The sequence below is a fragment of the Eleutherodactylus coqui genome, chromosome 4 (assembly GCF_035609145.1).
Source record: "Eleutherodactylus coqui strain aEleCoq1 chromosome 4, aEleCoq1.hap1, whole genome shotgun sequence".
Classification (NCBI taxonomy): domain Eukaryota; kingdom Metazoa; phylum Chordata; class Amphibia; order Anura; family Eleutherodactylidae; genus Eleutherodactylus; species Eleutherodactylus coqui.
Genome location: NC_089840.1, coordinates 196456145 through 196600323, shown reverse-complemented (window position 1 = coordinate 196600323; position 144179 = coordinate 196456145). Strand labels below are relative to the sequence as shown.

Sequence of the window (144179 nt, the reverse complement as noted above, 5' to 3'; positions counted from 1 at the left end):
GTACTATGAATAAAGCATTATGGTTGGGGGCCCTGTTACAGGTTTTGCATCAGGGCCCCTGTGCCTTTACTTACGCCCCTGGCCCTACCACTCTCCTCTTCTGGAGTGTTCCACTTCTAGGAGCCGTACCTGACAGATAACTTGGCCTGCAGGGCCGGTATCATCCTGAGTTTCCTCCCTGACTTCAAATCTCTTGTTTTACCTGCACTAGTGTATCTTTTGAATTTATGCCTTGTACTACTAAAGTGAAGCTTTCAGTTAAGTTATTTCCAGGCCCTGACTGTTCCCGGGGACCTGAGGTAATTAAATTGTCTGTGGCTGATTTATTCACCCAACCGATGGTCATGCTCGGGGGGGGGGGGGTGTATTTGAAAGGTGGCATCACGCATTACAAATTCCTCTACACCTGTTACCCTGTTTATTGAGCATCCCTATTCCGGGGGTGTCCAGAAGAGGCCCAGCGCTGCCCTAACTTTGGCTATGTGTGTCCCTCCGGGAGGGAGCGTGGTAGGTGCTGCCGTGACAAGCCTACACTTTACCCTCCCAGCTCCTCAGCATATGTCATGTGTCCAGGGTCACCCTATGGGACGCTGCACTACGTCCGTGATCTCTAGCCTATATTATATATGGCTAGGTCCAGGCGTCCAGTGAAAATGCTGCCCATATGAAGGATGGAAGATATAATTTTAGCAAACCTTATTAGGCCTGTAGCTGTCTTTTGCCTCTTGAAATAAAAAATGTGTTCATATATTCACTTACAGCAAGCAGAGATCCTGAAACTGGGGAGGAACCGAAAGGCAAGGCATACTGGAAAGAGGAATAATGTTTCATTATACAATAAAGAAGCAAAGCGATAGATTTTAATGGTTTCGTTTTCACGAGCATGTTTCTCGCGCGAAATTCCTAAGTGCGAGAAAAGTTAGGTCTTGCCTTATCTTTTTCACATGTAGGTTTTATACATGCGAGAAAAGAGATCCTGCCCTATCTTTCTGTTCTGTTCTTTTAGCGCAAAGTTTGAATGCGCTATTGAGTGTGCAAATTTGCCCACTGCTATGGAGTGTATTTGTGCATGTGCTCATTTGTCAAAGCCTTTAAACTCCTGATGCATATTAAGCACAGTGTCCATCAGGTAGTCAGAGAAGCAGTGCGGCCATCTTTGTTTGTCCAAGACCAAAGGGTCCCTTTAAAAGGGTTGTACAAGATTGACTTTTAACACCTATGTGGATAGGGAATGACTTGCGATTCTGGAACAATCCCTTTGACCCCTTATGCGCTTCTTCAGATGGGCGGATGCGCAAATATGCTTGCTGCTACGGAGTATATTAGCTGTCAAAAACTTTTTTTACTTTCACCATTTAAATTTCAAAGTTAAAAAAAAAGCAGAAAGATAGGTTCTGAAATCAATGCTTTCATTTCATCATATGAAAATCATGTCCACAAAACATGACAAAAACACGGCTGTCTGAAGAAGCCCTTAGGATTAGAGAAGAGCGAGCACCCAAATGCTCGGGTCCGCGTTATTCGTGTCGAGCTTTTCGTAAAATCGAGAGCTCTACTCGAGTAACGAACCCTATTGACTACAATGGGAGACTCAAGCATTTTTGTATGTGGGCTGCCGGGTGCCGAGCCTTTTTTTTTTTTTTTGTCTCTCTCTCTCGGTGGGGAGGGGCCAAAACAGGCACGTCCCAGCTGTGAGGAGCCAAAAACTGGGGTGGGGTCGAACACGGGGTGATGCTCGTTCGAGTAACGAGCACCATCGAATATGCTAATACTCGAACGAGCATCAAGCTCGGCAGAGTATGTTCGCTCAACTCTACTTAGGATGTGACCCTTTTTTTTTTTACAGTTTCGTTTTTTCCTCCTCACTTTTAAAAAGTATAACTCCTTATTGCTCTATTGACGTAGCCTTCTAAGGGCTTGTTTTTATGGTACTAGTTGTACTTTGCAGTGGTATTCAATGTACCAGATACTGTGCTAAAAAACTTTAAGGGAAGTGAGATGGAAAAAACCCACAAATTCCAGCATCTTGGGTGGTGGGAGGGGGGTCTTCTTTTCACAGCATACAGGGACGCATTTCCTATGAACCCCCAATAATAAAGTAATGAGCTCATAGGAAATGACAGATTTCCTTTAAAGGGGTCAGGGCCCTTTTACAAAGAACGATTCGTTCAAAAAATCATTGGATTGTGAGAAATTGAATGATATTCATCGCGTCCAGAAATAGCACCACATCTGTCTGAGCAATGTCTGGTACTACATCTAATCACCATCTCATCATCTGATCTCAAAACGTGTCAGCTGCACACAATAGAAAAAAATTGATATTCAAAATGAAATGATCAATTTTCTTTATCATAGGCTGCCCTCTAGTGGTGAAGTTGCTAAGTGACCTAAATGAAATGCTTACATGTAGTTAGTAGAGATGAGCGAGCATACTCGTCCGAGCTTGATACTCGTTCGAGTATTAGGGTGTTCGAGATGCTCGTTACTCGAGACGAGTACCACGCAATGTTCGAGTTACTTTCATTTTCTTCCCTGAGAAATTTGCGCGCTTTTCTGGCCAATAGAAAGACAGGGAAGGCATTACAACTTCCCCCTGCGACGTTCAAGCCCTATACCACCCCCCTGCAGAGAGTGGCTGGAGAGATCAGGTGTCACCCGAGTATTAAAATCTGCCCTCCCGCGGCTCGCCACAGATGCCTTCTGACATAAATCAGGGAAAGTGCTGCTGCTATAGGGAGAGCGTTAGGAGTTATTTTAGGCTTCAAGAACCCCAACGGTCCTTCTTAGGCCATAGAAATCACAGATCGCACCTATGTGCGATCTGCGATTCCTGTTCTCTTCTCTATATGCGCTCAATGGGGCCGGCGGCAGCAGCGCTGACCCCATTGAGAACATATAGAAGACAAATCATTCTTCTCTGCCACAGCTGTAACAGCTGTGGCAGAGATGAACGATGTTTGCCCATTGAATTCAATGGAGCCGCCAATACAGCAGGTTCCACTGAAAGCAATGGGCTGCCGGCGATCGCGGGATGAATTGTCGGGAAGGGCTTAAATATATAAGCCCTTCCCTGCAATTCATCCAGAAATGTGTTACAATAAAAATATATACCGTATATACCGGCGTATAAGGCGACGGGGCGTATAAGACGACCCCCCAACTGTCACCTTATACGCCGGGAATACAGCAGAGCAAAGAATAAAAATCATTACTCACTTCCCCCAGCGTTCTGCGGCGCTGCTGCAGGCTGTCGCTCCCTCCTGGTCCCCGGCAGAGCATTGCTTTCTGGACGCAGTGCTTGAAATCCCCGCCTCCAGAAAACACACGTGCCTTCAGCCAATCACAGCCAATGACAATGATGTCATTGAATGCTGAGTTTTTTTCCGAAAGAATAAAGTATGGTGTAGTCTTAGCCAGTATAGCAAAATGTGATTTTCCCACCTGCAAAATTGTGCTAGTCTGTTTAAAGGGGTTGTCCCGCGGCAGCAAGTGGGTCTATACACTTCTGTATGGCCATAATAATGCACTTTGTAATGTACATTGTGCATTAATTATGAGCCATACAGAAGTTATAAAAAGTTTTATACTTACGTGCTCCGTTGCTGGCGTCCTCGTTCCCATGGAGCCGACTAATTTTCGCCCTCCGATGGCCAAATTAGCCGCGCTTGCGCAGTCCGGGTCTTCTGCAGTCTTCTATGGGGCCGCTCGTGTAGAATGCCAGCTCCGTGTAGCTCCGCCCCGTCACGTGCCGATTCCAGCCAATCAGGAGGCTGGAATCGGCAATGGACCGCACAGAAGCCCTGCGGTCCACGGAGACAGAGGATCCCGGCGGCCATCTTCAGCAGGTAAGTATGAAGACGCCGGACCGCCGGGATTCAGGTAAGCGCTGTGCGGGTTGTTTTTTTAACCCCTGCATCGGGGTTGTCTCGCGCCGAACGGGGGGGGGGGTTAAAAAAAAAAAAAAAACCCGTTTCGGCGCGGGACAACCCCTTTAAGCCCTTAAAGAAAGAAAACGGAGACGTAGTAATAAATTGGTGCTGTGTATAGGAAAAGCTGGTGCAGATATCGGTGGATGGAGCTCTTCTGCTGCTATGCAGTTGAGAGGAAGACAGTTTTCTCAGCTCCACCTTCACCTTGCTACAAAGCTGAAGAGGGGTTTTTGTAAGAAAAATGTACAGCATAGGCTAATTAAACATATTACAAAATTACTTAGAATCGTCTATTCTGTACATTAAAAAAGTGTGGCTACTCTTTAAGGCATTGGGCAAGCATTTTGGTTGGGTAGTTGAAATGAAAAGGAAAGGGCAGCACTCCCTATTTAGGAGCAGCACCCCAAGGCCAAGAAGTGCATAAAAAGTTCTGCACCACCCTAAACAGGCTACAGTGAGCTAAAGAAGAAGGCTCTAAGGCTGGGTTCACACTGGGTGGATTTGCCGCGGAAATTCCATTCAGAATGGCAAATCCGCTTGCGGCCGCTGATCCCGGGATTAGCCAGCCATGTGGACGAGATTTCTCAGAAATCTCATCCACACAGGATGGTGAATCCGCTGCGGCAAAGCCAGCAGAAGCCGGTGCTGTGGCGCGGATTCGCCGGCCGCAGCATGTTAATTTTTTTTCTTCTTCCACTGCGGCCGCGCTCTCCTCTATGGGAGCGCCGTCCGCAGCGGAAGAGTGTGCGGCCAGGCCGCTTTAAAACCCGCAGCTAAGTGCCGCGGGTTTCGAAGCAGCGGATTCCTGGTGGAAATCTTGCGGGTTTTCGCTGCTGCCAAACCGCGAGATCTGCCCAGTGTGAACCCAGCCTGAGACTGTAGGAAAATTGGGCACACTGCACCGCCAGAGGAGTGGCTCTGGAAGTGTGACTAGTGATAGACCAAGTCCTGAAAGCTACAGAGTGGGTGACCCATACCTGGAAGGAAACCTTGGGTTCTTGGGTGATCGAATAAAAGGCTCCCCATAAGTGTGGCTTGAACTATAATGAGCATCCAGTCTGCCACCCTGAGGGTACCTGAAGGGGGGGGGGGGGCAAAGAAGCTCTGAAACGTGAATTTGTACTGATAGTAGTGCACTGCTGGGCAAACAATCCCACGAAAGACAGGGACAAAAGTGGGTCCTCCTAAGTGGATACTTACCTGACCTGCCTGTGTCAGGGAGAGACTGAGCTAAAACCACAACAGTGTGGTCAAGAGACTGTGTGATAGAGATTTGTTGCTGTTGCTACTTGCAACCACCAGATGGAGTAAAAAGTTAGAGACTATGTTGCGGAAAAATTGCAAGCTATTGTCTCTATAAAGGCATGTAATCACCAAGTTTTGTGCCTTTATAAATAAATATAACCACCAAACTAGTTTGCCTCTGTAAAGATGTGCAACCACCACGCCTATCGCCTCATTGTGAATAAACGCCCATTCTACAAAGTTCTGCTGTGCCCATGTCATTTTCTGTGCCATTCTTGACTGGGTTTGGGTCACACACTCTAGCCTAAAGCACATAATGACTGATACCCTTAGGCCAGTTTCACACATGTGAAAAAATCGTGCGAGATTTGTGCGTTTTGAGATGCACAAATCTTGCACAAATATGAACCCAATTCTTTTGAATGGGGTCATACAGATGAGTGATGTTTACCTGCATGGCACCCTGATGCAGGAAACAAATCGCAAAATGTTCTATTTGGCTGCGTGATCTCACATTGTAGCCGCATTGTTTTAAATGGGCCCAGCGATAGCAGAGCTGGCCCCGTTGAAAGCAATGGGAGAACTCCGCAATCCTTTGCTGCAGCTGTTACAGCCATGCTGGAGGATCCCTGCATCCCCAAAGTGATGTAAGGCTGTTTTCACGTGAAAATGCTGTATATCCATGGAGTTTTCACATGGTGGGGAGCGTAATATAAGGGCGGGATTCACAGTTCCATATTGCACTGGCCAGTGTGAAGTTAGCCTTATAAGGCCCTCATACAGATTTTGCAACTGGGCCCAAGAGCTTCATGTTGCACCACTGTATCTTGCACAAAGGACAGATGTATTGGCTGCTTCTGGACTGTCCTACTGGTTTCATTTTCACTAGAGGTATTCTTGCCTGTTAATAATACAGGCGAGAAAGATAGAGCAGGACCAATCTTGTCATTTTTTTCCCCAAATTTACGTGCACTATTGCAGAGTTTGAATCCTCCGGGAAAAAAAACAGTTCCTGCACTAATACACTCTTTAGTGGCGAGCCTGTTAGTGCATGCACCCATGTTTTTTTGCCCTTACATAGATATTTTTGAAATGTCCTAAAAGCCCACTGACTTCTATTGGGCCCTTCACACATGCGTTTTTTTCACGCGTGTATGTGTGAGTGTATTTGTGCAGTGTCCGAGGAGCAGGCCCTCAGCCTAGGAGACAGCGGGGTAGAGTTTGGTCCTTGTCACGGGGCTCTACTGTCTCCCACCCTGAGAGTAGCATGGGACCCGTCCAAGTAACTGAGGGAAGACCTGTAAAAGGGTAACCCACTGTGCGGTTTACTTGGATGTTTGGTTGTCACGGGTGAATCTGGATGATGAAATAACTGGTCCACACTCACAGAGCAGGTTTAAATGGCAAAGCTGGGAAGGGTTGGCAGTGCTCCTTTACTTTTAAAACTTATTTACAGTCCAAGCACAATGCAATTCACGCCAGCAGGACAATTGGTGTAGAAATCACAAAGTGGTGCGACAGGAAGGAAATCACGGGTTCACCGAGGAATCTACAGTCCCAGTTATCTATAAGACTCTGTGCCCAGCATAAACACCTCTACTCTCCAGCTGCACTAACATTTGGCATACACTCTACACTGCAATGGCAGTACTCTCACTCTCTCTCTCTCTCTCAGTTCCTCAATCGGATGATGCCACTGACATCTTCTGGGTGTAACGGGTCCAGGAACGGCTGTGGATGTCTGTCAGCCTCCTCCATTCCGACCCACGCAGAACTGAAGGTGTCTGTGGAGTGGCCCAGAACACCATCCTTGTCCCCTCCATAAATGTCATACATGTTTTGTCCTATGTGGATGCACTGTTCAAAGCTTGTCTTGTCATATCCAGTGTGTGTGTTGCACAGAAAACTGTTGCACAGTGTGTGCTTGAGAGGTTAACTCTAATAAAATCATTGCCTGCATGTCGATGTAACAGTTTGTCATGTCATGTGGTATGAGTGAAGGTATAAATAGGAGTGTTTGAGAGCGGGAGAGGAGTTCAGTCTTCAATCTGAGTGCTAACACATGGAAGCACCTTCAGCTTCCATATAGGTGAAGGTGGAGGAAGAGGAGTGATATCCCGTAGCGATTGGAGTTTGGATGTAAATGGAGTGAGTCCCAAGATCTTATAGAGAGAGAGCCATTCCAAATAATTCTGTATAGAGGAACCCACTGTACAGGTACCAATTCACACTACAGGCTTTTCCTGTGTGGCTGTCCAGAGTCAGGATCACCACACAGAGGTATGCTACTGAGTTACACCCATGCGCCTGCCGTGCGGGGTGTTTATTGTTTAAGCCTTCTTGTAAATAATTGTCTGCCAGAGTGTCTACGGAGTGACCCCCTACCCATCTTTCTCCTCTGGAGTGCTTCCAGTCCAGCAGTAGTGCCATACAGATAACGTGGACTGTAGGATTGGTTTTCATCCTGTGTATCCTCCCTGACCTCTGAGCTCTAGTCTACTTGCACTTAAACAGAATTGTACCTGCATTGCCCTAAATACCAGTTTGTAAAAGTTTACTCATTAACTAACGTTATACCGGGACCTAACCATTCCTGGGGACCCAAGGTACTATACACAAGTCTCTGTTATTTCTCTGCCACGTAGCATACTGATGTGTGGGAACGGTGGCATCAGGAGTGATAACTACTACTACCCCCATCAACCTGTTTATTTGCATTCCCTATCCTAGGGGTGTCGCAGCTGCCCTGCAGTCCTGTTCTGGCCTTGGCTTCGGGTCATGCCTTTGGGACCAGAGCCTGGTAAGTGCCACTGTGACAAGCCAACACTTAACCCTCCCAGCTCTACATGTTCGTCAAGTGTTCAGGCTCACCCCTCTGGGGTGTTGCATTTGTGTGGGTTACTTGTAGCTCCACCAGTACTTCTCACGCTTACAAGTCTAGAACAGATCTCCCTCAAGAACCATCTTGCATTCACATATATCAAGCATGGTCACATGACACCAGACTTACAACACAAAACGATGCATTTCTAGACAGAGACAACTCATTTGCAGACATTAACCCATTCAGAGCTGCAAATTCCAATACACATTTTGCTGATTCATTCTTCATTCAAGAACAATAGACAAGAAATTACAGACAACATATAGAAGACATTATGGTGTGGCCACGTTGTTCTGGGCCACTACATTTGCACATGTGTTCGTCTTTCGAAGCCCTAAATATAAAGATGACAAGGTTGCAATAATGTGGAAATCTCATCTATCCATATTTTATTCACCATAGAACACATATGAGAAGGTGAGAGTTTTTTTTACATTTTTACATCTCATTTATAATATTAACTCATTCAAAAATTGATGGCAGCAAAACATCTCATAAAAGTTGGGCCAGGGTCATGTCTACCATTGTGTAACATCACCTCTTCTTTTTAGAACAGTCTGTAAATGTCTGGCAAGTGAGGAGACCAATTGCCGGAGTTTTGGGAGAGGAATGTTGTCCAATTCTTGTCGGATTCTAGCTGCTCAACAGTCCTCGATCGTCTTTGATGGATTTTTAGTTTCAAAGATGAATATTTCATTAGGACAACATCATAACTCCAAAAGAATGCTTGCTGATTCAAAAACATTGTCAAGGACTTTCTTGTAAATAGGCGAGCAAAGAATTACACCAAAATTGTCCAGAAACTCTTGGAGAGCTACAAAATGTTTGGTTGAACGATTCCACCAAGGTCATGGAGGGACAGTCTCAGGATAGATGGGATGTAAATATGATGGCCGACTATTGTTGGAACATCAGGCGAGATTGTCCACAGATTGAACACTCCAGGAAAAGTTATAAGCATAAATTTTTACCTTAACTGCCACCACTTGCAGACAATGTGTCGTACAAAAACAAAATATCCTTTGTATGGACAAGATAACTTCAAATAAACATTACATTCAAATAATTTTTTTGATTTTCCATTGTATGTACATTTTTTATGTTTTTTGACAAAAATGGAGAGTATCCTGTATCTTAAAAAGTTGGCGTGATAGAGAAAACTGGGGTCATTTTTGGATTCAGAATCCCAAAGTTAGTAAAAAAACAAGTGTAAGATCAATGAAAATTGTGTTCCCCAGTGTTATTCACCCCTTGTGGTGAAGTTGGTCTAGTCCATATTTCCCTTGGTGTTGCCATTTTGATTCAGTTAAGTACCTGCTGTATTTATTTGTATATTGGAGTTGTTTCTGCCATCGCCCCATGCTGTCTATAGTTGTTCCACCTGTTTATAGACATTTCCTGTTTTCACCTAGGTCGGGGCGTGGGGCCGTCCTTGCTGGGGCGAACGCCTCACTTTAGTTAAGGGTTTTTACTCTTTGAGCTGTTAGGGCTACTAGATTTTCCTTGGTTGTGTTTGCTGGTGGTTTTGGTGTTTTACGTGGGGCCAACCAGTGTTTATTTGTCTCATGTTAACATTGCCTTGCGTCTGTGCTGGGTGTGGTACGTAAACACTCAGCACGAACATAATAATAGGATTTTCTCTCTTATAAAAAGTGTAAAGACAATTAAAGCTGAGGATACTAGAGATGACAAAGCCAAGAAAGAGTTTATTTTATTTCATTTTTTATTTGTATAATCTTCTGACATAATTAAAGCATGGCCTTAATCATCGCTCATTATAGGCATCATCACTTTTTCTAAAGGGCGGTGATTGGGACCTTGCTTTAATTATGCAAGAAGCTTTTTGGATTTTTGTTAATAAGCCCTTACAGAAATGTTCCTCAGCAGAATACAGCTGGTCACTGAGCTCCAAACAGTGTAACTCCCAGTAATTGGCTTATTAATAGAATAAGGCCAACTCCCTTAGTTATTCTAGCCATGGTACCAGGTGCATCTACAATTTCAAGAAAATGTAAGTGAACCTTTTGGAATTACTTTGATTTCTACATTAATTATCAATAGAAAGTGGCCTGATTGTTAGCTAAGTCAGCAATTATGGAACACACAATCTAACCAAATTAAAACCACATAAACAGTTGTACTGTACATGTCTTTTATAGAGCACATTGGGTAAACATCCATAATGCAGGGACAAAAAATAAGTAAACCTATGTATTAGTAACTTCTTCAAGAGCTAACTGGAAAAGGGTATTTCAATGAAGGAGATGAGATTGGAAGTTTGAGTTTCATAGGTACTTTTACCATTAAATAAAGGCACACAATGCCTGGTTATTAACCAAATTAGAAAAAAATGGTTAGAGTGAATCATGCCTCCATGCAAACAACTTTCAGAAGGCGTCCTATAGAAACACATAAAGCTGGAAAAGGCTACAAAAGCCTAAGAAATCTACAAATGGAATGAGCATACTGTTAAAGATCTGCATAGCTTTGCTGACTCCAATGATGTCTCTCCAGAGAAAAAAGAAATACTGGGCAGCATAAATTGGTGCAAAACAGCAATAATGCTTTTATTCTCTCAGAATATAAAATGAAGCTACATTTTGACCTCCATGGTCTTTTACAAGCTTGAAAAAGACTGTGGAGGTCGAAACATAGCTTTCCACATGGGAGTTCGCCAAAATTGTGGCAAAATCACGTCTCTGTTCACTGAGGGGGAGCCACAATCTCACTAGTAGCAGCCATGATGTGCTTGCAGATACTATTCATTAACCAGATTTAACGCTCAGATAGCAGCGATGTTTTAGCATGACTATAGCACAGCTATCTGAGCGTTAAAATGACGTTCGTGTAAAAAAGAGCCCTTAGGAACGAAAACAAAGAAGAGCCGGTATAGGGAACTGACAGGAAGTAGAGGGAAAAGAGAGACATTGTCAGAGTCAGAATGGCCACGGCTGTAGGCGGTCCGATTTACATGGGAACGTGCAGATCCTCTTTAAGATCACCCCAAGTGCACAATGCACAATCCTGAAAGAGATTTTCAAGGGTAACAGTAAAGAGCACAACTCTGCAAATCGTAAAATTGTTGATGTGTCCACTCTGAGCAAGAATAGGGTCCATGGAAGGACATCCTGTAGGAAAATACTGATGTACAAAAAAAAACTGTGGCCCATCTCAAGTTTGCTCGAGACTACCTGGATGTTATGAGGAGAAGCGACAGGACTGGAACTTTTTTAAACAAATGCACAATGCTATGTTTACTTATAAAATTCAAGGGTTCACTTATTTTTCTTCCTGCACTGTGAATTGTTTAAGTAAAGCACTCGATAAAACAGTACAACTGTCTGTGCGTTATTAGTGCCGTTAGATTATGTTTGTCTGTAATTGTGACTTGGAGGGATGCAGGGGATGTAGTTGCACCCAGGCCCAGGAGCCTTAGGGGGCCCATAAGGAATCTCTTTCCCATATAGGGAGCCCAGTACTATGAATGAAGCATTATAATTGGGGGCCATGTTACAGGTTTTGCATTGGGGCCCAGAAGCTCCAAGTTACACCTCTGCGCTAAGAGGTTAAGAGAAGTTGGGGGCTGCATGATAAACTTTTACACCCGGGCCCATGAGCCTTTAGCTATGCCCCTGATCAGACCACTTTTTATTTTTAATTAGTAACTGTTTACTAGCAATGCAGAAATCCAGGTAATTCCAAAGAGTTTACTTACTTTTTCTTGCAATTGTATCTTCCAATTGTAGCCTGTTACCTGTAGCCATGTCTTTAAGGGTATGGCTTTCCACAGACACTGAAGAGGGAGTTTCCAGGCAGAAACTTCTATATTCTCTATCCAGCCTCGTCCACATCCAAATTCCTATGTGATATGCTTATTGATTCCTTAATCCCTTAATGCTAGAGGATGTATAGTTACGTCCTGCAGCTTCGGAGTATGTATGAAGGGAGATCACAAGTCGATCCTGCTCCATAAAATGCCGGTACCGGCTGTTTCTTACAGCCAACAACCACTTACAACAGCTCAGATAACAGCTCTAATTTTGACCGTGGCATTTAAATGCCCCGACTGATGTTCGGGGGTCCTGCACCGCCCCTGGCAATGAGTTTGTGGGCTACCGTGCAGTTGTCATAGCAGCTGGGGCCTTCTGAAAGGCCCCAGGTCTGTCATTGCGGATTGCTATGCCTGTGGCGAGACTTGATAGAATGCTTGTCAGATTATGGTATAATGTAATGCGATGGTATTATATCATACTGCAGGAGCGATCAAAGTATCGCAAGTTCTTGTCCCCTAAGTTAGCTAAAAAACTGTAAAAATTAGTTTAAAAAGTTTTATTACTTATTAAAATAAATAAAAAGCAATAAAAGTAAAAAAAAAACGTTTGCCATATTAATAATAAAAGAATATAAATAATAAAAGAAAAAAAACATATTTGGTATCACTGCGTCTGTAAAAGTCTAATCAATCAAAGCAATGCATTATTTTCCCCGCATGGTGAACCTCATCAGAAAAAAAAAAGCAACGCCAGAATTGCTCTTTTTTGGTCACTCTGTCTCCAAGAAAAAAAATGTTCAAAAAAAACGTAATTTCTCCAAAATGTTACGAATTGTAACTACAGAACGCCCGGCACAAAATGAGCCCTCACACAACTGCGTTGACATAAAAATAAAAATATTATGGCTGTCAGAAGATGGCGGCAGAAAATAATTGAAAAAAATTAAGTATCTTTGAAAGAAATAAAAGCAGTACAGCAAAAAAAACTATAAATTTGGTATTGTTGTAATCGTACTGACCCATAGAATAAAGTTATCATGTCATTTTTGTTGCAGTCTGTACACTGTAGAAACAAGACGCACTCAAAGATGGCGGAATTGCATTGGTACATTAAATAGTGCATTCGAAAAATACAACTCGTTCCGCAAAAGACAAGCCCTCAGACCTCAGACAGCTACGTTGGTGATTAAATAAATGAGTTATGATTTTTAAAAAGGGGGGAGAAAAAAACAAAAATGGGGGAAAAAAAGGCCCATGTCTTTAAGGGGTTAAAAATTAAATTTATAAACATGTCCCTGACCAATTAAGCTAGAAGAACCTGATAGCTTTTTAAATCTATTTAGAATCTTACAGTGGAGAGGAAGGTGTCACTTTCCCACAATCTAGTTCCAAGCCGGTTTTGAGCTTTTCACTCCCTTGGAGGAGATCCATGAGAAACAAGAATAATTTTGTAGGTGACCAACAAAGGAGATACAAGGGTAAGTATCTCCTGTCACCTGTCAACAGGAACAAAAGTATTGGGAATAATGTTGTCCTGCTGCCTTTGAAACTGGCTTGGCTTTCAATTCCCAGTTATTGTTACAAGGCTTGTATAAAGAGTCTAACATTGACTTGCAAGAATGCTGCCTTCCAATAGGTGGCGCTGCAGAAATATTGTTCCATCTCCCTTATTAACCTTTGAAAGCAAGAATGCTAAACTTTTTCCCCACCCGATCAGAGACTACAACAGACTCCTGCATCCACACAGACTATTCTTTGGAGCTATAAAGTATTTTCCCTGACAGGTTTCTCCTCCACTCTAAAGCAAAATTACATATTCGACTTTATATAGAAGAATTCATAAAAAGCAGCCAGTATCTGCTTGCTAAAGAAATTCTGGAGTGTTGTCAAGAATTTTTGCAGTGCCAAAGCCAGAAGGTAATTGGAGCTTAATAACAGACCTCACCTACTTCAACAAGTTTTTCCTGAAAAGAAACTTAGGATCGAGACCATTAACATTCTCCAAAGTAATTACCACCTAGCCAAAATACATCTCATGGACCTTTATCTTCATATTCTCTTCCTAGCTTCACTCACACAGAAGATTTCTCTGAATGAGGACGATTTTTTGTGTCCCCTGGCAGTTAGGATGAAACCGTATGTTAGAAACTCCAAAAACATGGTGATTCATGTTGGGGATAGAACTGAGGTAGCTGCTAGAACCAAACAGAAATAAGTGTTTTCCATGCAATATATATTAATGCCCACAGCTTAGGTAACAAGCTCTGTAAGCCAATGGCTATTACATCCAGGAATAATATAGATCTCCTTGCCATAAAAGAGGCAGGGTTCAAGGATTTTAATGACTGAGCCACACCTGGAAACACTTTGTACAAGAATAGAAAGAAGGGGCGGTGGAGGAGCTATTTTTTTCAGGGATAGTCTTTAATAAATGGAGATTCAAAATAGACACAAAGAACTAGAAATTCCCTGGAGTTGCTTGCAAAGTAAAGAGGAAACTGTGATTAGAAATGATGTTGTACATAGGCCTCCGGGGCAAATTGAGGATTATGATAATCTGTTGCTTGATGAAAATACTCGAATGGCAATAAAGGGAGATATTGTAATAATGAGTGACTTCAACATGCCAGCTATTAATTTGAATATCCCTAATGCATTTACAACCAAGAGCAGGCATTTGATAGAGGCACATTAAGACACATCTCTAAAACAGTCTGTTAGGTTATCAATGTGGAGAGATAACATTTAAGATTTAGTATTTACTGCAAGTACAGCTCTCATTGAAATCAACACAAGCTGTGCCTGCCGTTAAAAGTGTAGTCATACATGTATGTTTTATGTAGATGCTCCGTGCAAAACTGTCTTGTCATCTGTTATGTGTATTGCAGGCTGCAGCAAATGAGAGATTAATGTCTGCAAAGTGTGAGCTGCCTGTCTGTAAATGTAACAATTCTATCTTGTCACGGGGTATGAGTGAAGGTATAAATGTGAGTGCTTGAGAGCTGGAAAGGGTCTTCTTTTTCCATCATGGTCCATCTTCTAGAGATGAGAGAGAAAGTATAGAGGCAAATGAGTGCACCTTCAGCCCTCATGTGTTGAAGATGGAAGAGGAGGAGAGATTTCCTGAATGCAAAGATCAGCATGATCAGTAAGTGAGCCCTGAGAGAGAGAGAGAGAGAGAGAGAGAGAGTGCGCCAGTCCTATGTCTTTCCTACAGAAGGCCCAGTGCAGAGGTACTCTTCAAGTTCTTTCAATTGTTCATGCCCAAGCATCCTTAAGTCTGGGATTGCTGTATGAAGGTACTCATCTTCAAATATATATATATATATATATATATATATATATATATATATATATATATATATATACATATATATATATATATATATATATATATATATATATATATATATACACGCTACCTGCACTTGGAATACTGACTGTTTTTTGGCGTGTTTATTCAAGTAAAGTTATTCCAGGCTCTGACCATTCCCAGGGACCTAAGGTACTTCATATCTGTGTGTGGCTCATTTTATTCTCCGCCGATGTTCATGCCGGTGGGTACTGGAGTAGTGTTGTCACCTGTGAAAACCTCACCGCCTGTTCAAATGTTTATTGGGCATACCCGGGGGCGTCCGGAATAGGCCCAACACTACCCTGGCCTTAACCGTGTGTGTCCCTTCGGGAGGGAGCGTGGTAAGTGCCGTCGTGACAAGCCAGCATCTTGCCCTCCCAGATCCTCAGTTTATGCCATGTGTCCGGGGTCACTCTTCGGGACGCTGCACAAGTGCCAGCCACTACACAAAGGTCAGAGCGGAGACTTCCGCTGCTTCCACTCCAAATTCTGTGTAGTGGGCGCACAGTCAGCTGATCAGTCAGGTTCCTAAACAACCAACCCCTTCAAGCGGAAGAGAATTTGGGTGCCAGCAACCGCCAGTGTTTATGGTTCAGCATAATACCAGCATTGGAGACTTTACTACAACCAAAGTATTTAGTTTTAGAAAAATTAATTTTAAGGATATGGGTGATTTTCTAAAAAAATTAATAAACATGGTGGAATAAAACAGCAAGAGTATGTGCCAAGCAGACACTATTAAAAATGGCCATCTATGTCTTTCATAGACACCTATGGGAGCTAGATAACATGCAACACGCAACTCCTGATCCTGGGAATGGGCAATTTCACTGCTAATTAAGTTTAGTATATTGCGCTAAAAGCACGCTTGTCTGAACGAGGCCTTAGTTGTAAGGGCTCAAATCTAGTGTTTTTGAAGGCTGATGTTGTAAAGTTACATGATTAAAGTTGAATAAGGTGATGGGTCCAGATGGCATCCACCCCTAGAGTTCTCTAAGAACTCCAATCTGTGATTGCTGTACCTCTATGTGATTTGTTAACCAGTCTCTTCTAATGACCCATTTACACACAACGATTGTTGTTTGAAAGAATGAATAACTTAACGGCTTTTTTCCTTTCAAATGATGAGTGTTTACACGTAAAGATAATCGTTTAAAATTCTCGCAATTTCCCTCTTTCCCTGGGTCGTTTGGTAGTGTTTACACATAAAGATAAGTGGACGATTGTTTGCTCAGATGGGCATGTGTATATGCGAAGAAAAAAACGTTGGTATAGTGCAAGTATGTGGATTGGCTTTCGAAAGAATCTCTATTTATGTGGGCATGCATAATTAGTGCAAAGGAAAAGGCCTACTGTGGCATTACATGGATTGGCTTTTGAATTAATCATTTTGTTTAGGTGGGCTTCAATAAATAATTGCAAAGACAAAAACTTGTTGAAGTATGTGGACAGATGTTGCAAAAACAGTGCTTCATCTATAAGTTAGGCCTTAATTACATGAGCATTTTTACCTGGCTAATTTAGCCGTGATAAAAAATCCCGACCATGTGAACCATTGGATTCCAATGCATTCATTCCCACGGCCGATTATTAGCTGTGTGAAAACGCCCGGCTGGTGAAGATAGGACATCAGCTGCAAAATATGCTGCCTATGGGAGCTGCCAGCAAAGGGAGGGGTAGGGAGGAGGAGGGAGCCGATAGGAGTTTAGTAATGGCTAGCATTGGTAAACTATGTCAGCTGGCTCTATTAAGCCAGTTTAAGTATTTATGCTGGCCAAAGAAATTCCAGTCTGACGTAGGTGCGACACACTCCGGCATTTTCTTGGGTTTGCTGTCTATCATAGCAGTAAACATGAGTGGCAGAGTATCACCCTTGGGGCACCGGGAAACCCAACTGCTAGTTCAGCCAATGGACCAACTGGATTATGACACACTGCATGGGCCCTAGTTGCACCCGAACCAGTTGAACCAATGGATCCTGAAGTTGTAAAAAAGCTGTAGAGAAGCTATAGCAGTGTTCGCAGCCGCGCACAACTACAGAAGAAGTGTAGTGACCTGAAGCTGAAGGAGCCAGGACTGTTGCTGGCAATATAGAAATAAGGGTAAGCGGTGTTTTGGGGATTATGTTTGGAGCAGGTGAGCGCGGTGGCCGTGTTGCCGCAAAAGTGAAGTTCGGCGAATAATACGTAAGATTTGCATGTGATTTTTCTACGAGCGTGTGTTCAGCAAAACAGATATTCCATTTTGTGAACCTTTAACCCCTTAATGACACGGCCTATTTTGGCGTTGAGGACCAAGCGATTTTTTTTGGTATTTTTCCATCTCCATTTTTCAAAAGCCATAACTTTTTTATTTTTCCGTGGACGCGGCCGTATAAGGGCTTGTTTTTTGCGTGGCGATCTGTAGTTTTTATCGGTGCCACTTTTGGGTACATAGACAATATCGTAACATTTTTTTTTTTATTTTTTAATGATAACAGGGAGAGAAAACGCATCAATTCTGCCATAGATTTTTTTTTTTTTTACAGCGTTAATCATGCAGCATAAATGACACACTAAATTTTTTCTGCGGGTCGGTACGGTAACAACGATACCAAAATTGTTATATTTTTTTTAGGTTTTTACACTTTTTTTCAATAAAACCCCCTTTTTTTTGGAAATCTTTTTTTTTTCTCTATGGCCTTAGTCAGACGGGCGTTTTTAGCCGCGATTTGCGCATGCGTCCAGCGATTTTTTAAAACCATTGCTTTGCAATGGTATCGGACACATGAGCGCTTTTTATGCGCTCGTTCGATAAATTATAGAACAAAAAATCGCAGATCGCACCTATCTGCGATCTGCGATTCCTGTTCTCTTCTGTATATGCGCTCAATGGGGCGGGCGGCAGCAGCGCCGACCCCATTGAGAACATATAGAAGACAAATCATTCTTCTCTGCCACAGCTGTAACAGCTGTGGCAGAGAAGAGCGATTTTTGCCCATTGAATTCAATGGAGCGGCAATACAGCCGCTCCATTGAAAGCAATGGGCTTCCGGCGTGCGCGGGGTGAATTGTCGGGAAGGGGTTAAATATATAAGCCCTTCCCGGCAATTCATCCTAAAATGTGTTAAAATTAAAAAAAATTGTATACTCACCTCTCCGCTGCAGCCGGAGTCCAGCCGCGGCCGCTGTCAGTTCTCCTGAACTGCTTCTTGGCACTATTCAGCCGGCGGGGCTTTAAAATCCCCGCCTGCTGAATGATCTGCCTCTGATTGGTCACAGCCCTGACCAATCAGAGGCTGAAAACACTCACACACCCATTCATGAATTCATGAATGGGTGAGTGACTGCTGCCTCTCAGCGCTGAGCCAATCAGGGGCAGGTCTGACTCACATCCATTCATGAATTCATGAATGGGTGTGAGTGAGGCATGCCTCTGATTGGCTCAGCGCTGAGCCAATCAGGGGGCAGGTCTGACTCACACCCCCTTCACACCCACTGCAGTACTGCCGCGCGGAGCTCCGGCTGCCGGCAGAAGGTGAGTATACAATTTTTTTTTATTTTTACACATTTTAGGATGAATTGCAGGTAAGGGCTTATATATTTAAGCCCTTACCGACAATTCATCCCGGGCTCGCCCGCAGCGCATTGCTTTTAATGGAGACGGCTGTATTGCCGTCTCCATTGAATGCAATGCGCTGGACAGCTCCGGCCCGTTTCTAATGAAACGCGGCTAGGAGCAGATTTTCGGGCGATTTGCGGGCGACTTGCGCGCACCGGTCACGCGATTTGCGGATGCGCATCCGTCATGCGATCCGCAAATCGCGCGAAAAAACGCCCGTGTGACTAACGCCTTTAGCTGCATTCAAAGTCCGGTAACTTTTTTATTTTTCTATGTATGGAGCTCTATGAGGGCTTATTTTTTGCGAGACGAGCTGTAGTTTTTATTGGTAGCATTTTGGGAAATGTACGGCTTTTTTGATCACTTTTATTGCATTTTTTGTGAGGCAAAATGCTAAAAATTAGCATTTTGCCTCTGTTTTTTAGCTGTATTTTTTACGCTTTTTGTCGTACAAAATAAAAAGTGTGTTCAACTTTTTGTACACGTCGTTACGGACGCGTCAATATCCAATATGTGGGGTTTTAGTTTTTTTTCGCTTTTTTTATGCTAATATTAGAAAAAGCATAAAAAAAGGTTTTTTTTTACATTTTTTTTACATTTTTCTTTTTTTTACATTTTTATTTTCTTTTTTTATACTATTTGAGTCCCTCTGAGGGACTTGCAGCACTGTGCCTATGATCGCTGTCATAAGGCATGGCAAAGCTACTGCTCTCCCATGCCTTATCGCTTGTACAGCGATTATAGGCACAGGCAATACAGGACGCCAGTGTCTGGCGTCCTGTTGCCATGGTGACAGGCCGGGCTCTCGCGAGACCCGGCCGGAGACACAGAGGGATCGCGATCCCTCTGTGAACTCTTTCCCTGCCGCGATCTACTTAGATCGCGGCAGGGAAGGGGTTAACAGCGGCGGGCGCATCTCCAATGCCCCCCTGCTGTTGGAGCGGGACGCCGGCTGTGACTGACAGCCGGCTCCCGCTGCGGGATAGCACGGGATCTTATGTGATCCCGTGCTATCTCCAGGACGTACCGGTACGTCCTTTTGTGGGAAGTACCAGGCTGCGGGGACGTACCGGTACGTCCTGGAGCGGGAAGGGGTTAAGCAAAAATGGGTGACAGAGATTTTGCGTGGCGGGACGTGCAGAGCGTTTCCATTACTATAGAACAGGGGTCCCCAACTCCAGTGCTCAGGGACCACCAACAGGTCATGCTTTCAGGATATCCTATGGTAAGAACACCTGTGGCAATTTCTGAGGCACTGACAATAATTACATCACCTGTGCAATACTGAGGAAATCCTGAAAACATGACCTGTTAGCGGTCCCTGAGGACTGGAGTTGGGGAACACTGCTATAGAAGAACGTGTTTGAGACATGAATGGAACAGTGACCGCTGTACATGTATTCCGTTTTATTCATTGGGGTTTACATAGATGGCCGTGTTGGCGGAGAGTTTTGCGGTCGTTTTCTCAATAGTTTTGCTTTTACAGCCGTGATTTTCACTGTTTTTCGTGCATGTAGTTTCCACATGCGCGTGAAAACAAAAGTCCGGACCGTCTATCTTTTGGCTTTTTTTCTGCGTTAACCTTGAACAGTTATACATTTTTTAAAAACCTGGTGCCGGCGCGGATATGCTACGTTGCGGAGAGCGTTTGTGTGTGTGCGCCCACCTGTTGCTGTACTAACTTTTTTGTTTTTAGTTTATACAATATAACAATTCCTTCCATTTGTCCACAGATGTTGTGGTGCGTGGAATAAGATGTGGGTGCTGTCCATGCTCTATTTTCTGTTCTTTGGGCCACATTTCTCTCTTATGACATTGCTAATGCTTTCCCTTTTGCTTTTTCATTACAGAAGAACAACACAGGCAGAGGGCGAAAAGTAGTCCAGCTGAGGGGAGGCCTCCATGTCCTCAGACCCCTCCACCACAACCGCCAGTTGTTGTTCTTTAGTACTGTCCAGAATTTTTGAGCTAACACACCTTTTTTCTTATGCAGCAAAGGAAGAACCACTGGCCAAATTTTCTCCTGAGCCAAAAGCTTCACTGGTGCCGATGGCTCCTCTAAGCCCCCCACAGCCCCAGGTGGAGGACCCTGATATCGTGGTGGTAGAGCCCTGCCCTTTGCCTGGTAAGTGTCATTTTCAGCAGCTCATTCACACTCAGGCAACGTGTTCAGATTGCAGAGTTTCTGCATGCATGGGTGTCTGTTTAACCCCTTAATGCTGCAGGACTGTTTCTGACCCGCTGATCGGAGCTGTTAGCACTTTATATGCCGCGATCAATGTTCTGGAGTCCTGCAATCCCCTCCCCCGCCAACCTCCGTGATAAGATCTGAAAGCACCTAGGGCTTCCATTGCGGATTGCCTATCAAGCCATGCAGGAGCAAACAAACCATCGCATGTTCTTGTCCTCTATGGGGATTTAAAAAAAATAGTAAAAATTATTTTAACAAAAACCTCACTTCACGCTAGCGTGCACTGATACTTATCCTTTGTTCCACAGCATTGCAAGACTTTCCTACTGCTGAGGGGTGAGTGTATTTCTTCAAGGCCCTCCGGCGCATCACTATGCAGGTTGCAGTAGTGCAGTCTGTGACCGGAGGTATCCTCAAAGACATTTCCCCCCTCCTGCAGAGGGGAGAGGCCCGCTACAAGCGGTGAGGTTCAGGTCACTTCACTTCATGGACAGTGTCATCTCTTCCCTCCAGCATCTGCAGAACCCTCCAGATCCATTGCTTCTATGAAGTCGGGTGCAGATGGGGCCTGTCTCGCATTCTTCTGCTGGTCCATTAGCTGGGCTATTATATAGCGTTTCCCAGCGTCCCAGTTACCATGTTGTACAGTTTTGTATCTTTTTTAATTTTGTTAAATTACAAAAAGTTTTTATAGTGAAACAGACTGTGTTTGTGGGTTTTCACTCATATATTAAACATACAGTACAACTTTATACAACCTTCCTCATAACAGAGTAGATTGATAAGCTCAGACAAATGGTTCCTTAAAATACCTTTCACGAACCTTTATCGCATCTACCACCTGGCTGACATTTGCATACACAAATATCAGCCAGGTGGCACATGTCGCATAGAATGATTACTGACATAATTTAAGCTGACAGACTCCCTTAAAGTAAAATGGGATTTAAGGGAGTCTGTCAACTGTCCAAAAAGCAGGCAGCATGTTGAATAGCTGGAGGAGCAGAGCTGCTTGACAGGTTGTGTATTCATTTGTATCTCTGCACATCCTGGCCATCGGTGTTTTCGGCTTGTGATGTGCAGAGATATGAATGAATCTAGTACAACTCATACTGAATCTTTCCCCATAATAATACATATTAATCTAGTCATTTCCATATGCCTTATAACATGCTATCTGCAGACTACATTTCAACACATCCATGCATTAGGACAGGTATTGCATACACATCATTTCATTCCTGCCTGCCATGACATTGCTCCAACAGTGCTGAAATATCCTCTGTAGCATTTACGACAGCGAATGGCATCATCACAGGAATATTGAGGGGCTGGAGAGGTTAGATCCCTGGTGCTTCAGAGCTCCACTCTTCAAAGTTCATTTCCATGTTGTCTACATTTTCACTATTGAGTATTGAAGATGGGGAGTAGGACAGTGTATCACAACATCGCAGGCAGTTGTGCAAGACACAGTAGGTCAGCATGGTTTCTGGAAGTAAATGAATTATATGCAGAATCGGTTGGCCATAATGCCAACAGCATTCTCCACTGCGTGTCTCACTCTTGACAGCTGATAATTGAATATTTTCCTTTCAGTATCCGATAGTCTTTGGGGGAAAGGTTTTAGTACATGTACCTGCAGAGGAAAGGCCTCATCTCCAATGAACAAAAAAAACTAATTTTCTTTGGCCTCTGTATTGCTTAATAGTTGTTAACTGTCCGCTTGCAACATCACCATGAATTTGGTGTGGTGTAATACACCACCATCTGATACTCACCTATTCATGCCAACATCTTCCATCAGGAATTCATAGGTCGTATTCATGAGGGCCATCAAGATTGCGCTAAAGTAGCCCTTGTAGTTGTAGTAGTAAGAGTCTGAGTTTGCAGGCTATGAGATCCGAACATGTTTGCCATCCAGGGCCCCTCCACAGTTGGGGAATTACCATCGATGATCAAATTAATCGGCCACAGCCTTCCACTCCTCTGTGGTGTTTGGTAACTGTAGAAAGACATCAAAGTTGGTTACAAGAAATGACAGAGCAGTGAAGCTCACAAGCAGAAGTAAATATTTATCAACCACCATGTAAGAGAAATCAAAGAGTTTACTAGACATTACATTGCCCACCCTAGCTTGTTCTCAGGGTGGGCAATGCAACACATAAGTAACTACAAAAACTACCTTGAAATAATCCGCTTTCAGGCTTCTCACTATCACATCATGTTTCCAGAATAATGGCACTCAGAGAAGGCACCAAGATGGCCCCCGAAGAACTTGAAGTCCTGCAGTGATCTGCCAGTTGCAAGAATCATAAGGTCACCACCAACCGCTGCTGTTCTGAGATAGCTTCATGCATGACAGTGTTTCATTTTTCAATAAAAGGCTCCACATATGCCAGCAAAACAGAAAATGACTCCTCAAACATGCACAGAAAATTTCAAAAATCCTCTGGGTTGTTCTCCGTATCTCTGTAACAAGCCCAATGTGTGTCAAGCGGTCTCTGTGCTGCAGCCACCATTTTGACCAAACTCTACGTTGACGCTTGCAGAGACATTCTTCTTCTTCCTCCATCTGTGCTACGTGCTCAATGATTTTAGCTGCCAAAAATATTTTTCACCGGTTAGCATTGTTGCAGTTGAAGTGGCAATCTTCCTCTTCATCAACAACTGTAATAAAAACCAAAACCGTTACATTACATGGGGACTGAGTAAATAAGGATACTGCTGTCCTTTGCAATGTTGCCAATACATTTGCTGGTACAAATAATCCTTGAAGTACGCAACTTCTCACAACGTATTAGTTATAAAACTCTAACAATACATAAATCCGCGGGCAGAGCAGGGTTACCCTACTTGGAGTTATATCACAAGGCCACAATCAGTAATTGTATCATAAACCTCTATCACAATTCCACGTCTAAGTTGTGGATGGAGATGGAGCAGGCTCTAAACCCATTTCAGATAGAGGGAGCATTCTGGATTCCCAGGGGAGTGGAATGGGAAAGAATCGGCACCTAAGCCCTCATCAAGGCTTTACTACATGCTAGTCACAAACACCCGAGACATAGTTTGGTGGTGTCGGGACCAGAGCCACTTAGCCCACTAGTGGGAAACCCAGAAGTATCGCCCATGATGACACATACCTACATCTCCTTTATGCCAGGGAAGGAGTTCCCCTGGGTGCGGGATGGGATGTTCCCATGTCATGGGGCCATGGTGTATGAGAACTCTCAAAAACTTAATAGGGGGAACACAGATTGCCAGGGGGATCCTGGTTACTATATTTCCAGTTAATAGCTATATCATTGCGCTTGCCCCATTCTCTGATTTAGTAGAACTTAAGCCATTTGAATGTTTATGCACGGTGAAGGAGGCACCTGCACATGTGATCTCTCTAGTATATGCAATCCTGATGGATAAACAGAGAAGTCCAACCTGGGCTAATCCAAAAGTGAGAGGAGGCCTTGGGAAGACTTATTCTTGGAGAGCTCTGGTCTAGATCCTATGTCCTCACCCACAAAATGAATGTATCACTTAGACTACAGGAACTCAGCTTCAAAATAGTCTCACAGTGGTACAGAACCCTAGTCAGATTGCACAAAATATACCCCTCAGCTTCTGAGCAGTGTTGGAGGTGTATGCCTGACACGGGTTCCATGCTGTATGTATTTTGGGACTGTCCCCTCATAGTTCCCCTATGGTAGGATGTATCCCAAGCGGTGAAATTTTTATTGTTTATGCCTATATATGCATACACAGGAAAGTGAAACATTTACTGAGACAAAAGAAGACAACAAATCCAGTAGTGTTTTATATGACTGTAAAAAGTTCTTCTGTTAATGCACAGTTTAAGGCTGGCTGTTCACGGGCGTTGCGATATACCGCTACGGATTGCCGCCGCAGGAGAACACTTTGTCACTGCGATTTTCACCGCAATTTTCTGCGATGAACCTATCATTTTCCGTTTGTGTACATCGAGCTGCACTTTCCATAGTTATCCAATGGAAAGCGTTCATTGTGTTGCCCGTGTGCGGATTATCACTGTGGGTAACGCAGTTAAATATCACCCGTGGACAGGAGGCCTTATTCAGCATCATATACTTCAATGTAGACTGTAAATTTTCTATGAAAGTAAATAAAATCCTTTTGAATATAAACTTCAAAGTAGCAAAAGAAGATGTCTCGCAGGCAGTCGCGCAGCGTGGCTCTAACAGTACTTTCTAAAATGGCTGCCACTGAGACATTTGCATTTGCTAATTCGACTAATACTAGGCTCTCTTTGAAATCAAAAACTGAAATGGGGATCACGTGCACGAGGTCATAATGACCGAACAAATATGCTGAAATATTCTTCGAAGTAGCGAAATGAATCGTCTTCCTGACGGCAGGGCCACATGGCTATTCATTCGTCGTTAAGAATATAGAGCCACGAGGTGCTGCCGTCTGTGAGACATTTTTTTTCACTACTTCGAAGTGTACTGCAATGCCTGTTCCCAGCAATAGGGAGTTAAGGTAGCAGTATTCCGGCCACTACTAGAGGCTACATGAGGGTTGTGTAGAGGGTTAATTTAGTTGCTAGGCTATCAAAATACGAATAAATAGTAAGAAAAATAAATGTATGCCTTAGATAGGGAAAGCGGGAACCAGGTGGTCAGGAAATAGTTTGTCTCAGACATCCAAGGTCTGCTTATCTATCCTTCTCCTCGGACTTAGTGTACCAAGGACATTTGTGGTAAAGTAACAAGATGCTCTGTTTCAAGTTTTTCTCTCTACAATAGCTCATTAAGAAGGAATGTATCCTTGCAATTATTTGCTGAACACAAGACAAGCCCTACCTTCCTGGGCAGTGGTCTATGGTCTATTTAATTTGATGTTTTTGCTTCAATAAACCAGAAGCCATTTTGATCACACTCTGTCTGGTCAGCGTGTCTTCTCCGAGCGCTCGTTGATTGCTTATACTAATTTGGACCTAGGCAACATCAGCATTTGGTCTCCCTTGGAGGACCCCCGACAGTTACTTGGCGCCCAACGTGGGGCGGAGTTTATTCTTTACCTGCAGCCGATATCTGACGATGCCAACTGCCAACACTACGGGACCAGGATCACGGGACCCCAGAATCCAAAAATCACCGGTGAAAGGTAGGCCCTTGTCTTGCCACTTCGATTCTGGGCTTCCCTGATTTTTGGGCTCATCGTTGACAGAAGGTTAGTTGCTGCATGTATTTATAAGAATACTCCGCCATATTTTTAACGTATGTGTTCATAAAACTGTAATAGACGGAAGAACTCATACCCTGTTGTTTTATGCCATGTTGCCTGAGGAAATTCTTTAAGTTTCTGTACTGATTGTTTGTATCACGTTGGCAATTATCTGCTTTTATTGGCTTTGGTATAATATCACCAAAAGTTCCCTGAGAGGCAAGTGGGGGCTCTCCTTACCCTCCGAGGTAATCTGTGTGATTACTGGAAGTCGCTGTAAAACTATTCCGGGACAAGGACTACTGTGTGTCCTCCTATAACGTACTGTGTGAAAATAGTGTCCTGTTTACTTCGTGAAGAATAGTGGGCATATTGAGATGGGGGCAGGAATGAGAGAGAGGGAAGGGGAAGATATCAGTAAATGTGGTCTCCCCTCAACCCTCCGAAGTAATCTGTGTGATTGCTGGAAGATTTTACCCCTATTGAGATAATAAGAGAGAGGGAAGGGGAGGATATCGGTAGGTAAGCCTATACGATATCAGAGACGCCAGTTTAGAAAATAGAACAGACTATATGAGAAACGTTCAAGGCAAGGAGTATGCCTATATGGGAACAGCTAGAGAAATAGCAAAGGTCAGACAAAGCAATTTAGCCGTGGGGAGAGAATGTAGCGAATTGTTGAGAAAAGCAGGTGTTTTAGAATTTTGGGAGTCTTCAACTAACAAGTTTCGAAAAGATTCAGAGATAAGCAAAGGTTGGATAAAGTATGTTAGATAAATGGATTGAGGCAAGTGTAGATACGGCAGTTATCAGAGAAAGGGAATCCTTTATAGTTTGTGTTCCTTTGGGACATAAAGCAAGTTCATGCAGAATCTGTGGATAATTATGTGACAATTAACCACCATGCTGTCTGTCCTGTATGTCTTAATGTCCTAACATTGTGTCATTGCTGTACGTGTTGTCCATTCCTCATAAGTCAGATACTGCTGAGAAGAAAGGTCGCTAGGATCGCAGACGGCAGTAGAAAAGCTTACAGAAGGAAGGAGAGGGTCAATATGGGATAATATATATATATATATATATATATATATATATATATATATATATATATATATATATATATGTATAGGAATAGATAGAGGGTTAATGCTTGATTTGTGTAAAGCTCTGTTCCCCCTTGTCACCCCCCCTTCCCTTCAGAGTTTAGTGAGACTTGCAGAGAAGGAATGTGTGCTTCTCAAGGCCAAAGATTAGAGTGGAGAACCCTGGACAAGTAGCCTTGCTTGCTTGAACAGAATTGAATGCATTTGTTTGCAGGATGAGGACAGTTGCATCATACGCGTTACGTCCTGTGTGAACTCTTACTAACATTTGAATGAGACTTGACCGCATGAACGGATGCAAGTTAATGACTAGAGATGAGCGAACGTACTCGTCCGAGCTTGATATTCGTGCGAATATTAGGGTGTTCGGGATGCTCGTTACTCTTAACGAGCACCACGCGGTGTTCCAGATACTTTCAGTTTCCTCTCTGAGACATTAGCGCGCTTTTCTGGCCAATTGAAAGACAGGGAAGGCATTACAACTTCCCCCTGTGACGTTCAAGCCCTATACCACCCCCCTGCTGTGAGTGGCTGGGGCGATCAGATGTCACCCGAGTATAAAAGTCGGCCCCTCCCGCGGCTCGCCTCAGATGCCTTGTGAGTTAGCTGAGGGAAAGTGCTGTTGGTGCCGGAGCTGCTATAGGGAGAGTGTTAGGAGTTAGTGTAGGCTTCAAGAACCCCAACGGTCCTTCTTAGGGCCACATCTATCCATGTGCAGTACTGTGCAGGCTGCTGTTAGCAGTGTTGCATATTTTTTTCTTTTCAAAATCGGCTGTCTGCAGAGCATTGCGCCTTGCAGTAATACTACAGGGAGAGAATTGTGTAGGCAGGGCCAGAAGACATATATTATTGATTGAATATAGTCAGTGGGCCCTCCGTTTCCCAAAAAGGGAAACATTCTATTTGTCCTGCAGGCTTTCGCCAATTTATTTCCTGCCTGGGAAAAGTCTCTGCTGTGCTGCACTTCATATAACTGCATTTCTGTGCAACACATATCTTATCTGATTGAATATAGTCAGTGGGCCCTCCGTTTCCCAAAAAGGGAAACATTCTATTTGTCCTGCAGGCTTTCGCCAATTTATTTCCTGCCTGGGAAAAGTCTCCGCTGTGCTGCACTTCATATAACTGCATTTCTGTGCAACACATATCTTATCTGATTGAATATAGTCAGTAGGCCCTCCGTTTCCCAAAAAGGGAAACATTCAATTTGTCCTGCAGGCTTGGGCCAATTTATTTGCTGCCTGGGAAAAGTCTCCGCTGTGCTGCACTTCATATAACTGCATTTCTGTGCAACACATATCTTATCTGATTGAATATAGTCAGTGGGCCCTCCGTTTCCCAAAAAGGGAAACATTCAATTTGTCCTGCAGGCTTGCGCCAATTTATTTCCTGCCTGGGAAAAGTCTCCGCTGTGCTGCACTTCATATAACTGCATTTCTGTGCAACACATATCTTATCTGATTGAATATAGTCAGTGGGCCCTCCGTTTCCCAAAAAGGGAAACATTCTATTTGTCCTGCTGGCTTGCGCCAATTTATTTCCTGCCTGGGAAAAGTAACCGCTGTGCTGCACTTCATATAACTGCATTTCTGTGCAACACATATCTTATCTGATTGAATATAGTCAGTGGGCCTTTTTCCTTTTTAAAAAAAGGGAAACATTCTATGTGTCCGGCCTCTGTCAGTCCTCAGCGTTCTGTGTACGTGTGTGGTGGGTGGAGATAGTAAACAAATCATACGCAGCCAGCTACGTTTAACAGCAGGCTTGCGCCAATTTATTTCCTGCCTGGAAAATCAAATCACTGGTAATACACCATGCTGAGGGGTAGGGGTAGGCCTATAGGACGTGGACGCGGGCGAGGACGCGGAGGCCCAAGTCAGGGTGTGGGCACAGGCCGAGCCAGTGCGGTGGCCAGGGGTAGAGGCAGGGCCAGACCGAATAATCCACCAACTGTTTCCCAAAGCGCCCCCTCGCGCCATGCCACCCTGCACAGGTCAAGGTACTCTACGGTGTGGCAGTTTTTCACAGAGACGCCTGACGACCGACGAACAGTGGTGTGCAACCTTTGTCGCGCCAAGATCAGCTGGGGAGGCACCACCAACAGCATGCGCAGGCATATGATGACCAAGCACCCCACAAGGTGGGACGATGCCCGTTCACCGCCTCCGGTTTGCACCACTGCCTCTCCCCCTGTGCCCCAACCTGCCACTGAGATCCAACCCCCCTCTGAGGACACAGGCACTACCGTCTCCTGGCCTGCACCCACACCCTCACCTCCGCTGTCCTCGGCCCCATCCAGCAATGTCTCTCAGCGTAGCGTCCAGACGTCGCTAGCGCCACAGTTTGAGCGCAAGCGCAAGTACGACGCCACGCACCCGCACGCTCAAGCGTTAAACGTGCACATTGCAAAATTGATCAGCCTAGAGATGCTGCCGTATAGGCTTGTGGAAACGGAGGCTTTCAAAAGCATGATGGCGGCGGCGGCCCCGCGCTACTCAGTTCCCAGTCGCCATTACTTTTCCCGATGTGCCGTCCCAGGCCTGCACAACCACGTCTCCCGCAACATTGTACGCGCCCTCACCAACGCGGTTACTGCCAAGGTCCACTTAACAACAGACACGTGGATAAGCACAGGCGGGCAGGGCCACTATATCTCCCTGACGGCACATTGGGTGAATTTAGTGGAGGCTGGGACAGAGTCAGAGCCTGGGACCGCTCACGTCCTACCCACCCCCCGAATTGCGTGCCCAGCTCGGTGGTGGTATCTGCGGGGGTGTATGCTTCCTCCACTAAACCACCCTCCTCCTCCTCCTACGCAATCTCTGTCTCGCAATCAAGATGTGTCAGCAGCAGCACGTCGCCAGCAGTCGGTGTCACGCGGCGTGGCAGCACAGCGGTGGGCAAGCGTCAGCAGGCCGTGCTGAAACTACTCAGCTTAGGAGATAAGAGGCACACGGCCCACGAACTGCTGCAGGGTCTGACAGAGCAGACCGACTGCTGGCTTGCGCCGCTGAACCTCCAACCGGGCATGGTCGTGTGTGACAACGGCTGTAAGCTGGTGGCAGCTCTGCAGCTCGGCAGCCTCACGCACGTGCCATGCCTGGCCCATGTGTTTAATTTGGTAGTTCAGCGCTCTCTGAAAAGCTACCCCCACTTGTCATACCTGCTCGGAAAGGTGCGCCGGATCTGCGCACATTTCCGCAAATCACACACGCACGCTGCCACCCTGCGGACCCTGCAACATCGGTTTAATCTGCCAGTGCACCGACTTCTGTGCGACGTGCCCACGCAGTGGAACTCTACGCTCCACCTGTTGGCCAGACTCTATGAGCAGCGTAGAGCTGTAGTGGAATATCAACTCCAACTTGCGCGGCGCAGTGGGAGTCAGCCTCCTCAATTATTTACAGAAGAGTGGGCCTGGTTGGCAGCCATCTGCCAGGTCCTTGGAAAATTTGAGGAGTCTACCCAGGTGGTGAGCGGCGATGCTGCAATCATTAGCGTCACCATTCCTCTGCTATGCATCTTGAGAAGTTCCCTGCAAAGCATAAAGGCAGACGCTTTGCGCTCGGAAACAGAGCCGGGGGAAGACAGTATGTCGCTGGATAGTCGGAGCACCCTCCTGTCTATATCTCAGCGCGTTCAGGAGGAGGAGGAGGAGCATGAGGAGGATGAGGAGGAGGGGGAAGAGACAGCTTGGCCCACTGCTGACGGTACCCATGCTGCTTGCCTGTCATCCTTTCAGCGTGTATGGCCTGAGGAGGAGGAAGAGGAGGAGGAGGAGGATCCTGAAAGTGATCTTCCTAGTGAAGACAGCCATGTGTTGCGTACAGGTACCCTGGCACACATGGCTGACTTCATGTTAGGATGCCTTTCTCGTGACCCTCGCGTTACACGCATTCTGGCCACTACGGATTACTGGGTGTACACACTGCTCGACCCACGGTATAAGGAGAGCCTTTGCACTCTCATTCCCGAAGAGGAAAGGGGTTCGAGAATGATGCTATACCACAGGGCGCTGGTGGACAAACTGATGGTAAACTTCCCATCCGACAGCGCTAGTGGCAGAAGGCGCAGTTCCGAGGGCCAGGTAGCAGGGGAGGCGCAGAGATCAGGCAGCATGTACAGCGCAGGCAGGGGAACATTCTCCAAGGCCTTTGCCAGCTTTATGGCTCCCCAGCAAGACTGTGTCACCGGTCCCCAGTCAAGGCTGAGTCGGCGGGAGCACTGTAAAAGGATGGTGAGGGAGTACGTAGCCGATCGTACGACCGTCCTCCGTGACGCCTCTGCCACCTACAACTACTGGGTGTCGAAGCTGGACACGTGGCCTGAACTCGCGCTGTATGCCCTGGAGGTGCTTGCTTGTCCTGCGGCTAGCGTCTTGTCAGAGAGTGTGTTTAGTGTGGCTGGGGGAATCATCACGGATAAGCGTACCCACCTGTCAACCGACAGTGCCGACAGGCTTACACTCATCAAGATGAACAAAGCCTGGATTTCCCCAGACTTCTCTTCTCCACCAGCGGACAGCAGCGATACCTAAGCAATACGTAGGCTGCACCCGCGGATGGAAGCATCGTTCTCTCTCACCATCCAAAACGGGGACATTTCTGCTTCATCAATCTGTGTATAATATTCCTCCTCCTCCTCCTCCTGCTCCTCCTCCTGAAACCTCACGTAATCACGCTGAACGGGCAATTTTTCTTAGGCCCACAAGGCTCACTCATATAATTTTTCTAAACAATTTTTATACGTTTCAATGCTCTTAAAAGCGTTGAAACTTTAACTTGAACCAATTTTTCGTTAAACTGGGCTGCCTCCAGGCCTAGTTACCACTTAAGCCACATTAACCAAAGCGATTAATGGGTTTCACCTGCCCTCTTGGTTGGCCATGGCCAATTTTTTGGATGTACTTTAGTACTGTTGATACAGCAATTTTTGTGGGCCCTCGCCTACAGTGTAATCAAATCAATTTTTAGCCCACCTGCATTACAGCTGACGTTACATCCGCTGTGTTGGGCAATGCAATGGGATATATTTATGTACCGCCGGTGGCTTCCTGGCACCCACCCATGCTGTGGATCCACAGAGAATTATAAATGCATCTGAAACCACATCTAAAGAACCCCAGTCAGACTGGGGCATGCAGTGTGGGCCGAAGCCCACCTGCATTAAGCACGACATTACTACCTCAGCTGTGTTGGGCAATGCAATGGGATATTTTTAGGTACCGCCGGTGGGTTCCAGGGAGCCACCCATGCTGTGGGTCCACAGGGAATTATAAATGCATCTGTTTCCACTTCTAAAGAACCCCAGTCTGACTGGGGCATGCAGTGTGGGCCGAAGCCCACCTGCATTAAGCACGACATTACTACCTCAGCTGTGTTGGGCAATGCAATGGGATATTTTTATGTACCGCCGGTGGGTTCCAGGGAGCCACCCATGCTGTGGGTCCACAGGGACTTCACAATAGGGAGTTGTACCTGCCTGTGTCTATGAATTAAAAACCGCGGTCTGACTGGGGCATGCAGACACCTTGACAGAATGAATAGTGTGTGGCACATAGGTTCCCCATTGCTATGCCCACGTGTGCAGCTCCTGATGGCGGTGGCACAGGATTCTATTTCTCATTGCTTCTGTACAGCATTGTGGGCTATCGCCCCGCCCCTTTTAAAGAGGGTCGCTGCCTAGCCGTGCCAACCCTCTGCAGTGTGTGCCTGCTTTTCCTGTGGCAGACGCACTTATAAATAGACATGAGTGTGGCGTGGCATGAGGGCAGCTGAAGGCTGCGCAGGGACAATTTGGTGTGCGCTGTGGACACAGGGTCGTGCAGGGGGGGTTGGGCAGCATGTAACCCAGGAGAAGTGGCAGCGGAGTGTCATGCAGGCAGTGATTGTGCTTTGTTGGAGGTAGTGTGGTGCTTAGCTAAGGTATCCATTGCTAATGAGGGCTTTTCAGAAGTAAAAGTTGTTGGGAGGGGGGGGGGCCCACTCTTGCCGGTACTGTGGCTTAATAGTGGGACCTGTGAACTTGAGATGCAGCCCAACATGTAGCCCCTCGCCTGCCCTATCCGTTGCTGTGTCGTTCCCATCACTTTCTTGAATTGCCCAGATTTTCACACATGAAAACCTTAGCGAGCATCGGCGAAATACAAAAATGCTCGGGTCGCCCATTGACTTCAATGGGGTTCGTTACTCGAAACGAACCCTCAAGCATCGCGATAATTTCGTCCCGAGTAACGAGCACCCGAGCATTTTGGTGCTCGCTCATCTCTAGTCGCGATGCCTCACGCGCTTCCTTGTGCTGGAAGGTCCTGAAAGCATATTGGGAACTGATGTGATGGGACCCTTGGGATGTTGTATCAAACTTCACCCATCCGGTGAGGCTCGTATACACCCCGGGTCTGAAAGTCACCCGACCTTCTGTCGGATGGCAGCAGACCAAGCGACACCTCTCCCTGTCCTCACTCTTACGCACGCAGAGGAACAAACTGTTAGCCCCCTTGGTCCGTCAGTACCTCCTGGTACATGTCCAGGAAGATGCAATTGCAGACACTGTCTCTTCTTTATGTTAACTTAAAGCCCTTAAGGAATGTGTCTTCCCAGCCAATACCGCTTTTGTTCCCCATTAACAGAAAGAGTTTAAAGGGCCAGCCAGACTGTCAGTAATTGTTTGCATTTATTTTCAGAGGAAAGCAGTACTGCTGGACAGTGCTGCCATAAGGGGCACAGAATAGCCCAAAACCAGTTCACCAGATTCATGAAACTGGTATTAGACGCCTGGCCAATTCCCGAAGGCACCGCCCTCTTGTAATATGTTGATGACTTACTTTTTGTGTGCTCCTTACCCAAATAGTTGCCTCAATGCATCACTAAGCCTTTTGTGTTTCCATCAGAGTAGAATGGCTGCAAAGCCAGCAAGACAAATTTCAGTTCTGCAAATCTCACGTAGTGTTCCTGGGCCACTGCCTAGGTCCAGGTACTAGACACCTGATGCCGGAACGCACGAAGGTGGTAAGTGACATGCAACTTCCCACCTCCGATGCTCAGTTGCGTACCTTTTTGGGACTGGACTCATACTGGCGGCCGTGGACACGCTCTGCCTCCATGACCATGCAGCCTCTGTACGACTGTTTGGGTTTACGACCATTTGCCCTGACCCCGCGGGGAAAGTACAGATAACCAGTGCACCCGCACTGGAGCTGCCAGACTATGACAAACCTTTCCAGATGTACGTCACTGAGATGGCGGGACACGCCACCACTGTACTGACACAAATGCATGGTGACAAAAAGCGACCTGTAGCATACTACAGTGCCCATTTTGACGCGGTGGCTAGAGGGTCTCTATCATGCGTCCGAGTGGTTCTAGCAGTCCAGGCACTACTGGACAAAAATTCTGACGTTGTCCTAGATCACACCATGGTGATCTACACCCCACAGGACATACATGGTATCCTGACCCAGGTAAGCCGCAGACATCTGTCTCTTGCCAGACAGATACAATAGAACTCGCAGTGCATTCCTCCTCGAACATCTCCAGCCAAAGGTGCACCACCTTAAATCCAGCCACCTTACTTCCATTAGGTGATGTAGATTCAAAATGGGGGAGTAAGTACAGGGGATCAGTTGTTTTACAACTCCCTGACTGACGAACAGGAGGCATTTGACATCGGAAACCAGCATGACTGTGTGGCCCTCATGGCCCAGGAAACGGCTGGGTTTGCGCATGTCACAGACAAGCCCCTGCAGAACCCCCAGTTTGAGCTGTTTGTGGATGGATCTAGATACCTAAATGACGAGGGAAGGTTTGTAACAGGTTTTGCAGTGGTCACGCAACAAGATGTCCTAAAAGCAGAATGCCTCCGCATGTCTCAGGACAGGAAGCGGAATTGCAGGCCCTCACTGAGGCGTGTAGAGTGGCAAAAGGCAAGACGGCAAACATTTACACTGACTCCCGGTATGCATTTGGCATAGCTCATGATTACGGCCCAACATGGAAGGCCAGACAGCTTGTTACCTCAGCAGGACAGCCAATTAAGAATGATGCAGCGGTGCAGAGTCTCACAGAGGCCCTACTTACTTCTACCTGACAGTGGAAAGCTCACACCAATTCCTACAACAGAGAAACAAGAGGCAACGCCATCACAGACCACACAGCAAAGGCAGCGGCCCTCAAGCCATGGAAGAAAAGAAGAAAAGAAGAATTTAACACAAACTTTGGACTTTGATACAAACTTTGGACTTTGATGCAAACTTTGGACTTTGATACAAACTTGGACTTTGATATAAACTTCGACTCTGATATGCTAAAGACTTTACAGTTACAAGCCAGCAAGGAAGGAAAGAATAAATGGACTAAATATGGGAGCAGCAGAAATGGGACGGCGTATGGCAAACAGTCAACAGCACTTGCCCACCACGGTCCCTGTGCCCCATGATGGCCCAGCTGATGCACGGAAAGACACACCTATCAAAGCAGCAATGATGTCGACGCTTGAACGAGGACGGGTGGCTCCTGGGTTTTCTGTAGCTGCTGCATCATTTGTCCAATTTTCCATGATCTTTGCCGTAAGCAACAGGGCAGAAGTAAATTTGCCACATAACACTTGCCTAGACCACTCTACCCATTTCAGGGATTGCAAATTGGCTACACTCAGCTCCCACTTGTTGGGAAGTATGAATATGTGCTTGTTGTTGATTTCTTTTCAGGTTGGAGACCTACCCCGCTACTACAGTAAATAAGCAGGTAACCGCACAGAAGCTCATGAATGAGGTAATCCGCAGAGACGGGGTACTAGAGACAATTGAGGGTGACAGAGGTACACATTTTACAGGTAAAGTGATGCGAGAGGTGATGTGAACCCTTGGAGTGGAACAAGCGTTTCACACCCCATACCACCCGCAGAGTTTAGACAAAGTTAAAAGACTAAAATGGTACGCTTAAGTTAAAAGAAGTGTTGTTTGGCTCTATGCCAAGAATGGGGCTGTATCATCCACAGGCCCTACAGCAGGGCTATGACATAGTAGCCGGATATGTAAAGCACCTGTGTGACCAACTACCAGTAACCCAGAATCTAGTCTTTTTCTCCCATTCCAGACCCAGACAACCTGGAGGGATCTCACTCCCTACAACCTGGAGACTGGGTGGTCGTAAAGAGGCGTGTCCGGAAATCCCTAGGGCCCAGACTCAAGGGGCCCTATCAAGTCCTGCTGATCACACCTACTTCAGTAAAGTTGAAGGAACTGTTGCTTGTCTTGAGACTAATGGGACTTGTCACGCCCTACTTTGCCCCCCCCCCCCCCCAATGAGAAGGAAAATGAAGGACATTTTGTTTATTGATGGACTTTTGGACTCCTCACTCCATGCTTCGCCCTTGTGAGAGGGTGCAAAAGGACAATGCCCAGAACCACTTTGTTAGACACCACCAAATACTGGTAGATGGACTGAACACCTCACAGGTGAAAGACTGTTGGACTTGTACACACACCTGGTGCCACTAGTTTTCCTTTCTTGGCTGTTCCTGTTCCGTCAAAAGAACTGTTTGCATGGACAAATGAAAACTCAGAAACCAGAGATAGCTGGTGGGGTAACACATTTAGTTCTTTGAAGCCTGCCAATTGGTTTTCTGGTTTAGGAGGTTGGTTCATGGGGATTCTACAAAGTATATTACAAGTTGTGATGATTTTATTATGCATTTATAGAGCAATTAAGCTTATAATCTCATGTATTTCTAAATGTACTGAAAAAGTTTTCTCTGTGCCGATATGAATTACGTGTTTATGGACTAGGAGTCGTACTTGTCTTGACTCCATGTCCAAAATGGGGGAGATGTAGAGGGTTAATTTAGTTGCTAGGCTATCAAAATACGAATAAATAGTAAGAAAAATAAATGTATGCCTTAGATAGGGAAAGCGGGAACCAGGTGGTCAGGAAATAGTTTGTCTCAGACATCCAAGGTCTGCTTATCTATCCTTCTCCTCGGACTTAGTGTACCAAGGACATTTGTGGTAAAGTAACAAGATGCTCTGTTTCAAGTTTTTCTCTCTACAATAGCTCATTAAGAAGGAATGTATCCTTGCAATTATTTGCTGAACACAAGACAAGCCCTACCTTCCTGGGCAGTGGTCTATGGTCTATTTAATTTGATGTTTTTGCTTCAATAAACCAGAAGCCATTTTGATCACACTCTGTCTGGTCAGCGTGTCTTCTCCGAGCGCTCATTGATTGCTTATACTAATTTGGACCTAGGCAACATCAGCATTTGGTCCCCCTTGGAGGACCCCCGACAGTTGTAACAGAACATTTGAGCAAGCAAACTCACCTTTCAAGTTAGAAGCATTCACTACCACGAATATACGTTCAAAGAAGTAGCAAAACCTGCTGGCGACCAAAGATTAATCCTCAAAGTAGATAGTGTGACCATAAACCTTGTTTAAACCGCACAACAAGCAAACAAACTAGTGACTATTTTTATGCAGTGTTATGGGAATAATATCATATTCCATGTACTCCATTGTCTGCTCCAAATTGCTTATAATGTAAAGTTGCATGCATGCAAATGTATCTGAGATTGACTATATATTGGTCATTCTCTAATATACTTCTGGTTTATTCACATCATAATGGTACAGATAAAGTTGACCATGATGTATCAATACACATGTACGCCTCCAAAATCATAACAACTCATGATTGGCTCAGTATGTAATGACTCTATGATTAACATATGTTAACGCCCCAGGTGTATGCCGCTACCAAACACATCACCTCTAACTAGATGAGAACAAACCACACTAAAGCTTCTTTCATAAGAGCGCATATCGATCGGCCGTTTTCACAGTCGACGGATATACGCTACGTTGAGAGTGAAAAATGTGGTGAACAGGCGCACAAGTCATACGTTTGTGCGCCCATTCATATGGCCTGGTGAGGCCGGCGCAAATGCGCCAAGCTCACCAGGCCATCGCCCGTTTCCCCTTGCTCCCCATCGCAGGCTTACCTTTCATTCCTCCCCGCTCATTCTGTGCAATGGGAGGGGGCGGGATTGCGGCGGAGCTAAGCTCCAGTCCGCCCCCGCCTCCTCCCATTGATGGCTGTGGAAATGGGGTGGGGAGAGGGCGGGTGCTTAGCTCCGCCGATGTCCGCCCCTTGTCCATAGCCATCAATGGGAGGAGGCGGGGTGGGCAGGTGCTTAGCTATGCCCCCATCCCGCCCCTTCCCATTCCACAGAACAAGCAGGGAGGAATGAGAGGTGAGCCTGCACGGGGGGGAGGAGAACAGAGGGAGGGAGTTTAGCAGCCACACTGCTAAACTCCCTCCCACCTACGACCCTGTCATGGGCTTCCATAGGAGTCCATGCAGTGGCCGACGTATTCCGGCCGAAAAGAAAGTTCCAGGACTATCTTTCGGCCTCGACATAAAAACGCTTGGCGCTATATTGGCTTGGCCGGGTGTTTTTACCTCTCAGAAATATGTCAATGTGATTTGATGCATTAAACCCAATGCATCAGATCACAGCGCATATAGGCTGGCCGTGAATGCGCTCATGTGAAAGAAAGCCTTATACTGTGTTCATTAACCAAGTAGCTTTTCCTTATCAGTATATGAGGTCCCAGTGTTCCCCCCAGACAGGTTTCCCGTGAGAAAAGTGCGGAGGAGTGTAGACCAACATTCTGCTTGCACATACCACTGTATAATACTGAGAACATTAAGCATTTAACTGCTAGCTAATGCCTATGAAGGTAGATATATGAATACATATATAATTATACATAACAGGGACAGCTTTGTCAATAGTCTTTGAGATAAATCCTTGAAGGCAAGGAATAATGCAGTCAATAATTGCAAAAACAGTAAGAATAGTCACAAAAGTTCCAGCAAAAGACAAAATCCGGTGGCTCCATCTGCCGAAAGTATCAATCCACCAGTCACCAAAAAGGTGTCGGAGATGCCAGAATTTGCTGTTAGTTCTTTAAAGAGGCTAGTTAGACCCTTCAGAGCCTTAGTCATGGAACCATAGCTGTGAAAAAGATAACAGGGATTGAACAACCTAGGAGAAAGCATATGTTCATCATAGTGGGAAGACTCTTGCAATGAAACGCGTGTATCCAATTGGATTTGTCCTTCCATCTGGACATCTGTAGTGGTGGTCAGGAAAACTTGTTAGAGTTAGACTTTGCGGACGTGACTTTTAGTAACCATCCAACTTCCTAGTTTCACAGAATGAGTTCCTTCTAAGCTGTCAGGATGTGGAAGCGACGCAAACACTCGAGAATATACATTGGTTAAGCATTTTGTGAGAGCAATAACACAATTTGTCAAGCTACTATGTTGCATCTGGAGTTATCATGGTATGTACAATCCTAACCTTAGGGCCGACCCAAAAAGTACCTCATATGGGCTGAGGCCTATACTTTTAGGTGTGTACCTTAAGGAGAAGAGTGCAAGGGGGAGGCACTCAGTCCAAGGTCTATTGAGCTCTGCCATGGCCTTCTTTATCGTGATTTCTAAGGTACCATTTAAAATCTCTGCTGTACCACTGCTTTGTGGATGATACAGAGCATGAAAGGTCTGTTCTACCCCCAATGCTTTCATTACTTTCTGCATCACTTCTCCCGTGGAGGTAGCATCTCGGTCCCTCTCAGTTGTCTCTGGTTCTCTGTACCTGTATACCACTTCAGATATCAGGTTTTGGACGTGGCATTTGTGAGTGGGTAGGCCAGACTGGCTGCCCTGAGAACAGGTCTAGGCAAACCAGAACAAACTCGTACCTGCTCATTCTTGGCTGTTGGAAGTAGTTACTGCAAGACGCTGGAATGGGTAGTCGGGACGAGGGGTGCACTGCATGGGAGCCTATACAAACCTACCCACATCGTTCTGTGCACAAATCAGGCAGCCCTGTGTGTACTTAGATGCCGTGCTGCTAAATCCTGGTGCATACCAGTGACTAGCAACCATATCTGTCATAGCTGTTTTTGACAGGTGTGTGTTTCAATGGGAGGCCGGAGATATGACGGGATAGGGGCCTGTGGAAGACAGAGCTTGTTTGATACCATCCATTTATCTCCAGGTGTCTCTGCCTCTCTTGCTGGTTACCATTATTCCTTTTTTCCCCCTTGGATGCCTGCTTTTGTAATTGCATCAACAGGCTATAATCCACCAGGGGTGATGTCTGAGGAGGTACCTGTTCTGCCCTAATCCCTGAAGGATGAAGTCTGGGCTTCTATGTGGCTGGCTTTGCAGCCTGATCAGCCGGTTGCCTCTTTTGTGCCATCCTTGGAGTGGCCTTTTGTTGCGTTTTCAGGACACTCTCTCAGGCAGCAAGAGGGCTTCCATCAGCACCTGTACACCTTTTCTGTCTTTAATTGCTTTTTCATTTGCTTTCAAGAATGACCTCACTCACTAGATGGGTTCGTAGTCATGAGCAATGCAATAGGCATAGCGTGAGTCTGTGTAGACTTTAGTCGTGTTCTCATGAGCATGCTTGCATGCTTCTTCCAGAGCTCACAATTCGGCTTCTCGGGCTGACATGCAAGATGGAAGAAGTGCGGCTTTGACCACATCATGTAAGGAGAGCACAATATAACCTGTATAGAACCTGGCTTCTTGACCCTACCTCAATCCATCCACAAAGAGTGCTAAATCAGGGTTGTCTAATGACTGATCAACTTGACTGAATCCCCTGTCACCTGGGCCATTAGCTTGTGCATAGTCATGTATATCAAGCTGAAAGGAAAAAACTATCAGATGAATATAACCACTTCCCTCCTTTTCCAGATGTAGCAAGGTAGCGGAATTGAGGGTGTTGCAACGCTGACATGTTGAGTGGCATGAGCAGAGCACACCGTAGGTAAAAGTGATGTTCTGTGGAGCAAAGTGTGAGACGTCATGGGGCCAAATACTGTCATAGGAAAATTGAAACCTATCTCAGAACTTTTGTCCAAGCTGCAGTTAGTGTTCTCTACACAAGAGGGCGCAGCACAAACAAAAGGGTGAAGGAGTGTTGAGTAATATGCTACGGGGCATTGCCAAGCAGCCTGAACTGGAATGAGGACATTGCAGTATGTCTGTAGTCCTGTACTCCACGGCTGAGAGAAAAAAAACGAAACTATTTTTTTTTATCAAAGCCTGGCAGGCAAGGCAACAAGGCTGAAACTCGATGAAAAGTGCATGATGGCTTCGAGTTTACATGTAGCAATTATCACGCAATTTTGTTCGTTTGATCGAATTTTGAGCGACAATCATTGCGTGGAAATGGGCCATTACAGGCGATGTTCCTGATAATTGGACATCCATAAGGGCTCCCACACACTTGTGTTTGCGTTTTTTGTTAACGAGATTGTCAATGGAACTTTCTAATGTTAAAAACGCAACGCAATGCAACTTTGGTGCGTTTTTGGTGCATTGCGTTGCATTGCGTTTTTAACATTAGAAAATCCCATTGACAATCGCGTTAAAAAAACACAGCGATAAAAAAAGGCTAGTGGAAAGGAGCCCTAAGAAGGGCAGTAGAGTCGAAGCTGGGAACTACAGGCTAGCAGCTAAATTAATGGAAATTCTCTGGAAAAAGAGGACTTCCAGATGTCGCACAAACATGAAATTTGGCAGGAGCATTCTTTAGGTCATAAACAGGAAAAGTAAAGGGGTCAAAACTTTAAAATTCAATGCTAAGTGCAAAAGTATTAGCGCTCCTTATATAATGTAACTTCTTGGTGTTGTACATGTGTGAAATTTGGCGCATTCTTTAGGTCCTAAATGAGGAGGTTGGGAAGGGTGGCACATTATACATAGGGACATCGGTACATGCAGCCTGAGGAGAATCTAACACTCCTCTATATGTATCCATATTTTATTCCTCGGTTACTCCAAAGTAACCTTGACTTCATAGAATTATGCTGTATGAAATTAACTCGTGCGAAGCCGGGTATATCCGCTAGTATATTGATATAGTCCATACTTGTATAACCTGGGTATATTCTGTATATAATTATATATGTACAACTGGTAGAAGGTATACATCTCCTGTATATAGTGATATGGAGCATGCTGGTATAACCTGGCTATCTCCTGTATATAATTATATATGTACAGCTGGTATGACTTATACATCTCCTGTATATAGTGACATAGATCATGCTGATATAACCTGGGTATCTTATGTTTATAATTATATATATATACAGCTAGTATAAGCTATACATCTCCCTGTATATAGTGATATGCAACACGCTGATATAACCAGGGTATCTCCTGTATATAAATATATATGTACAGCTTTTATAAGTTATATGTCTCCTGTATATAGTGATATAGACTCTGCTAGTATAACCTGGGTATTTCCTGTATATGATTGCACACTTAACATACAATTAAAAATGCATCAAAAATCTGTACTTGCTTTTTTTTTTTTTTTTGCATGTATTGTTTAAATTCACATGCGGTTTTTGAATACTGTATGCAGTTTCTTATGTGTTTAATTGTGATTCAAAAATGCAACAAAAAACATGAACACAGCGTAAGGGGCTAGAAACAAATTTTTACACAGTCCAGGAAATGAGTCATGTTTGGAAAGCTTATGCGAAACTAGATCATGAATGTAAATTTGTTTTGCAGCTGTACTCAGAACGGTTTAGGTGTGGGTACCGATACAGGTACAGGTGGGGATGGGGGAGGCTCAAGCTGAACTTTTGCACCCAGGCCCCTGAGCCTTTAGCTATGCCCCTGGTGCAGTGGATATCATCTATCTAGTTTTCAGTAAAGTCTTTGATAACTTTCTACATAAACAGCTTATACTGTAAATAAGTCATTGAAAACTGAACTTGGAATACTTTGATAGTCCGGTGGATTCACAGCTGGTAAACGGATTAGAGTGTTGTTAATCACGGAGTGTATTCTGAACTGGGACATGTTTCAGTTGGTAGAGGGGTAAAATCAAAAGCAAATCTACAGCAAAATGACGCATGTGGGTTTTCTGAGGATTTACCTTGCATTTGTGGCAAAATCCACTTCCAGATTTAAATTAGATTTTTCTGCCACGTGTGGGTCTGACCTACGTCTGTGCGATCTAGTGTGTGACTGCAGATAAAGGCTGGTTATACAGGGTGTTACGGCTCGTATGACCATTTATATATGTTGATTGTATGAGTATTCTTTCCTCATTTGGTGTTCCTTTATTACATTGTATTACATAAAAAGCAAAGGACTTTGAACAGTTTTGCTACAGGCAAAGCGCCAGGAGTTGTGACACACCTGAGCACACACCTGCCTTCTATTGCGAAGAATAGCAGGATCAGTTTCTAGCTTCACTCTGACAGCTTCATTGTGGATTAAGATTTTAATTGTAATGTAAAGGAGTTGCCCAGCATTTACTTGTATAATCTCTTGTTTGTATGTAAAGATTAGACTGGAATCTTGCATTCCACAATAGATAAATGGCATCTAAAATTGGATATGCTTTATGGTATGTCAATGAGTTGGAAAGTTTAACCTTTTGCACACAAACGTACCTATCAAATCTGTCTCCAAGCACTCTAAAAATTACAAACTCTCCAGTCCAAGGTCATTCCCCATAGATTGATTGGTCTAACCCAGTAAATATGTCGGGTATTTTTACAGTATACATAGTTTGATATTATCTATCACATAATATACGTATTTTTGATTTACTCATACATAGTAACATAGTATGTAAGGCCAAAAAAAGATAATCGTAATTATACTCATACTTGCTTTACCTTCTCCCGACTCAATTCATATCATATTCTACACATCAGCAGGTATAACCTGCTTTGGTGTAAAACATCACTAATAGACTGTGATAGAGTGCATGTCAGGTGTGATGGGTGTGGCAGACATCATGTCAGAATTGGTTATTACAGTACTTTTCAACTCCAGTCCTCAAATATCCTCAACACGTCATGATTTCAGAATATCCTATAGAGAGAACACCTGCGCCAATTTCTGAGGCACTGATAATAATTACATCCCCTGCAATACTAAGGAAATCCTGACAACATGGCCTGCTGGGTGTACTTCAGTATTGGAGTATGCTGAGCACTAATGGAAAACAAACCATTGGAAAATGAATTGTGTTGTAAAGAGAGAAATGAAAGCTTTCTCACGATTGTAGAGGTCTGATTACAGCATGACATCACTTTATGATGGAGGGGATCCCTTTAATGCAAGCTTTCCTAGTTTTACAGATAGTAAAGAGTTCAAGCCAATATCCTTTTACACTAATGTAGTTAATGTCTTAATACCTGGTTGTCTAGACAGGGAAGGGGTTAATGTCCCTGGTGGTCTAGGGCAGTAAGGCGTTGATGCTATCATCCCTGCTAATGTATGACAGAATAAGGGTTCATGTAGCATCCCTGGTAATCTATGGCAGTAAGTGTTTTATAACAGTATCCCTGGTGGTCTAGGGCAGGTTAATGTCATTATCCCTGGTGGTCTAGGGCAGAGAAGAGGTTAATATCATCCTCAGTAATCTAGAGCAGGAAAGGGGCCTAGGGGTTATTAATCCTGATACTTATCAGATTGCTCACCTCCCCAAGATTCAGCAATAGAAGAAGATAACCTCAGCTTCCCTTTACTTTTCTATACTGATATCAGAGATCTGAGCAGGGCAGGTAAGGGAGGATTCTGTGAATGTGTTTGGGCACAGAATTGAGCCTGATAATGCTAAGAGGAGAAACTTCTCTACAGATCAAGACAATTTACTAGGACTCAGTAAAGCAATTATCATACACAACACAGAGCTGTGAAATATAGCAAAACATCCTTTATTACAAATTAATGTCACAATTATAAATGTCACCTCCTTGTACAACATATCAGTGCATTAGTTACAAATCAAATGTGTTATTATACTGTATATATACACAATTTACATGATAAAAAACATGCTTATCAAATTCATATTCCAATCCACTGATGATTCTTTATCAGAACGTTGGGTTATTCACAACATGGTAATAATAGATGTTGATCACATGAAAACCCATTTCTTCAATCAAAAATTTCAGTGCAAAAAGACAATAACATGTGAGCTGAAAAGTTTTACTCGGTATTGGGATACTCTATTTCTTTTTCCTGTATTCTCTCCATTCACATTACCCAATTCTATGGGTGTTGTGGATATTATAGATCTTCATATTTGACTATAAGAGAACTGCTTTTCTTCTGTAAAACCATTTTGTGAGTTATTATATGAAAATGTGTGCCAGTGGGAATGCAGTAAATGCAAATTTCAGCATGCCATATAAGTCATGTCAGCTTTTCAAGCGGCTATCCCACAAAAATATTCTCTATAGTTAAATCCACCACATAATTATAAACTTTTTTGCATTTACACTTATTAAAAGTGATGCTTCTATCCTCAGATATTCCAGGAGTAATTTTACAATAGTGCCACCTGCTGTTTCTATGGAAGAGCCTTTCTGTGCCCAATCATACTCCAAGGTGGTCACACATGCTCAGTCTTGTTTCTCTAGAGTATTGCGGTCCTCAATCTCATCTCACATAAGAGAAGACTTAGCAACTTCAGAACCAGTTGCTCACTCCAGACACCCAATGGAGCAGGTGGAATACTTAGGCCTCATGTCCACGGGGGGGGTCGGATTCCATATGCGGGAGCCCACAGCAGAATTCAACCCTGCCCGCGGACGAGGATAGTGCTTACCTGTCCAGGTCTTCACTGTGGATGTGAGTAGAAGTACAGAATATAGAATATCTGGGGATAGAAACATTTTTTTATAAGTGTAAATACAAAAAATGTTAAGAATTATGGGCTGCATTTAACTAAAAGCATTATTTTTTGTAGAACAATCCCTGCAATAAAAGAATGAACATTTAGAGGGGTTGTCTCACAAAGACATCTCCGGTCCATATGCCCTACTAGACATACGGACAAGGCATCTGGACGTCATAGGGCTGATCCCTCTGTCTAGATGACAATAACTCCATTATGAAAGGGGTTATCTGTGACAAGACAACCCCTTTAATTCTCAAACTGAACACGTTTTAACCCACTAGACATAGGCACCATTTAATATTTAATACTAAAATAAATACACGTATCATTAACAAATCTAATTAATATTCTAGCTTGAAGGGGTTAGCAGCATGTTATACAAATTTGCAATAAATTAATGTTATCTTTTAGTCTGCAAAACACACCTTCAAAAACTACAGGGGAAAGAGAGGCGATGTAAGCAGATATCATTTATCACTACGTTAAATTTCTAAATAAATAATTGGCGTAAGACAAGAGATTTGATGCCACACGTATATGGTGACATTCACTGGTGTGACTTAGCTACAGGGGTGCAAAGATTGGAATTGTACATAGAATGTGGTGCATGAGTGGGTCCAAAATCTATAGTACTACATACAACAGTACCGTAAGGCGGCTGTGATGGTGCTGTATGTGAACAGAGCTCTCTTAGTATACAAATGAATACCTCATTTATCAATTGTACACAGTATGAAGTATCATTGAACTTTCACCAAGCTACTCCTCAGTTCCAAAGTATAATATAGCAGCATCCATGCCACAACCACCGTATAGCAGTCACATCACCATTATGGTGGTTGTCTCCACTCAATACCATACCTAAATTATCATATAACAGTGTTATTTTACAGTAACCAATAGCAAAAGTACAAAATGTGGGCAAAAAAAGTATTTTTGTAAAACATACAGGGGTTATACCAACATAGACTCTTAGGCCCCCTGTCCACGACAGTGATTTCGCCGGAGGTAAATCGCCGCCAAATCATGCTGTCTGAAGCATTGCATTGCTATGGAAAGCACCGGCCCCGTGTCCACGAGCAGAGAACCATTGCGATTCTCCGCTCGCGGCCAGCAATTCGCAGCATGCTGCGAATTGCCCCCATTCTTCGCAGTCAGCCTATCTGTCAGATTAGGCTCACAGCACAGATCCGTCTGCGACTCCTGCTCCCGGGCAGCGGCTTCTGCAACGCCCAATGGACAGGGGGCCTTAACCCTTTCCAATCCACTGTCTGACCTCTGAAGACATTATGATTTAAGGCTGTACAACTCTGATGTTGGAAGACATCCATTAGGGTTCTCTTACTGTATATTGCCAGCCTCTCTGCTGTCGGAGCCTATCCAACGTGTCACCTCATGCAGTACTGGCTTTAGCCAGCATATAGCGCCGTTGTATAACAGCAGAAAAAGAGTAAGCCCCCTAGGAAAACCAGGATACAAATTGGATTGGAAAGGATTAACACCTATCCATAGGATAGGTAATACAAATTTGATCAGTAGGGGGGTTCACCAATGAGACCCCCACCAATCCAGAGTATAAAAGTCCCATCTTCCCTCTTCTTCTCACTGTGGGCTTGCTGCACTCAAAAAAGTTGGGAAAAGAATGAATGGAGCGGTGGTTTTACATGTGCAGTGTCACTCTATTCATCTTCATTGGGGCTGATAGAGATAGCCAAGCGCTTGTACTAAGCTATTTCCGTCAGCCCCATTGATATAAATAAGGTACCACTGCAAATGCATGACTGTTGCTCCATTCCATCTAATGTCACTGTGGGTGGGTGCAGCGAACCCGCAATGATGAGAAGAAAGGATGACTGCAAGCTCACTAGGGGTCTCAGTTAAGAGACCCCACCAATCATAATTTTATCACCTATCCTATGGTAGGTGCTAAAAGTCTATCTTGGGATAACCCCTTTAATTGTAGGTATTTGTAAAAGATGGTTTCTCTCATTTGTTACATACTAGATTGATACTACACAAGTCATGCCCTACTGCATATAACTTTATTTTCACACAGTAGGAACATTTAATGATAGTCGATTAAATTTATCTAAGAAATTAGCCCAGTTATTGATTGAACTGTTGCTGAAATTGGTGGATAAGTTTTTATTAAATTAAGTTTAGGGTTCCTACACCTGATTATATTTTGGCTTTGGTTTGTACTGAGAAGTAAAAAAGCACTCACGAAGGTACATGAGGCCTTATTGTATTTCTGTAGACCTTTGTGACATATTTCATCAGATGCCATATTACGCAGCTATTCTTCTCTATAAGCATTGCTTATAAGAAACACCCAACAGCCAACAGAATATGGAGTTGCACCAGAATTCTTTTGTCATTCAGTTTCTGCATACATAAAAACTAAATGACGGATTGTCATTTATGAATGACAGCCTGTTTACTGTGAATGGAGGTGAGCAGACCAGAATGATCCCCAGCTCACTCCACCTCCATTCACTAGTGATGATCGTTCCTGTGTAAAAACCCATGAAGATCATCTTTGGGATGACCTGCTGAGCATCTGCACCCAGGAGTTCTTCCTGTGTAAAAGCACCCTAAGACCTTGAGAACCACAATGTAGCCATGTGCTTGTTTACATATGCATGCAGTGACATTGATAGAGTTCCATGTATGAAGCTTATGCACAGAAAAATTGTATTAGTGTGTATATCTGAACACAAGACTAGCTTTAGCTTATATTCCCAGTCCTTTTGCAAGGCCTATTAAAATGTCAGACATTGACTTTCAAGAATGCTGCCATCTAATAGGTGGTGCTGCACATGCATTGTTCTATCTTCCTATTTGCATATATTTCCCAGAGGAGCATGAATGGCCTTATAAGTCTCCTCACTCACCTTCTAAGTGCTCTCTACAAGGAGAAACTATATCCTTTCTAATCCACATCATAGGATTCTCACCCACCCACCCACCTAGACAGCAATCTACTGATGAAGAGCAAAAACTCTGAAACAGTCTGTCTGTACATGGTTATCTTCTACGTCTAGAGAAGACTCTGGCATTGGCTTATAATCCAAGTCATTCTTACAAGGCCAGTTAAAAGGTCAGACATTGACTTGCAGGAATTCTGCCATCAAATAGGTGACGCTGTAGAGGCATTGTTCCATCTTCCTATTTGCATATCTAGACAAACACATGTACTCCATTATAGAGTGGTTCCAAGATCTCAGGTACCATCAGAGCTTTTAATGACGGCTGTATAATCCCCTTTTTTATGCTTTTGTCCCTACTTGTGTATCAAACATGCTATTCTTTTCTTGGCTTTTTGTATCAATGTTTCACTTAGGCCGCCTGCACACGAGCGGAAATCCCGCCGCGGGATTTCCCGCGGGATTTCCGCCGCTGAAAGTCTGCATAGGAGTGCATTACAATACGCACTCCTATGCAGACGGCCGCGGTTTGGCGGCGCGAAATCTCGCGCGGCAAACAAACCGCGGCATGTTCTAATTTTCTGCGGGGCACGCACTCACCTGGCCGCCGGCTCCGGTCTGCGCATGCGCCGGCTGCGCGGCAGCCGGCACATCAAAGAGCCGGGGCCGCCAGGCGCGGGTGAGTACGCGCTCGTCCCTGCAGGCTCTGGGGTCGGATCGCGCGGCGAGATTTCTCGCTGCCGGATCCGACCCGCTCGTCTGCAGGCGGCCTTACAGTATATTATACCAGTCAAATGCTGAAGAAGGTACAAAACAATATATGATCTCTCATTATAGATTTCAAAGGAAATTCTGCAGTAAATGTAACATGCATGAATACTTATATATGAGGAAAGTGTTGGAAGTCTATCTGCCGGTCACCCTGGGGAATAGCATTAGATGAGGTAGCACCGTTTGCTGCTGGGGCATCCGTCAGATTCCGGATGAATATATGGTGTAGGTCTGTTATAAGTATGTCCATAGATAAGTAGTGCTGCACATCAACCTACTGCATCTCCTCTTATAATAACTAAGTTAAGGGCAATATTGGCAATAGACATATGACAAATGTGTATAACATTACTCACTTATATTAATGCAATATGTTGTCCCTAGTCACATTTTGCTTAACGAAATGTTAGCTGGTAAGAATACATTTCATTTCAGGTTAATCTCCTTTACTTTTTGTTGGAGTTTTGAAGTAGGAATTATAAAAGAAGCTGCAGAAAAGGATCAGGTAACTTATGTACATTAGAGTTGACCAAAAAATGTTCTCCAGAGTACTTAAGCATGTGCCGCTTTGCATCCATTTATACACCAGTATGTTGACTACAATGCCCATCATCATTTGCGAGATCTGGGTGATTGTGATGAACATGGCACATGGACGTGGCACTTGAATTCCTGCAGCGCGTAGTGTATAATAAGAGTACATGAAGGCATGGACAGTGTAGTTCATGGTCATGAACCAACCACCTCCGGCTACCGTATCCTTATATGTGTACCAAGTGTAGAGCAAGACTGTAATGTGATGATACCAGTGAAGGAAGATTAGTTTTTGTTTGCGTAGGACAATGAACAAAGTGTCACCTGTAAGGAAAGAGAGAAGAAAGTTACTATACAATTGAGTAGCAGTTCTTTGTATACATTTGTATGTACAGTATGGTACAAATTAGATCAACAACTCAATATATCAGTGCGTGAAGTGACAGATCAGAACAGTCCAGCCACATACCCCATTGTCCGCCCTTCTTACCACAGGGAGTAGCTCAAAAAGTGCTCAACACTTCAAGTATAATATACAGTAGTATCCTACTTACTAGTAAACCCTTTTCTTTGAATAGACCAATAAGATGGATAGCATATGTTTTTATGTACAGTAGTTAAGCAACACACCTTAAAGTATAGAGTATATTATTACACTCTCTAACAACAGCAGCATCCTAAAAATAGTTTCCAATTACGTGTTTATTGAGCTACCTCTATAATAAAACCATGCAATGTAATCACGGCCATGTCTTATATCTGGTCATTATTAAATCTGTATTTTGATCAAGAGTTACAGTCTCTTATAGAGGTGTCACATGATGGAACTATCCCAGTTCCTATGTTTATGCAGCTGATAATGATGAATTATCCATTTAGTTGTTGCCAACTTTTGGTCACCTTGTGGATCAGCTTACACCATGCTTCCCTGTCTTTGGCGGCTTCCTTCAGATTTTCCACAGTCATGTTCGTGTCGACCTTGATTGTGTCTATCCAGCCATGTAGTTGGAAACAGCTACAAGCCATTCCCAAGCCCAGATAAATGGGGAGGTGTGGAGAAAGCAATGGCAAACTACTCCACTACTACTGCCGAAATACTTTATGGTTTATGCAACTAGGTAGACTATAAATGCCATATTGTATGCTATATAGTATGCTATATATTCCATACACCCACTCTGGGATAATCCTAGTAAACTTGTCATCTAAATGCAATTTAGAAGAGAAAAAAATAAAATGTCATATTTTTGAAAATATGCCATTTAAAAGACGGGATTTTTTTCTATAGTGCACATGAAAATGAGTATTTGCACCCAAAATGGATACCCCCATTTGTCCTGTGTTCAGAAACATACCTATTGTAGCCCTAATCTTGTGTCCGTATGCACAACGGGGCCCAAACCAAAAAGAGCAGCTAGTGGCTTTCAGAACAGACATTTTGCTTGAAGGTGACTTAGGCCCTATTGCCCATTTGTAGAGCCCTTGAGCGGCCAAAACGATAGAGAACCCCCACAGATGACCCCATTTTGAAAACTAGACCCCTTAACAAATTCGTCTAGGGGTGTACTGCGCATTTTGACTACATAGTATTTGAATGAATCTAAGCAAAGCAGGAGGAAAAAAATTCAGATTTTCATTTTGGCAATTGTGGCACTTTTAAAACAGCTTTTTTTGTACAGCACACATAGGAATGAAGATTTGTACCACAAAATGTATCCCCCTGTTTGTCCTGTGCTCAGAACCATACTCATTGTGGCTTTAATATTATGTCTGTATGCACATTGGGGCCCAAAACAAAAGGAGCAACCGGTGGCTTTTAGAACAGACATTTTGCTTGAAGGCGTTTTAGGACCTGTTGCCCACTTGTAGAGCCCTTGAGCGTCCAAAATGACAGAGAACCCCAACAAATGACCTCATTTTGAAAACTGGACCCCTTAAAGCATTTTTCTAGGGGTGTTCTGCGTATATTTACGCCACAGTTTTTGAATAAATCTGAGAAAAGCAGAAGGAAAAAATTACGATTTAAATTTTTTTGGCAATTGGGTCATTTTAAAAACATTTTTTTTTGTACAACATACATCTGAATGAAGACTTTCACCCCAAAATGGATACCCCCCATTTGTCCCGTGTTCAGAAACATACCCATTGTGGCCCTAATATTATGTCCGCAAGCACAACGGGGCTCAAACCGAAAGGCGCATCAAACTTCAACTGTCTTAACTTTTACGTAATCGCCATTATCCATTGGATAACGGCGATCACGTGACCGGGGACCGCTCACTGCAGCCCACGGTTACTGCTTCAGGCTCTTGGCTACCTTTAGTAGCCAGGAGCAAGGAGACTTTAAATTTACCGGCCCCTCTGCAGCTTCTGCGCTTGCGTCCGCCATTTTGCTGATGGGCACATACGCCAAAGTTGGGGAAAGGTCAGTGGATAAAGATCCCGTTGGGGGACATCGCCGGAGGCCTTAGGTAAGTAATTTCACCTCCCCTCACAGATCGGATCTGTGATTGGAGGTGAAACTTTAACTTTTTTTACTTTTCCTTGATCAACGTTTTCAAATGGAAAACGGCGATCACATGACCAGGGACCACGTACTGCGGGACCCAGTGAAATCTCCCCTCATGGATATGATCTGTGAGGGGAGATGAAACTTAAACTTTTTTCTCTTTTTTAAACTTTATTTTACTTTACATGATCACTGTTATCCATTGGATAGCAGCGATCATGTGACCGAGAACCGCATACAGTGGCTCCTGGCGACATCTCTCTGCTCTCGGCTACACATGGGAACCAGGAGCAGAGAGTCTTTAAATTTTCCGGGAGGCCAGGACACCGCGGGACATCGCAAAGAAGGCAGGTGAGTACTTTCAGCTGCCCTGATAATTTCGATCCATCAGGGCAGTTGAATCTTTACTTTTTAAAAACTTTTTATTAACTTTTACATGACCGCCGGCATTCGGTAAATGCCGGCGATCATGTGACTGGGGGAGGCTTCCCGCGGCCCGGAATGGCAGCTCGAGGTTGACGGCTACCTCCAGGAGCTGGCAGCATGGAGCTGTCACGTCCTCAGCTTGCAGGGCCTTGATCTCTGCAGGAAACATATTTTTATGTCCTCAGGGATTAGGGTCCTGCAAGCTAGGACGTAAAAAGGCAATGGGCTGGTCACTAAATGGTTAAAGGTGTTTTCCATGTAGTGCCCACCTGGAAGCATCGGGGTTAGCGGGGAAGCGCTGTTCTGACCCATGTGTAGGGCCGGCGCTCATAATTGCAAGCATAACTCTCATTGAAATCCATGGGACCCCAGCCTGCAATTACGAGTGCGGCAACTACACAAGAGTTGGAGTCATGCTTCTGCTCTACCCCCAGTGTATTTCGATGGACACTGCTTGGAAAATCCCATTAAATCATTCCTTGTATTGGAAAATCCAACTTCCCATATTTTAAAGGGTTTTTTAGAGTTATAAAAAATTGGATAAAGAGCGCAAAAAATATAAATATCTAATGAAAATAAGAAAAAAAAACCACTACTCACCTATTAAATGTCCCTCTGGTCTAGCTCCGCCACACTGATCCAGTGTCAAAAGCTTCTGCAGCAGTCACATGCTGTTCATTGTTCATGTGACTGCTGGAGCCAATCACTGCCCTCTGGTCACATGGAATTCATGCGCATATGACCATTGAGGCATAATATGTATGCTCCCCATTCCCACCTCCCGCTAATTCACAGATTTCGTTCTAGGCACAGGCTGTCATTTGATAGTGGGTGGACAGGGAAGGCTACATCTCATGAAAATATTGGTTTCCTGCCTCGCAGTGCTGGCGTTGTGCTGTAAGGAATAACCTGTAAGTTCTACAAAGCTACAGCATATCTACACATAAGGGACACACTACTGAAATCACCATGTCTGTCACTACTTTATCTGGCCCTCAGAGAGGGTTAACAGGTTCCCTTTAAATGAACTAACTGTATCATGCAGAAAGACGGGAAAGATAACAAAAGTTTCTTAAATACCAACAATGTGACTTTTTGATTCATTACACCCCAGGTCAATGCCAGTTTTGATAATGGCAATGGCCTTGATTGACTGGTTCTTCTGCATTCCTCAAAATCTTGGTTTCCCATAATGCTGCTTTCTGAGGCAACAAATGGCATAAAGGAAACGGTTTTTGTATTATTTGAGTAAAATTACAAGGTACCATTTCCTCAATAGTTTATTATCATTTTTTAAATGGCCTGTATTTTCTGCAATCAGGATAGTGAACTTTATGGCTGTAATGCCTATGTCAAAACAAGTCATCTTTTCTCCACATCTGATACATATCGAAGGATGGAGCGTGACTGCAGTAGCTACCAGTAGCAAGCCTCGTGTACAGTACAGAGCCTCATAAAAACCTGCATAAAAGTCTTTGCTCTGCAGTAGTGGTGCACCAGAGTTTAGCCCGACGGGGCTCTAGAAGTCATTACTTTAATCTCAGATACTTGCTTTTTCATCATCTTATATCTTTGGAATGAAAAAGATTTGTAGGATTAAAAAACTGTCTGATGGAATGAGAAATTAATTCTAATTCACACTGACGTAAAAACTTTGGACTTACCAAGCTCAGGAACTTTACTGAGAACGAAGGCATATGCCCAAAACTTGCTAACAGGCCCATTATAAAATCCCCGGTCACAGATTGATTGCTTGAAACCACTGGAGAGGAGCAGGTTACCCATATACCAGCCCGTTCGAATCGCTCCAATGATGCTAAAAACAAGGAAATAAACAGCAAAAGTCACATCAGCCATCATTAATAATAAAATCTGCAGTGCTGTATAGAGGTTGCCACCAGTCACGAGCCACCAATGTAGATAGACCATGCGACTCCTGTCGGGCCATGGCATAGGGGGGTCCTGGGGACAAATGGTCCCAACCCTGTCTTTTGCTGAGTCACCTCCCCCTTCCCCTGAATGTTGAGCCGGCAGCTCAGGACGGTCTCACATTTTAGCAGGTATGGACGTTTCTTGCAGAGGCTGCTCCTCCCCCTCTTATGGCAGTACTACACCGAGAGCAGTAAAGTAAGGAAGGAGCAGCCTCTGCACCGACGAGCAGAAATGTCCCCACCTGCTAGAATGTAAGTCAGACAGACCTCTGCTGCTAGCCAGATATTCAGGGGAACAGGCAAAAAAATTTAAGGGGCCTCAGAGGGGACACCATTACTTTGTAAGGCCATAGAGGGTGGAGAACACCAGGATTTTGCAGGGCCACAGAGGGCAGGGTACTGCAAAACTTTGTAGAGTGCAGAGGGGACGCCAGGATGTTGTGGGGCCGCAGTGGGGACTCTAGGACTTTGTGGGGGTAGTGATTCACGTTAGTGGTAGGATAGAGAGAGTTTGCAGAGACAAGTTGTGGCTGGAGGACATCTTCATGGTGGTCTGGGCACAGATGAAGAACAAAAATTAAAATGGACTTCACCAATCAGAGAAGACGTTACCTGTGATCTCTGGAGGTAACTGCACTATAATCACTATCTCTGCATAGAGATAGTGTCTGACTGTTAAATGGTGACTGCTTTATTTAGAGATATACTAGAGCTCAGCTGCTGTATCTAAGCTCGCCACAGTATAAATATGCTGGGAGCTAAATATGGAGTTTTGCTATAGGGCTCCATAAGTACTATGTATGCTCCTGGTTTCTGCATTAGTACCTTCACAGTGCATAGAGTAAAGCGGTTCTATGGAGGAAGAAAATCCAAAAGTGGCTGCTTGGTTTTGCTATTCGATAAAAGAGTACAAGAGGGGCCTTGACACCTTTCATGAGTGATACAGTATTACATGTTATATCGCTAATAACTTCAGAAGGATTGGTGATCCGGGGATTATTCCGATTGCCAGATTGAAGTCAGGGAGCATTTTTTCCCCTAGGGTGCCTAACCACTTGCGTTTTTTTAACACAAATGTCAATGGGTCTTTCTAATGTTAAAAACGCATCACAGGTTTGTGCTTTGCGATTTTTGTGTGATGCGTTTTTAACATTAGAACGTCCCTTTGACATTTGTGTTAAAAAAAAAAAATACAGGGGGTCATTCACATGGTCTTATTTTTATCTCACACTTTTTCACTGTAGCTGGGGCATCCATAAGAGCAGCATCCATAGGAGCCATATCCATAGGAGCTGCATCCATAGGAGCCCCATTTACAGGAGAAAACATTCCCTATAGTGACAATAGTCACTGGCATAGGTGAACATGGTCTATTAGGACCCTGCAACTCTGTTGTACCAGTTGGACCCCGCGGTCATATGTTAGTCGTGTCACATAGTGGAAGAAACACTTTCACTTTCACTTCTTAGTACATACGGCTCATTGAGTGCAATGTACCAGGGAAAGGAGAAGGCAGAAGTGGTTTAAAACTTCTCCCATCTCCTCTGGTTTCTCAACTGAGCAAAATCTGAGGACCCGGCCTGCTCCTGCTTGATTACAGGAACAGAAGCTTTAATCCTGCACCATACTTTTGCTATCAGCTGGAATTAAAACCCAAGACCAAGCACCGTATATTTACTGCGCTTAATCCTTAAGGGGTTAAAAAGAAATTGTTTCAGCAAATAAAAAATCAAACAATTTCCATAATGCCTTCTCTAACAATTCCTCCTAATTTTCAGGATCTCTGCAGTCATTCAAGAGCCACCTTCATTCATTATTTCAATGGATGAAAATCTGCCGCAGTCACATGGACACACAAGTACGGGGTCATTACAATACACAAGGCTATCTCACAAGAGCGATTTTTGGCAGCGCACTGCATATGTATTTTCTGTAGGGAACAGTACACAATGCACTGCACACTTGCTGTGTATCACCAATCCCCATACACTATCATGCTGTGTATATGTGCATAATACGTGCCAATATAGTGCATGCAGAGATCTTTTTTGCGCGCATATTTCATGTGCTGTGTGTGAGAGGCACAATTGAAAATAATGTAAGGATTGGTATTATGCACACAAAACCTGTGCGTGTAATACACACTCGTGTGGGAGAGCCGTAAAATGTACACTGTAACAAGCCGCACACCCAACCCTCACATGCCCAGTCCAGATTTTTATCCATTGGAATTATGAAAAAAAATCACAATCACATTAAGTTAAGGGTGGCTTCCCACAGGCATATGCGCAATGTATTTGTGCCGTTTACTGTACTTTTTCGCTGTCGGGACCTCTCACATAGGCGCGGGACACACCTATTCTGTGACTTAAAAGGCTATGTAGCCAAATTAGTCCCAGATGTGTTTTTTCCCATGAAATTACGCAGCATAATGTGCAATTATGTGGGGCTTGTGTTTGCATTTGTGCACCCCCCATACACTCCTATGGGGCCTTTAGTTTGCAAATTAACACTAAAAAAAGAGCTTGCTGCATGCACGTCCAAAAACTCAAAAGTAGGATTATCCCACCAAAATCAATGGGTTCTATTTAGAGATGAGCGAACACCTAAATGCTCGGGTCCACGCTTTTCGTAAAATTTGAGAGTTCTACTCGAGTAACGAACCCCATTGGCTACAATGAGAGACTCGAGCATTTTTGCATGTGGGACGCCAGGTCCCGAGCTTTTTTTTTTTCCTCTTGGTTTCTCTCTCTCCCCCTACCAGACAAAAAATTGGCCAATGACGCGCACTGCGTCATGGCAGGGAGGGGCCAAAACTGGCACGTCACAGCGGGGAGGAGCCAAAAACTGGGGCAGGGTCCAACACAGCTTGATGCTCGTTCGAGTAACGAGCACCATTGAGTACGCTAATACTCGAACGAGCATCAAGCTCGGCAGAGTATGTTCGCTCAACTCTAGTTCTATTCTCTGCATACTGTGCATGTAAATATGCATGCAAACACATGTCTGTGTGAAACCCCTCTAACAAATTAATTTGGAGAGCCAATTGCCGAAATTGCTGAATTGCTGGACCAGTGCAAACAGATTCAAAAGCTCTCTAACACATATTTGGGCAGTAGGCCTGATAATGATGGTGAAATCCTCCAATGACCATAACATCATAGATTGGGAGAAGTCAGTGGTAGTTATTTTTGAGATACTGCTGACACACCTCCCCATCATTGTTGGAAAGAACATATGTTGTACTCCAGGACAGACAACACCACTAAATTATTTAAAGGAGATGTCCCGCGCCGAAACGGGTTTTTTTTTTTTTAAACCCCCCCCCCGTTCGGCGCGAGACAACCCCGATGCAGGGGTTAAAAAAACCACCCGCACAGCGCTTACCTGAATCCCGGCGGTCCGGTGACTTCAATACTTACCGCTGAAGATGGCCGCCGGGATCCTCTATCTTCGTGGACCGCAGCTCTTCTGTGCGGTCCACTGCCGATTCCAGCCTCCTGATTGGCTGGAATCGGCACGTGACGGGGCGGAGCTACACGGAGCTACACGGAGCCCCATAGAGAACAGCAGAAGACCCGGACTGCGCAAGCGCGGCTAATTTGGCCATCGGAGGCCAAAAATTAGTCGGCACCATGGAGACGAGGACGCTAGCAACGGAGCAGGTAAGTAAAAAACTTTTTATAACTTCTGTATGGCTCATAATTAATGCACAATGTATATTACAAAGTGCATTATTATGGCCATACAGAAGTGTATAACCCCACTTGCTGCCTCGGGACATCTCCTTTAACTTGTAGCTTTTATCTGAGAACAGTGTATCAAAACAATGAGTTGCAAAACAAAAAGTGTAAGTTTCCTTTGGCTGCAACAAGCTGGACAGTCATCACACAGAACAAGACTCTCAAATAACACAAGGATGTAGTGAGGAGGACTTGAAGCAGACCGCACAGGACTCTGCTGTACCTCTGAGTAACTTCACACAGAGCTCCTTTGTCAATTGTCGTACGAATCCGACAGAAATAATAATTGTGCATACATATTAATAATAATCTTTATTTGTATAGCGCCAACTTATTCCGCAGCGCTTATCATCGGACTCAATATGTACAGCGGGGTTTTCTACTATAAAAGCTTTGCAAATTTCCAAACATACATCACTGAACAGAGCCAATATGACTATGCAGCAATGTGCTAAGGAGCTATAAAACTTCCACACACTGCTAGAAAGGCTCCTTACACCAGCCCTTACCCAAGCAGTCATGTATGCAATATGGAAGGAAGGGTATCATTTCTCCTTAGGGAGAGCTACTAGTAGGTGTGAGGAGACTTATACAGTCATCCCTACTCCTCTGGGAAATATGCAAATGGCAAGATGGAACAAAACCTCTACAGCACCACCTATTGGAAGACAGCATTCCTGCAAGTCAAAGTCAGACTTTTTAACAAGCCTTGTAACAGTGACTGGGAATTATGATCCAAAGCCAGAATCTTCTCCAGAACACAATCACAACCCATGGTCCATGTTATATGGCTTGCAACCTTTGAGGCACAGACATGCATATTTGTGTCCTGATGACACAATGAAATATAGTTAATCAATAGGGTTCAGATGTAACAGCAGTAGGGATTTTAATATACCAAATATTATTAGGGAATGACACATAATGCAGCTCCATATCAGCTGGTATACATCCCAGTCTGAAAGGGATCACCTAGCTAGGATCCGCATTTAATTGTAAAACTGTAACCAATCAAGGGCAACAATAGTCCAAAAACAACTCACCTGAATATTGCAAGGGTAAAGGACCAAAGGACCAAAGGCCTGCGCAGTTCAAACCTTCTCCTTTCCTTCATGACACGCTGGCCTCCAAAAATTAGAGCAACATAAAAAAGTGAGAAGAAGAAGGACTTACTCCTGTAACGAGAAGGGAATTGATTACAAAAGTCAAAGGAAAAAACAGAAGAATTACTACTTATAGATACAGTATGAAGCGTGGCAACACAGCAGGGTACCTTCAGGAGATCCAACTGCAATTTGGGTTTACTTTGGACATAAAGGAAAGTGCTGTTAGGGTTGTAGAAGGCTTTTAAGAAGCCAAAGAAGTAGGAATTTGTGAATCATTGGACATTTTTTGCACTTGGTCCCTTAGTTGACCACCAGATGGTGATACGTTAATAGTTGCTTTCTCCACAGCTAAGCTTCTCCTATCAATTCCTAACAGTAAGTTCCGAAGAAAATGTCAATGTTGTCTTTGCCTTCTGCACTGTTATTTTAATTAAAATTAATTTCCATGTTTGACCAACATTGGCTGTAAATAAAGCAAATCTGACAGTTTTCTAATTTATTTTCTTTATTTTTTTTTCACTCCTTATTCTTTGACGAATTGTCCAGAATTGAAAAATGGGGGCTGTATTTTTCATATCTGTCCATCGTTTTCGTCTGGTATTGCACCTCATACACTTGAGGATAAGTTACTATATCAGACAGAGCTGGACATATATGGGGCTCTTCCTGAAATAAAAACACACAGTGTTATCTAATCTTGGAGATTCACTTAAAAGGGTGGGATCAGCAAAAAAATGGGAGTGGGAAATGGCATAAAATAATAAAACCACCATTAATTACGTGTTGAATCCCCCACTGCTCCATATTGCTCCTCTGGTTGCTCCCCATTGGTCTTTGTGACCATCGTAGTCAATCACTGGCCTCAGTACAATGCAGCGCCAGATTCCTTTAAAACTTTTTGTGCCTCACTAAATAGTTTTCAAAAGTGACTAAAAGAGGATGGGGCCAAGAGGAGTTGTAGAACATTCCACCGAAGGATCTTTATCCATAAGGGGAGGGAAGACTAGACATCTACTCTGATGGTACAGAAGAGCAACTGTAGCACAACATGCTGAAAAAGTTAATATTGGGTAAGATAGAAAGGTGTCGGAACACTCAGTGCATCATGGCTTGCTTGATATGGGACTGCATATCCCATGCTCACCCAAGTCCACCGTTGAAAGCACCTACAATGGTCACAAGAGTATTAACCCTTTTCAATCCACTGTCTGACATCTTAAGACATTATTATTTAAGGCTGTACAGCTCCGATGTTGGAAGATGTCAGTCGGTGTTCTCTTACTGTATATTGCCAGCCTATCTGCTGTCAGAGCCCGTCCAACGTGTCACCTCATGCAGTACTTGCTTTTACATAATGTGGATGGCCAGGTGTGAATGCATCACTTACCTGAAGAAGAGATGGCACCAGGGTGTACTATGGGAAGAGAAGAAGGGAAGCCGGTCAAGGCAATGTGATGCCCTGGGCAATGTTTTACTGGGAAACCTTGGCTCTTGGCACTGATGTGGATGTTACCCTAAACATTGTTGCAGACCAAGTACACCTCTTCATGGCAGCGTTATTCCCTAATTGCAATGGCTTCTTTCAGCAGGGTAATGCACCCTACCACACTGCAAAATGGTTTTGGGTATGGTTTGACAAAAAGTTGAAGGTGTTGACCTAGCCTCAATCCAATCGAGCACCTGTGGGATGTGTTGCAAAAACAAGTCTGATCCATGGAGGACCCATCTCACAACTGACAGAACTTAAGGCAGTGCCAGCTGTCAGTACCGGAATGGGAATGGAAGCTGCTGCTCTGACCTCTAACAAGACAATGGGGAAAATTTGGCTTCTACCTCATTGGGGGGAGGTAGGATGGGGTTGCCTTCTTGTGGCTGATGCTCATAATTGCAGCTTTCATTGAAATTAATGGGACTCCATCCTGCAATGACGAGTGTCAGGCACTACACAGGGGTCGGTGTAGCGGCTTCCACTCTGACCGTGGTATATCCCAGCACTGACAGCCGGCGCTGCCAGGAAAATCCCTTTAAAGAGGTCTTGCAGAGTTCATGCCTCAATGGGTCAGAGTTTTGATTGCACATGGGACACCTACATAATACTAGGCAGGTAGTTTTAATGTTAGGGTTGATCTGTGTATATATATTTAATTTTAGATGACATCTATTCTATCTAAAATATGCGCATCAATTATGTATGCAAAATTCCAGTAGATAGTTTATCTGGACATAACAAAAGATAGCGATATGAAAAAATATACAGAATGCGGTTAGTCATTGGGAGTGTTCATGAGAATGTACAATTAGAAGACCACAGTGAAAATGCAGATAGGGTAAAATGTGGGTGTGAGACTCATCATAAGGGCTGCATTCAATTCTATCAGATCAAGAAAGGAACACTTATGAGAAGAAGGCGATTCTACACAATGTTTTACATTTTCTTTGCGTATGGCAATTAGGAAAATGGCAAAAGGCTTGCATAGAAAATACAGTTTTATTTACAAAAGAAATCCTTCACTACATAAGCATATTTTACGATCCATTTACACGGGACGACTGTCGGGCAAACGATGCCCGACTGCACTCGTTCCTGTGTGTCCGCGCACCCGTGCTGTCACATTGTTGCTAGTAGTGCTGGCTCGCTCACGGAGCGACCAGCGGGGGGAAAGGGGGTGGTAGTGGGGCCGGGCAGTGCAGGAGACTTTTCTCCTCTCGCTCCCCCACCCCTCTCCATTGACATAACACGGTGGCCGTTCACTACTGAACGGCCGCTATATAAACTGAATGATGAGCGATGAGCTGATCGTCCATCGTCCATCGTTTATGCTGCAAACAATGCCCGACACTCATCCCCACACATACTCGCTCCCGTGCTGTTGCACAGGAGCAAGTATCGTTGGCCTGAAGCAGGGCGGCTGGATGAGATTTCACTCCTCGCTCTCCCCTGCCCCTCTCTATTTACTTAACACAGCGGCCATTCAGTATTGAATGGCTGATGTTTACACTGAAGGATCAGCGATCAGCTCATCTTTCATTTATGCTGCATAAAATCCTAAACGCTGATCGTTCAGTGTAAACAGCAGCCGTTCAGTACTGAACATCCACTATGTTAAGTGAATGGAGAGGGGCGGGGGAGAGCAAACAGTGACATCTCCTCCACCCGCCCTCCCCCTGCTGGCTGCTCTGTTAGAGAGCCAGCAATACTCACTCCTGTGTAACAGCACGGAAGCGAGTACACACAGGGATGAATGTCAGGCAAACGAAGCCTGACATTCATCCCGTGTAAATGGGGCTTTATGGTTATTGATGTATTGAAGGGCACAAGTAGGAATTAGCAGATCACTTTTGCTACAAGACCATTTGCCATGTAAGGTGGTGGATGCTCCATTGTATTCTTGATCCGGTGCTGCAAATACACATTGCTGGAAACTAACTCAGTTCATAATGCTAATATTATGGTTATATTACCATTTAATGTAACTCAATTAATTATAATTTGGTAACAAGACAATGGGGAAAATTTGGCTTCTTCCCTTATTGAGGAAGGGTAGGCTGCCTTCTTGTGGATCAACATTGGGGGGTAAAAGGCTGAACTGGATGGACATGTCTTTTTCCGGTCTTACATACTATGTTACATTGGCCAGCACAAGTATCCTTGAAGCACCAGCTTTAGGGCTTATGCACATGGCAAAGCCCATAGCCCAAAGTCTATAGTCACTCTGTGTGTCACTGTATAATGCTCCATTCAGGCACAGTTACTGCTGCGTGCAAGACTAGAGGTACATGGAGTTACAAAATGGACCCCAAAAATTTTATGGATGCTGTACTATCGATCTGCAAAACTCCATTCATGATATGGTCCTCTGCCTGAAGCCTAAGGCTATGTACATATGGGGCAGATTTGCAGAGGAATTTCCATGTGGACCCTACGCACGGAAAATCTGCTGAATTTACATGAGCAGCAAAGTGAATGGGATTTCTAAAATCTTGTTCATACGTTGCAGAAAAAAAATCTGCTATGGAAATGGGCATGCGGTGCAGTAATTAAATCCAAGGCATGTCAATTATAGCACCAGATTTTCGGTGGAGATTCCACCTCTTCAAATGAGGGAGTTAATCACACATTAAATTCTGAGTTAAAACCCGCATCCATTATTTTTATAGACATCACTGGTCTTCCAGAGACTGGAGCTGTTCTATGTAGTCAAGGAAGAGAGCGGTCTTCCAGTAGCCCTCATGTGCACAGTAAGGACTTAATCCCGTAATAAGTTTCATTATGGGCAGAATGTTTAATTGTAGCAATTACGGCAAAAATAGCCCCTCCTACAGCAAGAGATGCGGGGAGACATCTGTCTATGGCCAGAAGTTCTTATACCAAGGCTCACATGTGCCATCATTTGGTATATACACTTAGGGGGGTTTCACACAGATGTGTTCAAAATATGCTTGCTCCAGTGCAACTTTTTTGTGCACTGCCTGTGCACAATACTGTTTACATGGGCGGGGGAATCGCCCCATCTGGATTTAAATGGCTATTAAACCAAACAAGATGTCGGTTTGCGCATACCCGCACATACATGTGTATGGGGCCCTTTGGTGAGCAAATGCACACAATATAGGTCAGGTCCTATTTTTTCGCGCTCGTTCTCACGAGTTCTCACCACTCACACAAGAAAAAGAAACAAGAACAAACTCATTAAAATCAAAGGGGTTTATTCTCTTTCTCTTTCATTCTCACTTTGCAATGAATGCTGCTCTGTAGACATTTAGGGCTCAGTCACACGGGCGTTTTTACGTGAGTTTATTCGCGCGTAGAAGGCCACACTGCGTGCGTAAAAAAAGATGTGTGACCACGTCCATATTTTCATGCGTAAATAATATAATTGCACGTTAAAACGCCTGTGTGACTGAGCCCTTAGGGCTTCTTCAAATGAACGCATACACAAATACACTAGCCACTACAGTGTATTTGCGCATAAGCCAGTCAAAAGTCTTTTTTTTACCGTTTCAAAAAAAAGCAGAAATACCGTTTCTGCCCAATCTTTTCTTGCGCATTTAAAAACTAGGTGCGAAAATGATAAGGCAAGGCCTATTTTTTTTCGCGCGAGAAACACGCTTGTGAAAGCAAAGCCATTGAAATCAATGGCTTTGCTTCGTCAAGTATGTCCACAAACACGTTCGTCTGTTTAAGCCCTTTATCAGCAAATTAGACTGTGAAACTTTGAATTAGTACGATGTAGTTGAAGTGACCGTTGTACCAGGAAGACGTACGCTGCAGAATATTCCAGAGCCTTCTGTGTACTATGGGCGTGTAAGCAATGTGTCACTCAGCAATTTCCTGAAAAGTGGCGTGGCTCACTCACACGAGCGTATGTGCCCCACGTATTACAGGCATACTTTTGCATAATCCGTGGTGCTAAACGCCCATTCATTTCTGTTGGCCCACTCACACCTGCGTTTTTTTTCGTATTACACGCGTAATACACACCAACACCTGCGACTCTCTGGTTGTTGTAAAGTGACAACTCCCAGCATCCCATGTGTGGTGAGACACGATAGGAGTTGTAGCTTAGCAACAGGTGGGCATCCATAGGTCAGAGAGCATTGATCTACAGGGTGGCCTCAGAGAAGCAGGCCGCCACCGCACTTCTGTGAAAGCTGCCTATAAGAAAATCTGTCTGTTGCCCATAGCAACTAATCACAGAGCAGCTTTCATTTCTTATACTGTTGAGGTAAATTGAAAGCAGCGCTGTGATTGGTTGCTATGAGCAACAAAGATTTTCCTATTAGCAGCTTTCATAAGAGTAAATTCCCGCGGCCCACCCTGTATTATGCTTTTACAAGCATACTCCCATAATTCATTGAGTCCGGTCTATGTCACACTAGCATGAAAATTTTGCACACACAGTCTGAAGAAAATAGGTTCATTCACAAGCGCGTCTTTTACGTGCACAAAACACTATTTTCCTGTTTATTTGCGCAAGGAAATAGAACATATGGAACTAATTACACAATTTCAATGGCTGGGACAGAGTTTGTGTTTTTTTGTGCATGCAAAAAGTACAGTAATAAACACAGAGGTGCGTGCAAATACACGGCACAAATGCATGCGTAAATGTGCATATGTCTGTGTGAATCCAGCGTAAGGCCGGGCTCACACGGCTGTAACTGTAAAACGCTGCGGGGCTCACATATCGTAAACGTAAAACGCTCACATGCCGTAAGCCTATGTATGGACGTGTATGGCTGCAAAATTGTACTGCGCATGACTGCGTACGCACGCAGGCGGTTATGCGCAATAACCTGTTTTTTTTCGTTTATATTTCCTGCACCGTCACTTAGCGATATAATCATGTTTGGGCTGCGGGTATATATGCGGGAATGGAGAATAATGGGCTCTATGTCACGGCAATATGTATATGCAGCAAAATAGAACATGATGCGTTCCACTTTGTGCTCGCAGATCACGCAATCCCGACACACTAATGTGAGCAGAACTGTGTAAGGCAATGTAATTGATTGCCTGTGAGATACAGCGTATCACCCAGGCGGACAGAGCCAACGTAATATGCAATTCCAATACAGTCATGTGAGCCTGACCTAAGAGACAAACATATCAATTTTAGAGTTCCAAGTAATTAATTTGAACACGATAATCAGGAAATCAGTGACGGACTTGAATGAAAAAGGATTGAGTAAAATAAAGGAATGACTTAAAAATGTTTTCAGCAAATATCTGGAGACACATGACATATCGGCACATGACACCACGGTATCCTTATATCAGACAGGGGAGGTGAGAGTGATTCCACCTTACATTAAGTATGCTAGTGCCTCCACCTTTGAAGTTACTGGGAATGATCTTTCACGCCCTTCCGTTCACACCCATACTTCTGTGATGTAATGGCATAGTCATGCTGACTGCAGTGCATCACGTAGCTTAGGGCCCTTTTACACGGGACGGCTCGCTGGGTGCAGATGACTGACAGGCCAGTGAATGGAAGCAGAGCATGGCAGGGATAGCTCCAGCCCGCCTCCATTCACAAAAAACAAGCAGTTGTTCATAGGTGACTGACTACCTGTTGACACGGGCCGAGCCATTGTTCAGTTTTATGCATGCAGAAACTGAATGACGAACATGAAACGAATGAAAAAGAAATGTAAATCCTTCACATCTCCTTGTATGTTTTTAAAGTGTATGTTTTTAAAGTATGTAAGTTTTTAAACTGTACCTGTCCTTTCACCTTCATCAGTTGTTTTCGCCTCCTTTTGGAAGCTATAGACAGCTCTATAAAGCGCTATATAAGCTAAATATATGGCCGTAATCCATTTTTGGCTCCTTACAGCAGCTGAAGATGACCCCATATAGCGCTATATTCAGCTGCCGAAAAATGCCAAAACTGACTGATGGAGCAGGGGCGAGCCGAAGAGGAAAGTGCTGGTACTTTTTAGAGATTCTACTCAGTTGTTAGTTTATTGCATTTGTTTCTTGGAGAGCAGAATGATAACCAATATGGTAGCCATATCTGCTGCTACATGACTTGTCATCCATATTACCAGACCCTTGAATGGTGTTTTGCACAGTTTACAGATATATTGAAAACTATTTGCCTGCATTTAGGTCTCTAGGGATGATGGACAACAAGCTTTTTTGGACTTTAATGGTGGCTACATCCCCTACTTTCAGACTCGGACTGGCCCACTGGGAAACAGGTGAATCACCCGGTGGGCCCTGAGCCAGGAGTGCAAAACCAGCCCCCAATCGCTACATGAATGGCGCAAAGAACAGTACACCCTCTGCATTGCATACAGACAGACAGCATACAGCAGCTCAGACAGGTAATATCTGCATGTACTTGTTCAGTGGGCACCCGGAATGAATTTTACAGTTGGGCCCTGGGCACCCGAGTCCAAAACTGCCTACTTTGTTCCATAACAGATAAGACTCTGTTCACATCACATAACAGCATGACAGAAACCCCACAGACCCCATTTTAATCAATTGAGGCCATTGATGTTCATGACCATCATGTTATGATCCGTCCCTAGCCGAGATTCCATTTTTCTTTTCCTGTGACTTTACTATTACTGGTGACTTTATTTTGGGAAGAAATGCAGTGCAAACTTCACATGCTGGCACAATTTCAAAAGAAAGTCACAGGCATTGGATGCCAGAACTATCCACTTAATGGATCAGATGGGTGCATTTTGGAGCAGCGAATCAGAAGAGAGAAGAGCAGCCACAAAGTTTACCAATCCAGGGGGAATTGGGGCAAAATGACTGTCTAATCAGGTAATTGCAGATAAAAAGAGGGAGGGAGCAACCCCCAGGAAAGATTGACAGAACTTTTTATCAGGAGAAATACTTTTGTTTTCCCAGCAGGGAGAAAATACTACTAAAAAGTCTAAAAAGTGCAACCAGCCCAAATGCTGACTCACTTTTATGGGGAAAGTGCTGTGAGTAAGCTAATGAGTAAGATAAAAAATGGGTAAAGGCACAGCCTTTTTAGAGAAGCACGAAAAGATACAATATGTCAGCTCAACTTTTCTATTTGATTGTTACTATCCAGCATATAAATGCGTTTCGGGGCTAAAATGCCTCTTCCTCAGTATTTGCTGGGGACATACATTATTGTCAGAAGTTTATTCAAGGACCCCATTAATAAGGGGATTGGTTAATGGTCTTAAAAAATGCAAAAAAAAAATCAGGATATAAATTAACTTTAGTTTAGTTTGCTGGGAAACCCAGGAAACACTTCAAGACTTATCCAATATACCATAAGGCTTTTACTAGGACTGCAGGTAATTTTACTACTTGATCTGAATCAATATTGGGGGGTAATAGGCTGAACTAGATGGACATATGTCTTTTTTTGGAATTACATACTATGTTAATATGATCTGAACTAAGTTTTAGCATGGGCAACCACTAAATAACACATTTAGCTCTGCTACATCTTGTTGTAATAGCATATGCAGAAAATCTTTATAGGATTCTGCACGGAAATAGAACGTTATGGCAATGAAATTAAACTTTATGGCTAAGCAAAGTAAATGATTCAGACCCGTCCTCGTCACCACTCACCAATTCTCCTGCATCCATTGAATGGCTTCTTGGCCATCAAATCTTTTTTCAAAATCATATTCCTGTAGAAGAATGACTGACACGTTGTGCTCCTCCATGTCTACTGTGCAAGTGAACAGAGCAGTGCTCAGTCCTGTGCTGCTTCTTCAATGATCCTGGACCGGTATTGGAAAAGCCTGTTTAACCAGTATCATCACTATAGTCACCCGCCCTTTTACCAAGTACAGCCTCCACCTGTTTCACCGATAGCATCAGGTGTAGAGATAAGCAGCAGCAGTTACAATATCATTAGTGATTACACAATGCTGCCTACTGTACAGCCTTCTCCTGGATTTATAGATGAAAGTTTGCAATATAGTCCCTGCATGACTTGCAACTACTTTACTTCACTATGTTTCACTCTTGCACATTGATATAGTATCAGGCTAATGTAACTATAAAGCTATATGATGGTACCTATAGTTTCACAACTAGAGATATAATGGAGAATGTCAGTTTCAATAAATTCAATGCAATTATTACACATTAATTCCTTTTTGCAAAATAATAGAACATATGATTATAAAATCGACAAGATTGATACATCCCTTTTTAGTAATAGTGCCCACCATAGTGGCCCCAGTAGTAATAGGGTCCTCCACAGTGGCCCCAGTAGTAATAGTGACACCCCATAGAGGCTCCAGTAGTAATAGTGATACCCATAGTAACCCCAGTAGAAAAAGGATGCCCCTAGTAGCCCCAGTAGTGATAGTGGCCCCAGTGGTAAGTGTCCCCTATATTGGTGGCCATAGTGGCCCCAGTAAAAATTGGGCCCCTCACAGTGGCCCCGGTAGTAATAGTGATCCCCATAGTGGCCTCACTAGTAATAGTGACACCCATAGTAACCCCAGTAGTAAAAGGGTCCCTTTAGTAGTCCCAGTAGTAATAGTGGCCCCAGTGGTGAGGGTCCCCTATATTGGTGGCTCCAGTAGTAATAATGCCCACCATAGTTGCCCCAGTAGTAATAAGGTCCCCCACAGTGGCCCATTTACACTGACATATGATCGCTTAAAAGTCGCTTAAACCATAGTTTGAGTGACAGTTTTGAGCAATCATCTTTGCATAGTCTATTGTAGTTAAGTAGCTACTTAAGAGCAATGCAAGTGGAGCGAGACACCGCCGCTATCACAGGACACCGCCGCTGTCACAGGACACCACCTCTATTACTCGACGAACAATACAGCTGTTCTGCGTAAACAAACAGCTGTATTGTTCTCTGCGATTACAGCTCGTGTCCCGCTGTGAACTACCAGTGGGACATGAGCTAAAAGAATCTTATCAGTGCTGCCGACTGTGATAACAGCCTGCACCGCTGATAAAAGTTCATCACTCAATTCAAGAAAACTAGAATTGAACAATGAACGACTCGTGCACGAAAACTGCCATTTTACAAGGTGGACTCTCACTTTCTTCCTTCTCTGACTCTTTATCTATTAACTTTCACAGTACAAATATATTTATTCCTTGAAAAACTATCAGGATCAAGTGCATATTTGACAGCAATGAAGAACTGCAAATTATTGACCATCACCTACAGACACTATAAAGCAGTTATTAAATAATTTTCACAGACTTTTCTAAATTGTTTCTAATAAGTGTAAAGTATTTGTTACTGCAGGAGAAATTACCCACTCTACGGCTGTAAGAGTTACTACCCACTAGCGTTTATTTTCCGCTTCAAATTCGCTGTGGTTTTTTTTCTCCAGATGTTAATAGGACTTGCGTTTTTGTTGCGTTGCAATTTTAACATTAGAAGGTCCCATTGACATCTGGAAAAAAAACGCAGCAAATTAGCAGCAGAAAAAAATGCTAGTGGGTAGTAACTAGTGATGAGCGAGCACCAAAATGCTCGGGTGCTCGTTACTCGGGACGAAATTATCGCGATGCTCGAGGGTTCGTTTCGAGTAACGAACCCCATTGAAGTCAATGGGCGACCCGAGCATTTTTGTATATCGCCGATGCTCGCTAAGGTTTTCATTTGTGAAAATCTGGGCAATTCAAGAAAGTGATGGGAACGACACAGCAACGGATAGGGCAGGTGAGGGGCTACATGATGGGCTGCATCTCAAGTTCCCAGGTCCCACTATTAAGCCACAATAGCGGCAAGAGTGGGCCCCCCCCCCCCCAACAACTTTTACTTCTGAAAAGCCCTCATTAGCAATGCATACCTTAGCTAAGCACCACACTACCTCCAACAAAGCACAATCACTGCCTGCATGACACTCCGCTGCCACTTCTCCTGGGTTACATGCTGCCCAACCCCCCCCCCCCCCCCCCGCACGACCCAGTGTCCACAGCACACACCAAAGTGTCCCTGCGCAGCCTTCAGCTGCCCTCATGCCACACGCTGGCCTCATAGCCCTCATGTCTATTTATAAGTGCGTCTGCCATGAGGAGGAACCACAGGCACACACTGCAGAGGGTTGGCACGGCTAGGCAGCGACCCTCTTTGAAAGGGGCAGGACGATAGCGCACAATGCTGTACAGAAGCAGTGAGAAATATAATCCTGTGCCACCGCCATCAGGAGCTGCACACGTGGGCATAGCAATGGGAAACCTATGTGCCACACACTATTCATTCTGTCAAGGTGTCTGCATGCCCCAGTCAGACCGCGGTTTTTTATAATTAGTCACAGGCAGGTACAACTCCGCAATGGGAATTCCGTGTGCACCCACAGCATGGGTGGCTCCCTGGAACCCACCGGCTGTATATAAAAGTATCCCATTGCAGTGCCCTGGACAGCAGAGCTAACGTCAGATTAAATGCAGGTGGGCTTCGGCCCACACTGCATGCCCCAGTCAGACTGGGGTTCTTTAGAAGTGGACACATGCAGTTACAACTCCGTGTGGACCGACAGCATGGGTGGCTCCCTGGAACCCACCGGCGGTACATAAATATATCCCATTGCATTGCCCATCACAGCTGAGGTAATGTCATGTTAAATACAGGTGGTCTTCGGCCCACACTGCATGCCCCAGTCAGACTGGGGTTCTTTAGAAGTGGACACATGCAGTTACAACTCCATGTGGACCGGCAGCATGGGTGGGTGCCAGGAACCCACCGGCGGTACATAAATATATCCCATTGCAGTGCCCAACACAGCTGATGTAACGTCAGCTTTAATGCAGGTGGGCAAAAAATTAATTGGATTACACTGTAGGCGAGGGCCCCAAAAAATTGGTGTACCAACAGTACTAATGTACGTCAGAAAAATTGCCCATGCCCAACCAAGAGGGCAGGTGAAACCCATTAATCGCTTTGGTTAATGTGGCTTAATTTGTAACTAGGCCTGGAGGCAGCCCAGTTAAAATAAAAATTGGTTCAGGTGAAAGTTTCAACGCTTTAATGAGCATTGAAACGTATAAAAATTGTTTACAAAAATTATATGACTGAGCCTTGTGGGCCTAAGAAAAATTGCCCGTTCGGCGTGATTACGTCAGGTTTCAGGAGGAGGAGCAGGAGGAGGAGGATGAATATTATACACAGATTGATGAAGCTAAAAGGTCCACGTTTTTGATGGTGATAGAGAACAATGCTTCCATCCGTGGGTGCAGCCTACGTATTGTTTAGGTATCGCTGCTGTCCGCTGGTGGAGAAGAGAAGTCTGGGGAAATCCAGGCTTTGTTCATCTTGATGAGTGTAAGCCTGTCGGCACTGTCGGTTGACAGGCGGGTACGCTTATCCGTGATGATTCCCCCAGCCGCACTAAACACCCTCTCTGACAAGACGCTAGCCGCAGGACAAGCAAGCACCTCCAGGGCATACAGCGCGAGTTCAGGCCACGTGTCCAGCTTCGACACCCAGTAGTTGTGGGGGCAGAGGCGTCACAGAGGATGGTCGTGCGATCGGCTACGTACTCCCTCACGATCCTTTTACAGTGCTCCCGCTGACTCAGCCTTGACTAAGGAGCGGTGACACAGTCTTGCTGGGGAGCCAGAAAGCTGTCAAAGGCCTTAGAGAGTGTTCCCCTGCCTGTGCTGTACATGCTGCCTGATCTCTGCGCCTCCCCTGCTCCCTGGCCCTTGGAACTGCGCCTTCGGCCACTAGCGCTGTCGGATGGGAATTTTACCATCAGTTTGTCCGCCAGGGTCCTGTGGTATAGCATCACTCTCGAACCCCTTTCCTCTTCGGGTATGAGAGTGGAAAGGTTCTCCTTATACCGTGGTTCGAGCAGTGTGTACACCCAGTAATCCGTAGTGGCCAGAATGCGTGTAACGCGAGGGTCACGAGAAAGGCATCCTAACATGAAGTCAGCCATGTGTGCCAGGGTACCTGTACGCAACACATGGCTGTCCTCACTAGGAAGATCACTTTCAGGACCCTCCTCCTCCTCCTCCTACTCCTCAGGTCATACACGCTGAAAGGATGACAGGCAAGCAGCATGGGTACCCTCAGCAGTGGGTCAAGCTGTCTCTTCCCCCTCCTCCTCATCCTCCTCATGCTCCTCCTCCTCAACGCGCTGAGATATAGACAGGAGGGTGCTCTGACTATCCAGCGACATACTGTCTTCCCCCGCCTCTGTTTCCGAGTGCAAAGCGTCTGCCTTTATGCTTTGCAGGGAACTTCTCAAGAGGCATAGCAGAGGAATGGGTATACTCCTCAAAGTTTCCAAGGACCTGGCAGATGTCTGCCAACCAGGCCCACTCTTCTGTAAAGAATTGAGGAGGCTGACTCCCACTGCGCCGCCCATGTTGCATTTGGTATTCCACTATAGCTCTACGCTGCTCATAGAGCCTGGCCAACATGTGGAGCGTAGAGTTCCACCGTGTGGGCACGTCCCACAGCAGTCGGTGCACTGGGAGATGAAACCGATGTTGCAGGGTGCGCAGGGTGGCAGCGTCCGTGTGGGACTTGCGGAAATGTGCGCAGAGCCGGCGCACCTTTCCGAGCAGGTCTGACAAGCATGGGTAGCTTTTCAGAAAGCGCTGAACCACCAAATTAAAGACGTGGACCAGGCATGGCACGTCCGTGAGGCTGCCGAGCTGCAGAGCCGCCACCAGGTTACGGCCGTTGTCACACACGACCATGCCCGGTTGGAGGCTCAGCGGCGCAAGCCAGCGGTCGGTCTGCTCTGTCAGACCTTGCAGCAGTTCGTGGGCCGTGTGCCTCTTCTCTCCTAAGCTGAGTAGTTTCAGCAGGGCCTGCTGGCGCTTGCCCACCGCTGTACTGCCAAGCCTCGCGCGACACCGACTGCTGGCGACTTGCTGCTGCTGACACATCTTGATTGCGAGACAGAGGTTGCGTAGGAGGAGGAGGAGGAGGAGGGTGGTTTAGTGGAGGAAGCATACACCGCCGCAGATACCACCACCGAGCTGGGGCCCGCAATTCTGCGGGTGGGTAGGACGTGAGCAGTCCCAGGCTCTGACTCTGTCCCAGCCTCCACTAAATTCACCCAATGTGCCGTCAGGGAGATATAGTGGCCCTGCCCATCTGTGCTTGTCCACGTGTCCGTTGTTAAGTGGACCTTGGCAGTAACCGCGTTGGTGAGGGCGCGTACAATGTTGCGGGAGACGTGGTCGTGCAGGGCTGGGACGGCACATCGGGAAAAGTAGTGGCGACTGGGAACTGAGTAGCGTGGGGCCGCCGCCGCCATCATACCTTTGAAAGCCTCCGTTTCCACAACCCTATACGGCAGCTTCTCCAGGCTGATAAATTTTGCTATGCGGACGGTTAACGTTTGAGCGTGCGGGTGCGTGGCGGCGTACTTGCGCTTGCGCTCCAACACTTGCGCTAGCGACGGCTGGACGGTGCGCTGAGAGACATTGGTGGATGGGGCCGAGCACAGAGGAGGTGAGGGTGTGGGTGCAGGCCAGGAGACGGTAGTGCCTGTGTCCTGAGAGGGGGGTTGGATCTCAGTGGCAGGTTGGGGCACAGGGGGAGAGGCAGCGGTGCAAACCGGAGGCGGTGAACGGCCTTCGTCCCACCTTGTGGGGTGCTTGGCCATCATATGTCTGCGCATGCTGGTGGTGGTGAGGCTGGTGGTGGTGGCTCCCCGGCTGATCTTGGCGCGGCAAAGGTTGCACACCACTGTTTGTCGGTCGTCTGCACTCTCAGTGAAAAACTGCCAGACCTTTGAGCACCTCGGCCTCTGCAGGGTGGCATGGCGCGAGGGGGCGCTTTGGGAAACAGTTGGTGGATTATTCGGTCTGGCCCTGCCTCTACCCCTGGCCACCGCACTGCCTCTTCCAACCTGCCCTGCTGCTGCCCTTGCCTCCCCCTCTGAAGACCTGTCCTCAGTAGGCGTAGCAAACCAGGTGGGGTCAGTCACCTCATCGTCCTGCTGCTCTTCCTCCGAATCCTCTGTGCGCTCCCCTCTCGGACTTACTGCCCTTACTACTACCTCACTGATAGACAACTGTGTCTCACCGTCATCGTCCTCCTCACCCACTGAAAGCTCTTGAGACAGTTGCCGGAAGTCCCCAGCCTCATCCCCCGGACCCCGGGAACTTTCCAAAGGTTGGGCATCGGTCACGACAAACTCCTCCGGTGGGAGAGGAACAATTGCTGGCCATTCTGGGCAGGGGCCCGGGAACAGTTCCTGGGAGTCTGCCTGCTCCTCAGAATGTGTCATTGTAATGGAGTGAGGAGGCTGGGAGGAAGGAGCAGCAGCAGCCAGAGGATTCAGAGTTGCAGCAGTGGACGGCGCAGAACTCTGGGTGGTCGATAGATTGCTGGATGCACTTTCTGGCATCCACGACAGGACCTGCTCACACTGCTCATTTTCTAATAAAGGTCTACCGCGTGGACCCATTAATTGTGAGATGAATGTGGGGACGCCAGAAACGTGCCTCTCTCCTAATACCGCAGCAGTCAGCTGCGATATACCTGGATCAGGAGCTCGGCCTGTGCCCACACCCTGACTTGGGCCTCCGCGTCCTCGGCCACGTCCACGTCCTCTAGGCCTACCCCTACCCCTCAGCATGGTGTATTACCAGTAGTGCAGAAACAGAACGCTGTAATAAATGTGCCGCTTATTGGCCTGTGGTTGGAGGCTGACTTCGCTTACGGAACGCACAGCGGAGGCAGAAAAGAATTTTGCGCAAGCCTGCTGTAACACTTAGCTGGCTGCGTATTAATTAGGACTACTACCCCCAGCAGAGACCCAGTACACTTGTGGACAGGAATACAGCGGTGATGTAAGAGGCAACACAGAGGCAGAAAAGAATTTTGCGCAAGCCTGCTGTAACACTTAGCTCGCTGCGTATGAATTAGGACAACTACCCCCAGCAGAGACCCAGTACACTTGTGGACAGGAATACAGCGGTGATGTAAGAGGCAACACAGAGGAAGAAAAGAATTTTGCGCAAGCCTGCTGTAACACTTAGCTGGCTGCGTATGAATTAGGACAACTACCCCCAGCAGAGACCCAGTACACTTGTGGACAGGAATACAGCAGTGATGTAAGAGGCAACACAGAGGCAGAAAAGAATTTTGCGCAAGCCTGCTGTAACACTTAGCTGGCTGCGTATGAATTAGGACAACTACCCCCAGCAGAGACCCAGTACACTTGTGGACAGGAATACAGCGGTGATATAAGAGGCAACACAGAGGCAGAAAAGAATTTTGCGCAAGCCTGCTGTAACACTTAGCTGGCTGCATATGAATTAGGACAACTACCCCCAGCAGAGACCCAGTACACTTGTGGACAGGAATACAGCGGTGATGTAAGAGGCAACACAGAGGCAGAAAAGAATTTTGCGCAAGCCCCAGCAGAGACCCAGTACACTGAGGACGGTCACAGGCAGCCCAAATAGATTTTTTTTCCCAAATGTTTTTGGAAAGGCCCACTGCCCATATACACTAAATATGTCTTCTGTCCCTGCCTCACCACTACTGGCCCTGGACAATGTAAAATTACTGCAGGACGCAATGCTCTGCATGGCCGATATACAAAAAAAAAACAAAGTGCAACACTGCAAAAAACAGCCTCCACACTACTGCATACGGTTAGATGTGGCCCTAAAAAGGACCGTTGGGGTTCTTAAAGCCTAAAATAACTCCTAACGCTCTCCCTATAGCAGCTCCGGCACCAGCAGCACTTTCCCTGATCTCTGTCAGAATGCATCTGTGGCGAGCCGCGGGAGGGGCCGATTTATATACTCGGGTGACACCTGATCTCGCCAGCCACTCACTGCAGGGGGGTGGTATAGGGCTTGAACGTCGCAGGGGGAAGTTGAAATGCCTTCCCTGTCTTTCTATTGGCCAGAAAAGCGCGCTAACGTCTCAGAGATGAAAGTGAAAGTAACTCGAACATCGCGTGGTACTCGTCTCGAGTAACAAGCATCTCGAACACGCTAATACTCGAACGAGTATCAAGCTCAGACGAGTACGTTCGCTCATCTCTAGTAGTAACCCTAATTGATATGCGATCATCCTTTTATAATTTCCAATAATAAAACTTCATGAGAAATCCTAGACTCATTTGCATGTGTACACTCATTGTCAAGAACAATCCTCCCCCTAGAAGCAATTGTCGGAATGACTCTGTGTGATTGTAACGTTGATATAAATAAGTGATTACGATTAGAGATGAGCGAACGTGTTCTTCCGAGCTTGATATTCGTGCGAATATTAGGGTGTTCGGGATGTTCGTTATTCGTAACGAACACCATGCGGTGTTCTGGTTACTTTCACTTCCTTCCCTGAGACGTTAGCGCGCTTTTTTTGGCCAATTGAAAGACAGGGAAGGCATTACAACTTCCCCCTGTGACGTTCAAGCCCTATACCACCCCCCTGCTGTGAGTGGCTGGGAAGATCAGGTGTCACCCGAACATAAAAGTCGGCCCCTCCCGCGGTTCGGCTCAGATGCCTGGTGAGTTAGCTGAGGGACAGTGCTGTTTGTACCGGAGCTGCTGTAGGGAAAGAATTGGTAGTTAGTGTAGGCTTCAAGACCCCCCAAAGGTCCTTATTAGGGCCACTGATAGCTGTGTGTTGGCTGCTGTTAGCAGTGCCATTTTTTTTTTCCTCAAAATCGGCTCTGCAGAGCGTTGCACCTGGCATTAGGGACAGAAGTGCTGCATAGGCAGGGAGAGTGTTAGGAGTGAGTGTAGCCTTCAAGAACCTCAACGGTCCTTTCTAGGGCCATATTTATCCGTGTGCAGTACTGTCCAGGCTGCTGTTAGCTGTGCTGCATTTTTTTTTGCTTCTCAAAATCGCCTCTGCAGAGCATTCCACCCTCCATTGATACTGCAGGGAAAGAATTGTATAGGCAGGGCCACAACACAGTTATTATTCATAGAATATACGCAGTGCTGCCTTTTGCTTGTAAAACAAGTGAAAATAATTCTATTTGTCCTGCCTCTGTCCGTCCTAACGCCGGTGGACACGTGTCGGCTGCGTCTGCAACCTGTAAAAATCATACGCACCCAGCTACGTTTTACTCCTGGCTTCGCCATTTGCTTTCCTTAATTGGGAAAAAAAATACCTGCTCTGCCACAGTTAATAACTCTGCTACCCTCACGTTCTGTGACACATTAGCAGGAAAACAGCACAGTTATTAAACTTCTCATGTTCATAGAATATACGCAGTGCTGCCTTTTGGTGCAAAAAAACGGAAAATAATTCTATTTGTCCTGCCTCTGTCCGTCCTAACGCCGGTGGACACGTGTCGGCTGCGTGTGCAACCTGTAAAAATCATACGCACCCAGCTACGTTTTACTCCTGGCTTCGCCATTTGCTTTCCTTAATTGGGAAAAAAAATACCTGCTCTGCCACAGTTAATAACTCTGCTACCCTCACGTTCTGTGACACATTAGCAGGAAAACAGCACAGTTATTAAACTTCTCATGTTCATAGAATATACGCAGTGCTGCCTTTTGGTGCAAAAAAACGGAAAATAATTCTATTTGTCCTGCCTCTGTCCGTCCTAACGCCGGTGGACACGTGTCGGCTGCGTCTGCAACCTTTAAAAATCATACGCACCCAGCTAAGTTTTACTCCTGGCTTCGCCATTTGCTTTCCTTAATTGGGAAAAAAAATACCTGCTCTGCCACAGTTAATAACTCTGCTACCCTCACGTTCTGTGACACATTAGCAGGAAAACAGCACAGTTATTAAACTTCTCATGTTCATAGAATATACGCAGTGCTGCCTTTTGGTGCAAAAAAACAGAAAATAATTCTATTTGTCCTGCCTCTGTCCGTCCTAACGCCGGTGGACACGTGTCGGCTGCGTCTGCAACCTGTAAAAATCATACGCACCCAGCTACGTTTTACTCCTGGCTTCGCCATTTGCTTTCCTTAATTGGGAAAAAAATACCTGCTCTGCCACAGTTAATAACTCTGCTACCCTCACGTTCTGTGACACATTAGCAGGAAAACAGCACAGTTATTAAACTTCTCATGTTCATAGAATATACGCAGTGCTGCCTTTTGGTGCAAAAAAACGGAAAATAATTCTATTTGTCCTGCCTCTGTCCGTCCTAACGCCGGTGGACACGTGTCGGCTGCGTCTGCAACCTGTAAAAATCATACGCACCCAGCTACGTTTTACTCCTGGCTTCGCCATTTGCTTTCCTTAATTGGGAAAAAAAATACCTGCTCTGCCACAGTTAATAACTCTGCTACCCTCACGTTCTGTGACACATTAGCAGGAAAACAGCACAGTTATTAAACTTAGATTATTCATTCACTAGAGGCAGTGGGGCCTTTCGTTTTCAAAAAAGGGAAAAAATTATATTTGGCCTGCAGTCTTGCGCCAATTTATTTCCTGCCTGTGAAATCAAATCACTGGTAATACAGCATGCTGAGGGGTAGGGGTAGGCCTAGAGGACGTGGACGCGGCCGAGGACGCGGAGGGCCAAGTCAGGGTGTGGGCACAGGCCAAGCTCCTGATCCAGGTGTGTCGCAGCCGACTGCTGCGCGATTAGGAGAGAGGCACGTTTCTGGTGTCCCCACATTCATCGCCCAATTAATGGGTCCACGCGGGAGACGGTTATTAGAAAATGAGCAGTGTGAGCAGGTCCTGTCCTGGATGGCAGAAAGTGCTTCGAGCAACCTATCGTCTACCCGCAGTTCTGCGCCGTCCACTGCTGCCAATCCGAATCCTCTGTCTGCTGCTCCTCCTTCCTCCCAGCCTCCTCACTCCACTACAATAACACCTGCTCAGGAGCGGGAACACTCCCAGGAACTGTTCTCGGGCCCCTGCTTAGATTGGGCAGCAGCGGTTCCTCTCCCACCAGAGGAGTTTATCGTCACTGATGCCCAACCATTCGAAAGTTCCCGGGGTCCGGGGGAAGAGGCTGGGGACTTCCGCCAACTGTCTCAACAACTTTCTGTGGGTGAGGAGGACGATGACGATCAGACACAGTTGTCTTGCAGTGAGGTAGTAGTAAGGGCAGTAAGTCCGAGGGAGCAGCGCACAGAGGATTCGGAGGAAGAGCAGTAGGACGATGAGGTGACTGACCCCACCTGGTGTGCAACGCTTACTCAGGAGGACAGGTCTTCAGAGGGGGAGTCAAGGGCATCAGCAGGGCAGGTTGCAAGAGGCAGTGCGGTGGCCAGGGGTAGAGGCAGGGCCAGACCGAATAATCCACCAAGTGTTTCCCAAAGCGCCCCCTCGCGCCATGCCACCCTGCAGAGGCCGAGGTGCTCTAAGGTCTGGCAGTTTTTCACAGAGACGCCTGACGACCGACGAACAGTGGTGTGCAACCTTTGTCGTGCAAAGCTCAGCCGGGGAGCCAACACCAACAGCCTCACCACCACCACCATGCGCAGACATATGATGGCCAAGCACCCCGCAAGGTGGGACGAAGGCCGTTCAGCGCCTCCGGTTTGCACCCCTGCCTCTCCCCCTGTGCCCCAACCTACCACTGAGATGCACCCCCCCTCTCAGGACACAGGCACTACCGTCTCCTGGCCTGCACCCACACCCTCACCTCCGCTGTCCTCGGCCCCATCCAGCAGTGTAGTTCAGCGCACCGTCCAGCCGTCGCTTGCGCAACTGTTGGAGCGCAAGCGCAAGTACGCCGCCACGCACCCGCACGCTCAAACGTTAACCGTCCGCATAGCAAAATTCATCAGCCTTGAGATGCTGCCGTATAGGGTTGTGGAAACGGAGTCCTTCAAAAGTATCATGGAGGCGGCGGCCCCACGCTACTCAGTTCCCAGTCGCCACTACTTTTCCCGATGTGCCGTCCCAGCCCTGCACGACCACGTCTCCCGCAACATTGTACGCGCCCTCACCAACGCGGTTACTGCCACGGTCCACTTAACTACGGACACGTGGATAAGCACAGGCGGGCAGGGCCACTACATCTCCCTGACGGCACATTGGGTGAATTTAGTGGAGGCTGGGACAGAGTCAGAGCCTGGGACCGCTCACGTCCTACCCACCCCCAGAATTGCGGGCCCCAGCTCGGTGGTGGTATCTGCGGAGGTGTATGCTTCCTCCACTAAAGCACCCTCCTCCTCCTCCTCCTCTGTCTCGCAATCAAGATGTGTTAGCAGCAGCATGTCGCCAGCAGTCGGTGTCGCGCGGTGTGGCAGCACAGCGGTGGGCAAGCGTCAGCAGGCCGTGCTGAAACTACTCAGCTTAGGCGATAAGAGGCACACGGCCCACGAACTGCTGCAGGGTCTGACACAGCAGACCGACCGCTGGCTTGCGCCGCTGAGCCTCCAACCGGGCATGGTCGTGTGTGACAACGGCCGTAACCTGGTGGCGGCTCTGCAGCTCGGCAGCCTCACGCACGTGCCATGCCTGGCCCACGTCTTTAATTTGGTGGTTCAGCGCTTTCTGAAAAGCTACCCACGCTTGTCAGACCTGCTCGTAAAGGCGCGCCGGCTCTGTGCACATTTTCGCAAGTCCCACATGGACGCTGCCACCCTGCGCACCCTGCAACATCACTTTAAGCTGCCAGTGCACCGACTGCTGTGCGACGTGCCCACACGGTGGAACTCTACGCTCCACATGTTGGCCAGGCTCTATGAACAGCGTAGAGCTATAGTCGAATACCAACTCCAACATGGGCGGCGCAGTGGGAGTCAGCCTCCTCAATTCCTTTCAGAAGAGTGGACCTGGTTGGCAGACATCTGCCATGTCCTTGGTAATTTTGAGGAGTCTACCCAGGTGGTGAGCGGCGATGCTACAATCATTAGCGTCACCATTCCTCTGCTATGCATCTTGAGAAATTCCCTGCAAACCATAAAGGCAGCTGCTTTGCGCTCGGAAACGGGGGCGGGGGAAGACAGTATGCCGCTGGATAGTCAGGGCACCCTCCTGTCTATTTCTCAGCGCGTACAGGAGGAGGAGGAGCATGAGGAGGATGAGGAGGAGGGGGAAGAGACAGCTTGGGCCGCTGCTGACTGTACACCGGCTGATTGCCTGTCATCCTTTCAGCGTGTATGGCCTGAGGAGGAGGAGGAGGAGGAGGAGGAGGAGGATCCTGAAAGTGATCTTCCTAGTGAAGACAGCCATGTGTTGCGTACAGGTACCCTGGCACACATGGCTGACTTCATGTTAGGATGCCTTTCTCGTGACCCTCGCGTTGCACGCATTCTGGCCACGACGGATTACTGGGTGTACACACTGCTCGATCCACGGTATAAGGAGAACCTGCCCACTCTGATTCCCGAAGAGGAAAGGGGTTCGAGAGTGTTGCTATACCACAGGACCCTTGCGGACAAGCTGATGGTAAAATTCCCAGCCGACAGCGCTAGTGGCAGAAGGCGCAGTACCGAGGGCAAGGTAGCAGGGGATGTGCGTAGATCGAGCAGCATGTACATCCCAGGCAGTGCAACAGTCTTTAAGGGCCTGGCCAGCTTTATGGCTCCCCACCAAGACTGTGTCACCGCTCCCCAGTCACGGCTGAGTCGGCGGGAGCACTGTAAAAGGATGGTGAGGGAGTACGTAGCGGATCGCACGACCATCCTTGGTGACGCCTCTGCCCCCTACAACTACTGGGTGTCGAAGCTGGACACGTGGCCTGAACTAGCGCTGTATGCCCTGGAGGTGCTTGCTTGTCCTGCGGCTAGCGTCTTGTCGGAGAGGGTGTTTAGTGCGGCTGGGGGAATCATCACAGATAAGCGTAGCCGCTTGTCAACCGACAGTGCCGACAGGCTAACACTCATCAAGATGAACAAAGGCTGGATTTCCCCAGACTTCTGTTCTCCACCAGCGGACAGCAGCGATACGTAAGCAATACGTAGGCTGCACCCGCGGATGGAAGCTACGTTCTCTCTCACCATCCAAAACGGGGACATTTCTGCTTCATCAATCTGTGTCTAATATTCCTCCTCCTCCTCCTCCTGCTCCTCCTCCTGAAACCTCACGTAATCACGCTGAACGGGCAATTTTTCTTAGGGCCACAAGGCTCACTCAAATAATTTTTCTGAACAATTTTTATAAGTTTCAATGCGCTTAAAAGCATTGGAACTTTAACTAGAACCAATTTTTCGTTACACTGGGCTGCCTCCAGGCCTAGTTACCACTTAAGCCACATTATTAACCAAAGCGATTAATGGGTTTCACCTGCCCTGTTGGCTGGCCATGGCCAATTTTTGGGATGTACATTAGTACTGTTGATACAGCAATTTTTGTGGGCCCTCGCCTACAGTGTAATCAAATTAATTTTTAGCCCACCTGCATTACAGCTGACGTTACCTCAGCTGTGTTGGGCAATGCAATGGGATATTTTTATGTACCGCCGGTGGGTTCCAGGGAGCCACCCATGCTGTGGGTCCACAGGGAGTTGTAACTGCATGTGTCCACTTCTAAAGAACCCCAGTCTGACTGGGGCATGCAGTGTGGGCCGAAGCCCACCTGTATTACGCACGACATTACTACCTCAGCTGTGTTGGGCAATGCAATGGGATATTTCTATGTACCGCCGGTGGCTTCCTGGCACCCACCCAGGCAGTGGGTCCACAGGGAGTTTAACCTACATGTGTCCACTTCTAAAGAACCCCAGTCTGACTGGGGCATGCAGTGTGGGCCGAAGCCCACCTGCATTAAGCACGACATTACTACCTCAGCTGTGTTGGGCAATGCAATGGGATATTTTTATGTACCGCCGGTGGGTTCCAGGGAGCCACCCATGCTGTAGGTGCACACGGAGTTTTTAATACATCTGTACACTTCTAAAGAACCCCAGTCTGACTGGGGCATGCAGTGTGGGCCGAAGCCCACCTGTATTACGCACGACATTACTACCTCAGCTGTGTTGGGCAATGCAATGGGATATTTCTATGTACCGCCGGTGGCTTCCTGGCACCCACCCAGGCAGTGGGTCCACAGGGAGTTTAACCTACATGTGTCCACTTGTAAAGAACCCCAGTCTGACTGGGGCATGCAGTGTGGGCCGAAGCCCACCTGCATTAAGCACGACATTACTACCTCAGCTGTGTTGGGCAATGCAATGGGATATTTTTATGTACCGCCGGTGGGTTCCAGGGAGCCACCCATGCTGTAGGTGCACACGGAGTTTTTAATACATCTGTACACTTCTAAAGAACCCCAGTCTGACTGGGGCATGCAGTGTGGGCCGAAGCCCACCTGTATTACGCACGACATTACTACCTCAGCTGTGTTGGGCAATGCAATGGGATATTTCTATGTACCGCCGGTGGCTTCCTGGCACCCACCCAGGCAGTGGGTCCACAGGGAGTTTAACCTACATGTGTCTACTTGTAAAGAACCCCAGTCTGACTGGGGCATGCAGTGTGGGCCGAAGCCCACCTGCATTAAGCACGACATTACTACCTCAGCTGTGTTGGGCAATGCAATGGGATATTTCTATGTACCGCCGGTGGCTTCCTGGCACCCACCCATGCTGTGGGTCCACAGGGAATTATAAATGCATCTGTTTCCACTTATAAAGAAACCCAGTCTGACTGGGGCATGCAGTGTGGGCCGAAACCCACCTGCATTAACCCTTTCCAGTCCACTGTGTGACCTGTGAAGACATTAGGGTTTAAGGCTGTACAGCTCCGTTGTTGGTAGACGTCCGTCGGGGTTCTCTTACTGTATATTGCCAGCCTCTCTGCTGTCGGAGCCTATCCTACGTGTCAGCTCATGCAGTACTGGCTTTAGCCAGCATATAGCGCCGTTGTATAACGGCAGAAAAAGAGTAAGCCCCCTAGGAAAACCATATACAAATTGGATTGGAAAGGGTTAAGCACAACATTACTACCTCAGCTGTGTTGGGCAATGCAATGGGATATTTCTATGTACCGCCGGTGGCTTCCTGGCACCCACCCATGCTGTAGGTGCACACAGAGTTTTTACTACATCTGTACACTTATAAAGAACCCCAGTCAGACTGGGGCATGCAGTGTGGGCCGAAGCCCACCTGCATTAAGCACGACATTACTACCTCAGCTGTGTTGGGCAATGCAATGGGATATTTCTGTGTACCGCCGGTGGGTTCCAGGGAGCCACCCATGCTGTGGGTCGACAGGGACTTCACAATAGGGAGTTGTACCTGCCTGTGTCTATGAATTAAAAAGCCCGGTCTGACTGGGGCATGCAGACACCTTGACAGAATGAATAGTGTGTGGCACATAGGTTCCCCATTGCTATGCCCACATGTGCAGCTCCTGATGGCGGTGGCACAGGATTCTATTTCTCATTGCTTCTGTACAGCATTGTGGGCTATCGCCCCGCCCCTTTTAAAGAGGGTCGCTGCCTAGCCGTGCCAACCTCTGCAGTGTGTGCCTGCGGTCCCTCGTCATGGCAGACGCAATTCTAAATAGACATGAGCGTGGTGTGGCATGAGGGCAGCTGAAGGCTGCCCAGGGACACTTTGGTGTGCGCTGTGGGGGGGAGGGGGGGCGGTTGGGCAGCATGTAACCCAGGAGAAGTGTCAGTGGAGTGTCATGCAGGCAGTGATTGTGCTTTGTTGGAGGTAGTGTGGTGCTTAGCAAAGGTATGCCATGCTAATGAGGGCTTTTCAGAAATAAAAGTTGCTGGGAGTGGGGGGGGCCCACTCTTGCCGGTATTGTGGCTTAATAGTGGGACCTGTGAACTTGAGATGCAGCCCAACATGTAGCCCCTCGCCTGCCCTATCCGTTGCTGTGTCGTTCCCATCACTTTGTTGAATTGCCCAGATTTTCACACATGAAAACCTTAGCGAGCATCGGCGAAATACAAAAATGCTCTGGTCGCCCATTGACTTCAATGGGGTTCGTTGTTCGAAACAAACCCTCGAGCATCGCGGGAAGTTCGTTCCGAATAACGAGCACCCGAACATTTTGGTGTTCGCTCATCTCTAATTACGATATCAGAGCAAAAGTAGAATTTATTGCAAAAAAACTGAGCCCTTGAAGGGAGGCTCTAGTACCCTATTGTACCGCCTCTTGCTTAGATACAAGATGTGATACGGGTGGGCATGGAGGCTCTAGTACTTTATAGGGCTGCCTCTAGTTTGGATACAAGATGTGATACAGGCAGGCATGTAGACTCTAGTACCCTGTTGTACCCCCTCTAGCTTGGATACAAGATATGATACAGGCGGGCATGGAGGCTCTAGTACACTGTTGTACATTCTCTAGCTTGAATGCAAGATGTGATACGGACTGCAGGCTCTAGTGCCCTGTTGTACTGTCTCTAGCTTAGATACAAGATGTGATACTGGTGGGCATGGAGAGTCTAGTACTTTGTAGGGCCGCCCCTAGCTTGGATACAAGATGTGATACGGGCAGGCATGGAGACTCTAGTACCCTCTTCTATCGCCTCTAGCTTGGATACAAGATGTGATATGGGCTGGAGGCTATAGTGCCCTGTTATACCGCCTCAAGCTTCGACACAAGATGTGACACAGACGGGCATGTAGACTCTAGTACCCTGTTGTATCACCTCTAGCTTGGATGCAAGATGTGTACAGGCAGGCATGAAGGCTCTAGTACCCTGTTATTCCACCTCTAGTTCGGATACAAGATCTGATACAGGTAGGCATGAAGGGTCTATTACCCTGTTGCACCACCCCTAGCTTGGATACAAGATGTGATACGGATGGGCATGTAGACTCTAGTACCCTGTTGTACCGCCTCTAGCTTAGATACAAGATGTAATACAGGCTGGATGTTTTAGTACCCTGTTGTACTGCCTCTAGCTTGGACACAATATTTAATATGAGGAGCATGGAGGCTCTAGTACCCTGTTGCACTGCCTCTAGCTTGGATACAAGATGAGATATGGGCAGGCATGGAGGATCTAGTACCCTGTTGTACTGCCTCTAGCTTGGATACAAGATGTGATACCGTCGGGCATGGAGGCTCAAGTATTCTGTTTGGCCAGCTTTGGCTTTAATGCAAAATGTGATTTGGGCAGGCATGGTGCCTCTAGTACTCTGTTGGGCCGCCTCTAGCTAGGATACAAGATGTGATACGGGTGGGCAAGGAGGTATGAAGGTTTTATATGGCTTATCGGTCCACATTTGCAGTAACTGAGCCTCTAGATTGTACAAACTTGTAGGCATCCTAAGTTGGTGTCCCAGATGGTCCCATACATGTTTTATTGGCGATAAATCTGCCGACCGGGCAGCCACAGAAGTGTGACAATGTTGTGGAGGCTCCTGTGACCCCCTTTCCTGCTGGAAAATGCTTCTTGGAAGCCGCCATGAGAGGAACACATGTGGCTACAGGATGTCCTGAACATATCGCTGAGCTGTCATTGTCCCTCGTACCTCTACTAGGGGTGACCAACTGTTGTATGCGATGCCTCCCAGACTATCACGCCAGCAGTGGGGACAGCATGCCGCCCCACAGCAAAGGCAGGATTGAGGTGCTCACCTCTAGATCTCCACACACGAACGCAACCATCGTCAGCGCCGAAACTAAACCTAGATTCGTCACTGAAGACAACCCGGTTCCACTCCTTAGCAGTCTCGTTTCATCATTCACGTCACCACTGCAAACAGAGGCGATGGTGGTAGAGTGTCATAGGAAGTACATGTAATGGCCGTCGTGAGACCAAATGTTCTTTAGCCAAGCACCTAGAAATGGTTTTGGCAGACACATGGATGTAATGATAGTGCCACCTGTATCTGGATGGCAGACAACAAAACAGTTGGAGCTGCTCATGCATGCCGAGCTTTGCAGTAAAATGACAACTTCTTCTAAGGGACAGATTTTTTTTTTTGACAAAGAATGTAGTTCACTGCGTTTTAAAATGTGACATAGTCTGAGACCATTTAGCTGCTCTTTATGTACATATCCCCAGGGCTATGGAAGTAATTGATCCCAGGCCCCTGCTTACCTGTCATAACGCTTTTTACCTATAGTAACCATGGTAAGGAAAACATCACTGGTTGAGCAAGTGTTACACCAAGTTTCTAGTCATATATGTATATATATATATATATATATATATATATATATATATATATATATATATATATATATATATATATATATATATACAAAAAAAGGTTTGCTACCGTGTTTGCCAGAAGAGCTAAATCTGATTGTTCTCAGTAAGAGAAAGCAAATAATCTGGTAGATATGATACTTTTTAACAGTTAACAAAAGTACATGATGTTATAGCAAGCTTTTGGATCCTTTCTAATAGGACCCGAAAGCTAGCTATAACATCATGTATTTACATACATAAACACATACATACATATGGTGGGGTAGATAAGGGCTCCTCTCCTCCCCTAAGGGTAGCTCGGGACCCGACCAAGTTACTGCTGGGAGAGGTCACAGGGAAAGCGTAACTGGAGGTTACCTGAAATCTTCTCGTCACTCGTGACGCCACCGTTCCATCCTCTGTGGAGAATCTTGATGGTGAAATAAAATAGTCTACACAAAGGGATACTTTCTGAACAAAGCAGGAACGTTTGGTAATGTCCATTTACTGTAACTTCAGTAAAGTTGCAACGTACAACAATTGTCAGGCACAAAGTATACTTCTAGAAGGTGGTGTGACAGGGAGGATTCTTGGGACAATTTAGACAATCCACAGCCCTAGTTATCTGTGTCATCCTGCTCCAGGCGACTCTCCTTCTCTCTCCAAATCTCTACCGGTCAACACTCATGCTTCTGGTGCCTTTCTCTGTTAAGCAGCAGTCCTTCTCTCTCTCTCTCTCTCTCAGTGCTTAGTGGTAGCATCGGCATATCCTGGGTAGGGTAGGCCCAGGCTGAACAGAAGGGTATCGCGCTACTTCTTCCATTCTCCACACACAGACCAATCAATATCTGTGGGGTTCATTCACTGGCAGACTGACTCCAACTACTGACTTCTGCTAACTCTAGACCTCTCTTACTCACTAACTGACTTCCACAGACTAACTTGCAAGAGTCCCCTGCATTCCACCTTGCAAACACATATATATGACACAGTCACATGACATACAAGATACATTTTCCAGACATAATCCAGACATTAACCTATTCAGTGCTGCAGAGGTGCAATATACATACCAAATGCTACAAATAAGACACTGACAAGACAAATGGCACGAGACAGACATTTAACATTATGGAGGGGCCCTGCTAACTCTGGGCCACTACACATACATGAATACATACCTCCTTGAGCAGCCGTAGAGTACTATATCATCCAGGGCTCTGGGCTAGCTTCATTCCTGGTGGCGCTGGTACTGGGTCCTTCTCCTACAGTGTTGGGTGAACCCCACAGTGGTTGTCTACTGGAGAGTGCTCCCCTTTTGCAATTCTGAGCCCTTTGTGCAGCACAGGATGGCAGGCTGAGCTTTTGGTGTTCCGTTCGCTTGTGCCATGGTCGGGTGGTCTGGTAGTGGCTTTGCAAAATGGCAGAATGTGGGGAGTCATTGCTTGTAGTGGTTTCTAGGATGTGTGCAGAAGTGCTGAAATGCTTCCTTGTGGCATGTTTTTGGTGTAGGTGTGCTGGAAGTCTGGGGGCCTGCAACTGCCATTATTTTGTTTGTAAGGGCGCTTCCAGGAACGCGGATCAGATGGTGCAGTGGTTATTGCCATTTATTAGGCTACGGAGCCCGTTTGGGGGAGTAGAAAAGGGATGTTCTTCCGGCAGGTCGTAGTGCATTAGAGATGGTTGGGGTGTAGTTCAGCGTCCACTTAAGGGGAGGCCCAACCAGTCCAGTCAGAGGCCTGTGGAAGCAGGATTTCTGTTTGGGCCATACTTTTGCAATGTAGAACAGTGAAAACTGAATACCCTGAACCAGTTATGGAAAGAAGCTTTAGGTTCTAAGGATACTCCAAGGAAAGGCTTTGCCATAACCAAAAATAGGGAATGTGATCTTTGTAGGAAAAAACTCTCTCAGGCTAAGGGCTACCACCCACTTGCGTTATTGCTGCGTTTTTTTAATGCAAATGTCAATGGGACTTTCTAACGTTAAAAAAGTATCGCAAGTTTGTGCTTTGTGATCTTTGTGCGCTGCGTTTTTAACATTAGAATGTCCCATTGACATTTGTGTTAAAAAATCGCAGCGATATTGCAGCATTGAAAAAAATGTGGGGGGTAGCGCTTATTCCAAAGTTCTTTACTGCATCTATTTAGCTAAAATTGTGGCAGAGGAATCACCTTCCTTAGAGAGACTCTGTCACCTAGTTTTAGCCCTATGAGCTAAGCTTATGAGCTAAAAGTATGTGACCCGCTGTGCAGCATCCCATAGGGATACCCCGGACACTTGACGTAGGTGGGGAGTGTTAAGTGCTGACGTGTCACAGAGGCGCTTACCAACTCTTTCCTGGTGGTATCAATGCAGCCAAGGCCAGAGTAACACTGTAGACCACCGAAGACACCCCTAGGATAGGGAATGCCAATAAACAGGAGGATGGGAGTAGTAGTTATCACAGCTGATGCCACCGTTCCCACACACCAGTATGCTATTCGGCGGAGAATAATCACCAACACAGTTTCTTACTACCTCGGGTCCCTAGGAACAGTTAGGGCCTGGTAAAACTTTACTTGAATAAACTTGCAGTAAACTATTTTCACAAGGCAATTTGAAGTACAGTCTATACAGTGCAGGGAAGACAAGAGATCAGAGGTCAGGGAGGAAACACAGGATGACACTGGTCCTGCAGTCCACGTTATCTGCCAGGAACCGCTCCTGGAAAGGGAACACTCCGGAGGAGGAAAGGGGTAGGGATTAGAGATGAGCGAACGTACTCGTCCGAGCTTGATACTCGTTCGAGTATTAGCGTGTTCGAGATACTCGTTACTAGAGGCGAGCACCACGCGATGTTCGAGTTACTTTCACTTTCATCTCTGAGACGTTAGCGCGCTTTTCTGGCCAATAGAAAGACAGGGAAGGCATTTCAACTTCCCCCTGCGACGTTCAAGCCCTATACCACCCCCCTGCAGTGAGTGGCTGGCGAGATCAGGTGTCACCCGAGTATATAAATCGGCCCCTCCCGCGGCTCGCCACAGATGCATTCTGACAGAGATCTAGGAAAGTGCTGTCTTGCTGGAGTTGCTATAGGGAGAGTGTTAGGAATTATTTTAGGCTTCAAGAACCCCAATGGTCCTTCTTAGGGCTACATCTGACCATGTGCAGTACTGTTGAGGCTGCTTTTTGCAGTGTTGCACTTTTTTTTTTTTGTATATCGGCCGTGCAGAGCATTGCGTCCTCAGTCTGCAGTAATTTTACATAGTATAGGGCCAGTAGTGCTGAGGCAGGGACAGTGAAAGAGATATACTGTCTATATAGGCAGTGGGCTTTTCCAAAAAAATTTGGGAAAAAACTTTCTATTTGGGCTGCCACTGACCGTCCTCAGTGTACTGCGTCTGTGCTGGGGGTAGTAGTCCTAATTAATACGCAGCCAGCTAAGTGTTACAGCAGGCTTGCGCAAAATTCTTTCCTGGCTCTGCATTGGCTGTTACATCACCGCTGTCATCCTGTCCAGAGGGAAACAGTCTGCAGTAATTTTACATAGTATAGGGCCAGTAGTGGTGAGGCAGGGACAGTGAAAGAGATATACTGTCTATATAGGCAGTGGGCTTTTCCAAAAAAATTTGGGAAAAAACTTTCTATTTGGGCTGCCTGTGACCGTCCTCAGTGTACTGCGTCTGTGCTGGGGGTAGTAGTCCTAATTAATACGCAGCCAGCTAAGTGTTACAGCAGGCTTGCGCAAAATTCTTTCCTGGCTCTGCTATGCGTTCCGTAAGTGAAGTCAGCCTCCAACCACAGGCCAATAAGCGGCACATTTAATTACAGCGTTCTGTTTCTGCACTACTGGTGATACACCATGCTGAGGGGTAGGGGTAGGCCTAGAGGACATGGACGTGGGCGAGGACGCGGAGGCCCAAGTCAGGGTGTGGGCACAGGCCGAGCTCCTGATCCAGGTATATCGCAGCTGACTGCTGCGGGATTAGGAGAGAGGCACGTTTCTGGCATCCCCACATTCATCTCACAATTAATGGGTCCATGCGGTAGACCTTTATTAGAAAATGAGCAGTGTGAGCAGGTCCTGTCATGGATGGCAGAAAGTGCATCCAGCAATCTATCGACCACCCAGAGTTCTGCGCCGTCCACTGCTGCAACTCTGAATCCTCTGGCTGCTGCTCCTCCTTCCTCCCAGCCTCCTCACTCCATTACAATGACACATTCTGAGGAGCAGGCAGACTCCCAGGAACTGTTCTCGGGCCCCTGCCCAGAATGGGAAGCAATGGTTCCGAATCCTCTCCCACTGGAGGAGTTTGTCGTGACCGATGCCCAACCTTTGGAAAGTTCCCAGGGTCCGGGGGATGAGGCTGGGGACTTCCGGCAACTGTCTCAAGAGCTTTCAGTGGGTGAGGAGGACGATGACGGTGAGACACAGTTGTCTATCACTCAGGTAGTAGTAAGGGCAGTAAGTCGGAGGGAGGAGCGCAGAGAGGATTCGGAGGAAAAGCAGCAGGACGATGAGGTGACTGACCCCACCTGGTTTGCTACGCCTACTGTGGGCAGGTCTTCAGAGGGGGAGGCAAGTGCAGCAGCAGGGCAGGTTGGAAGAGGCAGTGCGGTGGCCAGGGGTAGAGGCAGGGCCAGACCGAATAATCCACCAACTGTTTCCCAAAGCGCCCCCTCGCGCCATGCCACCCTGCAGAGGCCGAGGTGCTCAAAGGTCTGGCAGTTTTTCACTGAGAGTACAGACGACCGATGAACAGTGGTGTGCAACCTTTGTCGCGCCAAGATCAGCCAGGGAGCCACCACCACCAACCTCACCACCACCAGCATGCGCAGACATATGATGGCCAAGCACCCCACAAGGTGGGACGAAGGCCGTTCACCGCCTCCGGTTTGCACCGCTGCCTCTCCCCCTGTGCCCCAACCTGCCACTGAGATCCAACCCCCCTCTCAGGACACAGGCACTACCGTCTCCCGGCCTGCACCCACACCCTCAACTCCGCTGACCTCGGCCCCATCCACCAATGTCTCTCAGCGCACCGTCCAGCCGTCGCTAGAGCAAGTGTTGGAGGGCAAGCGCAAGTATGCCGCCACGCACCCACACGCTCAAGCGTTAAACGTGCACATAGCCAAATTTATCAGCCTGGAGATGCTGCCGTATAGGGTTGTGGAAACGGAGGCTTTCAAAGGTATGATGGCGGCGGCGGCCCCGCGCTACTCAGTTCCCAGTCGCCACTACTTTTCCCGATGTGCCGTCCCAGCCCTGCACGACCACGTCTCCCGCAACATTGTACGCGCCCTCACCAACGCGGTTACTGCCAAGGTCCACTTAACAACGGACACGTGGACAAGCACAGGCGGGCAGGGCCACTACATCTCCCTGACGGCACATTGGGTGAATTTAGTGGAGGCTGGGACAGAGTCAGAGCCTGGGACCGCTCACGTCCTACCCACCCCCAGAAATGCGGGCCCCAGCTCGGTGGTGGTATCTGCGGCGGTGTATGCTTCCTCCACTAAACCACCCTCCTCCTCCTACGCAACCTCTGTCTCGCAATCAAGATGTGTCAGCAGCAGCACGTCGCCAGCAGTCGGTGTTGCGCGGCACGGCAGCAAAGCGGTGGGCAAGCGACAGCAGGCCATGCTGAAACTACTCAGCTTAGGAGAAAAAAGGCACACGGTCCACGAACTGCTGCAGGGTCTGACAGAGCAGACCGACCGCTGGCTTGCGCCGCTGAGCCTCCAACCGGGCATGGTCGTGTGTGACAACGGCCGTAACCTGGTGGCGGCTCTGCAGCTCGGCAGCCTCACGCACGTGCCATGCCTGGCCCACGTCTTTAATTTGGTGGTTCAGCGCTTTCTGAAAAGCTACCCACGCTTGTCAGACCTGCTTGGAAAGGTGCGCCGGCTCTGCGCACATTTCCGCAAGTCCCACACGGACGCTGCCACCCTGCACACCCTGCAACATCGGTTTAATCTGCTGTGCGACGTGCCCACACGGTGGAACTCTATGCTCCACATGTTGGCCAGGCTCTATGAGCAGCGTAGAGCTATAGTGGAATACCAACTCCAATATGGGCGGCGCAGTGTGAGTCAGCCTCCTCAATTCTTTACAGAAGAGTGGGCCTGGTTGGCAGACATCTGCCAGGTCCTTGGAAACTTTGAGGAGTCTACCCAGATGGTGAGCGGCGATGCTGCAATCATTAGCGTCACCATTCCTCTGCTATGCCTCTTGAGAAGTTCCCTGTAAAGCATAAAGGCAGACGCTTTGGCCTCGGAAACAGAGGCGGGGGAAGACAGTATGTCGCTGGATAGTCAGAGCACCCTCCTGTCTATATCTCAGCGCATTGAGGAGGGGGAGGAGCATGAGGAGGATGAGGAGGAGGGGGAAGAGACAGCTTGGCCCACTGCTGAGGGTACCCATGCTGCTTGCCTGTCATCCTTTCAGCGTGTATGACCTGAGGAGGAGGAGGAGGAGGAGGAGGAGGATCCTGAAAGTGATCTTCCTAGTGAGGACAGCCATGTGTTGCGTATAGGTACCCTGGCACACATGGCAGACTTCATGTTAGGATGCCTTTCTCGTGACCCTCGCGGTACACGCATTCTGGCCACTACGGATTACTGGGTGTACACACTGCTCGACCCACGGTATAAGGAGAACCTTTCCACTCTCATACCCGAAGAGGAAAGGGGTTCGAGAGTGATGCTATACCACAGGACCCTGGCGGACAAACTGATGGTAAAATTCCCATCCGGCAGCGCTAGTGGCCGAAGGCGCAGTTCCGAAGGCCAGGTAGCAGGGGAGGTGCGGAGATCAGGCAGCATGTACAGCACAGGCAGGGGAACACTCTCTAAGGCCTTTGACAGCTTTCTGGCTCCCCAGCAAGACTGTGTCACCGCTCCCCAGTCAAGGCTGAGTCGGCGGGAGCACTGTAAAAGGATGGTGAGGGAGTATGTAGCTGATTGCACGACCATCCTCCGTGACGCCTCTGCCCCCACAACTACTGGGTGTCGAAGCTGGACACGTGGCCTGAACTCGCGCTGTATGCCCTGGAGGTGCTTGCTTGTCCTGCGGCTAGCGTCTTGTCAGAGAGGGTGTTTAGTGCGGCTGGGGGAATCATCACGGATAAGCGTACCCGCCTGTCAACCGACAGTGCCAACAGGCTTACACTCATCAAGATGAACAAAGCCTGGATTTCCCCAGAATTCTCTTCTCCACCAGCGGACAGCAGCGATACCTAAACAATACGTAGGCTGCACCCGCGGATAGAAGCATCGTTCTCTATCACCATCAAAAACGGGGATCTTTTAGCTTCATCAATCTGTGTATTCTAGTCATCCTCCTCCTCCTGCTCCTCCTCCTGAAACCTCACGTAATCACGCCGAACGGGCAATTTTTTTTAGGCCCACAAGGCTCAGTCATATAATTTTTGTAAACAATTTTTATACATTTCAATGCTCATTAAAGCATTGAAACTTGCACCTGAACCAATTTTTATTTTAACTGGGCTGCCTCCAGGCCTAGTTACAAATTAAGCCACATTAACCAAAGCGATTAATGGGTTTCACCTGCCCTCTTGGTTGGGCATGGGCAATTTTTCTGAGGTACATTAGTATTGTTGGTATACCAATTTTTTGGGCCCTCGCCTACAGTGTAATCCAATTAATTTTTTGCCCACCTGCATTAAAGCTGACGTTACATCAGCTGTGCTGGGCACTGCAATGGGATATATTTATGTACCACCGGTGGCTTCCTGGGACCCACCCATGCTGTCGGTCCACATGGACTTCCCATTAGGGAGATGTACGTGCCTGTGTATACTTATAAAAAACTCGAGCCTGACCGGGGCATGCAGTTTGGGCCGAAGCCCACCTGTATTTAATCAGACGTTAGCTCTGCTGTCCAGGGCACTGCAATGGGATATATTTTTGTACCGCCAGTGGGTTCCAGGGAGCCACCCATGCTGTCGGTCCACACGGACCTCACATTAAGGAGTTGTACCTGCCTGTGTCTATGTATTAAAAACCCCGGTCTGACTGGGGCATGCAGTGTGGGCCGAAGACCACCTGCATTTAATCGGACGTTACCTCAGCTGTGCTGGACACTGCAATGGGATATATTAATGTACCGCCGGGGGCTTCCTGGCACCCACCCATGCTGTCGGTCCACACGGAGTTGTAACTGCATGTGTCCACTTCTAAAGAACCCCAGTCTGACTGGGGCATGCAGTGTGGGCCGAAGCCCACCTGCATTAAACATGACATTACCTCAGCTGTGATGGGCAATGCAAGGGGATATATTTATGTACCGCCGGTGGGTTCCAGGGAGCCACCCATGCTGTGGGTGCACACGGAATTCCCATTGCGGAGTTGTACCTGCCTGTGACTATTTATAAAAAACCGCGGTCTGACTGGGGCATGAAGACACCTTGACAGAATGAATAGTGTGTGGCACATAGGTTCCCCATTGCTATGCCCACGTGTGCAGCTCCTGATGGAGGTGGCAAAGGATTGGATTTCTCATTGCTTCTGTACAGCATTGTGGGCTATCGCCCCGCCCCTTTTACAGAGGGTCGCTACCTAGCCATGCCAACCCTCTGCAGTGTGTGCCTGCAGTTCCCCCTCATGGCAGACGCACTTATAAATAGACATGAGGGTGGTGTGGCATGAGGGCAGCTGAAGGCTGCGCAGGGACACTTTGGTGTGCGCTGTGGACACTGGGTCGTGCGGGGGGGGGGGGTTGGGCAGCATGTAACCCAGGAGAAGTGGTAGTGTGGTGCTTAGCTAAGGTATGCATTGCTAATGAGGGCTTTTCAGAAGTAAAAATTGTTGGGGGGGGCCCACTCTTGCCGCTATTGTGGCTTAATAGTGGGACCTGGGAACTTGAGATGCAGCCCAACATGTAGCCCCTCGCCTGCCCTATCCGTTGCTGTGTCGTTCCCATCACTTTCTTGAATTGCCCAGATTTTCACAAATGGAAACCTTAGCGAGCATCGGCGATATACAAAAATGCTCGGGTCGCCGATTGACTTCAATGGGGTTCGTTATTCGAAACGAACCCTCGAGCATCGCGCAATTTTCGTCCCGAGTAACGAGCACCCGAGCATTTTGGTGCTCGCTCATCTCTAGTAAGGATCACTCCACCAACACTCTATCAGCAATTATTGACTTTTCAGTATTAGCACCCTGTACTGGAGACATGTGGCTGTAACTAAGTAGCGTACTTCTACGCCAGGATCCTAGCTCTGCATGGCTGTGTAGGAAAACCTGGAAACTTAACTAGTACCTCTGCACTGGGCCTTGTCTTACAGAATTAATTACGAATGCTCTCTCTTATGTTGGGGCTCACTCCACTCACATCCAGAATACAAACGCTACAGGATATCTCTCCTCCTCTTCCATCTTCACCACAAGGCAGCCTCCATGTGGCTGTGTGTTAGACTCTCTTGGGTTGAAGACAAAATGGAAGCTAAACACAGATTGAAGACTTGGACTCCTTTCCCGCTGTCAGGCACTCCTACGTATGGTTTCACTCATACCACATCACATGACAGACTGATACATTTACAAACAGGCAATGATTTCATTAAAGTTAACTTCTCAAGCACTGCAGCTGTGCAACACACACACTGGAAATGACAAGACAGGCTTGCACAGTGCATCTACATAGGACAAACATGTATGACATTTACGGAGGGTACCAGGATGATGTACTGGGCCACTACACGCTGAGTCTGGGGATATAAGTAGAACGACAGGAGAGGTAAGTAAAACATTTACATCCCTGGAATAGGCCATAAACTTAGCTCATTGGGCTTAAAGTAGATGACACCTTTAACACGGTATTGACGGACAATATGCCTTTTAACTGACCTCACTAATGAGCTTTACACCTGCACATACATCTTTTTAAGGTGATGGATTAATGAAATACTGATAGCCAGGCTCCTGCTCTAACCACCAGTAGTGGAGAAACTTGATATCCTGGCAGTTTAACCACTTACATGCCACAATCAATAGCAACCGCAGCATGTATGCAGATGCCAAGAGGAGGGAAATCCTTTTGGCACCCTGTAGTGTGATTGTAAAGTACCAATGGCTTCCCATGGAGCCAGAAGCCTGACAAAGGTCTCCATGTAACTCAGCCTATTAGGTCCTGCCTCCTACAGAGTCTAATAGGCTACTGTCATATGCTTAGTAGAATGCATTACTTATGTAGTGCAACGTAATATTCTAGCGATTGAACAGTCGCATCTTCAAGTCCCCTTCTGGGCCTAAAAAATAGCGTCAAAAGTTCAATGAACTTGAATAGAAAAAAAAAATCAGTTTAAAAAAAATGCTAATTTTTCCTCACAAAAACGCTTTTTAAATGGATCAAATACCAAAAGAGAGTTTGAAAATGTGACACATAATAGGTATTACCGTATTTGTAACGACAGACAATGAAAATATTTTTATTTATTGTGCATGGTGAACGTAGTAAAAATAATTTTAAGTTTTGCCAGAATTGTTTGTTGTTACTTTTTTGTTCAGAGACAGCAAGCAGAATCTCCTCCAGGTGTATTTAAAAGGCGGGGACAGTCAGTGACTCCTCAGTCTGTTAACAAGATCCATGGACCTTCACTTGGCTTTTATTTCAATACCAAAACTAATATTTTTAATATGTAATTTATTTTTTGCTTCATAAGACGCACCTCATGATAAGCTGCAGCCAGGTTTTAGAGGAGGAACATAGGGGGAAATAATTTGGAGCTCGCCCAGGGACTTTAGGTGATATTGCCAGGGATAGTATAGGGTGACGGAGGGACACTATAACTTCTTTCCTTTCTCCTCCACAGCAGGAGCAGTAGAGCTCTGTAACAACAGTGCTTGTGTATAGCCAGAGGAAGCTGATTGGTGGAGGTGGGGGAGCAGCAGCAGTTCCCACCGGCGCTTACCACCAATCAGCGATGGTAGTGAGTGCCGGCAGGAGAAGAGAAAGAGAACTGCTCTCCTCCCCTGCTGTAAAGTGAGATCGGCTGGACGCGCGGCCAGGTGAGCATGCCAGCCAGCTTGACATTTGGCACATTTGCTTTAGATTTTGCACCAATTCTCCCCCCCCCACACACACACACACACTGTGGTGAGAGTGCGTCTTATAAAACGAAAAATATGGTACTTAAAGTAACAGTGCATATAAAAGAAAAGCTAAGCAAAGGTCCATGTTAAGGAACTGAGGAGGCACCAGGTGTTCCCACCATTTACATAGTTCTGGAGGCGGTCCTGTTTCTTCTCTGATGGGCGGCAGCTGCTCTCATGGCCTCACGATAAGTAATCTTGTTTGGATCTCAATCACAGTACTGGGTTGGTTTGTCATAACACTAAACCAGCCAATGGTACTGAGCACAGGTGCCAGCCGTGCCATGCAATATAAGTCATAACACAATGAGAACTGTGCCATCAGCCCATTAATTATCTAAGGCAGGCGGAAGGGGATTAAAATGAATTAATTACGATCAAGTGAATGTGTATGCTGTGTAAAAGCTTCTCTCCTCCCTCCATTCTCACTGAGGACACACAAGGGGATGGGGAGTATGGTTTTTACAGCGCAAGTCCTAGTAAAATTTGTTACACAATTTTTTTCTGTGGCCTTCAAGGTTGGTTCAGGTATCGATCCGGTGATCATAACAACCAATGAGCTTACCAAAACCAAAGGTTATTGGTAAGCTCAGAATGCGGGTGCTGTGGGGAGTAGAAGAGTTAATACATTTATGTGTCAGTTCTGCAGAATGACAAGCAAACATGAAGGTCTATTTACAGTGGGTGGTCCTTGCGTGGGTTACTATATGTACTAAAAGCTCCATTAAACAGCATGAACCTTATCTGTGCTGCTAAGTAGCTGAACAGGATTATGGCTCTGTACAGTCGCCGTGTATCACATGAAGCACCTTCCTTTCAATCACAGGTTAGGCACATTTGCAACTTAAATGTATGTAATTTTGCCCACTAGTCTAATGCCTGGGTGTCATACTGATGTCCTTATTTCATTGGTCTGTAATAGCAAGTGGGTCACTTTTAATGATGAGAATATGTAACTATTAGAGATGAGCGAACGTACTCGTCCGAGCTTGATACTCGTTCGAGTATTAGCGTGTTCGAGATGCTCGTTACTCGTAACGAGTACCACGCGATGTTCGAGTTACTTTCACTTTCATCTCTGAGACGTTAGCGCGCTTTTCTGGCCAATTGAAAGACAGGGAAGGCATTACAACTTCCCTCTGCGACGTTCAAGCCCTATACCACCCCCCTGCAGTGAGTGGCTGGCGAGATCAGGTGTCACCCGAGTATAAAAATCGGCCCCTCCCACGGCTCGCCTCAGATGCGTTGTGACATAGCTGAGGGACAGTGCTATAGTGTTGGAGCTGCTGTAGGGAGAGTGTTAGGAGTTAGTGTAGGCTTCAAGAATCCCAACGGTCCTTCTTAGGGCCACATCTAACCGTGTGCAGTAGTGTGGAGGCTGCTTTTTGCAGTGTTGCACTTTTTTTTTTTTTGGTATATCGGCCGTGCAGAGCATTGCGCCCTGCAGTAATACTACAGGGACAGAAGTGTGGAGGCAGGGAGAGCGTTAGGAGTTATTGTAGGCTTCAAGAACCCCAACGGTCCTCCTTAGGGCCACATCTAACCGTGTGCAGTAGTGTGGAGGCTGCTTTTAGCAGTGTTGCACTTTTTTTTTTTTTTTGGTATATCGGCCGTGCAGAGCATTGCGCCCTGCAGTAATACTCCAGGGACTGAAGTGTGTAGGCAGGGCCAGAAGACATATATTATTGATTGAATATACGCAGTGGTCCTTTTCAAAAAAATATTGGGCAAAAAATCTATTTGGCCTGCCTGTCACTGTGCTCAGTGTTCTGGGTCCGTGTGTGCTGGGGGTAGTAGTTCTACAAATAAATACGCAGCCAGCTAAGTGTTACAGCAGGCTTGCGCCAAATTATTTCCTGGCTCTGAAATCACCGCTCTGTTGCAGTTAATAACAGTGCAACACTCTGCAGTTCTGTGACACACTCCAGGGACAAAAGACATATATTATTGATTGAATATACGCAGTGGGCCTTTTCTAAAAAATATTGGAAAAAAATTTATTTGGCCTGCCTGTCACTGTGCTCAGTGTTCTGGGTCCGTGTCTGCTGGGGGTAGTAGTTCTCCAAAATCATACGCAGCCAGCTAAGTGTTACAGCAGGCTTGCGCCAAATTATTTCCTGGCGTTCCGTAAGCGAACTCAGCCTCCAACCACAGGCCAATAAGTGGCACATTTAATTACAGCGTTGTGTTTCTGCATTACTGGTAATACAGCATGCTGAGGGGTAGGGGTAGGCCTAGAGGACGTGGCCGCGGCCGAGGACGCGGAGGCCCTAGTCCGGGTGTGGGCACAGGCCGAGCTCCTGATCCAGGTGTATCGCAGCCGACTGCTGCGGGATTAGGAGAGAGGCACGTTTCTGGCATCCCCACATTCATAGCACATTTAATGGGTCCACGCGGTAGACCTTTATTAGAAAATGAGCAGTGTGAGCAGGTCCTGTCGTGGATGGCAGAAAGTGCTTCCAGCAACCTATCGTCCACCCAGAGTTCTGCGCCGTCCACTGCTGCAACTCAGAATCCTCTGGCTGCTGTTCCTTCTTCCTCCCAGCCTCCTCACTCCATGAAAATGAGACATTCCGAGGAGCAGGCAGACTCCCAGGAACTGTTCTCGGGCCCCTGCTCAGATTGGGCAGCAGTGGTTCCTCTCCCACCAGAGGAGTTTATCGTGACTGATGCCCAACCATTGCAAAGTTCCCGGGGTCCGGGGGATGAGGCTGGGGACTTCCGGCAACTGTCTCAAGACCTTTCAGTGGGTGAGGAGGCCGATGACGATGAGACACAGTTGTCTATCAGTGAGGTAGTAGTAAGGGCATTAAGTCCGAGGGAGGAGCGCACCGAGGATTCTGAGGAAGAGCAGCAGGACAATGAGGTGACTGACCCCACCTGGTTTGCTACGCCTACTGAGGACAGGTCTTCAGAGGGGGAGGCAAGGGCAGCAGCAGGGCAGGTTGCAAGAGGCAGTGCGGTGGCCAGGGGTAGAGGCAGGGCCAGACCGAATAATCCACCAACTGTTTCCCAAAGCGCCCCCTCGCGCCATGCCACCCTGCAGAGGCCGAGGTGCTCAATGGTCTGGCAGTTTTTCACTGAGAGTGCAGACGACCGACGAACAGTGGTGTGCAACCTTTGTCGCGCCAAGATCAGCCGGGGAGCCACCACCACCAGCCTCACCACCACCAGCATGCGCAGACATATGATGGCCAAGCACGCCACAAGGTGGGACGAAGGCCGTTCACCGCCTCCGGTTTGCACCGCTGCCTCTCCCCCTGTGCCCCAACCTGCCACTGTGATCCAACCCCGCTCTGAGGACACAGGCACTACCGTCTCCTGGCCTGCACCCACACCCTCACCTCCGCTGTCCTCGGCCCCATCCACCAATGTCTCTCAGCGCACCGTCCAGCCATCGCAAGCGCAAGTACGCCGCCACGCACCCGCACGCTCAAGCGTTAAACGTGTACGTAGCCAAATTTATCAGCCTGGAGATGCTGCCGTATAGGGTTGTGGAAACGGAGTCCTTCAAAAGTATGATGGCGGCCCCGCGCTACTCAGTTCCCAGTCGCCACTACTTTTCCCGATGTGCCGTCCCAGCCCTGCACGACCACGTCTCCCGCAACATTGTACGCGCCCTCACCAACGCGGTTACTGCCAAGGTCCACTTAACAACGGACACGTAGACAAGCACAGGCGGGCAGGGCCACTATACCTCCGTGACGGCACATTGGGTGAATTTAGTGGAGGCTGGGACAGAGTCAGAGCCTGGGACCGCTCACGTCCTACCCACCCCCAGAATTGCGGGCCACAGCTCGGTGGTGGTATCTGCGGCGGTGTATGCTTCCTCCACTAAACCACCCTCCTCCTCCTCCTCCTCCAACGCAACCTCTGTCTCGCAATCAAGATGTGTCAGCAGCAGCACGTCGCCAGCAGTCGGTGTCGCGTGGCGTGGCAGGACAGCGGTGGGCAAGCGTCAGCAGGCCGTGCTGAAACTACTCAGCTTAGGAGATAAGAGGCACACGGCCCACGAACTGCTGCAGGGACTGACAGAGCAGACCGACCGCTGGCTTGCGCCGCTGAGCCTCCAACCGGGCATGGTCGTGTGTGACAACGGCCGTAACCTGGTGGTGGCTCTGCAGCTCGGCAGCCTCACGGACGTGCCATGCCTGGCCCACGTCTTTAATTTGGTGGTTCAGCGCTTTCTGAAAAGCTACCCACGCTTGTCAGACCTGCTTGGAAAGGTGCGCCGGCTCTGCGCACATTTCCGCAAGTCCCACACGGACGCTGCCACCCTGCGCACCCTGCAACATCGGTTTAATCTGCCAGTGCACCGACTGCTGTGCGACGTGCCCACACGGTGAAACTCTACGCTCCACATGTTGGCCAGGCTCTATGAGCAGCGTAGAGCTATAGTGGTCCTTGGAATGCCAGGTCCTTGGAAAGTTTGAGGAGTCTACCCAGGTGGTGAGCGGCGATGCTGCAATCATTAGCATCACCATTCCTCTGCTATGCCTCTTGAGAAGTTCCCTGCAAAGCATAAAGGCAGATGCTTTGCACTCGGAAACAGAGCCGGGGGAAGACAGTATGTCGCTGGATAGTCAGAGCACCCTCCTGTCTATATCTCAGCGCGGTGAGGAGGAGGAGGAGGAGGAAGATGAGGAGGAGGGGGAAGAGACAGCTTGGCCCACTGGTGAGGGTACCCATGCTGCTGGCCTGTCATCCTTTCAGCGTGTATGGCCTGAGGAGGAGGAGGAGAAGGAGGAGGAGGAGGATCCTGAAAGTGATCTTCCTAGTGAGGACAGCCATGTGTTGCGTACAGGTACCCTGGCACACATGGCTGAGTTCATGTTAGGATGCCTTTCTCGTGACCCTTGCGTTACACTCATTCTGGCCACTATGGATTACTGGGTGTACACACTGCTCGACCCACGGTATAAGGAGAACCTTTCCACTCTCATACCCGAAGAGGAAAGGGGTTCGAGAGTGTTGCTATACCACAGGACCCTGGCGGACAAACTGATGGTAAAATTCCCATACGACAGCGCTAGTGGCCGAAGGCGCAGTACCGAGGGCCAGGTAGCAGGGGAGGCGCGGAGATCAGGCAGCATGTACAGCACAGGCAGGGCAACACTCTTTAAGGCCCTTGACTGCTTTATGGCTCCCCAGCAAGACTGTGTCACCGCTCCCCAGTCACGGCTGAGTCGGCGGGAGCACTGTAAAAGGATGGTGAGGGAGTACGTAGCCGATCGCATGACCGTCCTCCGTGACGCCTCTGCCCCCTACAACTACTGGGTGTCGAAGCTGGACACGTGGCCTGAACTCGCGCTGTATGCCCTGGAGGTGCTTGCTTGTCCTGCGGCTAGCGTCTTGTCGGAGAGGGTGTTTAGTGTGGCTGGGGGAATCATCACAGATAAGCGTACCCGCCTGTCAACCGACAGTGCCGACAGGCTAACACTCATCAAGATGAACAAAGCCTGGATTTCCCCAGACTTCTCTTCTCCACCAGCGGACAGCAGCGATACCTAAGCAATACGTAGGCTGCACCCGCGGATGGAAGCATCGTTCTGTATCCCCATCAAAAACGGGGACCTTTTCGCTTGATCAATCTGTGTATAATATTCCTCCTCCTCCTCCTGCGCTTCCTCCTGAAACCTCACATAATTACGCCAAACGTGCAATTTTTCTTAGCCCCACAAGGCTCAGTCATATAATTTTTCTAAACAATTTTTATACGTTTCAATGCTCAATTTTTATTTTAACTGGGCTGCCTCCTGGCCTAGTTACCAATTAAGCCACATTAACCAAAGCGATTAATGGCTTTCACCTGCCCTCTTGGTTGGGCATGGGCAATTTTTCAGAGGTACATTAGTACTGTTGATACACCAATTTTTTGGGCCCTCGCCTACAGTGTAATCGAATTAATTTTTAGCCCACCTCCATTACAGCTGACGTTACCTCAGCTGTGATGGGCAATGCAATGAGATATTTTTATGTACCGCCGGTGGCTTCCTGGCACCCACCCATGCTGTGGGTCCACAGGGAGTTGTAAATGCATCTGTGTCCACTTCTAAAGAACCCCAGTCGGACTGGGGCATGCAGTGTGGGCCGAAGCCCACCTGCATTTCATCTGACGTTAGCTCTGCTGTCCAGGGCACTGCAATGGGATATATTTATGTACAGCGGGTGGGTTCCAGGGAGCCACCCATGCTGTGGGTGCACACGGAATTCCCATTGCGGAGTTGTACCTGCCTGTGACTATTTATAAAAAAACGCGGTCTGACTGGGGCATGCAGACACCTTGACAGAATGAATAGTGTGTGGCACATAGGTTCCCCATTGCTATGCCCACGTGTGCAGCTCCAGATGGAGGTGGCACAGGATTGGATTTCTCATTGCTTCTGTACAGCATTGTGGGCTATCGACCCGCCCCTTTTAAAGAGGGTCGCTGCCTAGCCATGCCAACCCTCTGCAGTGTGTGCCTGCGGTTCCTCTGGCAGACGCACTTATAAATAGACATGAGTGTGGCGTGGCATGAGGGCAGCTGAAGGCTGCGCAGGGACAATTTGGTGTGCGCTGTGGACACTGGGTCGTGCAGGGGGGGTTGGGCAGCATGTAACCCAGGAGAAGTGGCAGCGGAGTGTCATGCAGGCAGTGATTGTGCTTTGTTGGAGGTAGTGTGGTGCTTAGCTAAGGTATCCATTGCTAATGAGGGCTTTTCAGAAGTTAAAGTTGTTGGGGGGGGGCCACTCTTGCCGCTATTGTGGCTTAATAGTGGGACCTGTGAACTTGAGATGCAGCCCAACATGTAGCCCCTCGCCTGCCCTATCCGTTGCTGTGTCGTTCCCATCACTTTCTTGAATTGCCCCGATTTTCACAAATGAAAACCTTAGCGAGCATCGGCGATATACAAAAATGCTCGGGTCGCCCATTGACTTCAATGGGGTTCGTTACTCAAAACGAACCCTCGAGCATCGCGAAAAGTTCGTCTCGAGTAACAAGCACCCGAGCATTTTGGTGCTCGCTCATCTCTAGTAACTATGCAATGCAAGAAGTCTTCATTTGACTCTCATAGCTTTGTGTTATATGTGGCTTGTACTACAGATCCACTCTGGATATCACCCCTACTTCATAGAAAAAGGGGAAAGTGTAACAGAATGGGCATGCTGCTGATTTAAAAATCTGCAGCTTTCTTTTTCTTGCACAGAAAATGCTCACAGCATGTAAAATCTCATCTACACCGTGTACGGGAATTCACTATAGATTTTACTTTTTACAAATTTCCAGCAAAATTAGACTAATGAGGACTCCAGATTCGGTTCTATTGTTTCATCTCTGTTCTCATAAGGCCGCTTCTGAGTCACAGACTTGGTCCTCATGGAGTAGAAACTAGAACTAGTTATATTTTTCTTTCCTGGAGTCCATTAGAGGGAAAATCAAAAAATGTCATCACTGTGACTCTGGGGTCAACATGAACAATAAACGGGGAAAAAAATGTGCCGATTCCCAGAGTATTCCTTTTAACTGGTATCCTTCCTACCTAAACTTGATGTGTGCAATTCGGACTTCGTTCATAATCTGCACTTTTAAAAAAGAACGGATAGCGAGTGCCAACTCGCCTGTCAGCTCCGCGGTGCGCGCTGTCCAGGGTGCTTACCATAGGCTCTTATGGAAGCTATGGAAGCAGGCTGACCATACCACAGACGTGTGAATGGGCTGCTCCGCATAGCTAAGGGCAGCCTGTTCACGCACATAATCCCTGCATGTTAACAGTGTGGTTTATAGGTTGCTTAGCAGCGTGTAAACCACGCTCGTCTGAACGAGCCCTTAAGGTGTTTTCCTTCCTCCATAACCAATCAGTGTTGTATTTCGCCCTTTGTTTAAGTGCTATCAAGGCACATTTGCTGTATAGTGAAAAGAACCTGTCCGGGCCAAACTGTGGCTGCAAAAACCTGTTTTCCTTTAAAACCTGATTGAGAGCATTTTGTTGGATTTCTAAGTATGTTTTATTGTTTAAGCTTTCTTTCCTTTGACATCATTGTCTGTTTTACCTTCTAGGCTCCCAAGCAATATCCTTACAGTAAACTGGAGTTGGAATATAACTGGAAACTTAAGAAGCTGTCTACTGCACAGAAAAACGACATATTCAAAGAGTAAAATAAATGGTTTCCTGCAGCTCATCGCTGTTCCTTATCTAATAAAGTGGCATCCTAACAAATATTTGTTTAAGCTATTTGCTTCTGTTTGTATTTTTCGGGTTGGGAGTTATAAACGGTTTTACTTTAAGGCTATGCGCTATAGATTTTTTCCCCCTTCTAAATGCAGCGTTCCATAGGGAGACCCCAGACACCTGGTATATGTGGGGAGCTGGGAGGGTAAAGTGATGGCTTCTCACGGTGGCACTTACCAAACTCTTTCCTGGAGGGAACACACGCAGCCAAAGCCACCGGGGACACCCCTAGGATAGGGAGATGCCCACTAAACAGGATAACAGGGGTTGTAGTTGTCATGGGTGACGCCACCTTTCCTTCAAACACTGGTATGACTCTCGGCAGAGAATAAATGCAGCCACTCTCAGTTCTTGAGTACCACGGGTCTCTAGGAACAGTTAGAGCTCAGTATCAACTTTACTTGGAAACTGGTAGTACAAGGCAGTTCAATTAAAGTATTTAAAGTGCAGGCAAGACAAAAGATTTGAGGTCAGGGAGGAAACTGATGATGACACCGGTCCTGCAGTCTATGTTATTTGTCAGGTACCGCTCCTGGATTGGGAACACTCTGGAAGAGGAAAGGGGTAGGGTCATTCCACAGACACTCTGACAGCAATTATTAGCTTGAATTACTTCCACCCAGCCTTGGAGACGCGTGGGTGTGACAATTAAAGGGTGTACCTCTACGCTGTGATTCTGGCTCTGGACGGCCGTGTAGGAAAATTTGAGGATTTATTAGTATCTCTGCACTGGCCTTGAGAAGTAGTAGTTACTTACAAATGCTCTCTCTTACTCTTGGGGGCTCACTCCTCTTACATCCAGAACACAAGCAACAAAGGAAATCTCTTCTCCGCTTCCATCTTCACCGCAAGGAGGCTGAAGGTGCCTCCATGTGGCTCTGTGCTTTAGACTCTCTCGACTCCAGAAGATGGAACTCCTTTCCCGCTCTCAATCACTCCTATTTATACCCTCTCTCATACCACATGACATGATAGACTTGATACATTTACATGCAGGCTTTGGATTTTTCTAAACATTTAACCCTTCTAGCGCTGCAGCTGTGCAACACACATACTGGAAATAACAAGACAGGTTTGCACAGCGAATCCACAAAAGACAAATATGTATGACATTTATGCAGGGGACCAGGATGGTGTACTGCACCACTACATAACAACTAAGATTGCAACATTACATCTTTCATCATCATCAGGCCCCACATGACATCATCCTTATTTATAGGATTTGCTGCAATGGAGTGTATAATAATGGAGTGTATAATAAATCATGTGATATCAGAGTTAAAACATTTCACACTGTACGCCCCAATGTCCTCTGCCAACAAAAAGTATGTAACCTAGTTAGTGCTGATCATGTACAGAGGCAAGTATAAACCCCCCATGAGAGGCGTAACTGGAAACTTCTGGGCCCCAATGCAAAATCTTTAACAGGGCCTCCAACCATAATGCTTGAGTCATAGTACTGGGCTAATGCTTGAGTCATAGTACTGGGCTCCCTATATGGAAAAGAGAGGCGTTATAGGCCCCCTAAGGCAACCGTATCCTCTGCTTCCCCTATAGTAACGCCCCTGCCCCCTATCATCTACAGGTGTGCCCAAAGGTTTTGAGACTGACAATTCTAAGCATTTCATAAGTTGTTAAACTGTTATTGACAAATACATAAAGTTTTTAGGGGGTTTTTTTCTATATGTTTCAGTTGTCAGAATGGAATATAATTCGGCCATGGTTGATGGCGTGCACTAGTATAATCCAGGTAGTTGTTAACATCGACTGCTTTGAAGTGTGTCAGTCTGCATTGGTTTGTTACAAGTAAAATAAATACATAGATCCAGAAATACAATGTGGTCGGGGATACTAATGTGTGAATGTGAGACCAACGGTGTGAGAGTGCAACCATTCTATAAAACTATCCATTTCCAATGATTCCCTCTTCCATAGAAAAAACAACCATAAAGCTCACTCCTGCAATACAACGCTCCCCCCCGCCGGAACCCAAATCTTTGCGGGCAAGCAGGCAGGTGCTCGGTAAGGACAATACTCGCTCGAGTATCTGTCCTTACCGAGTACGCTCGCTCATCTCTAGTATTATCCGATCACACTATATATTACTATGTAGGGGTCATCTCCGTATATAGTCTCCAGGTTCTGGTAGAGCACAGTGTGTCCTGTTCCTCCCAATAGAGAGTATTGGGGAGCGCATTGTGCACTACTGACCCCCAGGATCTGGTTGTGTGCTGGGTGGCTATGCCAAGCGGAAACGTCACCGAGCATCATTTACACTTATACATTGTGCAACTGATCCTTTTTACGGCATCACAACTGATGATCAGCGATGGTTTTATTCTCCATCTCCCTAACACTGACCAATTATTACAGCCGCTCAAACATAATCAAATCATGATGATAGTTGGTGATTGTTGAGGCTGTTTTCACACAGCTGAGAAAACTATACAAATCTTGCATGAACATGAACCCTGTTCTCATTAACATGAGCAGTTTTTTCCCCTGGCATCGCATTGGTCATTTCCTTCAGCGGGGCCGGTGGCAGCATCGTACCGTGTGTTTGGTGCATGCAAGTGCGATGCTTCGTCTCACCCTTGAAAACAATGGGAGACACTCCGCATTTTCTACTTCCCTGAAGTGATGCGAGGCGGTTTTGATATAAAAACACCTTGCATCCGTGTGGTTATTACATGTAGGTGAGTGTGATATCGGGCCGTGATTTAAGGCCCAATACTGCACCTTCCCTTGTGAAGTTAGTCTAAGGGTGCATTCCCACGAACGTATATCGGCTCGGTTTTCACGCCGAGCCGATATACGTCGTCCTCATGTGCAGGTGGGGAGGATGGAAGAGCCAGGAGCAGGAACTGAGCTCCCGCCCCCTCTCTGCCTCCTCTCCGCCCCTCTGCACTATTTGCAATGGGGAGAGGCGGAATTGGGCGGGGCTAATTCACTGAACTTAGCCCCACCCCCATCCCACCTCCTTTCATTGCAAATAGTGCAGAGGGGCGGAGAAGGGGGAGGAGGCAGAGAGGGGACGGGAGCTCAGTTCCTGCTCCTGGCTCTTCCATCCTCCCCCCAACTGCACATGAGGACGACGTATATCGGCTCGGCGTGAAAACCGAGCCGATATACGTTCATGGGAATGCAGCCTAAGTGTGACTTTAACCCTTTAACTAACAGCCATTGAAAAAAAAATTTTTTTTCACCTGCAGGAGTTGGAACTTTTTAAATTTTCCAGCCACTTAGCCGTATGAGGGCTCATTTTTTCCAGGGACAACTTGTACCTTTTTTAATAGTATCTTTTAATGCACCATGAATTGTATTAGAAAATATTTGAAAATATTTAAGTGGGATAAAATGAAAAGAAATTCAAATTAGCCATTCTTGGAAGGTTCTTTTTTTGTGCAGTTAAAATGACATGTTATCTTCATTCCGTGAGTCGGAACCGTTACGATGCTGGTATGCTCAGAGCTTGTTTGGTGTTTTACTGCTTTAAAGAAATGTAAATGCTTTTATTAAAAAGAAAACTGTTTTTTGTCGTCCTATTCACAGCCCCATAATGATTTTGCTTTTACATTTATGGTGCACAATGAGTGCACATTTTTTGGGGAGGTCAGCTGTGTTTTTTTATTGTTACCATTTTTGGGCACACAAGACTTATTGATCACTTTTTATTCTATTTCTATTGAAAACCAGAGAGCATAAAAATGCAATTTTGACATAATATTTCTTATGGCATTCACTGTGTGAGATACATGTTGCAACACTTAGGGCTCAGTCACATGGTCGTTTTTCCGCACATAAAAAAGATCGCACTAGATTGAACCAATGCTTTTAAATAGCAGCAGTCACGTGTGCGAATTTTACATGCGGAAAAATGCCTGTGTCGAAAATTATGGGACACCGGTTCACAAAACGCAGGTAACTGTGGCAGCTGGTGTTTTTTGTATGTGAAACCCCTGGATGCTGTCACATCCAGGGGTTCCACCTTGCACTAAAAGGGGCTGGTGGCAGCAGCGCCAACCCCATTGAGAACATATAGTGAAGATCGCGATCCTCTGCCACAGCTGTGACAGCTGTGACAGAGGAGCGCGCTGCTCTCATTGAATTTAATGGAGCTGGCAATATAGTCGGCTCCATTGAAAGTTATTGGCTGTCGGCAAGCCCTGCAGTGATTTTCGGGGAAGGACTAAAAATATAAGTCTGAGAAGTATCCCAAAAATGTATAAACATTTTTAAAAAAATCTATACTCACCTCTTTGCAGCTGCCGGGGCTCAGGTGTGTCCAGACAGTTCTTCTCCTGCTATGTTCTACTGGACATGTTCTTCATCCCCGCCTACTATGAAGAGCTTTTAGCAGGCGGGGATTTAAAATCCCCGCCTGCTGAAAGGGCTGCCTCTGATTGGCTGAGCACTGAGCTATTGAATGACAGCTGAGAGCTGCCTGTGATTGGTTCATGCGCTCAGCCAATCAGAGGCAGCACTCACTCATTCATGAATTTATGACTAAATATTCTGGGAATCATCTATAGTGAACATTAGAGGGGTAAATATAACTCCATGTGGCTTATGTACGTGACTGGCCGCACGTCTACAACTTCTCATCTCCTTTTGTCTCTCCTATAAGGACACTATATATTCTGCCCAGGAAGCAGCGACGGCCAGCCTGATGGCCTCCTACGCAGGAATGGACCGCCAGACGCAGGACGATGGACTGTACGATGTATCCACGATGATGGCTTCAGCATTGCTGGCCTGCTTTAAAGATGATGCAAGTGTCCGGTCTCTCATCTAAGAAGTGGACTGTAGACTCTTTATATGGAATTTCTTTAAAAATGTCAGAAAAACCAAGTATTTCCTGTTCTCTTGCAGCCTCCACCACTCTTCATCATGCAGCACATCCTGAGGACCGCCGAAGATAAGGTAAGTGATAGCAGATAACACACCATACACATCTATAGAGCCAGACACTCCTATGCATCACTTATCAATCAGTTTATACAATGTCGGCATCAGTCAAGGAGGGAATATAGTGACAGTCCCTGCGGACACTCTCCACCCGCATGTACTCCATACATAATCTGCAGACCTGCATGCTCCCTGCGCACCCGGATAGTGTGCAATTTCTGAGGAAGGGGGGTCTAAAGCGAAACAGCTGCCATCTGTTGCACCTGTCTGTCTCTGTTCCAACTAAACAATGGAATGAAAGAAACCAGCAAAGTACTGATGAGTGCGGCAATATAATCCTCTGGATGTGGCAAAGACATGAATGGTGTTTGCTGAGCAGAAAACTGCAAAAACTCCAGAATAGTTAAGCGGCGCATATAATGAAGCGGTGCGACATTAGTTCTGTGTGCTGGATAACTTGGGTTTAGCTTTCCTTTGATGGAGCGGTGTGACTCTTATGGGGTGCGCTATAGGTTTCTTGCACAATTTGAGATACATATAAGTTTTTGAACATTTTCTTTTCCACTTTGGGATGAACTGAAAACAGCATTTCAGCGTTTATGAATGTGCGCCGTAAATGGAGCAGTAATATTATAGTATGAGTGTTACCAATCTGCCTTTACATGTAGTCAGGTGGTGCATGTTTAAAACTATTCACAGCATTAGGGCAGAAACACACGGGTGCATGCGTTAATACACTCACCGCTACGGAGCTTATTAGCTCATGATCCAGGTTTTTTTTTTGACTATTCAAACTCCACGCTAGGGTGCGCAAATTTGAAAAAGACTGCGGGAAGATAGATCCTGCCCTATCTTTTTTGCATGTAGTATTAACTACAAGTGAGAAAGATAGGGCAGGTCCTATCTTTTCTTGCGTGGAGTATTAACGCACAAGAATCCTGATAATGAAAGGAAAACCATTGAAATTAATGGTTTGGTCCTGTTATGCGGCTGTAAAAAATATGACCGCATAACAGGACTAAAACAAGCCCATCTGTTTAAGCCCTCAGAAGAATCACATTAAATGATTCAGTAGAACAGAGTGCAGGGGAAGTGATATAGTACAAGGGAAGGGTGATATAGTTCAAGGGTAGGGCTATATAGTGCAAGGGTAGGGCTATATAGTGCAAGGGAAGGGCTATATAGTGCAAGGGAAGGGCTTCTCACTCTGCATTGTATAACCATCCGCCGGCACGTAGCATTGAGCTATTAAAGGGAAAATATGAAAGTTTTTTTCTTGATGAAACTGTGCCCCCTTATATTGAAGTTGTACGGCTCCCTAGACGAGGGCGTCATACTTTTGCTTACCCTTTGTCCCGGCTCTGGTTCATGACATCTAAATGATGCGTTATCCTTCCAGTTCTTCCAGAATCTGCACAAGGAAGACATCACCCTGGAATCGGTAAGAACCTCATTACTGCACATGATAAAGTATAATAGGGGCCGGAAGACATCAGTCCTAACTGCAGCACAGAATAGCAGTACAAGTCCCAGATCTCCGCAGGAGTGATCACCTGACGTTATTAGTAGTGAAGGGGTTTCACTACATAATTGTCACTTAATAGTAATATGTAAAATAATGGACCACAATGTGGATTTCAGGTCACCTGACTCTGCGGTCCCCATTATCCTATATTTATCATGCACAACACATAGCTATGGGTCTATAGTGATAATCCGGAAGTGAGAGGGCAGGTACATGTAAATGTATGCTACTTACATCTGCTGCACTCACTACACTATGGATAACTAGTACTGCCTCCACCGTGGTGTATGAGGAGTCTCCAACTACGCTTCTCCCTACGGCTTTACAAGATCACAGTGATTACTTTGTGGGTCATTTTACTATTTAACCATTCGGCCCGTAATATTGTATTGTCCTTTAAGAGATGTTACTAGATAACAGAAAGCTCACAATGTTCTTTCCCTTCTTGCTATTGCTGGTGCAGATGAGAGTCTACGGATATCGCAACAATGAATATTATGTGAGTGAAATGAGCAAATCTTATTATTTCCAAGTCAGAATATGTAAAGTCATTAATTACAATGTATCAGATAAAAACCTCTAGGTGACATTAGAAAAGCTGCAAATTAAAGGAATTACAGCCATTAACATACAGTCTGGATAAGGAGATAGCTGGAGTGATTGATGCTAGATTTAGTAAAACTTTGCAAGTCTCTTATTAGATGTGATGCCTGTTCACCTGACAGTGAGGAATGTACATCTACACCTCCTACCAGCGGGCATAGAGTTGTGCCAAAATTTGCTCCAACTGTTCCTATTTCACATAACAAATCTGGTGTAATTGATGTCTCCTTTGCAGACCATAGACACTTTTCTTGGCACTTTTGCTAAATTTGTGCACAACCATAAATATTGTACATTTTGTACCTAAATTGTTGGATGGCCTCACTTGTTACAGTTCTTCATCCAAAATGTGTAGAAGACTAGAAAGCAACCCAAATATTTCCTTTCACAAAGCACGTGCACTTAGAATAGAATTCCCACCAAAATCTCTAAACCCCAAGTTTCAATTAACCTTTTGAAAATACCCAAATACAGTAACAGCTAAACTTTACTATTGTAGTAATTTATTTTTTTTTCCTATTCTTCTATAAGGATCAACATTTGGATGATGATGAAGATGATGATGGGGTAAGAGCCTTTTTCATAAATATCCTGACACAGGATTCCTAATCATAATCTGTAGCTTAAAGGAGTTTTGCAGAAAAATACAATTGATGATCAATCCTCAGAATAGGTCATTAATAGTTGATCATTTGAGGCCCATCACTCAGAACCCCGGCCAATTAGCTGGACGGGCCCCGCTGTTAGTGCAGTGAAGTCGCAGCAGAAGCTGCTACTCCAACCTCAGTGTAATAGCTGGAGCTTGTGACTGCAGACGCAGCTGCCACTGATTGAAATGAGAGCTGCGCCTGCAGTTACAAGTACAAGCCACTACACAGGGGTTGGCGTAGCAGCTTCTGCTCTGACCCCTGTGTACTGCAGCGCTGACAGATCCCCTTGAGATCCCAAGCGACAGACCCCAGTTGATCAACTATGATGATTTATCCTAAGATCCTCAATAGTATTTTGCCTGGAAAAGCCCTTTAATCTTGATCAGAGTAGAGATTTATCAGAGCCCAAAGACCTGGGCAGGAGGGGAGCGGGTGGTAGTATAAAATAACATAATTGGGAAAACCATTTTAACCAGAACTGACTGATCAGAGACTGAATCTCAGTTTGAGCTTTCTTACTAGGTAATTTAATTAATTACCAGACAATCCCTTTATAGCAGGACTTTCTGATCGCATTTCTTCAAATACTTTCCTGAAGTTATTCTATAGTTCCAGCAGATTCAAGTGACAGAAATCAGAAAACAAAATGACTGCAGCAAAACTAATTCTTACCTGTTCCGTTGCAGCACATCTACATGAAATTGGATGATGGCATCAGGATCCCCGAGGATGAAGTAAGTGAGATCATCGGTGATCAGATCTGAATTTACATGATTTACATTACAGACCCCCGCAGCACTATGTACCCCAGATCCTACAACACTTTGTACCCCAGACCCCCCAGCACTATGTACCCTAGATCCTATAACACTATGTACCCCAGACCCCACAACACTATGTACCCCAGACCCCCCCAGCACTATGTACCCCAGATCCTACAACACTATGTACCCCAGACCCCACGACACTATGTACCCCAGATCCTACAACACTATGTACCCCAGATCTCACAGCACTATGTAACCGAGACCCCACAACACTATGTATCCCAGACGCCACAGCAATATGTACCCCAGATCCTACAACACTATGTACCCCAGACCCCACAGCACTATGTACCCCAGATCCCACAGTACTATGTACCCCAGACCCCACAACACTATGTACCCTAGACATTACAGCACTATGTACCCCTGACCCCCAGCACTATGTACCCCAGACCACCCAGCACTATGTACCCCAGGCCTAACAACACTATGTACTCCAAAACCCCAAAACACTATGCACCCCAGACCTCACAACACTATGTACTTCAGACCTCACAGCACTATGTACTCTAGACCCCCCCCAGCACTATGTACCATAGACCCCACAACACTATGCACCCCAGACCACACAACACAATGTACCCAAGACCTCACAGCACTATGTACCCCAGGCCTACCAGCACTATGTACCCTAGACCCACAGGACTATGTACCCCAGACCTCACAGCACTATGTATCCCAGACCCCACAACACTATGTACCACAGACCCCACAGCACTATGTACCCCAGACCCCACAGCACTATGTACCCCAGACCCCACAGCACTATGTACCCCAGACCCCCCCAGCACTATATACAGCACATATAACCACATAGAGCCCGTTACATGATGCTATATAATCGTTAGTTATATATTGGTAAAATAAATGCTCCTCGTCCCATTTATTAGTCTGCTAAACAGGATCCTCCGCACCGCTGATCAACTTTATAGTCTCTTGTACTGAAGATCGCACGGTCCTTAATTGTACTTGTGTTTCCAGGAGCTGGAGACGATTGCAGAAGATGACGTCTCCACTACCGGGGAGGAGGAGCCAGTGATGGAGGATGCCGCAGAGGGAAGCAGCGGCCCTACAGAGGAGGAGGAGACAACATCTTGCTGCGCCTGGCCCCATATTCCAGTTAGAAGACTCCTTAGAAGAGTGAGGGCCGGGATCACCTCCTTCATAAACACCATGATCAGATAAGTATAGATAAGGATAAGTATGTGAAGTATACTGTAGTGATATGTATAGTAAATATGCTTAACAAAAATCTAAAATATTATAGGGATATGTAGGGTAAGATAGAGTTAAAGGGGTTTTACAGGGAGAATACTATTGATGATGCATCTTCAGGACACGTGAAAAGCTATAGGAAGAAAAGACTGGTGGATAGGTGCAAGTCTCAAGAAAAAAAGAATAGCAATTGAATAAAACAAAAGAAATTACAGTTAGGTTACAATAAATAAATATATAAATAAATTATTTCTCTTGTTTTATTCAATTTTTATTCTTTTCCCGTTTCTTGCATTTTTCAACACATCTATCATATGTTGCTACTACTGCTATGACTTTGTGTATCCTTTATGTACTAGTCCCACCCAACGTGACTGAGGAAGGGGTTCTCCCCGAAACGAGTATCCTATGCTGTTTTTTAAATATACCTAATAAAAGAAAATTGGATAATACATCCTATCGTCCCACCATGTTTTCTGCAGAGGTGTGCCTATCCACCAGACTTTTCTTTCTATAGCTCTTCACACATCTGCTGAGCCCACCTTTTGGTGTGTTCTCCTGGTGGGCAGCACCTCCACAGTTGATTCATTCTTCACAGTCCTTCCTGAGGCATTTTTGGTCTCTAGACATTCACTGGGACCAAAGCCTCCGATGCCATTTGGCTTGCTCTACCCCTGTTCCCTTCCTATTCTCTGGATAAGCCATCAATAGTTAATCAGCTGGGATCCATCGCCTGGGACCCCGACCGATCAGCTGAGCGGGCGCATGCTGTCAGCACTGCAATTACACAGGGGTTGGAGCAGAAGTGGCAGAAGTCTCCACTCCAACCTCTGTGAAGTGCTTGGCGCTTGTAACTGCAGGCACGGCTCACGTTAATTTCAATGAGAGCTGCACTTGCAATTACAAGCGTCGGCGACTACAAAGAGGACAGAGCAGAGACTTCCACTGCTTCCGCTCCGCTCCCTGTGTAATTGTGGTGCTGACAGTGGGCGCACAATCAGCAATGGATCCCAGGCGATCAACTATTGGTGAACTATCCTGAAGATAGGTCAGTAATAGTATTCTCCCTCGAAAACCCCTCTGACTTTTTAAATTAATCTTCATTTGTCTTAATTGTCGGTAATGCAGTGTATGGTTGGCATACATTAGAGCAGGATAGTCGTATTCACACCACATGACTGTCCTTCAGTATTGTCTGCTATGGACAGTAAATTAGTATTTCTGTGACTGTCCTCTACCTGATGGCACAACACCGTCCCATCCTCCATGCATTATCTTCATACTTGGTGCACTACACCTGATCAGGTGAGATCTGTATAGGAGCAGGGCACGCTGTATTATATACATGGCGTCATATCTATACCAGCCCGAATAACTGGTCCGAGGAGGTCGGAGCTGCCGGATAACAACAGAACATGTAGTTTCAGTGCGCAGCCATGTTATACACTGTATTACTAGGGCTCTCCTTTATAGGTGTTAAGGAAATAACATATTTATAGAAGATAAAATAATAATAAGTATAAGATAAAGTATAAGATATTAGACATAAAATAGGTCAGTATAGCTATATATAAAGTATAAGAGAGAGTGGAGACAGGTCTATGGGAATTATAGGACAAGATAATAGCAATAGATACCAGATAGGCTGTTAGATATAACAGAATTAAAGTGACTCTCCAGTGAGAGGGGGGGGGGGACATTTTCGGTTAATGTCAGGGGCTACAGAAGTAAATTCAGCCATGACATTTTATATACATAAAAATCATACAGCAGTTATTGTGACCGCAGGGGTTGTCATGACTTTACACCAATACTTCAGCCCTCTCGGTCATAGGGAAAAGCAGTAGTTTGCAGCACATATTATTATATTTTATTTCTACATACTGGATGATGTTTGGATTTTCAAAAACAGAATACAAAAAATTCTAATGGGAAAGACTGGAGATTCGCTTTAATATCATATAATATAGGTATAAGCTACATAAGTAGTAATTCGATGGTAAAGTATGATAAATAGACTGAATAAATAGAAGTAACGGACAAAGATATATATATATATATATGTGTGTGTGTGTGTGTGAATCAGAAAATCTATGTAAGTTACGGTAAATGTCTGATGTAACATAGGAAAATAAGGTGTATATAGGCATAAAATACAAAAAGAAAAAAAAAATGTTAGCTATAACATAGTAAGATAAGGTGTATATAACGTATACAATAAGTAAACAAAGCTTAGACATCAGATAGATATTTTAGAATTAAAATGCAAAAACATAATTTATATAAGAATTAGAAAATCTATGTGAGTTATGGTAAATTTCCAAAGCAACATAGTAAGATAAGATGAATATTTGGCAAAAAACACAAAAAGAAAAAAAAAAGGTTAGATGTTAAACAGTAAGATAGGATATTTATAACTTTATACTTTATTTATAGGATAAGAAGAACACGTTAGACAGCAGTAAGTGATGAATATATCACATTCAGTATAGGCTGACAGAGGTCAGATATAAGCTAGATATCAGATAGATAGAAAAATATGATAAAAGCATTTACCTGCTTAAACATTTCTGGCATTTCCACTCTTCTCCATTGACTTCTAATGGAAAAAGAGTCCAGTCTGAATGGTTGAATGGGTGACGAGGTCCCAGAGGTGCCAACTGCACCCATCAGGCTGTAGGTGCGCCAGAAATGTTTAACGATGGGATTATACATGTAAGTATAAGGTAGAAGGTAAATTGGAGATGAAACAAAGGGGAGCCATAAGTTATATAGAAACTAGAGATAAGGGGGAGATTTATGGCAGCTCATGCACCAAGATTTCATTCTATAACGCAACAGTTTTCAATCTCAACTATATGGGGCAGATTTATGAAAGTCGTGTGCCTATTTATTTATTCTTTGCGACTTGTCATGTCATTCTCTTTTTAGTCTAACCTTGTGGATGTGGTTTAGCTGGTGCCGAGGTTTAGACCGGATTTATAATGTGCAACTTTTTAAAAAGTTGTATAAAAAGTCACACAACTCCTCCAGTGCTGAGAGGTTGTCTTCAGCATGAACCTTCACACCGCAGAGAAAGACGGTATTTGCGCCTAATTTAACAAGCGGCATGTGACATTTTGAAGAATTAGGCGCATCTTAGACATCAGCCAAAAAGTCACACCAAATAATCACACCAAAGGCTGAGCAGATAATAAATCTCCCCCATGAAGATATAAGATAGTTATAGAACAAGAATAGGGTAAATATAAGATAAATACACAAGTATAAGGTAAAGTTGGTCGTAGACACACGTAAATTGTCAGCAAAACATACAATTCTGAGTGTTCTTAGAAATTTCCTCCACCGCCAACAATCTGTCCGCCAACATCATGGGCCGCAGTTATGGCTGCTAGTTGGCTATAATCTAGAATGAATCATATCAGGTCAGTTTGGGGCTGATGAGATCTTATAAACCAGCACACAGGAGAGTATCCTGACATCGGATATTAGTTGTCCGTGCGGGCTCATATAGCTTTATAATGTCATCCGCCCAATACAACGAATGAACAACTAAGTCATCCATCAGCCAGTTCCCTCTCGTGTCTACGACCACTTAAGGTTATATAAGACAAGAATTAAGGGGGATATAAAAAGCTATTAAGCAGATATACGACATAAGATAATCTAAGATAAGATTATTAGTAGATATAAGTCATATAGAAGCTGGATATAGAGATAAGATAGAAATATATAGGAAATATATTACATATCTGTGTGACAGCCCATCCAGTGGGAACACTGCAGTGAACCAGGGATCAGCCGATCGCCACTACTTGGGGTCAGGAAGGAATTTATTTTTCCCTCACTTGGGGGTTTTCTTTCGCCTTCCTCTGGTTCACATCCTTTATATGCAGTAAATTCTATAAATTGTCCTGGATGGTAATAATTAGTCTAAATACAATATTACATAGGAATAAAGAGTCATGTAGTCTATTCACGGTGTCTGCGTCTTCTTTTGTGTCCTATAGTTCATTATGAAATCGCCATCACAATAAAGCATGGAGTAACTAAATAAGGCTCTATTCACATCCGCGTCACAAGCTGAGAGCAGCCGGCGCAGATCCGGTATGAAATGTGGGATGAAAAAGTCGTGCATGCAGGACTTTTTTGCCCAGTAGAAATGCCGGACAGATGGAGGAACTGAATACACCTCATTATAGTTAATGAGGTCCATCCACTAGAGTTTAGTTCCATTATGAGATGGATTGGTTCATCCAGGGGATCTGCTTTCCTGCTCCCATAGCGCAATCCTTAGCGTAGATGTGAATTTAGCCGAAGTGCCATAAATATTCATTTATTCTTCTTCCTAATACATACACACATATACATGGTATATCCACAAAGGGTTGTCACAAAGAAAAAGACCCCTGTGAGACCCTCAACTTTATGTCCCATTGCACATCCTACACTTTGGACAATAACCCCAATAACTGGGAGCTGGAAGTATGGCCTAACCTCACTATGGACATGTTGCTGCCAGGTTAATGTCTGCATGCTGTGCCCATTCTGGGGTGAAGGATACATGTGGTATCTGGTCCGTGGTGAGTGGCACATGAGATGATAACTAAAACACATGAAGGCCATTGTAGACACTATATATATATATGTATATATATATATATATATATATATATATATATATATATATACAGTATATACATATATAAAATTCTACATAACAGCCTAAAACTCCTCTGAAGGAAACCCTTCTATTATATTCGGGGATTCCTATTTATAAGACCCTTTCACATCGGTGTATGCAAATTGCTGTAGATATTCTTGGGCACAACTCTCATTGGGCAGCGCACAGACCCTCATCCGTATATTGTTTGATAGTCACAGGCAGTGGACATTGCAGGTCTGATTTCAGTCTATGATACGGACCAGAACAGGACATGCTGTGATTTTTTTCACAGAGACGATTGGTCCATGTAAGAGAACACCTACATGAATAATCTAATTGGCATTAATTAGTCTGTGTGCTGTGTATGAAATACACAGACAGTACACAAATGGGAAATATGCCAGTGTGAATGGGTCTTTACTCCGACAATACAGAAGGCTGGAAAATGACGACAGAGTCACATGAGCATATGCACAAAAACATGTGCTCATAAACGAGGTATGAAGAGGTACATAATGTATGTAGATAGGGGTTTGTAGGAAGAACAAAAAACTATCTATAATGCTATAAAGAGAATGGGCCCTTCTAGAAGGAACCAGCACATCATAAGGAGGAGAGAACGCAAGTCATATTTTTGTATCGAGAGATGTAGATCGATGCGTTTGCTTCCCAAAAAAAGCCAGAGCTTAGGCTTCGGCTCACTACAGGCCTCACTTATAGCCCTTGACATAGCAAATGCTATCCATTAGAGATGAGCGAACGTACTCGTCCGAGCTTGATATTCGTGCGAATATTAGGGTGTTCGGGATGCTCGTTACTCGTAACGAGTACCACGCGGTGTTCCGGTTACTTTCAGTTTCCTCTCTGAGACGTTAGCGCGCTTTTCTGGCCAATTGAAAGACAGGGAAGGCATTACAACTTCCCCCTATGACGTTCAAGCCCTATACCACCCCCCTGCTGTGAGTGGCTGGGGCGATCAGATGTCACCCGAGTATAAAAGTCGGCCCCTCCCGCGGCTCGCCACACATGCCTTGTGAGTTAGCTGAGGGACAGTGGTATCGTGCTGGAGCTGCTGTAGGGAGAGCGTTAGGAGTTAGTGTAGGCTTCAAGAACCCCAACGGTCCTTCTCAGGGCCACATCTAATAGTGTGCAGTACTGTGTTAGCACTGTATTTTTTTTTTTTTTTTCAAAATTGGATCTGCAGAGCATTGCGCCCTGCAATAGGGACAGAAGTGGTGGTTAGGCAGGGAGAGTGTTAGCAGTGAGTGTAGGCTTCAAGAACCCCAACGATCCTTTCTAGGGCCACATCTATCCGTGTGCAGTACTGTCCAGGCTGCTGTTAGCAGTGTTGCATATTTTTTTTTTTCTCAAAACCGGCTGTGCAGACCATTGCACCCGGCATTAATACTACAGGGATAGAATTGTGTAGGCAGGGCCAGAAGACATACATTATTCATTGAATAGACGCAGTGTGGCTTGTCCTTTGAAAAACAAGGGAAAAAATTGTATTTCGCCTGCCTCTGACAGTCCTCAGGGCTCTGGGTACGTGTGTGCTGCGTGCAGAACGTTAAAAAAAATCAGACGCAGCCAGCTACGTTTTACTGCAGGCTTGCGCCAATTTTTTTCCTGCATTGGAAATCCCTGATCTGCTGGAGCCAATAACTTTGCATCACTGCAGTTCTCTGACACATTTGCAGGGCCACAACACAGTTATTAAACTTAGTAGTATTCATTGAATACACGCAGTGTGGCTTGTCCTTTGAAAAACAAGGGAAAAAATTGTATTTTGGCTGCAGGCTTGCGCCATTTTCTTTCCTGCCTGGGAAATCAAATCACTGGTAATACACCATGCTGAGGGGTAGGGGTAGGCCTATAGGACATGGATGCGGGCGAGGACGCGGAGGCCCAAGTCAGGGTGTGGGCACAGGCCGAGCCAGTGTGGTGGCCAGGGGTAGAGGCAGGGCCAGACCGAATAATCCACCAACTGTTTCCCAAAGCGCCCCCTCGCGCCATGCCACCCTGCACAGGTCAAGGTGCGCTACGGTGTGGCAGTTTTTCACAGAGACGCCTGACGACCGACGAACAGTGGTGTGCAACCTTTCTCGCGCCAAGATCAGCTGGGGAGGCACCACCAACAGCATGCGCAGGCATATGATGGCCAAGCACCCCACAAGGTGGGACGATGCCCGTTCACCGCCTCCGGTTTGCACCACTGCCTCTCCCCCTGTGCCCCAACCTGCCACTGAGATCCAACCCCCCTCTGAGGACACAGGCACTACCGTCTCCTGGCCTGCATCCACACCCTCACCTCCGCTGTCCTCGGCCCCATCCAGCAATGTCTCTCAGCGTAGCGTCCAGACGTCGCTAGCGCCACAGTTTGAGCGCAAGCGCAAGTACGACGCCACGCACCCGCACGCTCAAGCGTTAAACGTGCACATTGCAAAATTGATCAGCCTAGAGATGCTGCCGTATAGGCTTGTGGAAATGGAGGCTTTCAAAAGCATGATGGCGGCGGCGGCCCCGCGCTACTCAGTTCCCAGTCGCCACTACTTTTCCCGATGTGCCGTCCCAGGCCTGCACGACCACGTCTCCCGCAACATTGTACGCGCCCTCACCAACGCGGTTACTGCCAAGGTCCACTTAACAACAGACACGTGGACAAGCACAGGCGGGCAGGGCCACTATATCTCCCTGACGGCACATTGGGTGAATTTAGTGGAGGATGGGACAGAGTCAGAGCCTGGGACCGCTCACGTCCTACCCACCCCCAGAATTGCGGGCCACAGCTCGGTGGTGGTATCTGCGGCGGTGTATGCTTCCTCCACTAAAGCACCTTCCTCCTCCTCCTCCTCCAACGCAACCTCTGTCTCGCAATCAAGATGTGTCAGCAGCACGTCGCCAGCAGTCGGTGTAACGCGGCATGGCAGCACAGTGGTGGGCAAGCGTCAGCAGACCGTGCTGAAACTACTCAGCTTAGGAGAGAAGAGGCACACGGCCCACGAACTGCTGCAGGGTCTGACAGAGCAGACCGACCGCTGGCTTGCGCCGCTGAGCCTCCAACCGGGCATGGTCGTGTGTGACAACGGCCGTAAGCTGGTGGCGGCTCTGCAGCTCGGCAGCCTCACGCACGTGCCATACCTGGCCCATGTGTTTAGTTTGGTGGTTCAGCGCTTTCTGAAAAGCTACCCCCACTTGTCATACCTGCTCGGAAAGGTGCGCCAGCTCTGCGCACATTTCCGCAAATCCCACACGCACGCTGCCACCCTGCGGACACTGCAACATCGGTTTAATCTGCCAGTGCACCGACTGCTGTGCGACGTGCCCACACAGTGGAACTCTACGCTCCACATGTTGGCCAGACTCTATGAGCAGCGTAGAGCTATAGTGGAATACCAACTCCAACTTGCGCGGCGCAGTGTGAGTCAGCCTCCTCAATTATTTACAGAAGAGTGGCCCTGGTTGGCAGCCATCTGCCAGGTCCTTGGAAAATTTGAGGAGTCTACTCATTACTACCTCAGCTGTGTTGGGCAATGCAATGGGATATTTTTGTGTATCGCCGGTGGATTCCAGGGAGCCACCCATGCTGTGGGTCCACAGGGAATTATAAATGCATCTGTTTCCACTTGTAAAGAACCCCAGTCTGACTGGGGCATGCAGTGTGGGCCGAAGCCCACCTGCATTAAGCACGACATTACTACCTCAGCTGTGTTGGGCAATGCAATGGGATATTTTTGTGTATCGCCGGTGGGTTCCAGGGAGCCACCCATGCTGTCGGTCGACAGGGACTTCACAATAGGGAGTTGTACCTGCCTGTGTCTATGAATTAAAAAGCCCGGTCTGACTGGGGCATGCAGAGACACCTTGACAGAATGAATAGTGTGTGGCAGGTTCCCCATTGCTATGCCCACGTGTGCAGCTCCTGATGGCGGTGGCACAGGATTCTATTTCTCATTGCTTCTGTACAGCATTGTGGGCTATTGCCCCGCCCCTTTTAAAGAGGGTCGCTGCCTAGCCGTGCCAACCCTCTGCAGTGTGTGCCTGCGGTTCCTCCTCATGGCAGACGCACTTCTAAATAGACATGAAGGCTGCGCAGGGACACTTTGGTGTGCGCTGTGGGGGGGAGGGGGGGCGGTTGGGCAGCATGTAACCCAGGAGAAGTGGCAGTGGAGTGTCATGCAGGCAGTGATTGTGCTTTGTTGGAGGTAGTGTGGTGCTTAGTAAAGGTATGCCATGCTAATGAGGGCTTTTCAGAAGTAAAAGTTGTTGGGAGGGGGGGGCCCCACTCTTGCCGCTATTGTGGCTTAATAGTGGGACCTGTGAACTTGAGATGCAGCCCAACATGTAGCCCCTCGCCTGCCCTATCCGTTGCTGTGTCGTTCCCATCACTTTTGATAAGGGCCAATAGGGGCTGTAAAGAAATTAATAAATGTCGCTTATCAAAATTAAGTACCGTATATATGCTTATCAATCTATTCTAGCAAAAAGAATATTTTAGCAATATATTGTATGTGTAACAGAAGTCATAACTGCTTTGAGGAAGTACGTCTGATCTAAGTGGAATCAGGAAGCTAAGGCCAGATGTCTTGGAATTTAGCAAAGACATAGCCTAACCGCAAAGAAGTTGCTAGCTCTTACATGTGAAATCAGCTATTTCTTAATGTCATTTATCACAAGGATTAGTTCACAAGAGCAGATGTTCATAACTATAGTAGAATTATCAGCAATTTCTTAAAGATGTGTTTGTCTGAGTCATATATCACACGTCTAAAGTTTATTGAATGATTATGTCATAAGTTTATTGTAAGATGTATGGAAATCACGAGGTTTTTCCCTGTTTAGCCACACGTCCCGTCCTGCGAGAAGGGGCTGGCTATAAAAGCCAAGAGATACAGACAATAAAATAGAGTCACTTGTTTCAAACCATATACTGTGTGTATAGGTCTGTGCATGGTCTCTCAAAGGAGCGCTCCTCCTGCTTAGGTCAATTTGGAACCGACAACATAACTGACCAGTCTGTTTGAACAAATTAACCCTCGACAGTTCTTGGCGCCCAACGTGGGGCGGGGCTTACCTTTACGGGACATCGCAACCAGTAGACTGAAACAAACTCCTGGCCCGTTGACGTGGATACTGGATTCGGAGACCCCAGACTGCAAACACCGGTGTAACAGGTAAGAGCTTATCTTACTATTATACAGTCTGGATTCTTTTGATCTGTGTGTCTCTAACGGACTAGAGGTATGTTGTTGCCTGTTTCCTATATTTTCTGCCCCGTCCATATTTTAGAGTGAATAAGTTCATTTAACTGTCCTAGACGGAAGAACTCACTCATTGGGACTTAAAGAGTCATGTTGTCTGTATTGGAGATTGAAATAATTGTTATTGTTATAGTCTCATTTCTGGCAGTCATATTCTTACTCTGGATCTGTTATAATATTACTAAAAGTTCCCTAAGAGGCGAAGTCTGGTCTCCCCTGAATCCTAGTGTTTGAAGTTGACCACGTTTTAGTTCTGTAAATCTATTCCGGGACAGGGAACTGTGTGTTCCCAGATAGTCTCAGTGATTATCTTAGTTTACTGTGTGAAATATACGTCCTGTATACTTAGTGAAGAATAGTTGGAAGTGGTCAAGATGGGGTCTGAACAATCTAAGATATATCAGACTCCTATTGAGATAATTAAAGATAGAGAAGGGGAGGACATTTGCAGACAAGCCTATAAAGTTTACAAACGTATAGGCCTTAAGAAGGCGGGAACATTCAATTATGAATTTTGGTCACAATATGAGGATAAGCATAGAAAGGAAATAAGAAAAAAGGGTTTGGAAAAAGGCATGAAGGCTATTCTGGACTGCTCTAAAACAGCAGAAGACGAACACTGGGACTCCGAATCCCGAGGCGAGGGCATTTTAGTTTATTGTCCTATGCCCCGGCCACCAATAGACGTTCCCATGGAAACCCCTACGGTTCCATTAGTCTCTCCTGTCGTCCCGGCCGCTCCACCAATGTCTCCTAATAATCCCTTTAATTCTCTGTATCCCAATTTGCCACCCTTGCCTCCTACGTATCCACAGGCTACTGCCCAGATGGATACACCTCCATACAGCCCTCAATCAGGATCCCCGGGCCCTGAAGTAAATAGAGGTCCGGCTTGGGACTGTCCACGTTGTGGTCAACAGAATGCCTGTTTTAAAGAACTCTGTACAGTATGTGGGACTCCACGTCCCAGGGATCAGTGTAGACAACCGATTCCCTTATTCCCAGTTACAACCTCCACTACCCATTATAGAGAACCAAACAGACCGAGTCCACCATTGGGCACGGTCAGACAAGAGGACACTGACAGACCATCGTCTTCTAATGACAGACCTACGGACGCACATAGACCAACTCCCGGGTCTACAGTCACTACATGGCGACCCTGGAGCGCCACAGACCAGATGGCACTGTGTCAGCAACTGCCCGATCCCCAGACAGAGCCAGCAGCTTTCCATAGAAAGTTGGAAGTCATACAGAAAAACTACTCTGCCACTTGGACAGATATGGAATGTCTTATGAATGTAAAATGTCCTCTGGGCCTTTACAATAGTATTGCTCAATTTTGTGGTCTTGAAGATCGCCCAGATGACCCCCAGACATTACCTAGTGGTACTCAATATGTTGACAAGGTTAAGACCTGGTTTAAGGATAAAGCCCAAGAGAGACGTACAGCCCTAACCCAGTGTAGACAGAACAAGGGCGAGTCTATTGAATGTTACTTTGGCCGTTTAGAGGAAGTTGGCAGAGATCTGGGTTTATATGATTGTCCAAAAGCAATACGTAATGCTGCTTTTTGTGAAGCCTTTATGCAAGGAATAGATAAGCGCCTGTCTGAACGCGTTAAAGCATGTACCCCCGATTGGCGACAGGCCAAACCGCGTGATCTATATAAGAAAGCTGTAGGATTTGTCATGGATACAGAAGACCACGCAAAGGGTGTTATGGTTAAACATTACACCATGGAGGGGGACACAGTCCGACTTAACGACCCCAGGCGGGAGACCCGTAAGTGTTATAACTGCGGGAAGACTGGACACTTGGCCCGTAATTGTAGAGCCCCTAAACGCCCTAGACAGAACATGTCAGACGAAAGGGGGCAACAGGGAAGTACGGCCAATACCACACCATCCCGCCCACAGGGAAACAACGGGTATACCAATTACCAATGAAGGTCTGGCACTCCTTCCCCCGTGTCCCTTATAGTTACTGACGCACGTGGGCCACAAATTTTTCAGCCTCTAAAAATCCAGGGGAAGGAGGTGCCCTTTTTAATTGACACAGGGGCTACTAAATCATGTGTCAGTACCTCACAAGTCAATGACCTTAGTATTCCCCTCTCAGACTCCATAGCCATAGCCGTTGGAGTGTCCGGTGAACCAACACCCATGCGTGAGACTGAGCCCATAGAAGTCTCCTTTCAAGGGTCACGAGTCCTCACTCGCTTCCTGGTGTCACCCGCTGGGGATTGCATCATGGGAACCGATGTGATGGGACCCCTGGGGTGCTGTATTCAGCTCCATCCTTCCGGTGAGGCTCATGTCAGTACCTCTGCGGCCGACCACCAAGTATTCTGTCTCATGGCAGCAGACTTGGTCACTCCGCCTCCTTCTTGTACTGTATATGTGTTGACCCCAGAAGATACACAGGTTCTCTCAGCAGTGCCAGAGACCCTTTGGGCAAAAGGGAAGACAGACTTGGGCCATCTCCACGTACCCCCAGTCATGGTATATCTCAAAGATGGGGAAAAAGCCCCCATGATCCGCCAATATCCCCTAGCCATGGCACAGGAAGACGCAATAGCCTCCACTATTACAGAGTTATGTGCCTTGAATGCTTTAAAACCTTGCGTCTCACCCGCTAACACGCCACTCTTCCCGGTTAAAAAGAAAGGGAAGAAAGGTGAACCTGATACCTACCGGATGGTTCACGATCTAAGAGAAATCAATAAGGTGACCATCCTAGAAACACCTTTGGTCCCCAACCCTTACACTCTGTTGTCCACCATACCTTCCGGAACCTGTTGGTACACCTTGATCGATCTCGCCAATGCATTTATGTCCGTCCCGATCCACCCCGATTGCCAGTACCTGTTCGCCTTCACGTTCCGAGGAAAACAGTACTGCTGGACTGTTCTACCACAAGGGGCACAAAACAGCCCAAATCAATTCACCCGATGTATGAGGCTTGTACTTGATGCATGGACGGTCCCACCAGGTGTGGCCCTGCTTCAGTATGTTGATGATCTCCTACTGTGTGCACCGGACAGACCTACCTGCGTTGCGGCCTCACTCAGCCTCCTTTGTTTTCTTGCAGACAGTGGGTGTAAAGCCAGTAAAGACAAATTACAGTTTTGCAAATTTCATGTTGTGTTTCTTGGTCACTGCCTAGGTCCTGGTACAAAACACCTCACGCCAGAACGTACCAAGGTGGTGGAGGACATGCCACTCCCTACCTCCCATGCTCAGTTGCGGACATTTCTGGGGTTAGTTTCATATTGTCGGCCGTGGATTCGCTCTGCCTCCATGACCATGCAGCCTCTGTACGACTGCCTGAGTTCCAAGCCATTTGCTTTGTCTCCGGAAGCCGAGTCAGCTTTCCATCAGCTGAAAATACAGATTACCAGTGCTCCAGCACTGGGTCTGCCAGACTATGACAAACCCTTCCAGATGTTCGTGACTGAGATGGCGGGACATGCTACTGCCGTCCTCACACAAGAGCATGGTGACAAAAAGCGCCCTGTAGCATACTACAGTGCACATCTTGATGCAGTAGCCAGGGGCTCACCCTCCTGTGTAAGAGCAGTTCTGGCTGTACAAGCACTACTTGAGAAAGCTTCTGAGGTGGTCCTAGACTACCCTCTTGTGGTCCTCACGCCCCATGACGTACATGGAATTCTGACACAGGTGAGCCGTAGACATCTTTCTCTTGCTAGACAGGTTAAAATGGAACTTGCAGTACACTCTTCATCCAATGTCTCATTTCAACGTTGCACAACTTTGAATCCGGCCACCTTACTGCCATTAGGTGACACTGATTCAAAAGGGGGAGTAAGCACAGGGGATCAACTTTTTGTCAATTCCCTAGGCGAAGAGGAAGCTTTTGACGCCGAGCACCAGCATGACTGTGCTGCTCTGATGGAGCAGGAGACAGCTGGATTTGCTCATGTCACAGATAAGCCTCTCCTGAACCCCCACCTTGAAATGTTTGTGGATGGATCACGATACCAGAATGAGATGGGCAGATTTGTGACAGGGTTTGCTGTAGTATCAATGAATGAAGTACTGATAGGCCGCGCCTTGCCCCCACATATGTCAGCACAGGAAGCGGAGCTGTGCGCTCTGACCGAGGCCTGCAAGTTAGCCCGGGGAGTCACTGCTAATATCTACACGGACTCCAGGTATGCGTTTGGCGTTGCGCATGACTATGGGCCGATTTGGCGCGCGCGGAGCTTCCTAACAGCTCAAGGCAGACCGATAAAGAATGGTGAGGCAGTAAGTAGTTTAATGTCAGCTATCATGCTCCCGAAGCAGGTAGCCATAATAAAGGTAAAGGCACACACCCAAGGGGACTCCTTGGAAAGCAGAGGCAACGAGAAGGCAGACGGAGCAGCAAAGGCTGCAGCCCTGCTGGACTGGAGGGCACCCGTGTGCAGAGTTCAGACCAGGTCCTGCCCAGCGGAGGAGGATCCTGATCCCCCTGCCAAGGACCAGACCCTCTCTGTCCCACCACAGAAGGAGGTGGACCTACTCCCCTCAGGGCAAGAGCAGGAGCGCTGGGCAAGTGCAGGGGCAGTAAAAGGAAATGAAGGTTGGATGATGGGTTTCCGTATGTGTTTACCTGCGGCTGCCTATCCTAGTATGGCCCTTTTGGCTCATGGAAAGGTGCACGCTTCTCGTAATACCATGGTAGCCCTGGTGGAGAAAATGTGGTACGCTCCGGGATTTGACAGGATGGCAAAGGCATACGTCAAGGCTTGTGAAATCTGTGCACTACACAACCCCGGTCAAGTAGTAAAGACCCCTCGGAAGTGCACTCCGCGACCTTTGTACCCCTTCCAGAGACTACAGATAGATTACATCCAGCTGCCCAGATCAGGAAGGTATGAGTATGTCCTGGTATGCATTGACCTCTTTTCTGGGTGGGCTGAGGCCTACCCGGTCCCGAAGGCCACTGCCCAGGCCACTGCAAAGAAACTTGTGTCAGAGTTAGTGTGCAGATTTGGGGTACCAGAGACCATTGAGAGCGACCGTGGTACTCACTTCACTGGTGAGGTAATGAAGGAAGTCATGTCCGCCTTAGGAGTAGAACAGGCCTTTCACACCCCCTATCATCCACAGAGCTCCGGAAAAGTAGAAAGACTCAATGGCACCCTCAAACTTAAGATACAGAAAGCCATGGTTGAAACAGGAAAACCTTGGCCCGAGTGCCTACCTCTGGCCCTCTACTCAGTACGAACCACACCAAATAGGAAAACAGGACTGTCTCCTTATGAGATTCTCTTTGGCTCCGTGCCCAGGTTAGGACTGTATCACCCCCAAGCTCTATCCCTGGGTCATGATAAAGTTACTTCCTTTGTGCAGGACTTATGCCAAAAGCTAAAAATAACGCACGACCTAGTCTTCTCTTCTATTTCAGACCCTGATAGTTTGGAAGGATCCCACTCTCTGAATCCCGGAGATTGGGTGGTGGTAAAGAGACACGTCAGAAAGACTTTGGAACCTCGCTTTGACGGACCATACCAAGTGCTGTTAACCACTCCCACCTCGGTCAAGCTAGAAGGCAAACCCACTTGGATCCATGCCTCACACTGCAAGAAAGTTCCAACGCCTCAGCACCACGAGGGGGGTGGAGAGTAAGCCCAACCCAGGGTGGGGGAGGAGGATGGCAACCTGGACACCAGCACTGATAGTCTGGATAGGTGTATTATTTACCCTTTGTTTTCTTGGACTACTCTCTTTTCGGGACAATTCTTCATCAACTGTCGATGTAAGAAGAAGATGGACTGTTTGGGCAGAAGGACACCCCAACATGTGGGAATACTTTGCAAAAGACGTACTGAATATTTCCCACATGTGCATGCCCAACCTTCGGAGTGGGGAAGATATTTTACGGACTTGCTTACTGTCTATCCCCACTCCAATAAAGACACTTCGCGATATATATTCAATAGTGCATAATGATAGTGATGTAGAGGAGAGCAATGTTATTCAGGAAAATACCTTTCTTAATGTATATGAATATTGTTCCTATTGTGATGCGGTCAAACATACACTTTATGTTTCACATAAATGATAAAAGATTTGTTTAGATTCATGAAAACAATAATGCATTTTAAAAAGTCAGATGTCGGCTGTGATCTTGGGACTTGTTCCGATCGCCATATTTGGGGTCAGGAAGGAATTTTTCCCTTTTATACAAGGATAATTGGCTTTTTCCTAAAAGGGTTTTCGCCTTCCTCTGGATCAACTCAGCCTCAAAATTCCCCATAATTGTCATTCCTGTGTGTGACTTCCTGATGTCCAAAATGGGGGAATGATAAGGGCCAATAGGGGCTGTAAAGAAATTAATAAATGTCGCTTATCAAAATTAAGTACCGTATATATGCTTATCAATCTATTCTAGCAAAAAGAATATTTTAGCAATATATTGTATGTGTAACAGAAGTCATAACTGCTTTGAGGAAGTACGTCTGATCTAAGTGGAATCAGGAAGCTAAGGCCAGATGTCTTGGAATTTAGCAAAGACATAGCCTAACCGCAAAGAAGTTGCTAGCTCTTACATGTGAAATCAGCTATTTCTTAATGTCATTTATCACAAGGATTAAGTCACAAGAGCAGATGTTCATAACTATAGTAGAATTATCAGCAATTTCTTAAAGATGTGTTTGTCTGAGTCATATATCACACGTCTAAAGTTTATTGAATGATTATGTCATAAGTTTATTGTAAGATGTATGGAAATCACGAGGTTTTTCCCTGTTTAGCCACACGTCCCGTCCTGCGAGAAGGGGCTGGCTATAAAAGCCAAGAGATACAGACAATAAAATAGAGTCACTTGTTTCAAACCATATACTGTGTGTATAGGTCTGTGCATGGTCTCTCAAAGGAGCGCTCCTCCTGCTTAGGTCAATTTGGAACCGACAACATAACTGACCAGTCTGTTTGAACAAATTAACCCTCGACACTTTCTTGAATTGCCCAGATTTTCACACAAGGAAACCTTAGCGAGCATCGGCGAAATACAAAAATGCTCGGGTCGCCCATTGACTTCAATGGGGTTCGTTACTCGAAACGAACCCTCGAGCATCGCGAAAAGTACATCCCGAGTAACGAGCACCCGAGCATTTTGGTGCTCGCTCATCTCTACTATCCATACATCGCAGAGGAGAAGCGGTTAAAGTTACGTTCACACAGGTAGAAATTGCTGCTGATTTTACATTTACAGTACAAGCATTGTGGATTGGTTAAAAACTGCCCCTGCCTTCTCCTCCGGGTCCTTGACTATGATTAACAACTGAGGACCCAACCTGCTCCTACTGGATTGCACGAGCTTTAATCCTGCACCATAATTTTTACTATACACTGGATCCAAAAGGTGGTACAAGTATAAGTGAAACACTGCATGTATATGATCATGAGGTTCCTCACTCTGTAACAATCATGGGAGAACATTGACGGTGGCAGTACACTCAAGAGCTGTCAGAAGAGCGTCCATTTTTTTTAATGGTGATAGTAATGAATGTAATTCCTATCTCCGTTGGGAAGAAGCATCTGCTGTTTGGTGAAAATCAGGAGATCTCCATACACTTTAGATATTGGGAAATCACATTTACATTTGTGGATTCGGCCAACATTTATCTGACACGTCTGGCCACGTTAAGGTGGAATAACAATGTGAAAGCGGAAGCTACATACTGCCCTTCCACGTCTACTGAAGGCTACAAGAGTGAAGAAAGGTGGTGGTGTACGGTCTGTATACATGTCAGGAGACTCTCGAGATATTCACTGCCACGCTAATAGGCTTTTAAAGCTGAAAAGAACACATTAGACAGTTGGATAGGTCATCAATAAGAGAACAACAGGCATCTGACATCCCTGCCCAGTAGCTGATTATTAGGGGTTCTGGATCCTGGCAATCTCCTATTGATAACCTAGTAATAATTTAAAGCTTGGCAACCCTTTTAATGGCTAAGCATGTGCCAAAAGAGTGTTTTATTGCATACATTATCCAATATGTCAGACCTCTAACACAACAGTTTTAGGGATTATTTACATGAGCATATATCGGCTGGCATGTTCATGGCTGGCCGATATACCCTTCCGTCTGAACAGCCCCCCCTTCCCTCCCCCTCACCGGCTCTCTGCCTCTCTCCTCCCCTCTGGATTTTGCAATGGGAGGGGTTGGAGCTAAGCTCTGTTCTGTCCAGCCCACTCCCATTGCGGGCTTCAGACAAGAAGCGGGGAGGGGACAGGAGCTTAGCTCCACCCGCATCTCACCAACTTCCATTGAAAACAGCCAGAGGGGGAGGAGAGAGGCAGAGAGTTGGTGAGTGGGAGGGAAGGGGAAACTGCTCGGATATAAGCGTATAGCGGCGTGCCGTGAAAACGCTGGCCAATATACTCTGGTGTAAATAAGCTCTTAAATATACTTGGATACAGTAGCAGCATACTCTGAAACACATATCTTTTTTTAAAAAATTCTATAAATCGGGTGTATGAAGGCTCATTTTTTGCAGGGTGAGCTTTTATTTTTACCATTATTACATCTTTTTGATCATTTTTTTTTCTATTTTTTTAAGTCAGTTTAACAAAAAAAAAACCAATTCTGTACTTTTGTTACAGCATTCAATATACAGGATAAATATTGTGATATTTTCGCAGTTTGGAACTTTTTATGGGAAAAGGTGGGTTTTTTTTCGTTTTAGTTTCTTATACTTTAAAATAATATTCTGAAACATCTTTCTGCATTTTTCTTTAGTCCGCTGAGGGGACTTCAACTTGCAATTTATGACTTCTACTATATACTGCAATACTTCAGCATTGCAATATAGAGTGATTTTAAATGTTGTTTACTATGGCTTGATTAACATCCATGAATGAAGGCCATGGAAGCCTTCGCTGAGTTTCGTGCTGCCATTCTAGACCATCAAGGATGGGAGGAAGGGTGCAATGGGGTGCCTCCGGTCAACTGTTTAGATGCGCAGTTGTCTTTGACAGCAGCATCTAAACAGTAGATGCCACGGTAGGAGCAAACTCCTCCAGCTATGGGATCATGAAAAAAAAAATACCACCCCTACCATCCATGAGCACAGAGCCTGAATAGCTGCTAGCAATGGAAATGCGACCCTTCAGGCTTCTGAAAACAGATGCCTTCCACAAGGTGAAGCTCCACACTAAGCCACAGTACCAGATTCCTAACTGCCATTTCTTTGCCCAAAAACCCATCCCTGCCTGCACCATCAGTTGAGTGATAACATGTCCCTGGTGTTGCAGAACGCTGTCACTGGCAGGGTGCTCCTGACCATGGACACGAGGTTCTGCAAGCATGATCAGGAGCATTACATATCTGTAACAGTACACTAGGTCAATGTCCTGAAGGTGGGAAATGAAGCTGAAAGTGGTGATCTACATTTCATGGTACCCCCAAAACTGGCAGGACATTCATCCATATCTGTACGCTCTTCACACTCCTCTTCCACCTCTTTGTACCACCTTTCAACACCCTCTGCATTGGCACAGATATCCGTATGTGACAAAACCCGGCCTCCATACAGCACTGCACAAGGTGAAGACCAACATGCTGTCCTAAAACTTATATGTCTAGGGAGCGCAGCCACATGGCCGAAGAGCTGTTAATTGCTCTACAGATCTGAGCTGTCGCATGGCTGACCCTGTACAGTCTGAAGTCAGGCAAGGTCATGTGTAACAATGGGCCAATTAGCCCTTCACCTTGCAATCTCACACACGTACCTTGCCTGGCCCACGTTATGAACCTGGTAGTGCAACGCTTCCTAAGCAATTATTCAGGTCTATCTAAAGTACTGGAAAAGGCAAAAAAACAGTGCTCGCACTTTTGGGTCTCCAACCCAGCTGTCTCTCATCTGGTGGAGATGTGCAACGTCCCATGGGGAGACCCCGGACACTTGACATACGTTGGGAGTTGGGAGGGTAAAGTGATGGCTTGTCATGGCAGCACTTACCAGACTCCTTTCCCGGAGGGATAACACGCAGACAAGGCCAAAGTGTATCTGTGGGCCACCAAAGACAGCCCTAGCATAGGGAATGCCAATACACATGAGAATGGGGTTTGTAGTTGTTACATTCCTAAAAACCAGTATGACTGTCGGCGGAGAATAAATGTTTACAATTATTACAAGGAAGTATATTAAGAGACTTTATAGTGCAGGTAATTGACGTTCAGATGTAGTAAAGCTTATTATCTTGCAGTACCTGCACCACAACTTGCAGACACATGGGTGTGAAATTAAAGGGTGTATCTCTATACGGTGATCCTGGTTCTGGACGGCTGTGTAGGAAAACTCAGACAAAGAGGTAGTACCTCTGCACTGGCCTTGTCAGAATAAGTAGTTACTTACAATTGCTCTCTCACTATTGGGGCTCACTCCGCTCACATCCAGAACACAAACAGCATGGGAAATCTCGCCTCTGCTTCCATCTTCACAACAAGGAGACTGAATGTGCCTCCATGTGGCTCTGTGTTAGGTAGACCTCAGGTGCCTGACAAGATAGAAGACCTCTTCCCACTCTCAAGCACTCACATTTATACCTTCTCACATACCCCATGACATGACAAACTTGATACATTTACATGCAGGCTTGGATTTTATTAAACACTTAACCCTTCAAGCACCACAGCTGTACAACACACTCACTGGAAATGACAGGACAGCTTTGCACAGTGAATCAACATAAGACAAACATGTATTACATTTATGGAGGGGACCAGGATGATGTACTTGGCCACTATAGATTCCCCCCTACTTAAGAACAAGCTGTCCCCGTCGCCTCCAAAACAGATATAAATTCAGAGTTGGGCCATCTTGAGTGTATAACTTCCATCCCCTTTAAGAACTCTAAGCAGTCACAGAGTGTGCAAGGTGAAACCTGTAAACATAACTCCTAACCCTAGTCACCTATATGTTAGGATGTACCCACTCCCAGTGTACTGTGACTAAAAGAAGTGTCATTTCTATGTGTGGCTTTTTATTTATGACAGCGTGTAAAGGACTATGACTTGCAAGTACATTTATGAGTATCTACTACGCTGAACAGAATTCAAAGGCACTAGTATTGCTATGGAGTTTCCTACATGACACTTTGCTCCAAAGACTAGATAAATAAGATCAGTGGAATAAACATCACTGTCTTTTACTGAGAAGGAAACACACTGTTACCAAACATTAAAATACTGGAAATGACAGGACAGCTTTGCACAGTGCATCAACATAAGACAAACATGTATGACATTTATGGAGGGGATCAGGATGGTGTACTACTTCACTGCTGATGCGGCAACAGTTCAGGCTTATAAAGACCACACTGTGCCCTCAAGGTGTTGTTGCAGGTGGTAGTGGTGCTGTGCTTCTCCTGGTTCTGCCATGTTTCCTCTTCCCAAAATAAAAATTTTCTAAAGCGAAAGAAACAGATGTATCTCTACAGCTATCCCTTGGAGATGGTATGTGCTTGGCTGTTCTGTTTACCTGATGGGATTTGTCCTTGTAAAATGTATGACATTGCTTTTAAAACAGGCATCCCATCTGCTGTGTGTTCCTTGGTGCAGTTTTTGATCTAGGAGATCTTATGTGGGCTTTCTTTTGTTTTTAGTGACACCCTTGTGTTACGAATGACCCCTACATCACTGTACACTATTTTGACCAATTTTTGGTAGGAGCACAATGGTCAATATTTAGACATGTCTACAAACACCATCAGTGAAATGAATAAAACTGCATTATGTCATACTAGCAGTGCTATAAATCAGATTATAGACATACTGTTAAATGATCTAATCTGAATTATTTAGATTGTCTACTAGGAAGCTACATTCAGTATTTTCAAGGTATCCAGTATGTTCCCTATGCTGATCCACATTTCTGGAGAAAACCTGGAAATCACTCGCTACCGCTAAGAGGAATCACTTGTGAGATTTATTAAATCATAAAAATCGAACAGAGAAACGGCATTACCAGCCTTGGTGTCAGGGGCGTAACTAAAGGCTCAAGGGCCCAGGTGCAATGGTTCATCTGGGCCCCCTTCTCCATCTGTACCCAAACCCAGAGGCGCAACTTGAAGATTCAGGGCCCCCATGCAAAATCTGCAACAGGGCCCCCAACCATAATGCTTTATTCATACTACTAGGCTCCCCATATGGAGAAGATAGGCCTTATGGGCCCTCTATGGGTCCTGGGCCTGGGTGAAATTGCATCCCCTATAGTTACACCCCTGCTTGGTATAATACCCTGGGCCAAACATCTACTGGATTCCCACAAATTCCAAGGTTAGTTTGGAATTAAAGGAGTTCTGTCATTAGAAAACAAGAAATCAATACTTACCTATTCCTACCCAGTCAGGCTTCTTACAGTATTTTCTCCACTCAAATCTTCTCCTGTCTCCTGCAGAGCTCTGGGTCACCTCACCTCCAGCCGACCGATTCATCATCTTCCGGTGATGAAGCGTCTATTCTCTGCAGTCTCCTTCCTGCAGGACAATGTACTCTACGTCAATAGTGATATAGCATTCATAGCCTAGCAGGGAATGCCAAGCTATTGCCGAGACTGCACATGCATGCTGTCTCTCTGCAATAGTATATGAGCTCTCGCGGCGAGACAGTGCACATGCGCAGGCTCGGCCATAGATCAGCATTATTTTCTAGGTAGTGAACGTTCCTTTAAAGTCCTTTCTTTAAAGTTCTCATTCTTTTTTAATCCACTTCTGGCTTTGACTCAAAAAAAATGTATCAAAAACTACAAGTGCATCTTCCAAAAACTTGTGTAAAGCCACCCATAGTGTTTTTTATTTTATACTGGTTTAGTTAATGTTCTAAAAGTAGACAGGGCTAAGCAAAATGGGAGGTGGCCTCGCAGGACTCCTAGACTTACAGTAATTTACTCCAGCTCCTAGCTTGTATATACAGAGTCTATGTGAAATTAACACGACCATTTATCCAGAGTAACCACCGTGTGTTGCATGGACAGCAGCTAGACTAGGGAGTGACTCAATAAGGTAGGTGTCTCAGATATCTGGAGCCGTGCTGACTGCAGTGCATCCCGTAGTTGCTGGAGGGTACGTGAGGAAGGATCCATAGAACAAACACAACACTCAAGGTAGTCCCAATTGGATTCAAGTCTGTGGAATTAGGAGGCCAGGGAAGTACTTAGAAGCCTTGGTGGTGTTCTTCCAAACACCATCAGATATTTTTAGTCATGTGACATAACACATTGTCTTGCTGGAAAATTCCATCTGCCCAAAGGAAGACAAACAGCATGTATGGGTGGGTATTAGTGTATCTTGACGCCACCAGGTATTCCTGGTGGAGCCAAGATTGACGGGGAAGGGGGGGTGACACCCCCTGAACCTGATTGGCTGGACCAACTGTTGGCTGGCAGATCCTGCTAGCTCAGACAAGAAGCGTAAAAAAAAGCATACTGCCGCCGCCAGCACTGCAACCACGAGCCTCCCCCCCTTCCTGGAGCAAATCACTTACCTGGCGGCGGGAGGGGGGGGAGAAGGCCGAACCTCCTCGTGACAGCAGAAAAGTTGGGCCCCATCTCCAAAGTGAGCAGCCGGCGGGACGGAAATCACTGCCGCCGTCGGCGAGGGAGGCAGACGCGAAAAGTGAGAGCTGAGCGGCCGGTGTGACACAGCAGTAACAGGGCCAGCAGAACGAAGTTCACTGACATCGGCCGCGAGGGAAACAACAGTGAAAGTGGATAGGTGAGCGCCCAGCCACGTAGGCTGCATGGGACAAATACCGTCCGGGAAAGGAGCACAGAGGCTGCAGCATCTGCATAGATTGTCCACGAGCTGCAGCCTTAGCCTGAGGGTTAATATACTTCTTAGGCTTACATTATGAGATGAAAATACTGCCATCTTACAGCGGTAACATGGCAGCATTTACAGGTAATGTAAGCCTAAGAACTATCGTAAGTCTCAGCCTAAGGCTGCAGCGCTGGCACAATCTATCCCCACTGTGCTGCTAGGACCTTTCTGACTTGAGCCAATCAGGAGCTAGGGGTGCGAGAGGGACGCTACTCCTATCAAACCCCTAGCTTCCGGTGGCATCAGAATACATTAATACCGTATAGGTTTACATGATCTGCAAGGATGGGTTCATAACCAAATCATTTGAGTGCCTTCCACATGGATGAGCAGGCTCAGAGGATGCCATAAAACAATTCCCCAGACCATAATGTGCCGCCACCAGCTTGTGTTCTTGCAGCAGTGGTTGCAGGGTGTTTGTTCTCTGATGTTTCTCACTTGGTATGCCATCGTCTATCCATTCGATGAAGTAGAAAACCTGAGTCATTGGAGAAGGCTTTGCCAATTGGCGGTGGTCCAATTCTGGTGACTTTATTCTGTGGGTCAGTACAATTACTATGACCCCAAATTTATAATATTTTAAACTTTTGCTGCACTACTTCAAAAAATTAAATCTCTTTGGAAAAAAATACAATTATTTTCTGTCACCATCTTCTGACTGACATAACTTTTTTATACTTTTGCCGACATAGTTGTGTGAGATCTAGCTTTTTTGCGGGATGTCTCTCTGTTTCTATTAGAATAAATATGACTTTTTGATCGCTGTTTATTACGTTTTTGCTTAGAGACGAGGTGAATAAAAAACACAATTTTATTTTTTTTTCTGACAACATTCACTGTGGATGGTGAATAATGCGTTACTTTGATAGATAAAACTCTATGGACGCAGCGATACCAAATATGTTTTTGTCCTTTATTTGTATTTTTTTAATAAAAGTGGCAAAATGTTTTTTTTTTTACTTTAATTCCTTTTTTTTTAATAATTATTAAAACTTTTTAAAACTGAATTTTACATTTTTTTTCACTCCTCATCATAGGGAATAAGTTTTTTTTTCACTGAGGCAGTCAACGTGTATGACTATTCAACTGAAACCCTTCACAGTTATAGACAATTAAAATGCAAAACTTTATTGAGCTTGATTAAAATAATTACTGGGCCAACAAAACAGAAAAAGAGACACCAAGGATATGTCCCTCACAGCTCACTATATTGATTGGAGCCAGGTAGGTCACTATCCGTATAGGGATATTGCTTGTATCGGCTTGCCTCATGCAGACTTTGTTGTGGCAACCCAAAGTCAATGGAGACTTTAGACTGGATTTATCCAGACAGAAAGGGTTGGTGTATGACGTCCACAACAACTCTGTTATTTGAAAAACTGAAGCAAGTCAGATAAATAGTAAAAGTCCTTCTGATCCAAAAACTGCTAGTAAGGAAGCAGAGATGAAATAATACTCTGCTCAAAGGGTGTGAGGTAGCCAGACTAGTAAAATGGCCTGTCTGGTTACTCAAAAAACGAGTTCAAAGTTCCCACAGGGGCGCAGGGTATATAATGCCTCACTGCTGAAGATGTGAGAAGATCGAACTATTGTTTTTGATAAGCTGATCACATTAGTAATTGTTCAAGGTTCTACGGGTTTCTATGTCTAATACAGACATTTCATCAGGAACCCTTAAAGCAATCACACCAATCCCATTGTTGAAATACACAATGGGTTCAGAATATTGACAGTTGAATTCTAGGGGAGATCTGTTATTAGTGAATGCACAGCAGGGATATCTATGCAGTACAGGATAAGGTAACTTGCCTGACCAGCTAGTTTGTATACTGTATCAGGGTGTTAAGGACCTAGTGCTAAAGCCATATCTGCACAGAGCAGCTTGCAGCCGTTAATTCCCTTAGGTCACAGTGTGGCCTGTGCTACACTAGCTTAGATGAGCAGCTAGTAGAGATGAACGAGCACCAAAATGCTCGGGTGCTCGTTACTCGGGACGAAATTTTCGGGATGCTCGAGGGTTCGTTTTGAGTAACGAACCCCATTGAAGTCAATGGGCGACCCGAGCATTTTTGTATATCACCGATGCTCGCTAAGGTTTCCATTTGTGAAAATCTGGGCAATTCAAGAAAGTGATGGGAACGACACAGCAACGGATAGGGCAGGCAAGGGGCTACATGTTGGGCTGCATCTCAAGTTCCCAGATCCCACTATTAAGCCACAATAGCGGCAAGAGTGGGCCCCCCCCCCTCCCAACAACTTTTACTTCTGAAAAGCCCTCATTAGCAATGCATACCTTAGCTAAGCACCACACTACCTCCAACAAAGCACAATCACTGCCTGCATGACACTCCGCTGCCACTTCTCCTGGGTTACATGCTGCCCAACCCCCCCCCCCCGCGCGCGCGCGCGCGCACGACCCAGTGTCCACAGCGCACACTAAAGTGTCCCTGCGCAGCCTTCAGCTGCACTCATGCCACACGCTGGCCTCATAGCCACACCACCCTCATGTCTATTTATAAGTGTGTCTGCCATGAGGAGGAACCGCAGGCACACACTGCAGAGGGTTGGCACGGCTAGGCAGCGACCCTCTTTAAAAGGGGTGGGGCGATAGCCTACAATGCTGTACAGAAGCAATGAGAAATATAATCCTGTGCCACCGCCATCAGGAGCTGCACACGTGGGCATAGCAATGGGGAACCTATGTGCCACACACTATTCATTCTGTCAAGGTGTCTGCATGCCCCAGTCAGACCGCGGTTTTTTATAAATAGTCACAGGCAGGTACAACTCCGCAATGGGAATTCCGTGTGCACCCACAGCATGGGTGGCTCCCTGGAACCCACCGGCTGTACATAAATGTATCCCATTGCAGTGTCCATCACAGCTGAGGTAACGTCCGATTAAATGCAGGTGGGCTTCGGCCCACACTGCATGCCCCAGTCAGACTGGGGTTCTTTAGAAATGGACACATGCAGTTACAACTCCGTGTGGACCGACA

At 46.1% G+C, this 144179-nt stretch overlaps 1 protein-coding gene, 1 long non-coding RNA gene and 1 pseudogene across 3 annotated transcripts; 1 reads left to right on the top strand and 2 right to left on the bottom strand.

Annotated features, from left to right (window-relative positions):
- Positions 1-22483: 22483 nt before the first annotated feature.
- On the bottom strand, positions 22484-23095 carry LOC136626569 (uncharacterized; annotated as a pseudogene).
- Positions 23096-45034: 21939 nt separating this feature from the next.
- Positions 45035-69203, bottom strand: ELOVL3 (ELOVL fatty acid elongase 3). 2 transcript variants are annotated; one of them, XR_010792600.1, is made up of 5 exons: positions 69055-69203; positions 59913-60044; positions 54860-55011; positions 49726-50584; positions 45035-49366 (listed from the first exon to the last, which is right to left on the bottom strand). XR_010792600.1 is itself a non-coding variant. In XM_066600526.1 (4 exons), exons 1-4 carry the CDS (start codon positions 69150-69152, stop codon positions 50163-50165), a joined length of 804 nt encoding a protein of 267 aa, XP_066456623.1. In that variant the 5' UTR covers positions 69153-69203; the 3' UTR covers positions 45035-50162. The 2 variants fall into 2 exon arrangements, 1 of the variants encoding a protein (XP_066456623.1); XM_066600526.1 differs by having other exon boundaries at positions 45035-50584.
- Positions 67053-107676, top strand: LOC136625924 (uncharacterized). Its single transcript, XR_010792601.1, has 3 exons — positions 67053-67129; positions 67591-67808; positions 107517-107676. It is a non-coding gene; the product is annotated as an uncharacterized lncRNA (long non-coding RNA).
- Positions 107677-144179: the final 36503 nt, after the last annotated feature.

Coding starts and splice junctions, on each gene's coding strand:
- ELOVL3 (XM_066600526.1), bottom strand. CDS start 69,152: ATGGAGGAGCACAACGTGTCAGTCATTCTTCTACAGGAATATGATTTT. Junction 60,045..69,054: donor CAATGGATGCAGGAGAATTG/GTGAGTGGTGAC, acceptor TTCTCGTTACAG/GAGTAAGTCCTTCTTCTTCT. Junction 50,585..54,859: donor CAGTAAAGTTCCTGAGCTTG/GTAAGTCCAAAG, acceptor CTTTCCTTACAG/GTGACACTTTGTTCATTGTC.